The following is a 142,150-nucleotide window of genomic DNA, read 5'->3' on the forward strand; positions in this document are numbered from 1 at the left end:
TAATTAGTTTGAGTTAAAAAAGAAAAAAGAAAAATAGGAAGTAGTACAGATGTGTAGTTAATTTGCTTGGGATTTGTAAGTTCTGATGTTGTTTATTACATCTGCAATTTCTGGAATGAATTAGACCACATGTGGAAATCCAAGCCACCCATTTCTAGTTAAGAAATACTCCTCAGAGAAAGATGATGACATTTCATGGAAAACAATTGCAGTCAACGTGCTCTTATTTTAATAGCTTTCTGTGGCTGATAGTAGTTGGTGTCCAAAATGTATGGGACTTTAATCATCACTGAATATGAACCAACAAAATGGCAATGCATTTGTACAGAGTACAGTATTTATGCTTACACTCATGCACTGGACTGTTTTATGTGGTTGGCCACATACGACGCACTTTGATGTTAAGTGAGCCAGACCTGTGAAACTCCCCCTTCCTGTCACTCTAAAGACAGTTAACTACACATTTACGATCCCTGAGATATTTTTTATATAAGAAACAAAAAGTGCATTTTCAACAGTAAATCTTTTTCTAAATGACTTAAACAGCATGAAGAAATAAATGTGTAAAATTACAGAGAACATATTTATTTTTTCACGCTGCCACCATTTCTTTCATTTACTACAGAATAACAGAAAAGGGCAACATGGTGCTGCAGCACTATGGCCTCACGGCAACAAGGTCCTGTGTTCGACTCCACCATCTGGCTCGATGGCTCTCCACCATGTTTGAGTGGGTAGTCTGGTTTCCTCCGACAGTCCAAAGACATGCAGTTAGTGGGGTTAGGTTAAGTGAATATGATAAAAATTGCCCATAGGAGGGAATGTGAGTGTCTCTGTGTTGATCTGTCCCGGGTGTACTCCACTTCTTGCCCTGTAAAAGTCCTGATAGGCTGCAGCCAACCTGTGACCCTGATAAGGATAAGTGGAACAAAAAAAAAGTTCTGTAAAAGAAAGACAAAACAGAAATTTCTATAGTAAATAAAAAGGTAAAGTAAAGAAATAACAGAAACGTTTCTGTCATTTAATTATTGATTCGTTACTTTATTACTTTAGTGTATTATGATTGTCAGTGGGAGAGATATTTATTAAAAGCTGTCAAACGTATGAAAATACTGACAAAAGTTCAAAACTTAAGCCCATCATTCATTTTTAAAGCCATCCATGGGGCCAAATTGGAGTCCTTGCTGGGCCAATTCTGGCCACCAGGCCTCATATTTGACACCCCCACTATAAACGATTTTTAGTATTAAGTTACTTTAGCAAAAGGTTTACAGTAATATGTGTGGATTATTAAAGACAAAAGGTTTGGAGTACCATGCTCGTAAACATATGTTGCATTTCTTTCATTTAAATATCCATCATCCATCCATCCATTATCAATTAACCTCACATTCATAAAAACAAACGTACAGTGTTTGGGTGGGGCACACTTTAAACGTGTAATTGGCATTTAAATTTTATTTTATTCTTCAAACTGAAAACTTTTCAACAGTGTTATTGGAAGCGGCTATAGGCACAGTTATCCTATTTAACTTTACTGTTTGTTTTTGCGCGCATCGAACGCACATCACTTAATCTAGCAGTTGCCTCAAACGTTTAGATCTTTGTTTGTAACCAAATGTGACTCATATCTAACACAGAAAATTCCGCTGAAGTCTCATCTGTGACACTCTCGTCTCTTTACCCCCTTGTTCAGTTCACTTCCTGACAGACATCACTGACGGCTCACTGACAAATGAGAAAGGGAACGGAAATCCTATCCATCACTTCTGTCAGACTGCTGGATGCTTCAGTATATTAGAGACAACCCACCACTTTGCCCACAACTGTGCGCCACGACCTCTCGGTAACTTCTGGATTACTGGGAAGCAGAGGGGATGAGACTACCAGAGAACATGCCCCTGCTGAGTCATTATCTTTTCTTGCAGTAGGCTGAAGAGGAACTGCGCTTCCAAACCCACAACACACCACAGGTAGCGTCTGTAACTAAGGCTATCTCGTGGATAGAAATGGAAAGCTCAAACTCTACGCACGGACCTTATTCAATAAACGAGACCACGACTCAGAATTCACAAACAGACCGTGTCGAGAAATCAATCAATTTACCGATTTTTATGTTTGCTGGAGGCGCCGTTGGGAATTTAATTGCAATAATCGTTCTTTCGGTATCAAGACAGCAGCGCAAATCTTCAGCTTTCTACACGCTGGTGTGCGGGCTGGCGGTGACGGACCTGCTGGGCACTTGCCTGGCCAGTCCGATAACTATAGCCAACTACCTTAACCCCAATGTGCTGTTGGACCAACATGTCTGCGAGTTTCAGTCCTTTTTGTTGCTGTTTTTCGGTTTGACCGGACTCAGCATCATATGCACCATGGCAGCAGAGCGATACCTGGCCATATGCTGCCCGTACACCTACCAGCGGTGGGGAGTGGACCGACGCTTCGCGCAGAAGCTTCTGCTCTTCATCTACATCAGTCACATCTTCTTTTGCTGCCTCCCAATGATGGGCATGGCGAATAGCACACTGCAGCCGTCCGAAACCTGGTGCTTCATCGACTGGAGGAAACACGACCCCGTGTCCACCACCTACTTCGTCCTGTACAGCGTCGTTAGCCTGCTGCTGATCCTCGGCACCATCCTGCTGAACCTGGCGGTGTGCGGCGCGCTGCTGATGATGCGCCAGAGGGTCGTGCAGCTGCCCGTCACCAGAGGCAGCGTCCGCGAAAGGTGGAGAGCTCTGTCCTCGGCCGCAGAGACTCAAATGATCGCGGTGCTGGTGATGACTTCTGTGGTGGTCCTGGCCTGCTCAGCCCCACTAGTGGTAAGAGAAGTCTTTAATTAACGAGTGGTGCGCAGAGAAACTTTGTTGTAACACTGCCTGGCACTTATAAACACGAGGAATTACCAGTATTGTACTGATTAGTATCGACACAGCAGTGCGAAACATGCATTTTGACGTCGTTAGCTTTAATTAAAACTGGCCAAAAATAATTTTACCCACTTTCCATCTTATTTTTCCTCTAAAGCGATGCACGCAGTTAGCCTGAATTTCACAGGCAACAACTGCCTGTGAAATAACGAGGGACTACTTAAATCTGTAAAAGGACCTAAAAGTGGACGAACGTAGTGCTTGATTTGCTCAGTTTGCTTGATTCCAGCAAATATGTTCAGTACGTTCAGCATCAGATACTCCAGAAGTTCAACCTAATATAATTGGATAAATATATATCCCACACACACACAACAATATGTATCATTAAAATGACTACAACTGAAAACCTCTGGTGACAGTTTAGTAGGGCTACCTTCACATTTTAGGCATTTAACTTGCATGCCAGTTCATTAAATATTCTTGTATATTTGATGAATATAATCTATATTGTTTTCTAAAGTCCAGTCATTACCTGGTCACAGTGGTTAGCACTGTTCCCTCACACCAATAAAGTTTGAGTTTGAAGTTTGAAGCCTTTCTGTGTGGAGTTTGCTTATTTTGCCTGTGTACTGTGGTATTAAGGCTTCCTCTCACAGTCCAAAGACAGGAGGTTAGGTTCATTCTAAACTGCCTATAGGTGTGATTGTGAATGGTTGTCTGCAACAGGCTGGTTACTGGTGCAGGGTGTAATCTGCCTTTAATTGGATAAAATTTGATCATTTCTCTTCACCTCATACAGGGACTTTATATTTTGGCTTTTCAGAAAAGCCATGAAGTGTTTACACTGTGTTAAACAATGTGGATTTTATTGTGTTAGAAAATAAAGTCCCTGTCTCCAGAACAGACTTTATTAGTCATTTTCTGCTCAAAGCTAACGTTTATTTTTTATACTTACAATGTCCAGCTAAACCCAAATAGCAGAAATTAATAATGCAACAGCTTGCAAAATATTTGTAACCAGAGGTGTAGTCTACATGAGGACAGCGCCTTAATGTTGAGTTTGCTCATTCAATCCAGGAATCCAGGAATTTGATTTGATTTGACAAACTTTTCTTTTTTAAGATGACAAAACAGGAAATCTTTCTGCTTATGAGCTGTTAACAGTCTAAAGAAATATATTATAACAGCTCCTTTCTTCTGTTTTAAGGTCCGTGTGTTTGCAAACTGCTTCAGTGATGAAAAAAACTTCAAAGCAGACCTGGCTGCCATCAGGATAGCCTCAGTTAACCCCATCCTTGACCCCTGGATCTACATCCTCCTCAGGAAGTCCCTGTTCCGCCGGTTCCTCGGTTTATCCAGGCGAGGCAGCAGCAGCCGCAGCAGCTCCCCTCCTTTAACGCAAACCACCCTATTTACTACCAGCATTGTGAAGGACAGCAGCGTGTTCACCCAGCTGATGTGCAATGCCAGCATCATCACTCAGCTCCCCGCTACTGTCACATTCACTCCGCGCGACACGGAGAGAGCCTCCAGCAGACTTGACTCTGCTGAGTGAGCACATATTTGACACCGATGAATGTTTGCTGCGTTATGGTGGCATGAAGAGCTTCACACGCGACTCTCTCTCAGAGCCGCTGATGATGAAGATGTGGTGGGCCCACAGCACGGAGGGATCCCCAGAGCACCTGGAGGATTATTTATTGACTGAAAGAGTTGTATGTCACGGGGCTGACAAGAAAAGAGAAACAATGTTTGATTGAGTTGTTGTTACTGAAGTGCAATGATAGATCGAGCCTTTCCATTCTGTCCAACCTCCCCTTGTGGCTTCCGCCTAGCTGAGACACTCTTTCGCTAGATGAATGTCATCTCTCATGGGGCTCACCTCCACCTTTCCCCTTCCACCTTCCTCCAGATGTCTCTGACAGTGCCAAAGAGCCATCAGATGGTTCTTGTGATGGACAGGATCCTCCCTCAGCTCCAACAGTGTTTATGGAAAACTCCCCGATGGTTTGTGTGGGTTTCGTTATTTCTTTTTCATCAAGAGAAACATATGAAATTAATAGAGCACTGACCAAAATATGCTGATGGCTGTTTGTAATAAAGACTCATGTTTGCACTAGAAAATCAGTCAACTGTCTTTGTCCTGGAATGAAATCATGGGCGCAGAAAGAGCCAAGTGAAATAGTGAGAGGTCACATCAACAGGTCACATCAACAAAGAAAAAGTACATAGGATGAAAGAGAAGCAAAAAACCACATCCACTTTATCTCTTTCTTTATGACAAATACATTGAAAACAAAACTAAAAAACCCCACCACGCCAAAAAACAAATGCAGGGAAATCAGGTCATTAGTCATTGTGCGTAGGCAGCTAAGCTCTAAAACACTTTCGCCTTAATGCTAACAGTCTGCACTCCTGTGTAGAGGAACACTAAAGAGCTGTCACTGGTGGCTAACTGAGGCTGCCAGCATCCATCATAACATGGAAAGAGGAGAAAGTGAGCTCCGTGTGCCCAACAAAGACACGCTGCAGATGTGCGTCCTCCTCTGAAAGATCATGTGGAGCCACATAAAAGAAACTTGTGCCTGTTGTTACCATACCGACTTCTTGTAAACACAGTCTGGTGTAAACAAACATGACAGCGTACACTCGGAGCTTCAAGTAAATCATTCAGTTCTACTTAAAAGTGCTGACATTTGTGCTGCATTATTAATTTGTGCCCACTAGGGGGAACTAACTGACATTTTTTTTAAAAATATATCATCAACATGTGGTTTTGCCTTTGGGAAACTGGGAGATAAATAAGGTTTTAGCTCCTAATCAAATACCAAATTGCCATTTTATTCATCACCACTTTGTATATTATCTGCACAACAGTGGCAGAGATACTGGAAAGTTTTTAAGTGAAGAAGCACACATTTGAGGCCAGGAAGAAACATACATGACAGAACAGAGCAACTGAAATGTCATGTTAGATTTATACACGCTCTCCTGAAATTAAGCGCTGCACACACATAATCAAGATACTTGGACCTGATACTTGAAACTGTGCATCAACAGGGAAGAAAGGTGATTTAAGGGACGTTAATCGTGTTTCAGAAACTGCTGATCCGCTGGGATTTTCCTGCACAAAGATTTAAAACATCCAGTCAAGGGAGTTTCTCTGAGTGTAAATGGCTTGTCAAAAACAGAGGTCAAAGGAGAACAGATGTTTTGAGATGACCAAGGTTGTAGAAGAACATGTCTGAATGAAAATTGCTGAACCCTGAGGCAGATTTTATACAGCAGCGGGACAACAGGAGACTGGAAATACATTACCTCAGGGGTGGGCAATTCTAGGCCCAGAGGGCCGGTGTCCCTGCAGGTTTTAGATGTGTCCTTGAACCAACACAGCTGATTTAAATGGCTAAATTAGCTCCTGCAGTTCTCCAGAGGCCTGGTAACGAACTAATCATGTGATTCAGGTGTGTTGACCCAAGGTGAGATCTAAAACCTGCAGGACACCGGCCCTCGGGGCCTGGAATCGCCCACCCCTGCATTACCTGGTCATTACCTGCTGCAGTATTTGGATGGACGGGTCAGATTTAGGCATCAAAAACACAAAAGCATGGAATCATTCCGCTTGTATCAGTGGTTCAGGCTGCTGGTAGTCTAATGATCTCAGTGCACTTTGACCCCAGGAAAACCCACTGAGCATCGCTTAAACGCCACTCCCTATCCAAGTATCGTTGCCGACAGTGTCCATCCCTTCACGAGTACAGTGTACGCTTCAGAGGATAAAAATCTCAAATCGTCTCATACTGGTCTCTTGAACATGACCGCGAGTTCACGGATTCACCAGATCTCAATCCAACAGAGCATCTTTGGGATGCGGTTTCATATCATGAATAATATATTTCCCTATAACACTTTAAGCAATAGATGGTAATCCTTAACTGCAAGACACATTATCAATATTTAAACCTTATTAGAAAGAAACCTTTTTACTGCAGAGGTATTTTAAGAATATTTGGCTGCTAACACTTTTACTATACTGGGATTTTTATTCATACTATTCATTATTCATACTTCTTTTATCAAACATTTATCAGTTAAGAGAACACGCAAACATTTTCAGTCTTCAATTGTGTATTTATTTAAGCAGACAAGACTGTGCACCCCCCTGTACAACATTTCTGTACACAGACACCATAAATAAAAATCTAAAAACATCAGTTAAGTAAAAATTCTTTCTAGAGATCCATTGAAGAGACACAAAAATAATTATACAAGTTTTACAAAGTATTCTCCCCCTTTCTCGTCAACATTTAGATCCCTTTAAAAAGCTTTATGACAGACAGAGAGAGGAAATTTAAAATAATTCGCCTTTCAAACTTTCTCCCACTTTCAGAAACAGAGCCGGCATGAACCGTCCACGTGTCCTACGTGTTATCGTTTAGGAATTTCAGGTCTTGTGGCCGAGCTGACAGAAGGCCTCTCTCTGGTGGCACGTCAGCATCAGAAGGATTACACCCTTTCTTTTGGCAACAGGAAGAAATAAGTGAGGAAGAAAAAAAAAAAAGCACGAAGGAAAGGCGAGATGGTCTAAAACCGTTAGAGCTGCACTCTGCATGTGACTGGAAGCAAAATATTCTTGAGCCGTGACGCGATCGTGTCAATTTCTTTGTAAATCACACTTCTAAAATTTTCTTGGCTCTTCATCTAATACGATACTTCCCATCTGAGATCTGTGAATTACTGCACCAGTCTAGTAAGAAGATGAGTCATTTTCTTAATGGGTGAAGAGTTCCCTCCTGCTGTCTGCAAAAACAATTTACACTTGTATTATTGTAGATTTAAAATCATGCCCGTGCATCTTGCAAGACTGAAACATTTCAGATTTGTCAATGTTCACATTAGCAGTGGCAGAAACTGCAAAGACATTGCAGTGAAATAATAAATAAAACCGCACGTTTCTTTATCTTTAAGCTCCGTTTTGGGCTCCACCAACTCATTAAAACATATCTGGATCTTTATTATAAACAAAAACTCCCCTCCTTAAAAACTGATTTTTATTAAAACTACTTTTTAAACATCTGCAAAACCACTGAGCGCTTCCATAGAGGTAAAGAAATGGGCTCTTTAATTTGCTGCCATCACTCCACTATGAGTGACACAATCACATTTTTCCCATCGGATGCAAAACTGAAACTATGCTGCTCAGTAGATAAAAGCTGAGATGATTAAATCTAACATTTGAAATGGACGCTGAAGTCATAGAAGTTCGAATTCATCACTTTGTTTGTTTTTATTTATGGTTACCATTTGCGGTGGGGAAAATGTCACGAAGGCCAACACAAACAACAGACAGCCTCAAAGTGAACAACAGACAACAACACACAAACTATATTTCAAAACAATGGACAGCGAGTTTGGTTGTATTGCAATGTTTCTGATTAAAATTATTCTTACACTGAGTAGAGGACTTAAATTTCAGTATGTAATCTAATAAAAAATAAAATAACATGGTGGCAGTTAATAGCTAGTTTTCTCCATGAATCTAGAAAGGAGTAAACAGACACGTTCTGGAGACACTAGATGTGGTGGGGAAAAACCCACCAATCACTGAATACTGTGACAGCATTTAATTAATAACCCTCCCCAAAAACCAAAAAAGAAAACAAGCTCACAACCGGCGCTCGATTCGAAAGCAACAGAGTCAAAACAAAGAAAAACTGTCTTCCTGCACTTTACAGTAGTGATGATAGAAAGCCCACCTGAAATTACAGGTGAATCTTTCATTGCACAATCCAAACCTCTGTCCAGTGACTCTATGACGCCAGTGTTGACAAATTAAAAGAAAACGCATCAAGTGGTTTGAAGACGTGCAAACTCGACACGGCGTTCTGTTTTTAAAAACTGAAACATGACAGAGGAGCTTTTGGTTCAGGCTGACAGAGCTTGAACCAAAGCTTGAAGCTTCGCAGACTGATAAATACAAATAAACCAAAAAAAAAAAAAAAAGTCTCCATGACAACAAAAACAACTCCATTATATTTTATGTGGTGGGATACAGAAGAAACAAATACATCCTTCATGTATGAAGCTGCACATCTTTTGTTATGCAAATCTAATTTTAGGCCTTATTCATTCATTCAAAGACATAATCATACAAGCGCTTTTTCTAAGCTAACATCCACGCACACACAAACTGGAGTGTCGGTGTGTTCAGGATACTTTGACGAGCAGCCGGGAATTGAAACACCAACCTGATTAGTAGACGACCCGCTCAACCTCCTGAGCCACATTTATACCAACAAATAATACAGTAAACTATTTTCTGTTTCACCAGGGAGAAGCACAGATCTGTATGAGGTCACTGACCTTTCTAGATAACAGAAATGGTCTCGCTCTTCGTTCAACGATGTGGTTTTCATAAGTGTTTGGCTTTATTAAACATTTATGAACATCAATGGACTCATCCGCTTTTAATTTGGAGCATTTTTCCTAATTGGGCACTTTTATTAGTGGGAGTGTGGATATCGATTGAATGTATACAGTCTGTGGCTACGCTAGAGGCTCTGTGAGGTTTTTAACTATATAGAATATCATTACAACCCATCTTGATTGTTGATATGTTTCAATCTGGACAGAAAGAATGAATGACTAACACTTGGTGTTGAAAACATTGCCAATCACAATATCAGATCAAACCTACAAAACCCACTATATTCCCAAGAACTCCCATCAGCATTAAGGCTATAATTTATTCACTGATGACTAACTCAACAGTTTGTATCTCCCCACATTGTCTCAAGTAAATTTTAAAGAGAGAGAAAAAAAAGACATGAAATGCCAAAACCTAAAAATTTTAAGGATCTTGACTGAACTAAAAGACACGACAGACTCGTAATTCGGTGCACGTCAACATTCACAGTGATGGTTACACATGACGTCCTTTCCTCTCAAAGTAAACAAACTAGAATGTTATGGCTGGTAGTGAAAACAAAAATCAAACATCTGCAAACAGTTGTGTGGAGATCCTTTTCCAGCTACCTTCCTGGCCGATACAAACCGATTCTAACCGTCGCGTTCAGTCAGTACCAAAAAAATAAATAAAGACCTACACCAAAGCTGACTCAAAATGAAGTTTAGACAGGGAGAGAGAAGGGGTGGGAGGTCACATGACTGGCCCGTGATGTCAGACACCTCATTCTTCAACACAAACAGCCCTCAGTCTCCAGGTGATTGAGACCTGCCTCTGAGCCGCCGGGCTACACGCAGTAATGTCTATGACAGCTACCAGAGTGAGGACGAGTCCTCCTTTACACCACATATTGGTGGTTGCTGCTGTAGTTTGTCGTGTAGGTCTGCTGGCTGTACTGGAAGTGGTCAGTCAGGACGTGGTTCCAGCTGTGCTGCTGCTGCTGCTGCTGCTGCTCTGGGCTGTGGGGGAAAGGCACTGACCCGTTGGCCTGGATCTTCTCCAGCGCCGGGTTGTCAAAGGACATCAGGTCCTGTTTGGAGCCCGGCAGCAGCTTCTTCTCCTTGTTAGCGTCATACTTGGCCTGTTGGCAAAGGACAAGAGCAAAAAGATTTGAAATCAACCAGGTTTTAAATGTTGGATCACCTGAACTGATCACGTAGGTCACAATGGTCAAAGAAGATAAATGAGTGCAAAAAAGGAAAGCAGCTCAAGTTGGATTGATGGTAAAACTACTGGAAGAAGTCCTTTAAGGGTGAAAGCAAAGCAGTCTGTGGACTGAAAATAAACAAGGACAGGAGTGTAAGTGGACTTGGGGGCTGGTAGAGAAGCAGATCACTTAGAGACAGTAAGTTCCAGACCCTGAACTCTAAGTGCAACATTTGTATGTTTCTCTTACCCCACGACGTAAGAAAGGTGAAATTATTTATAGCGTGTGTTTTGACAACAATGACATAAAACAGGCTTTGCATCACATCCAATTTAAACAACAGAAGCAAGTGCATGTTGCATCGTGCCTTAATGGATTAAATGCACATCTTTATAATGAACTTTCGCTCGGGCTGACTGACCTTGTTGTAAAGGAAGACTCCGACGATAGCCGTCATCATTCCCAGGACGTTTGTCAAACTGACGGGATTTCGCAGCATTAGCAGCGAGATGCTGATGACCATGATCCTCTTGGTGGCGTTGGCGACGGCGTAGCTGAGCGGGCTGACGATGTTGAGTATACTGAAGGCGATGACGTTCTGAGCAAAATTGCAGAACCCACTGATGAGCAGCAGGATAATGGTACTCATGGACCCCGAAACATCCGTCTGAGACGAAAGGAGTTACGTCAGATAAAGCTCACGGTCACCGAAGCGGCTCTAGTTCACGCCAGACTCTTACTGCTACTCACCAAGTCTCCATTCACCAGAAACACAGAGAGGTCCACCAGAACCCAGGTGGGCAGCATGAAGATCACAGCGTTAAAGCCCAGGATGTTCAGCAGCCTCAGGTGGTGGACCCGCGTGTCACGCAACACCTGTAAAAACACAATAAAACCTTAGGCTGCAACTCTGTTAATGCATCTTTAAACTGATATAAAGAACTCTGTAAGCATTTCAGCACACTTTCAGAAATCTCCATTTCTTTATTATACACTCAAGAGATTTAAAATGCACCACTCTATTTTTTGTCCAATCTGGGAAGACCTTTCATCTGTTAAGAAAACTATAGCTGCCTTTTTGATAACATGTGAGACTTTGTCACACCCGACTGATTATTGTGAGCAATCCTGTGTCGTCACAAAACCTTTATCCGGCTAACGCACCCAAGCCTATTAAAAAAAAAAAAAAAGGCACCACAGGTTTGGAAAAAATGACATGTGAGATTTCCAAGACTGGGGCAACCTGAGTGGGATCGTGCCACTGGGATGCTGGAGGAAAAACCCGTGAAGTTGTTTGAATGCAACAGGACAATCCTCCTCATCAGACTCAGACACTCAAAAAAAAAAAAAAAAGTAATACTGCGTTATTAAATCCCTTGAGTGCATTTTCATTTCCTCTCTGTTAATGTGTCATAAGTAGGAAGGAGAAGGAGATCCTACATTGACTTTTTTCCCCACCCTTTGAGACTCAAAAAGTGGCAGTTAAACTGTGGCTATGATTTGAATGAAAAAAACAGGAAGTCTCTAACAATGTCTGCTGGTTCATTTGGACATTTTTCAGAGAAGAGAAAAAAAACAAAAAAAATCAGCAGATCAGCACACGTGGCACACAGCAACATGAGGGTGGATTACCTTTTTGGAGAAGATGTTCTGCAGTGAGAAGCAGAGCGTGGCAGCCAGAGCGCTGATTAGTCCCGTCATATTAAAGGACAGCTCGGTCACTGTGGCCAGCAGCACCCCACCAATGATGGGAATGAGCGATACGTATACCTAAGACCACACAAAGCACAAACTGTTTCATCACTTACATCTAAAGCAACACATTTAGGAAATCTCATTTCCAGCGCAGGAAATATTTTGCACTCTCTAGCAAAGATGGCAGGTTTATAAAAATAAATTAGCAACCATGTTTGTAATCAATGAACTGCTTTAATTCATTCATAAATATGCATCCAATCAATATAATGGTCTAACAGACAGTAACAGTAACATAGAGAGAGAAGTATTTCCCATGACAAACTGTGCTGATGTACTGCTGGCAGTAACGCCTGTAGCTTATCAGGAACAAACTCAAAGTCTACAGATGACATGTGTTTATAAATATCTGTTTTGGCTGAACAGCTGGTGAAACTTTGTCTTGAAAATAGTAAAATTGACTTTTAACATAAACAAGTAGAGAGTTTCTGTTGTCTCACAACATCCAGATGATTCACTGATTGAGCTATTAGTGAATACATTTTGTAGATCAGCAGTCCCCAACCTTTTTCGCGCCACAGACTGGTTTATGCCCGACAATATTTTCACGGACCGACCTTTAAGGTGTCGCGGATAAATACAACAAAATAAAACTAGTACCGGTACCAAAAAAAAAAAAGATTTATTCATAACACACATGAAAAGACCCAGGAAAACCGAGTTAACGATAAAAACGATAACAAAATAACGCTGAAAACCCATAAAAGCCCTGAAAACCATACATTTCACACCTGAGCTTCAACTCTCGCAGCCCGGTACCAAATGAGTCATGGACCGATACCGGTCCGAGGGTTGAGGACCGCTGTTGTAGATGAACTGAAAAAAGAAAGTAGTAATTGTAGCCAAATGAGTAAGAATGTGAGCAGCTTGGTGCCTCCTAATGATACAGTGATGTGAAAGAAACGTTTCACAGGCCTCTATACTCCATGATTTAATCGCTTATAGAACCACCTTTAATAGCAATAATTAAAAGTAACTGTTTTCTGTATGACTAGGGTTGTTCGATATAACGATATATATCGGATGACGATATAAAAACGTCTATCGTTTCATTTTACGCTATCGTTTGTTTTATGGTGTCGCAAAATAAACTTTACGGCAATATTTTTTTTTCGTTTTGATGATCACTGTAGTGGCTATATTAATTTCTTAAAGTTCTCTCTTTCTCTTATATTTAATATAACCACACTACCGACGGACAAGCGCCTGTTTTTATGGGTTGTCGTTAGCAACAACGACAGTAACAGCATCGCATGTCCGCTTGTTTATTTTCCACATAAACCTTTCACAATAAAGCTCAAGATCCTGAGACTATTCAAAATAAACGGAATCACGTGAAAGAGTATTATTGACGGATGAGAAGCAAAAAAGAAGTTGTCAGGTGCTAAAAAATAAATCTCAAACGTTAGAACAGGCTTTTCCCCGTAGCACGCCATGTAATAAATACTCACAAAGAAAACGGCGGCCGTTACAACTTATATCTAAAAATGTGGAGTTTCATGCATTGGTTAAAACACTCGACTCCAGGTACACGACGCCCAGCTGGAAACGCTTCACCTACCCGAGATTCACAGAATTTACAGAAAATATTACATTTTTTTGATTTATATCGTTATCAGATGATAGATGTTTTATATCGGGATATGAGATTTTGGTCATATCGCACAACCCTATGTATGACTATCATTGTGGATGAATTTCTTCTTCACAACATTGCTTCACTTCATTGAGGTGTGTGTGTTTTTTTTTGTTTATGCACAGCTCTCTTTATGCCCTGCCACAGCACTTCAGTCAGGTTGAGGTCTCGACTTTGACTTGCGTGATGCAATAACTTGATTGTTTTCTTTTTCAGCCATTCTGCCTGTTAACTCAGTTTGGGACTGGCTTTACTGTCAGACAGGTGGCCTTGGTTCATGGTTATTGTTGCCCTCCTGTTGCTGTAAAACAAGCCTAAACCATCACTGCTCCACCACCATGCTTGACAGCAGGTATGAGGTGTTGGTGTGATATGTTGTGTTTGGTTTTCGCCGATTGTGGCGTTGTGCATTATGGCCCAACATCTCCACTCTGGGCTCGTCTTTCCAAAGGACACTGTTCCAGAAGCCTTGCAGTTTTTTTAGATGTAACCTTTTAAGTTGGGCCTTAAATTTCTTTCTCCTGGGAACCCTTCCAAACAAGTCAAAGTTGTTCAGTGTTTTGCTAACATTACTATCATGAACTGGGGTGAATCTGATGGGACTTCTACTCCTGGGAAGCCTTTGCACTGTATTAACAAACACCAGACCAGCAAATTGCCAAAATGACTGCTTTTATAGAGGCGGTCACACTTGCTGAGGATCAGTTATTGAAGGGCATTTGATTAGTAGCTCCTGGCTGCTACTTATCCTCTTAACTCCTATGAAAGCAGTAAGCGTGTAGTGCATGGAGTCGTGTAAAAACTCTTTCATATGACTGGATAAACATTGGTTCGTGTTAATTTGGTCAGCACCTCAGAGAAAATGTGAAGCAACATTTCCGACACTGAATTAATAAAACCCAAACATGACCACATTTTCACCCACTGAAAAATAAAGAGATAACAAGAAGTGGAAAATTTCCAAAAATGGTTGCTGCACAAGAAGACATAATTTCACATTAATGTGTGTTAGTGTATTTCTAATCTTCAGCACAGCGATTAGTCCAGAGTGTGCAGCTGGACCTGGTAACTCTGCTTAGACATACACTTGAGGAGAACAGCTCATCTACAGATTCATTTGCATCCTGAAATATAGCATCCATCACTTGTTATGAAACCCACTTGTGCACCTACACACTCACCCACTCAGCCCCCAACAAACCACTCTGAAACTAAAAAAAAAACAAAAACTAAACACCGAACAGCAAATAAATGCTCTCAAGCTATCAAACCACTCTTCATCTCACATGAGCAAAACGCACAAGACCAATAAGACAGCCTCCAACTGAGCTAAACCCCCCAAAATTTCCATTGGTATCATTGTGACCCAAACTGAACTGCTGCAGCACAACATACTTAAACTAGCTCCATTAATGTGTTGTTTAATAATTAACCAGTCTCTTAACTGGATGCACTACAAGGAAACAGTTCCCAGTAAAAACCTGTTCACACACCCTCATGTTAAAAGTTAACTTCTGATAACACACCAAAAGTGCAGGTGCATCCACAAAAAAAAAAGAAAGAAAAAGATGCAGGTCTACTTACTGGCATCACAAAAATATACAGTGGGGACAACGTTGAACCTTCAGGGAGGAGTTTTCTATTTTGGTAAAGGCCCAGATTTGTGTCCTAATTCAGGTGCTCCAAATTATTTTGGAGATTTAGACTAAAGCTTAAATTACACTCCACAGTGGTGTTGCAGTGGCCTGCATTGCATTGTGCTGACAAGGTGCTCTCCACATAAAACCCATCCAATATCATGTAGTCTACCAATTTTACCTAAATTATAACCATAAGCATAATTAAAGTCCATGTTTTAAACATTACACATTGATAAAGTGTTTTATGAGACGTATTATAATAAGTCTCATACAACTTCAGTTCTCACACGGTCATCAGAGCCATGTTGCCTCCCGTCTCAACACTGAACTGGAAGATAAACATTACGTGCTAATCTCAGACTCTGAAGACTTTCACATGACGCAAACTCTGTGTAAACATTTCATTGCCATGGATCCAGTTAGGTTTTGAACACTGCATCTATGTTTAAGTTTAGACTTAAAACTTCCCTTTTTGATAAAACATATAGTTGGGCCTGAACAAGGTCAACCTGAATCCTGCCATAGGCTCCTGCTGCTGGGAGCTTCTCATGATGCACTTAGTGTGTCTTATTTACTCACTGTGTGTTTACACATCAATTTGCATTTTAATAACTATTAAATAACTGTTTTACTAACTATTAAAATGCAAAGTGATGCATTCTGGCTCTATACCACAGACCCGTCTTCCCCTTCTCCTTTCCATTGTCGCCAAGAGCTTCCTGGTTGTTGGGAGTTTCTATATATTATTGTATGTTCTTGCAGTATAAAGCTCACTGTTGTTGTCATTTGGTGCTATAGAAATAACATTGGATTGAAATGAACTGAAACTAAACTGACAGCTCAGTCTAAAGTCAGTAAATGGATGCTACACTTGAAAGGAATTCTGGGATTTGTGATACTGGGCAATGTAGATCCCACTATCAGTAGTTAGAACCTAACTACTAGAGTTAGGGTTTTTTTTTTAGATGTTATAGGGTAAATATCTGGTACTACAGGGCTAGGAATGTAGACTCTTAGGAGTGTCTGATCTCAGACAGCAGATATGGAAACCAGTAGAAACATGTTTTCCAGGTAGGGGACTGATAGTATATTTATTCTCATATATACAAGGCATAGAACATTCCTTAAAATTATTACAATTAAGCGCCTGGTTTTTATGTTAAAGCCTGAATGTAGAATGAAACACACACACTTTTATATCCAAGTTCAATGTGATATTGAAATTAATATTTTTCAAAAGCCGACTTCTGTTGTTATTACATCCAAAAGTTTCAAGGTATTATCTCTAATGTTCCCAATATGAATTTTTGAAATACTCATATTTATGTACGGCAGGCAGAGCACAAGGTTTTAGTTTGATTTATGCACCTTCACATCCCTGCAGGAAGTTTATCTTTTACCAATAAGAAGACAGGATATGTGCTGGGTGCCATTACAATGTGTATTATAATGGTTTCTACAGACCTTCAAATCTGCTGCCAGAGATAACAGATCCAAATATTCGAAGATTTCAAGCATCCATTATTCTATGTCTGCAAGCTGCACTCCAGAGTGTCCGCAAATCACATTTAAAATACTTGAAGCACGGAGCTCAAGTAGTTTTATTGATAATGGAATTTAAAATAGTCTTAAAGTGGATCAAAGATTTATTTGATGAAGAAATATAAGAAACTTGATCGGTGTTTCACGAAGGGAGTTTTCTCATTTAACTCTAATTTAATACAAGTCTGATCAAAGTCAATGCAGCTTTCTCTTTTTCTAAGGAAATATGAGCTCAGCACTAATATGTTTATATGACACATCAACCAAACAACTAATTACTTAAAAACGTCATGACATTAAGGACTCCAGGATAACTCCCACATTACAATCAACAGTTGGACAGCTTACTGTACTCCTACATTCCCATCATGCTTTGTTTATTATTAAGAGCTGTGTATACTTCGTCATGAGCGAGGGGCGATTCCTGCACCAAACTATTTTAATCATTGCTATGTGTCTGTCAGTGAGACTTTGTGGGAAGGTGGAGCACAAAAACAATGGAAAGTTGTTACAATTTGGAGGGGATTCATCTCCTTTTATTTGGAGGATGCACTCTACATGTGTCCTACTAGTTTGTTCTTTGCCTTCCACAACCAGTGCAAAAGAAGAACCAGGCATTACTTGTGCTCAAACGCTAACCAGTCGATTCTGAATTTATGCTTTGGATTTAAAAAAAGAAAAAAGAAAAATTAAAGCTAAACTAAATGCTGAACAGAAACTGTTTCCAGCATCTTCATTTTGACTCACCACTAGGGCTGGGCCATATCATACCGTTCACGGTAATACCGGTATAATGTTGGGCAATGATAAGAAAATGAAATATCGTGATAGAATATGGGTAAAACGCGCATGCACAGTGCCTTTGTTTTCATACGCACATGGCGGAAAAAGCATGGCGGTGACGGAGAATGAGAAGGGCGAAAGCGGATCGTTGAATGAAACAGATGAACCAGAATTGGTTTGTAAAAATGCTGCAACTTCAGTGGTGTGGAACTGGTTTAGCTTTCGTCCGTCACATACACATCAAAGCACTATTTTTGGTAGACCATGCTAGTCGTTATTACCGTGTTTTTTCGGAAACTACGGCACACTTAAAATCAATCCTTTGATTTTTCTGAAAATCGACGATTTTCTGCGGTACACGTCGCTCGAAAATCTGTCAAATGTTTTAGTACGACGATGCTAAGCTACGAACCCGCACCGCTTGATGGATTGTCGGAGCATTGCGGCTATCGTAGGCAGGAGCCTCGCGGAGTGATACGTACTGCGCTTCAACATAATATTACCATATTGTGTGTGTATAACCTCTTTTTAAGTTTTGTGGATATTATACATGGTTATGCTGAGGATATGTCCGCCAATTTCCACTGTCAGCAAGGAATTTGCATTTGCACTGTTAAATTTTTATATAACTTTACTTGCACATAAAAAAACAGTTGCTTGTTTAAGTGAAAATACATTGATGAGGTTTTTTTGCACTAATAAAGTTGTGGAGTTGTAAAGTATTTTGTCTAGTGTCAGTTATATCGTTATCACAAATTTTCAAATGTATATCGTGATAAATATTTTTGGTCATATCGCCGTGCTCTACTCACCACTACTGTCTCACGTTTCAAAGCGCACTCGATGAATGGCAACAATTACCAATGCAGATCATCTTTAGTTGCAGTGCAGTTCAATCATTTTAATTGTGATATTAAAGTGCGACAATTTGTTGTTGCACAGACTGAGACAAAAAACTAACAAAAAGCCTTAATGCAACCTTGCAGTGAAATGCAATCCAAGATATATTTAATTGATATTAGTTGAACTACCAATTGACGTACTGCTAATGCACAGTGTTGTGGTATGCATGGCCCCAAACACAACTGTCTAAATAACAGAAGAAGTGGGGGGTTAAATGGGAATTTATTAGGCGAGTGTGGTCACCTGGTATAAGAAAAAAAGCCCCTCTTCCTCTCTCACCTCCACCCTCCCTCAGAAGGTTTCATCAACTTTGTGGACAAAAGCCCCTACAGATGGCTGTAATATGAGATCCAGGACAGACACAGCAGCACTGTGCCACATCACCACTGCTGAGTCTCAGACAGAGCAGGCCTTGTCGTTAGCTGTGCTCAACCTACTCACCTTTGTGGTCTGCTTCTCTCTCATGATAATTCTCGACAGCAGCACAACCCATATCGGCATTGTAGCTTTGACTGTAAAAGACATGACAAGGAACGACGTCAGTTTCTTTTTTCTTGAACAAACATGAACTATTAACAGGCAGCAAGTAGGCACGGTACATCAGAGCTAGGCCCACACCTCTGTCAAACATCCAACCTGTCACAAACCTTGGGTTTGCACACCTCCCTCGACTGCACTTGTTTCATTTAAACACAGACTAAAGCGCAACTCAGTTTATCATTATGTTTTTTTTTCTTCTGAAGAACAATGCCAGAGTAGGCGCTCAGTACTGGCGTCACACAAAGTAGATATAATGATCATTGTATAGGTTCACAAGGTTAGAAGCTCATTCCTAAAGTAAAAACACTGATGCAACTGCTGTGGCTCCAAAACTCAGGTCAGAGGCGACAAAGATATTTTACAGTGACATTTTATTTACAGACTTGCTCTAAATCAATTGTTATTAAGTATCTGCTAGACTTAATACAGAAATAAGTAAATAAAATTGAGACTTTTAGAGTTGTTTCAAGTTGCAACGTGTAGCTACATTACAGTGCCGTGGAGTATGAAGGCGCAATTAATGAGAAATTCAACATGTGTTGCTAACTTGCAGAATCTGCAGGTAATAAGAGAGAGAGTGGAGAAATCAGAGCTGATGAAATTCATCTGCCACAAGTCCCAGGAGTCAGTGGAAACTAAATTAATGGAATAATCTTTAAATGACACAATAGATGCAAAAGGTGAAAGTAGTTCAAAAAGGTGCAGTTGATACATACCACGGGAAATATTTGAATTGAACTTGAGGAGGGTTTAATATGTGTATTTCCATCTTTCACAGGATAAGAGGCACATGCTTCCTGCTTTTTTTCTTAAAAATGCAGATCAACTATATAGTTCTTTTGGGGGCTGTAATTTGCGGTCCTATTAAATCAGAATCAGAATCAGAATACTTTATTGATCCCTGGGGGAAATTATTTTTTGTTACAGTGCTCCATTTTAAGCCAACATTAAGACAAGACATACAATACGCTAACTAAGAATAGTACAATATATACATATATATACATACATACATACATACATAAGTCACTTATAAATAAATATTTGGAAAAGAAACATGTGAGAAGGTTCACCTTTTATTTGCAAAAAAAGAAAAAGAAATAGGGTGGGGAAAAAAGACAAAAGTTCCATACAGGGTTTTTAAATTTACAACATTTGTTTGATAGCTGTCTGTAAAGATTAGCCTTGTGATTCAGATTAGTATTAATACTTTAATTTATGCATCTTGCACTATATTTTTCTTACATGTGCGTTTACTTTAGTTTTGCATGTAGAGTATATTGTGGTTTTATACAGTTAGTTGCTGTAAATCCATTGTGCTTGTATAATGTGGTTGTAAAAGTCCAACCAGAAACAAGGTTGAGTTAGCAACAGATAATAACTGTTTTTCATGCTTTGTACTGGAAGTGCCAAATGGCTCTGTCCCTTAAGACAGGGACTAAGAAAACATTCAGATTAGTGACATGATAGTATTATTATGATACATTTTTATAGATTAAGCAGCCTGGTGTACATTTCCTGGGTGCAACATAATCACAGCCGGATCTTAATATTTCCTTTACGTTACCAACAGTATTCCTACACTATTATATAGTGGCTTTCGCTTCTTTCAGCTCAATAACAATGTTTAAAGGACTATGTGTTAGTATTAGCCGGTTTTTTTTTTTTTACATTTATCAGCAGGTAGCCTCACAAAAATGTCACTTCAGCTTGTTAAAGGAGAAAAAATCAGTTGCAGAGGCTCGCATGTTACATGGTGGTTTAACATCTAAGTTAGGGAAGCACGGCGGCTCATTAATGGACCCTCCCCCTTAGCTATGAAGCTAGCAAACAGCAGCTCATTAGTAATTCTTTGGAGAGTCTAAAGCTAATTAGTTTATATTAAGAGGACACGAAGCGAGATTAATTATCCTCATTAAAACAAGACCTACAGTACACAGATTCTACGTGGGGCCCACAGCCTGGTTAAATGCCGTGCCACCCTGCGTTAGCCGCGATGCTAACATCGGCTGACAGGACGGACACATCATCAAGTTACCCCGGCTGACAGGCTCCAGGTGGCGGCGCATTAAAACGAACACAAAGCCGCTGTACTCACCGGTATGCGCGTACGACACGGGCACTTTCCATATGCTGAAGTGAGCCGACACGGAGGCAAAGTATTTTCCGAAAGCTAAAGGCAGGATGTACCACCAGTAGTACCTGCTCGGCAGTTCTGTTTTGGGGACTCCCCAAGCCCGCAACAGCGGGGGGAGGAAGACGACGATAGAGATGATATGAAAGAGAGAGACCGTGACCGGGTACGGGAATCCATTGAGGATGATTTTGTTGACAACATTTCCCCCCGAGCTGACCGTGTACCAGCACACACACAGCGAAACTATCCGGATCCCTTCCCTGACCGGGGTCCGCTGCACCGCAGCCATCTTCCAGCGCGGAGTGACGAGTCACCGGTGGTGTGGATGCACCGGAGAAGCTCATCCGTCACACTCACAGCCGCGAACGCTTCCGGGCGTACCCTTCAAAATAAAAGACAACAGTGTCCGTCGAAAGATGTTCACCGTGGGCGGAAGTGTACAGCTCACATCTGTAAATACGCGTTAAAACCAAGGTTTTTATAGTAAGTTTTATACTATAGTTTTAACTTTAGTATTATTTAAATTAATTTAGTGTTACTTTGGTTTAAAAAATCTTTCTTACTACTTGCTTGATTGATTGTCGTGTTTATTGAGATTCTGGATGAGACTGTGAGTTAAGTGCTTTCAAAAAGTTCAATGTTTTTATTGCAATACCTGGATTGATTTTTTGCCTCTGACATATGGTCTCGATACATAAAAATTAAAAAGACTGAACATTTTCAAACAATAAAAACTAAACTGAAACAAATGTAACTCTGGAAACAAACTGAATTAAAACCAAGAAGTCAAAATGAAATAAAAATAAAAGCTAATTTAAAAAATACAAAACTACGATAACTCTAGTGAAAACTTTAAAACAAACACAGCTCTGTGCCTTTATCAAAAAGTACTGTCATGCTGAGTATAGACATTTTAAACATAACCCATTATTGTACATGTTTATTGTAAAAAGCCAGTATAACTGTCAGTCTCAGCCTTTTCTCTTTTATTGTCACAAAGTTAATGACCATCATTGACACTATCAGTTTGTAAACATATAACATTTATTGTGAGGAGATCTGAGTTCAGGAAAAATTACCGCCCAGCCCTGATGTAGATGTTAAGCCTTGGTAGAAATATGCAGTCTCAGACTGTTTGTGTTTAAAAAGGGAACTGAACATTCAGATTTTAGAAGACTGATACAAAGTCATTGTCAGGCAATCTAACACAATGGTATGGTAATTTCACATGATTTTTAAAGGCTGTATTTAGAGCTGCGACTAAGTACAGTACACGTATATTACTTTAGTGTAGAGCTGGGCGATAGAACGATAACGATATGTATCGCGATATAACTTTTACTCGATAGAGAAATTAAGCTATCGCGATAGACCTCGCCGCTCTTGTCCTCAAAAAAAAAAAAAAAAAAAAAAAAGGTCAGCCAATCCAAATTAAGTAGCGCAGAGCCGAACCAATCACAGCCGCAGCGTCACGTCGCGTGACTTGTTACGTACAGCACAAGTGCCAAGCCGCACGTGTGTTTGTTTGGGAAGCAGCCAGCGGGTAATGGAGCCAGCGCGTAATGGAGGAAATGAGTGTGCCGACTAGAAAAATCAACCGAGCGTGACCGAAGAGAAAACAGATGATGGTTCCAATGCCGGAGAGATTGTCAAACGGAAGAGCCATAGAAGTTCCGTAGTGTGAAGGTATTTCGGCTATTTCAAGTCTGACAAAAAACAGAGTAGCGTGCACTGTAAATTGTGCCGAAAGCAAGTCTGGAAATACAATAAACTGGTGCATGCGTCACACTGTGCGCCACGTTATTGTTTCGGTGAAATGAATTTCTACAATACTGTTACTGTTAATTCTACTCTCTGCAGTGTTTAAATGCTTACATATACACACAGTTACTGTCCCTCCACACATACGACTCGGTTCTGCTTCTATGCCCCAGCTTTGTTTACTTTTTCCCACCGAGGCTTCTAGACTTCTGATTGGCCAACATTTCTGCACAGTTAGGAATCTAGCGCCACCTGCTGCTTTGGCATGTTCATAGCAGCGTTTTCCTTCATTTCTGCCTTTATGTGTGGACGGGATTATTTTTTAAAACGAAAACGGAAAATCTCCGTTTTCAAAAATACCCGTGTACGTGTGGACGTAGCCTCAGTCTCTGACTGGAAGCGCTAATTCGTCATTCGGCTTTTGTCAGACTAAAGTAACTGTTAAAACTGTTTGAAAAGCTCAGCTATACAACAAGGAGAGTGAGAATTTCCTTTTAGTTCTCAGTTTATTTGATATTGACAAAAGTTAGTCAGTTTTGTCTGTTCTTCTGTAACACAAACTAAGATTTATTTTTAGAATTAATATTTTGTTTCTAAGTGGAATTGACAATTTAGTCTGTTTTGTTTGTTCTATTTTGAAACTTAAACGCTTTAGCGGCTGCCTTTTGTGTAGTTTGCAATATTTGCCTTTATTTATCTGAAAAACTCATGTTCCTTAAGTACATCTACCCTGTTGAACTTATGGGAAATAAATATTTAAATAAAAACAAGCTGCTGATTCTTTCACATTTTACTTGTGAGCAACGGCACATTTAAATCTTACAAATATAGTTATTTGGCTTATATCGTGATGGATATCGTTATCGGCTGAAATGAAAAAAACATATCGTGATATGAAAAAATCTCATATCGCCCAGCTCTACTTTAGTGTAAGAAAATGTCTAAAAAAACTGGTGCCAAACTGAAAACGTAGCAAATTCTTGTAACCAAGATTTTTTTGAAATTACATGTAAAAAAAAAAAAAGAGAATTATTCAATCAGTTGCCAGTTTTTTTTTGTTTTTAACTAAATGATGAATCAGATCAGTTCCTTTCCATTTATAGAGGAGAGTATCAGTTAATTTTATTAGGAACTGTCCAGTTATATTATGAAAATATCATGGAAATCGTTTCTCTTAGTGATGAATGGAAATGTACATAAGTGATTTACATGCAGAGACAGTACTGAACTTGTTCTGGATTTAATTGGTCAGGAACATCAGTAACTGCAGAGCCCTTAAAAAAGGGAAAAAAAAGGAGTGAGTGTGGGTGTGAGTGGGGGGGTTAAAGAGATGACATAATAACAATTCCTTCATTTTCTTTTTATTAACACATTACATGTCCATTGAAAAGGACTAGGTAGCAAATATATTGTCTTTTGCATTCAAATGAACACAAAAGGATCATACCTGTACATTCACTAAGGCTCTGTCTTTAGGGAAAACACGGGTTTCCATAAGGCAAATAATATTTAAAGGAATGCTATTAAGTATTATCCAGCATGTCAATTTATTTCTTACTTCTTCCTGACAGTACAAGGATGCAAGCTGGTAGCACAATCTGCTCTGCCGTGCTGATTCATATTTTACAACCTTAATACACAGTAAAGGGAAAAGGCAAGCCCAAAAAATAAAAAGTACACAGTATCAGGATGTGTTATTTGAGTGTGTAAAGTACAGCATGTTGATGAATCAGTAGGTAAAGTCTGGAATGTCAATTAGTGAACTGATTCCTAACCCTATTATGACACTGCAACAGATGAGATGCCAAAGTGTTGTCAAATCACAAACCATCAATGAATCTGGCCCCTCATTTTAATGTCAGCTACACATCTGTAAAATCTTGCACTACTGTGACGTTGCCGCTTTGACAGCATTTGCCTACAGATTGATAAACGCCCGCCAAAACAGCCAAAGCCACATTTGTGTTAGTTCCTGTGACGGTAGGTGTCTTCGAGATCACACAACACCGTAGCAGCCTCACTGTTGTTGCTTGCAAAAAAAAACAAAACAAAACAAAACAAAAAAAAAAACTAACAAGATGATTCAATACAGTTTAAACATGTATGCAAATCTCAATATGTAAATAAATATACATACAGCCAAATTTCTCTATCAGCTTGTATGCAAGCCTTCTCCCCCTCTCACCACAAACAGTGGTCACATCTGGAAGTTTCACATCACATTAAAGAGCAAACAAGAAAAATATTCAAATGTTTTAAAACCGATCCGTCGGTTCAATCTGCTAGAAGTTACAACGAGAGGCAGGCGTGCAGCTGCGGGAAGCAGCAGTTTTAATTTTAAGAGCTCAAACGCTTTGTTCAAAAAGCATGAACAAACGTTCCAATGATGTATCGTGCTACTGCCTGCTGACAAAAGCAGCAACCCTGATTTAGTCGGTTAATGCATAAAAATTACATAATAACAATTAAAAAAAAAAAAAAAACTATGAATGACTGCATGAAATGCAATAAAGTCACATTCTGTGAGGCATGTGGATAGAATAAGATAACTTAAGATGGATAAAATGCATCTGTATATTTAATCTCCTCTCCAGTATATAAACTCGTGGGTATCAGAGCCGCTCGTCTCCCTGCTTTGTAAACTCACTCTGTACACTTGTTAAACATTGACATCTAAACAGTCAAAGATGCATAGCCTTTCCCCTTCACACTGTCCTCACGTTTTGTTCAGACTTTTTCAAAATAAAACACTGATTACACCTCCTGTGCTCCAACAAACACTCGAGCAGGCAGCGTATTTACTCCAACAGCAGCATACACGGTGAAGAAGAGTCTTCACGCATCCCGGCCCGCTCTGCCGCGCAGGGAAGGCAAGGATCGACGTCTCATTTACCGACCTGACTTCAGTTTCAATCCAGGCAGACGTAGGGCAGTATGTTCAGCCTGCTCTCATCTCCGTGCGGGTCCAAGGAGATGCACTCGGTCCAGTCGTACCATTTATCCATTGTGTCATAGCAACCATTTACCCCGGACCAGTGCTGTGTGTGTAACCTGCTCAGGTCTTTGCCATTCACCTCTCTGCTGACTCCAGGGATCTCTCCAGGTGGCGAGTCTGAAACCAGCGTGTGTGTTTTCTTAGCATCTTTGCTCCGGTGCTCCTCCTTCTTCAGGAACTCTGACATGAAAAAGTGTGCACCGGGGGTGTGCGCGCCCGACGACGTCAGCACATTGCTTTGCTGGCTAAGGTACGACTGGATGATTTCGCTCCTCGACAGCTCTTTCCAGTCCGTCTGCTGGAAAGGACTGGGAGGAACTGGCGGATTTTGCTTCGGCTGTTCTGACCAGTTATTCTCAGGTTTGTGATTCGGTCTGTCCTCGCCCTCTGGGAAAGAATCCTTCTGGAAGGAGGTTTTGATCTGCCCCGTTACAGGATCGAACGTCAGCCTCCTGTCTTTTAACCTCACTGGTTTTGTTCTGTCTTCTACAGTCAGCCCTTCTAAATTAACAGAGCAATCCTTAGGTCTGTATTTCTGTCTTTTTCTTTTCCCTGTATTAAAAGAAGGACCCTCATCTTCCAGACTCTCCACGCCACTGCAGGGGGTGACAGTGGAGCCGTGGAGAGACATACTAGGAGGCAGGTGGTGAGAGTCCAAATCAGCAGACCCTGAACCGTCAGTGTGAAAACCCTGAACAGATGCGCTGAAAGGCTGAGGAGACAGTCCGAGCCCAGAGTTATCTACAGTCCCAGGTCTCACGCTGGGGGTAGGAATACTCTGTGCTTGGGGTGCAGTTTGTTTCACAACAGCTTCCTGTTTTAGAGTCTGAGGACTGTGCAAGGAACAGCGTGGGCTTCTGGGTCGACACTTTCCCCCAGAGGCAGCTTGCTCCTGTCTGGCTTGCTGCTGCAGAACTGATGCTTTTAGCAAAGAGGAAGTGCTAGGAGGCTTGCTGCATCCTGGGAAATTTGAGTGAGGTTTTACAGCATGAACAGGGATTTTATTTAGCTTGTCGTTGTCCAAAGCCTCAGGAATGTCCCTGTCCAAAGACTGATGTGCACAAATATCTGCAAAAATTTCTGTGCCGGTACCAATTCCATTGGTTTGCAGCTGCTTTGAGTTTTGGATTTTATCATTAAGAGTTGTTTTAGGTATCTTTGCTGGTAAAATCGGTCCTTCCTTCTGCTCGCCCTTGCGTTTTTTGTTGCTCGGTTTTTCCACTCTCAGGGAGCAGTTGTTGAAATCATTTCTGTTCTTCAACTCTGGGCCCGTTTTACCCGACGGTGGGTTGGTGGCTGGAGCAGAGATGCAAGGATGAGCACCGCCAATGGAAGACCACGACGCACTGGTGCCGCCTTTTGACAACACCTCAACCTTCCCTGGTTCGATTAGCTTCTGCCAGTTCCGCAGAAGCTTCTTGGCTCTCTTTGCGAGGTCCTCGTTTTTGGTTTTCTTCCGGACGTCGTTGATGAGCTTGCCCAGGCGGGTTTCCTTTAAGAGGAGATAAGATTGATGATTGTTTAACAGCGGATGAAACTTGACTGCTAAAAATCTGCATTTGATTGCTTTATTTGCTGATGGCACATGTTGTAACTTACCTCCAGTGCCTCTTTGGTGATAGGATATTTCTCCAAAAAGGAGATCACCTCCACGACGACCACCATGTTGCATATCTGCTGGAAAAGAAAGACCAATTATATACAAAAATACTGAGAGACAGGGGTGGGCGGTAAAAACGGTATATGGTAGAAACGATATAAATTTGGCCAACGGTAGAGATTTTGACTAAACCGCTCTACTGCGACAGCGCATGTTGATGGTGTCATCAAGCTGCGCCTGTTTTGGTCGAAAGCATTGCAACGGCTGCAAACAACATCATCTGCAAATTATGCCGGGCGACAGTAACAGCAAAGAGATGAAACACTTTTGAAACACTGTGCTAATGTTATGCTAATGTGGCTGTTTTGCTAGCGATCACATAGGACATCTTTATATACCAGCTAGTCCGACTTCAGTAACCCTGTAAAAGTCACTGCTGTTTAGTTTTCTGTCTTCATTTATGTTGGAAGTGATAGCAGAGCTGTATTTTTTAATTTTTTCAGAAATCTCTCAGTCAGAACATGCTATATCATGTTTAGGTGGAAGCTAGCGAGCCAACTTCCTGCTCCGTTAAATTTAATAAATTCTGTTTTCATGGATGCCTGGATGGGGTTAGTAAGCACAACCAGAATTCATACATAAGGCACACTGTCGATTTTTGAGATAATTAAAGGATTTTAAGTGTGCCTTACAGTGTGTAAAATACGTTATACAGAAGAAAATAATATATCGTGATATATATCGTTACCGCACATGCTTCAAATTATACCGTGATATGGATTTTAGGCCATATCGCTCAGCCCTACTGAGAAATCACAAAAACAGCATTAAAGGAAGACATGTCTGTATCTAGATGTTGCCACTCCACCAAACACATTCCTCAGAAGGGGAAAAAAAGAACTTATCAAAAGGTCGAGAAATCATTTGAATAAACTTTCAAATGTGCACCTGTACGTTTAGAAAACATTTACTAGTTTCGGGCTCAGTTTGTCAAAACGAGAAAGCATGCAAATGTGCCGTTTTAGTCCACCAAAATAGTAGAAAGCCCACGTATTCAGATGATTGTTGTCTTTAATCTGCAGCCACTTCTGCAATGATCAACAATGTGGTTATTGGTTAACATGTGTTGCAGCGGAGGATTTCCTTTGCAAAGCCAAAGCCCAACTCTAGCTGTAGTGTGCCTGCGATCAAACTTATGACATTAAAAAACCCCTGATCGAAAAACGTTGAGTGAGGAGTCGTTGGCAAAAATGTAACACGTAGATGCTTCTGGAATAAAATGCGTTACATCACTGTGGACCACAAGCCCTGACTTCTGATTGATGCAGTGAATCACGGTCAGGTCTGCTCTTGCGTTTGCATTACGTGTTATTTACCGCGTGGTCGTCTCCCGGTGTTTTATATTTGGTGTCAGCCGATAGAAACTAATTTTCCATCCTAGTGGAAAATTCTCTTTGTTGTGGTCAGTTTTATTTGGTGGCAAGCTTTTCTTTGTACATTCTCTCACATGCATCCAAGCAGTTTCAGCAGTCTGCCAACATTTGTGAATCTTTATACTGAACCTATGATTATTATTCTTCATACTATGGCGACGCATCTGAACAGGCCAATGGCAATAGTTGCGTCAGCCAACGTGTAGTTACATTACTTGCGAAGTGCACATCAGGTTACAGCATTGATATCCTGCTGAAGCATAAATCAGGTGTAAACTGTGTGTGGGATGCTGGGCATTTCAAGGCTTTCTGGCAGGATGTCACAGAGAGCACCCCCAGTGCATGACTGCAGGTAAGCATGTTGAAATAAGAAATTGTAAATAGGGATGTCAAACTTATTTTACATTGTGGGCCACACACAGCCCAGTTTGATCTAAAGCGGGCCAAACCAGTGAAACCTCTCTTTCTGTCAGTGTAAAGAAGTTTAGCTAAACATTTAATCCCATTTAATAAAGAAATGCTGCTGCTGCAGTAAATGAAAGGCACCTATCAGCATGTCTAAAATTACAGAAAAAGATCGTTCACCCTCCACCAGGCAACCACCTTAATTATTTTAGGTGTAGTATGAATGACAACAGGGGAGGTGCTTTATCAGTAGGACAAGCTGTAAAACTCATGAAAACACAGTTAACTCATTCACTGCCAATGGCTGGCAGTGAATGAGTTAAAAGCCCTCCTTCACATTTTCCAAAACCATCCAGTTTGGCCGGATTGGAATCTTTGCTGACCGATTCTGGCCCCTGGGCCTTATTTTGACACCCCAGGCATGTGGATAATCAGGCGTGTGTTGGACACTCAGCAGTAACACACTGGGAGTACTTAAATGACACTGTAAACAACAACAGCTCTGAATCCATTTGTTTGTAATGGTCGCTGGTGCTGGGTAGCTCACTGAGAAGCCATACATGTTTGTAGGTTGCTGACTAACTCGGCTTGGCTGTTTATACTGCTGTAACACACCTAAAGTAATCCCGGGGTCATCTTAGATAAAGGCGTTACAAACCTCGGAGCCCTGCTGGAGGTCTCCTCTCTGCAGAGCCTCTGTGTCTAAAGGGAACTTGCACTACATTCAGCACGTCCCCCTCTCTTGCCCTGATGAACTCTACTGTAAGTGCACACAATTGTCGCTAGCATCAACTTAACCGGGCTCTGGCATGCCTGCTTCATCACTCACTTTCGCTAACTAGACGTTAGCCAGCTAATTAGCAAGCAAATACTAAGTGTCCAGACGCTGAATGCCTCCACTCTGTCAGTTCCCCTATAGCGACTCGAGGCCACCAGCTCGACCACCATTGTCTGCTCTTCTCCACCCAGTTAATTCCGCTTAAAACCAGTGGACATACTCACATTGCTCTGGCCGTCGATGGCCTGTAGCAGCCGGTCTCTCATCACCTGCGGAGTGGCTGTAGCCGCTGTCATCGCCTGACGGTGTCGCGGGTCGGGACGGAGACAGACAGCAGAATCCCCCGAAGAGCCGGCGATGGGAAACCCGCTGACACTCACAACTCCGACGGAAGCTCCCCCGAAGCAGCGGGCATCATGCTTTATGATGCTTCTGTCTTTGTTTCCAATCGCCACCCTCACCTGTTTGGTACCGCTAACTGCAGGAGACAGAACACCCTCTCCGGGAATCGGCTACCCCCTCGGCTGGTAGCCGCCTCCTTCTCGGCCTTCTCACCGAGCTTTTTGTGAGGCAGCAGAGCATTGTGGGAAATCTTTACGTAACCGGCTTCGACCCGCGTCAAATCCACGTGCTCGCAGCAAGCTGTAAATTTAACAAAAAAAAAGAAAGACAATAAAACCGGAAAGGTGGTCCTAAGAAATCGATTAGAGCAGCTGTCGCTAAAACAAGGATATATACATATTCTGGAAATCTATCAAATGAGTGTAAAAGAAAAAACTGTATTATTTATTACAATCATAAGAAACTGAATTCATGTCAATCCAATGAGTTGTTCATCGCCACACGGGGCTTCTCTAGAAGTAAGGAATTATATTAATAAAACATAACATTCAACCATTTTTTCTACGCAGGAATGCAAGTAAATATCTGTATTTTGTATCTTAATGTATCGTAAAACAATAATTATATTTTAGCATTAAATACATTCTGTTAGATTAATCATGACAGAAGCATAACAAATGGAAATGACAAATACTGTTAGAGCATCTGTGTAATAAACCGTACTATACTAGGCGGTGGTCTAATAAATTTAAAGATAGAAAGCGAGACTATGCTGTATATAAAAGGACTCCATAGTTAAAATTTTCTTACACAAAAATAACCTTTAATAATACCAAATTCATATTTTTGTCTCGTCTGAACGTCCTCCACATCTAACTAATAAATCAAGGTGCCTTCCAGTTCACTTGAAACTGAAGCTTGATGTTGGAGCCACCTTTGATGATATCTCTTCTGTCAGGGACGGTCATCAAAATCTCACCATACAAAACAAGTCTTATTCACTAAAAAATGATTATGGAAAATACGTATGGATATTTCAACTGAAAAATACACTAAATTTCAAAAATCTTCTGCATAAACTATTTATAAATGAGAAACAGTGTATGCCACATGATGTTGCCATATAGTTGATAACCAAAAAAAACCTCCTCACCAAATCTCTTCAGTTCTCTGCTAATAGACAGGCCGAGTTTGCAGTTGATTAAATCAGCATTGTTGAGAAAGGCAAAGAACAGAAAGAGTCATGAACACACCCTTAAAAAGATTTCTTAATTTTATAAACACATGATTGCTTCAGTTTTATTCAGATTAAGGTTGATACATGTTTGTTTTGTTAAACTAAATCTTTTCCCCAAAACAGCTTAATCTCTTTAAGCTGGGATAAGCTTTGTTATAGTTATATTTTAGTATTTAAAAATGCACAACTCTCTATGTTTTCCAAAACAGATACAGTCCTATTAAAACTAACTCCACCCTTACTGCTTCCACTGGAATTAAAAAGGCAATTAGCAGCAAACTGCTGATAATCAAACACACTTGATTATCTGATCATCAGCAAATGTGAGCACCTATGTAAAAGCAGACGACTCTGGAGCATTCAGGTGTGTTAACACAATGCCAAGGAGGAATGACATAAAACCCTGATTGTTGCTGGCTGTGTCAAGCCTGCTCAGAGGCGATAACAACCACTTGTCTTCTCACACGTCTGGTAAGTTACTTGTGGATTAGAAGAGAATCTCACCAACTGTTTGAGTCACTAGAAGTACACAGAGACGATGGATTCTTTGGGTAGTAATTTTCTATTTCACCTAAGATGAAGAGCTGCTGCATGAGGAGAGTTTGCTGGTTGTTGGTCACCATAACATCTCCAGAAACTGGATTTCTAGCCTGGATAAATATCTCTTCAGACATGCTGCAGCATGACACTGAGACATGTTATGGTTTAAGATGTTTTGAGTTTTGTGACATGGTTGTTATCCTGCTGGATGGGCACGGTCAGCAACAATACTCAGGTAGGCTGTGGCATTTTAATGATGTTCAGCAGGTACTACGGGGTCCAAAGTGGCAAAAAATGTCCCCCCACACCATCAAACCACATCTAATCTGAACTATTCATACAAGGCAGAATGGGTCTGTGCTTTCATGTTGTTTATGCCAAATTCTGAGCCCACAGCTTGGATGTTGCAGCAGAACTTAAAACTCATCAGACCAGGCAACACTTTTATAATTTTCTATTGTTTAAATTTGATTTGGTGAGCTGCTGTGAACTGTAGCCTCAGTTTCCTATTACTGGCTGACAGGAGTGTGGTCTTGTGTTCCTGTAGCCCATCTGCTTCAAGGTTTGATGTGTGTTCAGGGATGCTCTTCTGTATATCTTGGTTGTAACGACAGATTTTTTGCGCTGCATTGATTGCATTATGTTTCTGCAATGTGACTGGCTGCTTTAACAAGCCTCTTAGTTGTGTCTAATGAAGCTGCCAGTGAATGAATATTATGCTGCTCTGTTTTGTAGCTGAAACCCGGATGCCTGGAAGCATCGAGTCCACAGGCCCACTCCAGATGTCGTGCAGAATCGCACATTAACATGTTAGCAGCAGGTTTCAAGGGGCCTCCATGAGTCTGACTTGTATTTCCCATACCCCTTACAAATGCTCAAACTGAGATATGGGCGGGGTTGAAGGCCAGGACAAGACCTTGAACTCTTTATCTGTGTTAAACTACTCATGAACAAATTCTGCAGTGCGACAGGGCACATGATCCTGCTGAGAGAGGCCGCTGCAATCAGGGAATACTGTTGACTGGATGCAGGTGGTCTGGAACAATGTTTAGGCAGGTGCAGCATGTTAAAGTAACCCACATGTACACCAAGACCCGAGGCTTCCCAGAATATAGCCCAGAAAATCACATTGCCTTTTTTGACTTGCCTTCTTTCAAAAGACAGAACATATTTGATAATAAAACTTTATTTTTTATTAAGAATAAGGTCACATTTACAGTGAATATATATTTAATTACAGCACATGTGCTGCTGAATAAAGAAAATAGCACAATTTCCCCCCCCTAAGAAGTTGAAAACAAACACATAAGTGAGTAAAATAATCCTATTTATAACTCACAAATCAGATTCAGATTTTTCTGTGGAATCTGGATGAACTGAGCCTGTGCAGGAAAAAGGAATAAAATGATGTTTCTGGTGTTTCTTTACCACTAACTACAAAACCACAAGTTTCCAGCAAAGGTGTTACAGTTAAAGAAAGATCAATAAAAATGTAACAAGAGAAGAATAAATACAGCCATTCATAAATTCCTGTACAGCACAAAGGGTTGTAAACCAAAAGGAGTATAATTACTAGTAAAAGGGTCAAAGAAAGAGAAAAAGGACATTAAGGAGAAGCTGACAGCATCCATCTGGAAAGGGAAGCATCTTGGAGGAAGTCCACTGGCCACACACGATCATGATCCAAACAATCTGTGCAGATTGAAGACATTTGGCTAGTTAGAACAGCAGCACACTTCTGCTAATTTCAGGAGAAGCAGCGCACATCTAAAGGGCATAAAAACGTTTGATTTACACACACACACAAAAAAGACAGGACAGCACAATCATCAAGCACTTTATAGGTTTAACCTCAGTAATGCTGAGTTGGGACTTCATTCACTCTCAGATGGACTCATGGATTATACAAGTTGTAACAAAAGGACTCCTGGTCCATGTCTACATGATTGCATCACATATTCTGTGTTGATTTATCAGCTGTGCAATCATGGTGTTATCCTCCTGATTGACCACATCCTAAAGGTGCACCACTGGATTTAGATCTGGGGATTGGGGAACCCATCATCAGGTTTATGAAAGCATTTTGAGGCAATTTGTTTGGTATGTTGGCACATAAGAAAACCGTGGTAATAACAAAGTTAGACGTGGTCATCAGAGATCCCCAGAAACACTGACTGATATAAACAAGTGTCTGAAGTGTTCTCAGATTGGGTCCACGGCTTCATCCTTTAAACGCCAAATTCAAGTTTCTTCACACCAAGCTTTGGTTGTTCAGTGTTTGTCCAGACTGCAGACTCAGACTAATAATGTGAATTGTAAGAAGTTTCTTCTGCTCCCAGTTGTAAAGAATTGGCTTCTGGATTACTTTACCCCCCTTCAAAGCAGTAAGACTTCATTGGCAGCAACAGTCACATTTTTTTCTTGTTATAATGTTTAACTTGAAAAACATGTGAAGGTGCTGACTCATGTCTGCAGCTTACTGCTACCCCACAACCGTATTTTACCTTTAAAAGCAAACATGGCGTAATCCTTAAATATCCTCCCCAAATATAATGCATTTATATGTGTCAGTGAAAACTAATACAGTATCCCAGAAAGTTGAATTTGTTCACATGGACTTGCATTTTCAGAAGGAGAAACGTTCTCAGTAATTCAGGTCACAGTAGTCTTAACTGGTTGAAAAACAAGGCAACCAGACTTTAAGTTTGTGAAGATGTTACACCTCTCATCCAAGAGGGTTCTTCATTTCTAAAAACAAAAGGTTAAGACCTAATTATATAATCTATGCATGGCACACCATAGAAGAGTCAACTCAACAGGACAGGACTCAGCTGTAAATCTATACCGAAAGAACAAAGGTCACTCTATCCTCTGATTGGCATCGAGGATGCCAATGTTCACACTTTGGACAAAGAAGACAACTGGTACACATCCTGGACAGGGAGGAACGTTAGTTTGAGCACATTCCCTATTCACCCATTTACGTGAATAGGGAAAGACCATCTCTGAATTGAGGAGGTGGCCTATCTTTCGCCATCTTACAATGCACACACTGGTGATGGAAAGCTACATTGTAGCCACAGCCACCCTGGGGCGCACTGACAGAGGCGAGGCTGCCGGACACTGGCGCCACCGGGCACTCTGACCACCACCAGTAGTCAACGGGTGAAGTGTCTTGCCCAAGGACACAACGGCAATGCTAACTAATGGCAATGCCAAGGACACAACGACCGAGACTGTCCAAGCTGGGGCTCGAACCAGCAACCTTCTGATTAAAAGGCGAACTCCCAACTCTTGAGCCACGATCGCCCCCACGATCGTGATGAAGAAACAGACCTTCCAGTCCATTGTTCCTTCTGTGGGCTGGCTTCAGTCATTATGCAAATGTACTGTTTATATGATTGGGGAAACCTGCAGTCAGCTGAGAAGTCACTTGGATGAGTAACAAAACGTTTCTCCCACTGAAAACGCTACGTCCAGATGAACAGAAACAACTTTTGGAGAGGCCATGCATGTCCACTGTGAACGACCATCACTTAACAGAGGTGGTGACAATGACAGCAGCTATCAGCCACCTACAATTCAGTTTTGATTATCCTTCCCAGGTGCATCTCCGCCCGTTCACACCTCGTCTCAGTTGACCTCAATAGCTTCCATGGTAGGGCAGGGCAGGGTGTCACAGTGGTTCCACTCAGCCTTTTTTTTCCCCTCAAACCTTGTGATGTGATGACGCACATGATCAATAGTGTCAACGGCCACCTCCTAAGGGACAATCTAGGGGTTTAAATATCTGCGACTCCTCCACCTTTTGTTTTTAGAACTGAAGTGCCCTCTTGACTGAGAGGGGAAAAGTCTTGACGAACTTCAGCTGCCTTCTTTTGTTAAGCTTTTAGGAGTAGCACCATTGCCTAACAATAGCTCACGAGGTCAGTTTCATGATCATTGCATGATCATATGCAAATTGTCATGACCGTTGATTAATGGCCAGAGAGTTGGGAAGTAGCTGCAACACACTATTAGAGCTACAGCACTGGTAAAATGCTGTAGCTGTAACAGTAACAGCTCCAGAGTGGTGAAAGATGTACCCCTGGGCCTCCTCCTGGATTCAGAGATGGTCTCTACCTTTCCATGTAAAGGTTTTTGCTTAGGTAGTGACTGTCCTTCTCCCCTGAATTGCCTGCAGCTATTTTTAGGTGCCTTCCCAGCTTTGACAAATGTCCAGCTGGGACAACCACATTCCCTCAGGGCCATTTTTCATACGATGACCTTCAGCTTCCCAAGCCGGTCTGTGTGGTGATGGTGTTCGCTCTGTGTTGTAGTGTCCTGATGACACCCAGTTTGTGTTTTAACGGAGAACGAGAGTCAAGAATGAAATACTGATCCGTGTGCATTGATTTAAAGTACACGTCGACTTTTAAATGTCCCCAATTACTAATGGCAATTTGACAGTCTAAGAAAGCTAGCCTGCCATTTTTCATTTCCTCCCTGGTGAACTTGATAATGTGAGAAATGCTTTGTGGTACATCGTGAAATTAGATTTTTCACCCACGTATAATCCACATACCTGAACCAATTGCTCAACAGTGTTCCAGGATACAATAACAGAGCCCTTTATTTCTCCACTTTGTTCTTTTGGCTACAAATTAGCCAAAGTCGGTGAAACTGGGGATTTCACTGCAGACCCGTGTTTCTACTTCTATGTGAAATATGTGGAATGAGAACAGAGTTCCAAGAGCAGACACTTTGGCTTGGTGCTTAGAGTTCTTCCTGTTACTGAGAAAATGTACTGTTTACAAAGTTCAGAAAGAGTGAAAAAAATTACTTTGATGAGCAACTAAACTATTTGTCCCACTAAAAAAAAAAAAGCAACGTCCAGATGAACTAAATGAACTTTCTGGGATTTTTTTTTTGATGTGTGAAATGTCAAAAAACCTCAATTAACAAAAAAAAAAAAAAAAAAAAAAAAAAAATCTAATCCCACAAGAAGACCAAACTCAAAACTTCGGACTTTTTTGTCGTGGCAACCATTACTGTCACTGGTCTAGGTTTCTGGCAACAATTGGAATCTGTGTCACAAAGAAAGCTTATGTGGCTCAACATCAGTCTTCAGCACGTTCTCATATTTGGAGCACAACATATGAAACAAATATCTATGCATCTTCCTATGCTTATCCAAGTCGGTGCCCAATTCAGCAGCTGGAGCCTATCCCAGCTGTCATAAGGTTGGCAGGGTACAGGGAAAGGTTGCTAATCTATTGCAAGGCTAACACTGAGAGACAGACATTCACACTGGTGTTCACCTTTTAGGCCGATTTAGAGTCACCAATTCACCAAACCCATGCATGTCTTTGTGCAGCTATGGTCTATCACATGAGTAAGATACTGAATCGCGAGCTGCTAACGATGTGAGAGTGTCAGAATTTTAGAAAGCCTTTAGTCGTAGATAAAAGTATAAGTATAAAAAAGTATAACTGAAGTACACAGTGAGAACCCATGCAAGCATGGAGAGAACGTGCAAACTCTACGTTCTCCACGATTTGAACCATCATGCTCCCTATGAAACAAACACTAGGATAAAAATAGCTAAAGCCCACAGCACAAGTAATTGAGTGCCTCTCAGTAAACTGCATCTGGTCCATCAGCATCGACTGACACAGTCTTACTCACAGGATCATGCAGAACATGATGAAGATGTTCCACAATGCGATGAAGATCCGGAAGTACCGCAGGCTGAGCAGAAACTCTCTGATGTTGTCCCCTGAGAGATAGACTGTGAATGTTTGTGGCAATACTACTCACACTCTCTCTCTCTCTCTCTCTCTCTCTCTCTCTCTCTCTCTCTCTCTCACACTCACACTCACACACACACACACACCTGTTGTTGGTGATCCAGAGTCATCTCCAAATCCCTGCGACTCCTTCCTTTTGCTGAAAAAAAGACACCCACAGTTAACCTTCAACATTCTGCTAACACACAAACCTAAACTAATGACTGAGTACAATACTCACAGCTTGAAGTTCAGCACAGCCCCTGCGTTCACCAGTAAAGTCCTGCAGAGCACAAACACGGAGAGTTTGGTTGCGTATTAGCTGCTGAGCTGGCATTAGCACCAAGCTAGTTAGCTTGTCATTTTACGCCACACACGGCTGACTGACTAACACAAAATTACACAGCGACACATAAAGACACATAGAGAACTTATTATCTCAATACAAGATGTGATTCCGTGTGACATCTGCCACACGACTCGATAAATTACCCGAATATCAACAGATCCCCGATCATCTTGATCAAATCACATCAGAAGCGCCTCACTTCCGCGTTCGGCACGTAATCAGAAATGTGACCAATACAAATCCGGTATCCAGAGAAATACGGAGTGTTGTTATTCCCCGGGTTTAGACTGTAAGGTGCAACCTTACCAAACACTGATCGTCTGCCAAAATTGATTTTCAATGTTTTAGTGTATTTTTATGTGTAATGTCTTATGTGTAAATAGACTTTGGTGAACAGGATTTATAAAGAGGTTATAAAGAGATTTATAAGCACTCAAGCACTTTAAAAACGACCACGCACAGTTAGCCAATTAAAATATGTTTATAGAACTGTTGTTGTATTTGTTGAAAATTTTCTGCTGCCCTCTACCTCAGATCTCTCTTTAAAAAGACATTTTTGACGTAATTGTGACCTTTTATCTGGGCAAGTAAGAGATATATAAAAGCCACTTTGCCAAAAACTGATTGCAGCTTCTATTGTGACAGGTATGTGTGTTATTGTTTTTTCTGTTCCTTCCTAGTGGGATAAATAATTTCTTTGGTAGCTCTCGAACTTCGTAGGTTCTTTTGGGTGTTTTTGTTTTGGTGAAAGGAGCTTTTTTTCGTATGTCTTTGGCTCCCCTTTTTGGAGAGAGTAAGCACTACATCCATTATCGTGTGAATTTAAAGCAAATACAGAGAATAGTAAATTAAAAACCATTAAAAAAAATACATACTTGAAATCTTGATTTACTTATTAGTGTTATTACGTTTACCTCGACATCTCTGCACTCCCGATGAGTGTGAACAATGTTGGGATTAATTAAAGCATCATCTGGCCGTGAGTCAGAACGGCTCCAGGATCAGATCAGGATTGTGGGTGTTTTCATGAACGAGTGAATAAATATTTGTTGATATGAAGCCTTGACGCTTTATTTTTATATATTTATTTTCCCTCCTGCTGTGTCTCGGAGCTGCAGTAAACCCCCAGCAGCGTCTTATGGCTCGGCTGAGCGACGATCTCGATGAAGACAGCAGAGCGAGCCTTTTGTTTTTCAGCTGAAGCGCCTGAAAGGTCGCCTGAAAAAGCGGAGCAGCTGGCACTGAGCGCAGATGATGATGACGATATGCAGAGGCCGTGGAGATGAGTGGTATTAATAGGAGGGCTTGAGTGTCACAGGCTTTCACAGTCGAGACCAGGGGGGCTTTCTGTGGCGGACAGTCGGCGGAGCGGGTTTTGGGGGGTCTTCCAGACTGCGCAGTCGGAATAAAACAGAAACGCAGCTCAGACTGGCAACATGGACGTGCTGGCAGTTCTTAATTTGGGCGATATTGCCCAAGCTTTCTCCAAAATGGGAATGTTTCCTGTGTTTGATCTGGCTTACTACATCGTGTCCATCCTCTACCTCAAATATGAGCCAGGTGAGTGTGCTTGACACTTTTCTGCTTATTATTCATGTCATAAGTATGTTAGAATATAAGTCTGCGTGCTGTTTGTGCAACAGTCCACAGGCTGTTAAGTAAAATATATCCAGAATAGTACGTTTTATACACCTGTGACTGGAATTTAACCAGGAAGTAACGAATGAGGCGAGAAAGTCTATGACTTGCATGATGTGTAATTTCATTGTGAACAGAAGGCTTTATTTGTATTACATTTAGCTCACACTTTGCCTAAATACCCTTACAAGGACTTTCTCTTGCAGTTATCCGTATAGTCCTTATAAAGAATGACCTGTTACATAAACTCCAGCAGCAGCTCTGCAGCTCTGCTTTGCTTTATGTGAGGGAATGTGTGTTGCTGCAGCAGCCTGACCTCCTTTAGGAAATCACTGGAGTAGATTAAACCCCCCAGCTTTGGTTAAAGCCCATTTTTTCCATTAAGATTTAACTACTTTGAGTAACAGAGCCCGAGGAGGATGAAACCTGAGGCCTGTGCATACCAGTGACTTAAGCAATAAATAGAAGGGCCTGAAATAGACGGTCAGTAGGACCTCCAGAGCCAACTCCCCCGCCACCTTTGCTGCACACTTGTCCCTGGGAATGTGTGCGTGTATTCTTTGAAATAACACATTCGCCTCTCCACAGAGTAAAACACGCACTGTGATATTGATATGATGGTTTGGTCTTGTTGGCAGGTTTCATCCTTGATGAAAGGAGCACAAAATGCATCTCACCCTCATAATAAGTTTAAAAAGAAGCCCGCCATGCCCATCGAGCCCATTTAAAACTGTTTGCACAGCATGATCAGAACAAACGCATCATCTCTCACATTTTCCTCAGCTGGAGGAGTCACTCGTCACATAAGCACAGCTGTAGGCCACTTGGAAGCCTGTTTTAGACTAACAACTTGGATAAAGTTAATCGATATAAATGTTTTTATCAAGTTTAGTGAAGTCAGCATGTTGTTAAAAGTCTGTTGTTGGGGGACCAAAGTTTTATATGTATGCTGTATAAGGTAGATCAGGGAATCTCCCAGCTGGCTCAGGGTCAAGATGTACTGGCCAAAAGACTGCAATGTGTGGAGTAAACGAACATACTGCAAAAACGTAAAAGGCAGCCAAAGCAGAGGGACTGCAGTTTGTGTGTATTTTAAAGTTAGAAAGTACCAGCCAGCACGAATCAGGCCGACTTCAACTGTAAAGCTTGCCTTATTTTCATGCATGCAATTTCACAGTCAAATGAGTCCTGCTGTGGCTCCCACAATATCACATTTATCCTGCACACGTCTGTGCCTAAAATTGCACCAGAACTTTGAGCTTTTTTCTTTTTTCTTTTTTCGGTTTATGTGACAGGAGAAAGGAGAGAGAAGTGTAGGGTCAAAGGTCATGAGTGGCCTGTCAAAGTTGCATACAGGAGAGGCCAGTGAGCAGGATGTATTTATAGGGCAGTATTTCTCAGGATCAGGTTGCCTTCAAATTGAGGAACGGTTGAACCGCTACACCCCCACCCACCTGTTGGTGGAGATTTGCACTCTCATCTCGACTTACTGTAACAATGCTGTAACGCCGTCGAGGCTCTGTCCCGCACGAAATGTGCGTACAGTCTCAAAACTGACATGTAACCTTTTGTGTGGTCACACGTTTGCAATTTTTCCACTTTTGTATTTCTTACTTATAGCTGCATCTGTTTTCTTGTTGCACCTCCTGCATGCATGCCATGTCTAACTTCCTTTTCTTCTTTGAAATCATTTGGGCACCTAGTTTTGCTTTTGTCCCGTTGCTTCACCAGCTTCATCAGCTGTAGCACAACATGAAGCAGAAACATTTTTAGCTGCAGCGTCCTGAACACTGGACACTGATTTAGAAAATGTGGAAAACTTATGACGGTGTCAGTTCGCAGAGTTTTAAAGTTTAATTGGCGCCTGCCTTGCTGTTACTCACATGGATACAACATGTGAGTCCACAACATGACTGTTTGTCATGCAGGCTTTCTTTGTAGCATCTTTTAAGATATATGCATCCAGTATATTACAAAGAGCCGCTCTAGTCTGTATCCTTAAGCAAAGCAGCCATATGTCAACTCAAAAGTGACTGTAGTTATCCTGAGTCAACACTGACTGATGATAAAGATGTGTACTATCAGGGCGTGACCTGGAATGATAAACTGGGTGTGCACAAAGATACAGCACACACGGGATCCACTGATATTAGCATTTGCAGGCTGCTGGTAACAGTTAGGTCTGCAGGAGCTGGCAGAAATGATCAAAGATTAATATAGTTAATAAGTTAACATTCTGCCCAAAGTGCTGACTTTAATTAATTTAATTATATGCACATTTTACACAAGGAATCAGGAATCTGCTCACATGACATTTATTTGACTGGTATGCATTCGGTTTATACTAAGCACATTTTCCTCTGTTTGAATAAATAAACCTTTGATTTTATACCTTTCAGTGGTGTTTTACTCAAAGTTATTGTTTCATATTGACTGAGTGTTTTAGAGGAGCAGGGGGTGGTCCAACACAGCCTCCAGGTTTTTCTCACTTGACAATTATAACAAGTATTATTGTCAAGGACTTTTTGCAAAGCATTTAATAGATCAATCAACTGATCAATCAACATCATTTTATTACATTTACAAACAGATAAAAAAGGATAAATAATGACTGTATTTTTTTTTACCACCACCAGGAGTCGCCAAAGTTGAATAATTTTCCTCTTTTTCTAAAGAAAACTATTGACTTCCAATCAAATATATAAACTGTTTGTAGATAAATCACCTGACTGATCCTATAGTTACTTTAGTTGGTGAGTTGCTTAAGTTTGGAGGATTTTGTTAAGTTTTTCTGTTTGTATAATCTTGGAGAAAACAGAAGAATGCGCAGCATCTGACTCTTTAATAAAAGCACAGAACACATCATCATCATCATCATCATCAGCTTCATGCGCACACTGAGAGCACTCATTGACCAGCTGCTGTGATGTTTGGATCTTCACACCCTTCTGACAGCTCGTCCTCTGTGTTGCAGGCTCGGTGGAAGTTTCTCGCAGGAGTCCCGTGGCCTCCTGGCTCTGCGCCATGCTCTACTGCTTTGGTAGTTACATCCTGGCAGACATCATGCTTGGAAGCAGCCCCGTCGACTATTTCCAGCACAACAGCCACATCCTGCTGGCCTCAGCTGTCTGGTGAGAAAACCCCCAGAACCAGTTTGCTCATCACTCGTGTTTTTATTTAACTTTCAAGATGACATTTATGATACAAAGATCTGTCTCTTCCATTAGACATCAAGGATAATGAGTTGCAGCGTGGTCAGGAAACCAAACGCACACAATGGATTTATCCATTTATTTTATTCACAGGGAGGAGATTTATATGTAACAGGAATAAAAAAGTAATGTTTTATGTTTGTTGAGGAATAAACTCACAAAGGTTGTCAATCTCAATTGCAGGTACCTCCTCTTTTACTGCCCGCTGAACCTCTTCTACAAATGTGTGAGTTTCTTGCCCATCAAGCTGGTGTTGGTCGCCCTGAAGGAAGTTGTGCGCACTCGTAAGATCGCCGCAGGGGTTCACCACGCCCACCACGCCTACCACCACGGCTTCTTCATCATGGTGATCGTTGGATATGTCAAAGGTCGGTGTGACTGGGCTTTTGGTGCGTGTATAGTCCCTAAATCACCAATGTTTACATTGTGATGGAAAGGTGATTATGCTTGTGAGGAACAAACTAGTCTGTAAGTGAGTCGTGGCAACTGCCAACTCTTTGGTACTAATTTAGTGACGCATACATAGATACACATACTCGATGCATCTACAGTCTTTGTTACTGTGGCTGTTGGATCATCAGTCGCATGATTTAAACATGCATTAGTTGTACTTGTGCTTGCCTCTGTGGATGGATTACCACCAAGGCAACTGTGCCTTGAAAACTCCAGGCTCAAGTGGTTTTCACTAATGTGATAAATAATTCACTCAGGAGTAAATGTCCAGTGTAACAGGATCATAGCTAGGGTTGTGTTTTGTGGTTAACCATAATGTGGGCCATGCTTTCCGAGCCAACCTTTGGATCCTGTGTGGAAACAGAGATTTATTATGTGTTTAAAAAGGGTCAGGAAACTATTTTAGTAGATAAACTGTGCACAGTCTGAAGAAGAGGTTCCAGCAACTCCTTTTTTTTTTTGTATTTTTTGTAATATCCAATCACAGCTGCCCAACAGCTAGAAAAGCTGCGTATCAAATGTTAGGTGTGGGTTCATTCTGGTCTAACTTCTTTTCCAGACATGAACCTGCCAAAGAAAGAAAGAAGCAAAGCCTGACAGATGCGGTTGTGCAAAATGTTAAACCGCATTTCTACTTTGGCTCTTTATCATGAAAGCCTCCTGTCCCAGTTACAATAAGGAGGCCCTGCAGGTGTCCTTGTTGAAAATGGGCGTAAGAAGCTGAAGTCAGATAAGAGCAGTGACTCACAACATAGACTTTTTTAAAATCCTCCTTTCTATTTTTATCCTCACAGGATCTGGAGTGGCTCTCATGTCCAATTTTGAGCAGCTGCTGCGTGGTGTGTGGAGACCCGAGACCAACGAGATCCTCAACATGTCATTGTAAGTCTGGGGGGGAAATACAATGATCAGTGTCTCCTCAAACACAAAACCTAAAGCTGAACTGCACATAACGCTGAGTTTGCTAAAGTCATTCGTGTGGCGCTCTAAACATGTTCTGACTTCTGGTGCCCTCTGGTGGTGGGACCTAAAAAGGACACTCTAAACACCATGGTTCCATGGTGAGTGGGTAACCTGTTTGCTTTACATGTGAAATACCCCCCACTTTAGACACAAACTGAGACTTAGGAGTCACAAGGTAGTGTAGTCCTAGTGACTTCCCCAAGCCTGAATGAAAATGCAGTCAGGGCGTAAAACCTGTGCCAAATCAAAAATGTGCTCCAATCTGCTGAGGTGACCCCTCGTGAAATAACGTAACAGCAGAAAGCACCCACTTACAGTGTCAAATAAGAGTTGAATTCAAATTAAATAGCAGGCTTTGCGCCAGCCTCCACTCCAGCCCTTTCTGCTCTCTGTTTTTGCTGCCAGCGTTCGTTTTACCACCAGTTTGTGTTTTTTTTTGTTTTTGTTTTTCTCTCTACAGCCCAACCAAAGCCAGCCTCTACGGTGCCATCCTCTTCACCATGCAGGAGGCCCACTGGCTGCCAGTGTCCAAGAGCACCCTTATCCTCATCTTCACCCTCTTCATGGCCACAAGCAAGGTACGATCAGCAATTCAATGACTGAACTCAGAACCATCCACCTCTGTGAACACATCTGCACTGTGTCAAAACATTCTCTTTTGCTTCGTTGGACTGATGAAACATGTTTTGTACTACACAAATCAGGGTTTATGGGAAATACACAACTAACCTGTTGGTTTTAATGTGAAATACATAAGTGTTATTATCACAGGAGATCTTTTACCTGTAACATCAAGTGTATCACATTTGAAACACTTAACCTTTGGCACACTTAATCAGTGTGATAAATTGCGCAATACATTTTTAACCAGCCAAAGTAAAACAAATTAAATGTAAAATTAACATTTTTTCGTATTATGTGGTTAGTTTTTTCCATTGGAACTTTTCACTTAATAATTCTGAAACATAAAACTCTAAGGCTGCTTTATTGCTGAACTTAAAGAAACAAATTAACACCAACTAGGCACAATGAAGGAACACAAAGCAAGAGGGAGAACCCGACAAAGAACAGAAGCAAACTGAGGGTTTAAATAAACAACATAGATTACTGAAGAGCGGAAACACCGGGGGAACACTGAACAGAATTTATCAGACTGTTCTCTCCTCTCAGGTGGTGATGACCGCCCGGCACTCTCACGGCTCCCCCTTTGCTCTCATTGAGTCCTGGATCTGCCACCTGCTGTTCGGCTCTCCTCTGGCTGGTGGTGAGGAGGACCACCATCATCCTCCTCCTGCAGGTGCTCCATCTTCACCTCTCAAGACCAAGGAGGATCTGAGCGAAGGTGCTCGCAAGAGGAAGGTCAAGAAAGCTGAGTAGAGCGCCGTGCTGCACTGCCGAAACGATCGGACTTTCTGCCTTTCTAAGACGAGGGGCAGTTTGATGATGTTTGATGTTTTGCCAAGTGAGAGCCTTTCTATTAGAGCAACATGGTGCTTTCGACATTTGACATCACCCGAGGACTCTGTAAATACCACAGCAAAAGCTTCACACCCAACCTGGACCTTTGAAACCTATTTATTTATGTGTCTGTGAACATCTGCATCCGTGCAACACTGTGTGGCGATCCACGGTCAGGGGCTGCAGCGTGCCCTTAGGACAGCTTTCGTTCCTCATCAGTAGTTGTTACCAGGAGCAAGTGGTTTTTATTTAGTTCACCAATTCTTATTTTCATGAAGGAAACAGCAGAAAATGTTAATTAATTTGACTCTTAATCTGAAATTCTAATGTGAATAAAGCATTATGTGAAAGAACACGGATGATTTTTACACTGAAATGAAAGCAAATTAATATCTTTCAATAAAATCAGGAGAAACATGGTGTCTGTTTCGTGTCTGTGCCATTCGTATCCTCTTAATGCACAAGTGGATCTGCATGTTCTGACTCTAATAATGACCATGAAATCCATCTATCTTATCCAGGTCTGGTGGCAGGTGGAGACACCATCACATCACACACTAAACCATAACTGTAACCCAAACTGTAGCCCAGTAACCCTAACCTTAACCACAATCACAATCTAACCCCAAACCCTAACCAGTCCCTTTTTGTATTTTTTTCCTAAATGGCCATCAGCAGGATTTTTTTTCCAAGTTGTAAAGCTACAACAAAATAACAATGAACTTGGTCAGATGCAATGTTGATCCACAAACAACACAAGGACATCAGCTGTATCATCCTGGGTCTATCACAGGTCCTCCGCTTGGAAGGACACACCCAGATCACCCTGGAGACATCCTAGGTGTTCAGGTGATCCCTCTGAAAAAAAGAAAACCAAAGGACCAGGGTTACTGGGATTGATCCCAGAGCCAGGCCCGTGGAGGGAGCCTGAAGGAGAGTCTCTGGTAGAAGAGGCCTCAGCCCATGTGGCCTGCCCTGGGGGTCTGATCCCTGGCTGTTGAAGCTAGCTTGAGGGACAAAATGTACTTCAGTTTATTTAATGGGACATGAAACTAACGACTGAGCCCATAAAACTGTCCATGAAGTGTTTACTGAGGTCAGACAGCAAGGGTTTTAGATGCAGATATATTTTACTGCCAGCAGGTGAGGCACTTAGACATCGGCTTCACTTTTCTGGAAGCTACATCCATCTTTTTACCCGGTCTTTAGGAGGTAACAAGAAGCATTTTAGGCTTTCGATGTTACATATGTAAGGATGTGACACAGTCAGGCTTCAAGTAAACTGTCCTCAGCATATATTTTGAAATAACACAGTATACAATGAAATGGTCTTTTTACTATGAAAGGGAATTTCCTCTCTGGTGGCAAAGCCCCATAGACAACTGTACAAGTGATCAACTCCCATATCAACTCGAGCTTTAAGACTGCAATTGACTCGACTATAGAAGGTTTCAGAAGCTCTGCCCTAAGCAGGGGCCGGTCCATGTCGAATTTTGGGAATTCTAATTCAGAGGTACACCCTGTTTCTCCATGTGAAGCTTTTTTGTGCTACAGCGTGGTGCAAAAGCCAGTATTCATTACTATTATTCCTTACCTTAGTTCTCATCATTTAAAGACATGTCCAGGGCCAAAATATAATTCTTTTTACATGCAGCATTGGCACTCAGTTGATATTATGTAACCCTGAAGCTGCTGGAAGGTTAAAAAAAGAAACAAACAAACCCAAAAAAACAAGAAAGAGAAAACAGAAAAGGGCAGAGGTGAACCTCCAGTCATGTCTTCAGAAACTGAGAAGCCCCCTGATGTGTTCACAAACTGTTGTAGCATAGGCAGCAAACCATCACTAATGAAGTTTGCAGGAGGTTGTTCCACTCGGCTTTTAACCCTAACATTCCTCACATTCCTAAAGATCAGAGACGTAAAATATCTGCTCGATGCATTTTCTATCTATCTGTCTGATTTCTCACACATACAGACTAGAACAAGCAAGCATTCGTATTGTGCTTTGACTGTATGAATGTAACTTTGACTGCTGTCAGCTTTTAAGTTGATCTGGAGCAAAACATCCAACATCTGCTGATCTCATTACTGACAACTAACCCTACTGCAGGAGTAAAACAACTCTGACAGTCATCAGTGATGATAATACAGTTCCTGTAGACGTAGCTGATGTCATTGCACGTAATTATTAATGATGAAAGTGTTGGTGTTTTATTCTGCACGTGCTTCCATGTATTAGGATTGATTGCTAGCTTTTAATCTCATCTGCAGACCATTAGAGGTGTCTGTGTAAGTGCTACAGATTAAAATGGTACTGTGAGTAAATGTGCTGATATGGTGACAGCCTGGGGTGTTCTGTGGGGAGATTACATGTTTGATCACCGTACTGAAATATGAAAATGGATGGAAATTTTAATTTCCTAATAATTTAACTGATCTTGGTGTTTTCTTCTTTGGAGAGTTTCTTTCATTTTGTTCTAATCACAGTTTAAACAAAGTTTGAAAAAATGTTGACCTTTTTTGTAATGGAGCAATCCACAAAAGTGTTTGGACCAGCTTCAGTACATCTGCTCATTTCTTTTCATTGTACTCATTATGTGGTTAGTTGAACCTTGGATCCTTGGATATTCTAGAAACATTCAGCCATTTAAGGAATAATCAACACAGAAATCCAAAAGCAGCAGCCAAACAACCCTCGAAACACTTTCTTCAGCATCTTTACTTGTGTCGTTTTGGAGTGACGTGACCAAAAAACACAGCAAGTAATGCCGCTGTTACACCGCATTGTGGGGGTGTATTTTGTTGTGTAACCAGACGCCTTCTTCTTCCTTTTTCTTGGAGCTTTAAGGGAAGGGATGGAGATGTAAACCACAGGAGGGGGGGTAGAAGGTGGCGTATAAAACCTAAAGTAGAGAAGAAAATACCCCAGAACCTTTGTTGGGTTAAGGATCGCAGGAGGAACAGAGGGAAGGAAGAGAGTAACCTGCTGTACCTGAACTGGTGCTTTTTGCAGAGGTGAAGACATGCTGTGGTTTCTGGGGCTGACCTGTGTGCTCTGCATAGGAGGGAGCGCTGTTGCAGGACAGAGAGGTGAGAAATACGTTTGATATCGGAAGATTAAAGAGCATTAGCAGTAAATATGAGTAAAGGGTAAAGTTTCAGAGTTTTAATTTGAAAGAAACACAAACAATATATGACGACTGATGTGGAGACGCAGCAGAGAAAGAAGGCATAATTTAAAACATTAGAAAATATAAACTGATTTATCCATCTGGGGAAGATGTTACAGCTTTTGGTAGTTTCTGGCGACAGGTTAGTGTTTTCTTAAGTAATTAATCTGATAAATGAAATGTTATTAATGGAAACTGCTATGCAGAACAAGAGAAAGGGGTGTTACATAAGACAAATGACAAAAAGCTGCAAATGAAATGAATTCAAAGCCAGATTTTATTAATTATTTCAATATGATTTTTTTAATTAATTATTATATTTATTTTTAGGGGAGGTAGAGCTTTTTGTTATGAAAAATTAGAAAAATAGTCGGGCAGGAACACAAATTGACTTAAAGGAGCTCAAAGCTCACGAGGGCTGGAAAGTTCTGCGCACACAACAAGGGAAAACAATCATAGTGAGATTCCTGTCGTCCAGGACTCAGCCTCCTTTCCATTAGCAGAGACAGTGATTTATGTCGAGTATCTCTTCTCTCTGCTGTGGAATTCATTCGGTAAACACAGTTGCCGCTAACGACAAGAACACATTTCCTGCTCTACACGCTCAGGAGATTTCTGCTTTTGGTGCCCGGTACATGCGGCTGAACTGACCTGCAAATGGTATTTTTAAAACAACAATAAACGTATGGATACAGTGTGTCGTCGCCTGCATTATTATTCAGACTTATTATCAGGTCTTTCTGTCTTTTAGCCGCACTTTAATGTTTTGCTTCACTCTCACGGCTCTCATCGTGTTATTTATGGCCCCAGCAGGAGGTTGTTTTGAGAGGAAAGCCTCCAAAAAACACATTATAGAATTTGTTCAAGACAGATGCTGTTAGTAGATGAATGTTGTGAAGAATCTCAAAAGCTGGATATATGAAGAATCAACTGCTGATCAAAGGTTTGAAAGATCAAATTTAACTAAAAGTTATAAACTGAATTGCTTTCACTGAGTGAAAGTATTTGATCCCCAAGCAAGCAGGGTGTCCAACTCCAGGGCTCAAGGGCCGGTGTCCTGCACGTTTTTTGTGTCCTTAATCCAACACAGCTGATTTTAATGGCTAAATTACCTCCTCAACATGTCTTGAAGTTCTCCAGAGACCTGCTAACTAATCATTTGATTCAGGTGTGTTGACCCAGGGTGAGATCTAAAACCTGCAGGACACTGGCCGTTGAGGCCTGGAGTTGGACACCCATGACTTAATACTTAGTGGAGAAACACCTGCTGGTAACCACAGCTTTCAGATGTTTCTTGCAGTTGGTCACCAGGGTTGCAGGAGCGATTGTGGCCCACTCTTCTTTACAAAAACTCTCTAAATCCTTTAGGTTCCTTGACTTTCTGTAGGACTGAGATCTCTAGTCCTTCATGTCCTTAATCTACTTTTTCTTTAGCTCCCCCCTTTGTTGCCTTGGCACTGTGTTTTAGATCACTGGCATGATGGAAGATCCATTCACAAACTCTCTTCAGTGTTCCCAGAAAGTTGATTCTGTTCATGTGGATATATGGTTACCTGGATTACTAAGCATGCATTAAGACATCTTCAGTGAGTTTCTCATCCCGGATTCTATGCTTCATGGCCCCACCCATTGTCCCCTCAATGCGCTGAAGTCATCCTGGACTCCCAGCAGACAAACAGCCTCAAAGCGTAATGTTTCCACCTCCACGCTGGACTGTGGGAATGCTGTTCTTTCTCCAAATACAGCGGGTCAAGTTGAGCACAGCACTTTCTCCCAAGCCTCCTCTGAATCGTTTAGATGTTCACTGATGTAGATGTTAAGACAGGCCTGTACATGTGTCTTTCTGAGCTGGGGGAACATGGAGGCTTTGCAAGTTTCAGCCGATCATGGTGTGGTGTATCATCAATGATGTTCGTAGTGTCTGTGGTCCAAGCTTCTCTTGTGTAGTTTTGAGCTGATATGACACCTTTATCATGATCACTGTCAGTCCATGAGGTAGAATCATGCATGGATGCATTAAGGGCAAGTAATAGCCATTTTATATTTCTTCCATTTCCAAATGATCCCACCAACAGTTAGCGCCTTCTCAACAAGCTTCCTGCTGATGGAGTTGTAGCTCCTTCCAGCCTTGTGCAGATCTACAATCTTGTCCCTGATATTCCGTCTTTCTCCAATAAATGAAAAATTATAGACTGTTTTTTTGTGAGGGAGTAAATTTACAAATTCAGCTGAGGATTAGATAATTATTTCCCCCACTGTGAAATTTTGTTAACTAGGCTTTGTGAAAAAGTGAGATCAAGTCACTATATGTATCCTCTAAGAGACTATCAATATTATCAATACTGCTTTGGCTTCATCTTATTGCCTCTGAATGAATCAGATTACAGGTTCTTAATTAGGTTCTTAATTAGAGAACAGAAGTTCAATATAAGTATAATAAATATTATATATATATACACATACATATATATACCACTGAGTTTCAGTTTGATAGACATATTAGACTTTAATATAACTATTCCACAAACATAAAAGTAATTCAGAAACCTATAACTTCTTATTCCTGCAGTTAAAGTCCTGTGATTATATCTATAAATTAAGCTTCCCACTCGATAGTTGATTTGTAGTTAAATGAAGGCAATTTGCACCAAAACTACAGATCATACTGAAACCAAGCATCCCAGGATACCCATAAGCTTAATTCCAGAAAGCATGTGAGCAGGAAAAATGTCCCATATCTTCCGGATAATCTTGTGTCATTCTATTTCTCGGAATATTTTTTTTTTTTTGACTTCTGACTCCAGTTAATGTGTGGGCTGTGGATTCGAATGAGTCCTGTGGTGGTGGAGGAATGCCAGGCATTAGACTTTGGCATTAAACACGCAGTGGATCATGTTGTACAGGACCCTCCACACACATATCAAAACACTGCTCCCTAGCTAGCTGCCAGTTCATCCAACAAAACAATTCCACAGAAAAAGTGAAGCAGTGCAGCAAGAAACCAAACCTGCTCCGTGTAGTTATAACTTGAGTTCTTGTTTTTACTGCAAAGTTCTTATTAACTGTTTCTTCGAATTTGTTCTGTATATAAAATTACATTGTCTAAACTTTTATGTTTTCATTATTTTTAAAGGTTTTCTGCTTGTATTTGTTCGTGATTATTTATTCTTATTTTTTCCTTTTGTTTTTAGTTTCAGAGAATCAGGTTGTACATTTAAGGTCACACTTTTTTTTCCTAGATCATGCTCCGAATGATCAAAAATCAAATTTTTATTTAAATACAATACTTCAGTAGGTAAATTTTAACACTAGTTATTTCTAGCTAACTGATCTGACTAAAGGTTAGACGAGAGAAAAATGGGTAATTGAAAACAAATTATTCCTGTGAATAGGTAAAACAGGAGAAACTTTGAAGCACTGTAGACAATGTTGGGCAAGTTACTTTGAAAAAGTAATTAGTTATAGTTACTAGTTACTTCCTCAAATTACTAGGAAAAGTAACTATCTAAAATAAGACAAAAACATAAAATCTGAGTAGAAAAGTTATATTTTTTACTGTAACAACCACAAACATGTTTAATGAATTATTTTCATAACTTCAAATGCAAATATAAATTATAAATTTTAAAAACCTTGCATGGGGAATATAAAAGATTTCCTTTACTAATTGGTTTGTTCTCTCTTCAAACCCAGATGGAGAAATTATCAGTCAGATTAAAATGACTAATCTCGTCTTGGGTGAGATTAAAGAGCTTTTGAAGCAGCAGGTAATGCTCTGTCATAAAAATATATTTAACTACCTTTACTTGCATTTGATAACAGTTTGACTCAGGGTGCTGAGGAAATGCAAAAAGGTATTTAATCTGTTGGTTGTACTTTCCAGATTAAGGAGATTGTATTCTTAAAGAACACAGTGATGGAGTGTGAAGCCTGTGGTGAGTTCACAAGCTCGCTTATCAATGATGGAATTATGTTTATGTCTGAGAATACACACATTATTACATCATTATTGAAATTTAATTATCTTTATCGAAATTGAGCCATTATCCATAATTTTCCACAACTATGAATATTATGATTATGTAGTCCATTAGAAGAAATGGGAGAGAGATTTGAAGACAAAAGGAAACAACTAATAATTTGCTTTGATGTAATCTTTTCTCAGCAATGGGGGGTATGCAACCTCAACCCACCTGTGTGCCCAACTCCTGCCACCCTGGGGTGAGCTTTGTGGAAACACCAGAGGGTGTAAAATGTGGACCCTGTCCTCACGGCATGGAAGGAAACGGTACCCACTGCACTGACGTGGATGAGGTACGAGCAGAGATTTGATAAACTGTTGCTGACAGTACAGTGTTACAGGTATAACCATTGTAAGGTCAGAAAACTCTCTGCCTGACTTCGTCAACTAGAAGGAGACGAAATGGCTAAAATTTAGACTTTACTAGAAACCCAGTAAAGGGCTCATCTAAATGAATGCAGGTCCTCATCCTAAAAACATCCTGACGTGTGTGTGTCTCCTTATTACGAACAGTGCACTGTGAAACCGTGCCACATGGGTGTTCGCTGCATCAACACATCCCCAGGTTTCCGCTGCGGCTCCTGCCCCGCTGGATACACTGGCCCGCAGGTCCAGGGCGTCGGTCTTGCCTACGCCACTGCCAACAAACAGGTCGGCACCATGCAGCAGTTTATGGTTCCATTCAACATGAGATCAATTTGGACTTTACGTGGCCGCCCAAAACAAACTTCCTTCTCTCTCCGACTTATTTTTCTTTTTGCCTCCTTTTTCAGTCTTAATGGTAAAGACCATTCAAGTGACTTTGCATTTGTCTTTAAATCTCTGTCCTTTTTAAGGTATGCAGAGATATTAATGAGTGTGATGGTCCCAACAATGGAGGCTGCGTGGCGAACTCCGTGTGTCTGAACACCCCCGTAAGTATGAACAAAGTGAATTTCCATGAAATTGCTGATTAGATCTAAGCCTCAGTTAGAGTCATTCTTTGTGTTGGCTGAATATTTTATTTATTTTCATCCTTAATCACTTTTGGCCGTAGTAGCAGCAGTCCTACCTTACAGCTGATACAGTATTGGAAACACAATCCTCTGGGTTAACTGCATGTAACTGTGTCCAAGACGAATTGCAACAGAATGTTTTTGAGCAGTCTCTTAATGGTTTAAACTTTATTCCTAAAATGGTAATTTAAATAGAAACAATTTCCATCCATCTATTTTCTTAACTGCCTACTCAGTTCACGGTTGCAGGGGTGCTGGAGCCTAGAAACAGGGTACAGCTTTGGCAGGTCACCAGGACTAATTTGTGGTTGTGCATGTGCTTCAGCTTGAACGGAGAGCGGAGAGGGGTTTTTACTCACTGCAAACATCCTTCTAAAATTCCCAATGCACATCGCAGGATAGTGATAGCTGATAATTGGTCCCATGGAGAAGGTGTACACTCCACATAGAAAGGCCCTAACCTGTCATTAGTGGATATGCATCAAACTCCAGTCTAGGGTTATCAGTTAGGGTTAAAGATTGCATAGTGAAGCCCACGGTGAACTCAGTGTTTTGTATAAATGCAGTATATCCCATGCCAAATGTATGTGTAATCTTAGGACCAATATTTCTCCTTCGTTTGCTGTCTGAAGCACTGTGTTTTAAGTTCCATGTTAACACTACCAATGTGGGCACCTGTGACTTGGTGGGATGGTTCTATCAGGGCTCTTTCAGATGTGGTCCCTGTAAGACAGGCTACACTGGGGATCAGCAACAAGGCTGTAAGCCTGAGAGAGCCTGTGGCAATGGCCAACCCAACCCCTGCCACGCCAGCGCAGAGTGCATCGTCCATCGAGAGGGGACCATCGAGTGCCAGGTGAGCAAATAAAACTTTTATGTTTTAGCTCCTTGGATTTAGCTTTGATGGGTTATCAAAGCTATTACAACATTCCTTCCTCATCATGTTATAACAATAATAGCAGCTATTGGGAAATAGCTGTTTGAGCACTTATGCTCATGTTGTGCAGACCACAAAACAGAGCCAATAAAAGCATTATGTACAGCTTCTAAAACATTTTCCATCCTTATAGTGTGGAGTCGGATGGGCTGGCAATGGCTATGTGTGTGGTCCTGACACCGACATCGATGGTTTCCCAGATGAAAAACTGGACTGTCCTGATAGTAACTGCAACAAGGTAAATCTCCTTCATATCTAAGAGAACTCTTTGAAAGTTACCCATATTAAAACAGTTTATTTAGCTGTGAAGAAGATCAAAGATCTTATAAAAATGTGACATAAAAGAAGATGTTGTCATACTTTAAATTCAAACCTCAATCCCAGATCAAAGAAGGTCTTTATCACTTTATACAAAACAAAAGTATTAATTAAAACTTACCCATCTGCTTATGTTTCTTCCAGGATAACTGTCTCACTGTTCCAAACTCTGGTCAAGAAGATGCTGACAGTGATGGAATTGGAGATGCCTGCGATGAAGACGCAGATGGGGATGGGATCTTAAATACACAGGTTCATACACAAAGGATACTGAGGTTGAAAGAAAATATAGTAAAATCATGTAACTTTGCTCTCAGGGACTAAAACATCTTTTTCCCAGGATAACTGTGTGTTGGTGCCCAATGTGGACCAGAGGAACATCGATGAGGATGACTTTGGCGATGCCTGCGACAACTGTCCTGCCGTCAAAAACAATGACCAGAAAGACACAGACGTGGACAAATATGGAGATGAATGCGATGAAGATATCGATGGCGATGGTAAAGACTTTGTGCAAATAGATTTTAAATCTATATTAATTACAAGACCTATTTACTCTGGCTGTTAATTAGAAACACTGACATGTATTGATATGCCTTTAATTTGAGATGTGATTTGAATGTGAATTTGATACATGAGATTTTTACAACCTATCAACTGGAATCATTTTCATGTTATGACTATGAGTGTGTGAGTGTGTGTGTGTGTGTGTGTGTGTGTATGCACATGCACTTGTTTAACCATCTTAGTGAGAACTATTTTGAACTTTAGACAGTTAGATTGGTGACATTTTGGAAAATAAGGACCTGTGGGCCACACACACTCCTGTAAAGGCCTGGTTGAGATTTGCTTTAGGTTTAAAATTAGAATGAGGTTTTAATTTATGGTTATGCACGTAGATGGGATGGTTAAGATTACGATAATGGGTCAGACAAAGATTTTGTATTTATTTATTTATTGGGTCTGTCATAGTCAAATGTGTGGAAATGTCTTCGTGTTGGTAGGTGGATTTGGTTTCCTTTAAACATACTTTATCAGCATGGTGGTGCTACAGGTGTGTAGTTGAGAATGAGTATGGTCTGACCAACCAGACTGAGTAATCGTGAGCATTAGAGATGCCAGCAGGGTCAACGAATTAATCCACAAGGCTGGAACCATCACTGGCCAGAATCTGGAGACATCTGAGTCAATGGTGGACAAGAGGACAGTGAACAAACTGCTGTCCATCACTGACAACACATTAAAGCTATGTGCCTGTCTTCGGGTTACTATAATATTTTCTAACATTCCCAATGTTAACCCCAGGAATTCCCAATCACCTTGACAACTGCAAAAGGGTCCCAAATGCTGACCAGAAAGATCGAGACGGTGACAAAGTGGGAGATGCCTGCGACAGTTGTCCCTATGATCCCAACCCTGACCAGGTGAGAAATGTCTTCACACGTTACATCAATATCTTGCAAAAAGGCACGAGAAGTTAAGCAGTTAATCTTAAGTAGAAAATCTTTCTTTTAATGGCCTCTAGTGGTTTAACTTTTTAGTCTGCAACAGTAATTTGGTATAGCGTGTACTCCAGGATGTAGCATCACACTCATGGTGCATTATTCAGTCCACATTGTCTTTCCTAGCTGGGATTATCATTGCCATTGTCTGCTTGTTATTCTTTGGAAAATTTCATATCTGAAATTCGACTCAACTTATGTTTCTCAGATGGATGCGGACAATGATTTGATTGGCGACCCCTGTGACACTAACAAGGACAGGTATTGTGTGAGCTCATCAGTCAAGTCACTTGTATTTATCTGGATCTGTTTTCATTCTCCAAGTCAAATTTGCACCTGCTATAACATCTGTCTCTTGTCCAGTGATGGCGATGGTCACCAAGACTCTCGGGACAACTGCCCAGCTGTCATCAACAGCTCTCAGTTGGATACTGACAAAGATGGAAAGGGAGACGAGTGTGATGATGACGATGACAACGATGGGATCCCAGACCTGCTGCCACCTGGTCCTGATAACTGCCGTCTGATCCCCAACCCTCTACAGGAGGACTCTGACGGTGTGGGACACTGTTGACATATTAAAATAAAAGTTTGTGCTTTACTTACGCCTAATATCTACCTATCCTCCCAGGTGACGGCGTGGGTAATGTATGTGAGAAGGATTTCGACAACGACACCATAATTGACCCAATAGACGTCTGTCCAGAAAACGCAGAGGTCACCCTCACTGACTTCAGGGAGTACCAGACAGTCGTTTTAGATCCAGAAGGAGACGCACAAATCGATCCTAACTGGGTGGTGCTGAACCAGGTCAAGCGATTATGGCTTCTTTGATTTTTGCTGTTCTATTTTTTTGCCAGAATAACATGTCATGAAATAACATTTCTCTACAATCCACTGTTCTGTTTGTACAGGGAAGAGAGATCGTCCAGACTATGAACAGCGATCCTGGATTGGCTGTTGGTAAAAAACTGTTTGACATTTCAAGAAAATATAAAATATAAATATTAAACTGCCATCTGAAATGACCGAAAATGGCATGGATTTGTTTAAAGGAAACCAAATTCACCTACTAATAGGCCCCTGGCTGTTGCTTTAATTTACTGCACATAGAGCTATACGTCTATGCTACATTTTAAAAACAAAATCTGATGTGAAATAATTTGTCCTGCAGGTTACACAGCCTTCAGCGGAGTAGATTTTGAAGGAACATTTCATGTTAATACGGTAACGGACGACGACTATGCAGGTTTTATATTTGCGTACCAGGACAGCTCCAGCTTCTACGTGGTGATGTGGAAGCAGGTGGAGCAGATCTACTGGCAGGCAAACCCATTCAGAGCCGTGGCAGAACCAGGAATCCAACTGAAGGTATGTCACTGCCGTACTGTTTGCAAGAAATTCCAGCTCCACTTCAGGATAACGGATTAGTCGTAAAGAGACTTTGAGCTGTAACTAGTAGTTGTATTAATATTTAATCTATGGTTTAAATGCTTTATAGGGTCAAGGTTTTGCAGCACAGTCCATTTGAAGAAGTGTCCATAATGAAATAATGAGCTAAAAGACGATTATTTTCACTGCCTTGTGGCTTACAACCAACCAGTTAAACCTTAAAAACAATTTTAGTTGCCATGGTCAGAAAATGGTAGTAAATTTGTTGATAATCTGTAGATTTAGTAGAGGCATACAAACAGCCTCTTCTTTGGCTCTCGGAGGAGCCGGACACACTTTTTCTCCTCTCCCTTATCTTCCCTGCTTATGTCCTTGTCTAGTCTCGTTTTTTTTTTTTTGTATTTTTGTATTTTCCCTGGAACATTCTCTCACAGTCTGTTCTCTAAAACCTAAAAGAGGAATTATGGATTGGATCAACTGGTCCCTAAATGCAATTGACACCCCTTTCTCAACGAGAAGTTTGGGCTTGGGTGAGCCTGAGTGCTGAAGATATCGACCTATTCGGAACCATGGTAACAGGGTTCTGGCTGATCAGAGCTGGCTTGGCCCTGACTTATCGAAGAATTAAGGAAGCGGAACCGGCTGTTCAAACCCCCACAAGGCTGCCCGCTGGGATTGGAACGATGGGAGAGGCGTGAGTTTCTCAAAATGGGCTCATTGAGTCAGCACGGATAAGATCTTGGAGAGGCTACGGGTGCTGTGAATACTCAGAATAAGATCTCTGACTGCAGACTGGATACATCTCGGAAGGGCTAACCCGGAATAACATCTCTGGGCGCAAAATTGGATGACATCTCGGGGAGACACACTGCCGTGAGTTCTCAGAAATCGGCTCCTTGAGCACAAGAAATGACAACACAGAACGGAAGTATGGCGAAGCTCGCGGCTCTCCAACGGGAGATTGAGAGACCAGTGTTGGACTGTAGAACTGCTTTGAAATTCATATGAGCTGTTCGCACTAAAGTAAAAAATACCATCACTTATGCGGATACCCTCTTGGCGCCAGCTGCAAGGCCGGAGCTGAACAAAACACCCTGATAACGACTGTGTTTAGTCTGTTTCTTCCCATTCCATGCAAGGCCACCAGGGTTGGCTGGAAGACTGTTTACTTAGCCTAGCAGGGCGAAGGACACTGTCTCAGCTGAACTATGGACACGCACACACATACATATACTGATAAGCACTCACCGACGCATCACCCTCCCTACCCCGGATCCAACGCCACCTCCAACGCTTACCTCCCCTCTGATGTGGACATCGGGTCAGTTGGAGGCGCAGTCGAAAGATTGCAGCGGTCCCAGATCAGATGTACACACTGGAACTCTTTCCCATGTTGCTTGTCTGTGTTTATTGTGCTATGGTGTGTTGATTGATATCTGTGCATCTTTTTGTGTTACACATTTCGATGTTTTTTCCTCGCTACCTAGCCTGACCTGTCTCCCCAATGTGATGTTTGTGTATTGTATGTACGGTCGGCAAGGTCTGTCATCTCGGTTGTGGGCAAAAGACCTGCAACTGACAAATAAAGGCTATCTCTCTCTCTCTCTCTCTCATATGAGTTGTGAAATAATCTATAATAAAAAAACAAAACCAAAACGTGATCGCAAACACGTTATCCCTTTTTTTAACTCTTCTTAAGGCAGTGAAATCAAACACAGGTCCAGGTGAAAACTTGCGGAACGCTTTGTGGCACACGGGCGACACCACCGATCAGGTGAAGCTCCTGTGGAAAGACGCTCGCAATGTTGGCTGGAAAGATAAGACCTCGTACCGCTGGTTCCTCCAGCACCGGCCTGCTGACGGCTACATCAGGTACCGTGACACACAATTAACGCTGATGTTTTGTAGGAGCCACAGGCTGGAAAATAACATTCATCTTATGATAGAGAGTGTGTGTGTATATTTGTTTAATCATCTTAGTGAGGACCAGTTCGAGCATTGGACCATTAGATTGGGGACATTTTGAAAAACTGAGGACCTTGAGATTTTCTTTAGGTTTAACATTAGAATAAGGTTTTAATTTATGGTTATGCATATAGATGGGATGGTTAAGAGTACGATAAGGGGCTAGACAAAGGTTTTGTATTTATTTATCTATTGGGTGCGTCATAGTCAAATATGTGGAAATGTCTCTGTGCCTGTGAAAATACTTTCTCAGCATGAAAGTGTCACAGGTGTGCGTGTGTGTGAACTGGGTGAGGTCTGATCAACAAAACTGAGTAATCATGAGTATCAGTGCCAGGGATGCCAGCAGGATCAACAAATTAATCCCTAATGCTGGAACCATCACTGGCCAGAACCTGGAGACATCTGAGCCAATGAGGGACAAGAGGTCACTGAACAAACAGCTGTCTTGCCCAAGGATACAACGACCGAGACTGTCCGAGCCGGGGCTTGGACCGTCAACCTTCCGGTTACAAGACAAACTGCCAACTCTTTGAGCCACGATCGCCCGGCTTATGTAGCTGGGATGGTTACGGTTATTATAAGGGGCTTTCCAAAGATATCCATGCAAACTCGTGTGTATTTATGTACGTGTGTCATAGTCAAATGTGTGGAAACATCTGTGTGTCTGTGGAAACATTTTCTCAACATGATAGTGCCAGAGGCATGTAGTCGAGAATAGATGAACATGTACAGTGAATACATGCAACCGTTTTATAAATATTTCAATAAAAGTAAAAATTTGATTACATTGGTGGTGCTAGAGAAAAAGAATCAGCCATAAAATGTAATTCTGCAAGTGTTATTAACACTTTGTTAATGCAATGTTGGTTGCTGCGCTTTGTTGGTTTGCAGAGTTCGTTTCTACGAGGGCACTCAAATGGTAGCGGACACGGGCGTCATCATAGACGCGACCATGAGAGGAGGCCGACTGGGAGTCTTCTGCTTCTCCCAGGAGAACATTATCTGGGCCAACCTGCGTTATCGCTGCAACGGTGAGTGAAACATTCAGAAGAGTTGAAAGGCTGGACTGCAGCCACAAAGCGTTTTTCATTTATTCAACAATGTTCCTCTGCCAAGGAAAGAACTAGTGCCATTTGTTTCTTTGTCAGCAGGAAATACCGAGCCAAATTTCACAAAGCAATCAAACATAAGCCATTTCAGTTTTAGTGGCTATATTTAGAACACTTTCTTAAATATGAAAAATATTGCTTTTACCTTGCAGAGGATTCGCTCTCCAAGTGCCCTGCTAGCTTTTGAAGCCAGTCATGTCTGATGTTGGATAACTTGGTTATTTGGTGTGTTTTTGTTAACCAGTTATGCACTGACTGGAAGTATGCTATTATTAGCAGAGCCATGAATGCTGCCACAAAATGTGTGATTTTTCAAACTGAATTGTGAACTGGCTTTCCACTGTGTTTCTTCAGACACTCTTCCAGAGGATTTTGATGCCTACAGAGCCCAGCAGGTCCAGCTGGTAGCCTGATGACAACAAACAGGCCCAAAGAGAACGCTTTCCAATGCACAGCTGGATCTCAGAAAGAAGATCATCACGGCGATAAGTTTAATTAAAAATCCAGCAGAAGTGTTGGAAATGTCTCCAGTGAAAATTGATCGATTGTGGTGCAGAGCAACGGTAATATGTGTTCAAAGGGAAGTGGTATAATGTTAGATTAAAAATTATATAACATTTTCCACTTCAGAAAAACCACTTGAAAAGATTGGACTGTCACTAATGAATAAATGTTGTTGTTGTGTGGGAATCTGATGTCTGTGCATACTGAAACCATGGATATCAATGCATCTAATATCCCTGTTTAGATGCATCCACTTGGGGATTATAGCGCTTACCATCTTGTTTTTTTGTTTTTTGTTTTAAACTAGATGTCGTTAAGACACTGGACATTCACCATAAGGGATCTGTATATGACAATGTAGTCACTCCCCAAAGCAGGCTATGCTTTTCTCTCAATTTTACTCTAAATGGGTAAATAATTTACAAAATAAAAATTAAATTGTATTAAAGAGAACCTGAAGCTAGCAGCTGAAACAATACATTTATGAGTAAACTGTTTACTGTGGGCATAAATCGAGTGAGCAGTAAGGTCATGTTTCTTATAGACTTCTATACAAATTGGCTAGAAATAATGCAAGTTTAAAGCACTTAAGAATCAGCTCGACTTCTCAGACCGAGAAGTTTTATAGCACAGTCTATAACAGAGAAAGGTAAATTACATTTACTTTAGTAAAATTACGTTGATGATCATTCAATTTAAAATTGGCTTTATAGGTATTATATGTTATTAAACAGGAACAAGCCGAACGTGATTTTAAGTAACAGACTTGACTGTTTGTTTTCAAACTCAACAGCTTTTAGTGGAAATTAACATTCTGAACAAGTCACAAGCATGCACATATCCAAAATAATCTTTTAAATTTGCATTTGGAAATACAGATTACAAAATAGAAACAATAGCAAAGACAATATACAACAGGGTTGAAACATCATGCATGTCCACAGCAACACGCTGTGATGCGACACTGGACAGTTTCTTTTTAATCGGCATATTCTGCAAATCAAGACTATGTGCAGAGAAAAATCTGTCTTCCACATTCAATTTAATTTGACTTTTTTTTTTCTTATAAACAAATGGTCACGTAAAGAGAATCACATGGCAACAAATAAATAACTACAGTTCTGTTACTACGACTTACAGGACAACAGTGATATAATGCTATTCTCACTAGAAGCTTTAAGTGGAACTTAAACTCTGTTTTATTTATTTTTGTTTACACATTTTAATTAACTGTAGAGTCATTTATAAAACCCCATATTATTAAAGGGACATTTGAGTCAAACCTAAAGTCTCTGGGAACAAGCAGCAACTCTTTCCTTGTATTCTGGGACTGAGGGCACACCTTTAATCGCACGCTCCTGTTTGAGCATCACTCATCAAACTTTTTTCAGTTTGTGACAAAAATGCAGTTTGTGCCTTTTTATGGCAAAAAAAGGGAACGGGCTGTGCCGAGAAGTACCTCAAGTAAGTGACGTCTCAGACTAAAATAAGCAAAAGTCTCAAAACTAAACAGTGTATCAGACATAAAAAGACATTTTCAGATGACCTGTGCATCTTATATTTGAAATAAATGGACCCCCAGCTCTCTGCATTTCACCATGTCGTCTCAGGATCGGCCTATTTTGTGAAATTACTTCAAATCTGATCAACAAACCTGACATTTTTAGTCTCTCTTACTAATTTTAAACTAAAGTGTTAGCTGCCTTGCATGAAGTCAAGTCTATTACCAGAGTTCTAATTACTTTTAGATAAAACCACAAAGAAGGCGTTAACACACCTCATCAGCAGTTTCTAAGTAGTGTGAGTTCAGCACGAGCTCCTCTCTAGTACATGTTCTTGTTTTAACTGTTAGGCTTGTGGGTGGATATTTTAGACAGGAAAAAATATGACAAACCAGTAGTTTCGAGTTTTAGCTACTAGAGTAAAGTCAGACTGTGTTGCAGAACTGTTACTGGCAGCATATGTATTTAATGGCTCAGTCACAGTAGAGTAAAAACAGGATGGAACCTCCTTGCGCCTAGAAAAGGAAAATTGGTGGTTGCCCCATGAATGCATTGACTTATTTATTTTCTGTCGGAGACCAACCATAATTAGTTGCACCCGAGGCTGACCGCGCACCACCTCTGCACAGATCGCCTTGTGGGGGGCAATTGGTCTCTAATTTTCAAATGCAGCCAAAACTGCCACCACGGTGCAATCAATCTTAGTCGGTCTGCGGCGATGAGCACAACTCATCTGTGAGTTGCCACAGTGGGCTCGACTCAGCTGGTTGCAAACTGTTTGTATTCTGTTCATATCGCTGAGGTTCTCACTGGACTCTAAATGCCCAATGTGAAGTTTTATATGTAGCCAAGTCTCATTATCACCAACAGACTGCATGTAATAGTCCCTTTGACCCTATTCAATCGCAAAGTCATACCAGCCTGAAGCCATCTTAACAGCAGTAAGTTCCTGTGAAGATGGCAACGCACTCTGAGTGCTTGCATACCACTTTCAAACCACTGTTTACTCTAGTGTGACTGTGACATATGTAGCTAATTAGTGTTTGAATCAGTGTGTGTGTGTGTGTGTGTGTGTGTGTGGTGTGACCAACAAAGAAACACATTCGGAATGCCTATCCTTTCCAACACAAGCACATAAGCTGCACTGGAGTAAGCCCTTTCTAGTTTTGCATCCCCTAAGATCTTCACAGATTAAAAAACAAGACAAGCCAAAATATAGTTTACAAAGGAAAATAGAGAATTCATCTTTTCTTTGACATGAAAATATTTCCGGAGTATACATCTGGTGTGAAACAGTCAGCATTCACGTCAGGCAGAACAGTCTCTGCTCAAAAGCCAGGAAATCACAAATAAAGTGCGAAGCAACCAGTGGACTAAACGTTGCACACACATACACAAAAAAACAAAACGAAGAAAGAAACCAAGAAAATAAAAATAAAAACCCAACACACACAGTTGCTTTTTACCCAGTCCAGAACGTGACATGATAGGCAACAACAACAAAAACTATCATATCCGGTGTCTTGAAAAGCACTCCACTTCAGCATAGCGAGATCAAAGTCCTGCACATAACATGTTATAATAATCTGCTCGACGTGTCTATCATGTCATGCGGCTGACTGCGTAACACAGAAGCGTCAGAAGAGTCAAGTTCACATATGCAAACGATCAGCGCACGTGCCAATCTGCAACTTCCACGGGACGGATCCCGCATCAACAAAGCCAAGGAGAGGGCCGGAACGACCGCAAGGTCTTTCTATACAAGAAGGGACCGCTTTACACTCGTACGCAGAGAGATGCTACAGTAGTAGGAGAAAGCGTGGAACAAGCAACAGTCTGATTCCTTAAAAGGAGAAAAGGGGCAAATGAAAGAGTGCAGAGAGAAATGGAAGCCTGGTCGCCTTCTCTGACAGACCAAACGCACCAAACATCGTCGGGTTCATTTGGCAAAGGGTTAAAACTAGGACACTGCCACTTAAAATACATTCTTTTATCATTCATCAAGTAGCATTGTACAGAGATGGAGGTAACAGAGTCACTGAACAGGAGAAACCCTTACATGCATCCCTTTAGACTTTGTGGTAGTGTTACGTTACACAAATCAAACCTGCAGAGCTATAGAAGGCCTTCATTTAGAGGTTTTGACTGTCAGGTAAGTCATGCATTTTGTTTCAGCTATAGCATATGTACAAGGTCAGTGAATCAATGACTTCAGCAGGACGAAGGAGATGGCAGGAAAGCTCAAATCACTGGCGTTATTGGCAGCACGACAGTGCACGTGACGCTTAATATCTTTTAGGTACACAAACCTTTGGAAATGTAATCCGTAGAGTGTGTTTTCTACATGTTTGTTTCGGAGGCTTGAAGGAAAAATCCAACGTTAGCTGCTTTACACGAAGCAGAATTAGTGTGTGTCGCATTTTTCTTCGTGTGACATGGGTTCATTTAGGGTCAGGGGCAAAGGGTGTCTTTCTAGAGCAGCAATGTTGCACCATGTTCAACAGTCGCACAGGACGAAGAGGGAGATTCAGGTAATTAAATAAATCACAATTTACAGTTTTTGAGGCCAAAACTTCAAAAGTAAGCTGGATTTATGCTTCTCTGGTATCGAAATGAATTTGCATTCCACTTGTTGATTGTCATTAGCACCACCATGACACACTACAACATCCTACACGCGCACACTCCCAATAGTGTCAGTTTTCTAGCGTAGAGCCACGATGTTTAGTCTTTAAAAGAGATGCCGCCCAATTCCAGTTTTTAAGTGAGGTGATTTTTAATTCTGTCATAAACTACAAAGCCCTTAAAGTCTTAAAATATTATACGGCCTGCACGACATTTACCATGTTTGACATTTTAGGTTCCATTTTAATCTGCAATAATGTTTCTCTTTAAAATAAAATTGACATCTCCAAAGTCTACCATCTGTAATACAAGAGTCACACTGCTTGCTCGCCTGCAAAAAGAATAAATCCAGCTTAACGTGCAAACTCTGTTAGCTAATAAAACACCAGAGGTGGATTTTTTCCTTCAAGCATCTTATTTGTCTCATTTTGCATAGGAATCACAGGCCCGTTGAAGGCAAACAAAAACCGTTGATGGAGGTTTACAGCAGACAAGAAAACACTTCAACTGAGACGAACCGTCCAGCTGTAGAGGTAAACCAAACGTGATTCCTTTTTCTCTTTTTTCAGCAAGGGGGATTTGGGAACTCTTCCCATCAGCGCTGTGAGTAAAAATATTAGCACATCTGTACACAAACGTTACAATATAACAAACATGATCCCACAGACTGCACGTGACTCTCAGGGAAACTCTGACAAAAGATTTAGGCGGGCTGACTGACCCCTTAAAGTCTGTCTGCGTATTCAAACGATGGGACTCTGCTACACCGCCGATTTGTGTAGTGTTCAGATTGCACACAATACTTAGCATATAAATAGATTTATATAGCCATATTCTACTTTGTCTACTTTATCCCATCCTCTCATAAACTAGAAGCGTGGAGCTTATGAAAACCAAGTAGTTCAGTAAGAAATACCCACGCGTCGAGTCAGCTGCGTTTTTGTTAGAGCTTCCCTGTAAAGGAGCAAAAAGCCTCCCCACAATTGCGCTCCATCTCGAACACTTCAAACACGCCTTTGACTTTTTTTTTTCTCGTTTTTGCCCCGCTTTAGAAAACATCCAACAATTTGGCTATAAAGTGTACCGCTACAAAATACAGTACATTGATTTGTCAAACCTTACACAACATAACCACAAACATCACTGACCAAAAGTTTCTCTCAAATACGAGAAAACGTTACAGTAAGTTACGAAAATACGCTGTCACGTTAGACACTTAAGTAGAACAGTAGAATACTCCCGTAAGGCAAAATCAGGTGATTTCACAGTGACGACTTTAAAAGATTTCAGTGATCTCTGGTTTAAAAACAGACACCTTCCTTCACTGAGAAGAGGGTCGGCCTGAACGTGTATATATGTATGTATTCTGGCTTTTCATCAGGAGAAAATAAATTTAGATGCTTCTGTTTTTCTTCCTGATGATTTTTCTCAGTTAAAGATCACGTGTGTGGCTTTAAGCCAACGCATTTCCGGAGCACGCAGCATTTTTTGGAGCGGTGCTAAAAAAAACTGTCGTATCTGGATTGGACTGTTGGGCTGCAGCATGGTTAACGGTCGCCACATCTTACATCAGAAAATGGCACACTGAACACCGAAGGGCAACTATGGGGAGGTTTTGCACTCCTCGATAAACCAAAAATAGCTTAATAAACACATTTATAAATATGTTAGTAATCAATAAATAGACACAAATTACATCAGTGCAATATTACACGATGCCTACAGAAAACATTTTGGCATCAAATTGAAATTATGAAATGGAATATAAAATCTTTAACCAAATAAATAAATAGAACATATAAATAGATGAAGCATAAAAACACACAAGTACACAATGAAAATAACATTTGGTTGTCAAAAATAAAGCTTTGAGTGTGAAATAGAAAGCCGTTATAGCATGATGGGAAAACCGTTCTATTTCATTGCACGGTATTAGCAAAGCGACCATGTTTTTTTCGGTTTCTTTTTTTTCGCTCTCTTTTTTCTTAAAAACACGGCCGCTTATATCGGGTGCAGTTTCGCCCAATGTCCTAGCAGCTTCCTGCTACAAGCAAATATCAACAAAATAAATAATAAAGTGGATATGAAAAGAAAACCGCCAAATGTGCGTTTTTGGAATATATGTGGCATGTAATGGTACACTGTAAACACAGTAGGCTAGCAAAAGCACTGAGCGACCAATCTCATTCAAAACGACAGCGAGGCATTCCCCCCGGCGAGCCGCTGGATGTCTTTTTTCCCCCCTGTTGTCTTTTGGTGCCGCATTGTTTCAAAGGGCAAAGTCGGACAGCTGGACGGCCATGCAACGAGGAAGAGGGATCATCCTGCCCTTTGGTTCTCTCCATTAACGAGTTTTCTTTTTCTTCACGTCACAGCCTGTCCATTCTAAACGTGTCCTCGGTGGCGGGGTCGGCAAGCACCATGTCGGGGTCGTTGAGCATGTGCAGTCCGTCCAGGGTGAGCGGGTCGATCTTCAGCTCGTCCAGAGGGAATTGAGAATCTGCGTCGAAGCTGACGTCGCCAACTCCCGCAAGAGAGTTGGTCAGCTCTTTGGACAGGCTTGGCGGAGACTCACCTGTGACTGAGAAATACAAGTGCTGAGAACAACGTGCACGCCTGGCAAGAATCGGGTTAGAGTTTTTACTGATTCAAGCGAAATTGGGACAAGTATTTCTACATGTTTCCCTACCACAGAGATCCTATTTTAGAACTACTGCACAAGTGGATTGCAAAGTACCTTTAAAACCCAAAGACAAACGTTCAAGTCACTGGAAGGTTTACTTTGATGATAGTACACCAACTCTGCACAGACGTACGGTTTATTCTGCTATCGACTCTTATTTGGTGTTGTTTATTAGACTGGATGATAGAAGTGTATAAAACAAGAAACCTTGGCAATTTAGTAAAATGTGGAAGTGTCTAAAAGAAGTTGTTCCCTCGTATGGTCTCTGGAGAATTCTGCTGTTAGTTTCGGCTCAGTTGCCTTTAGACTTCTTTACCTTAGCCCAGATAGAGCGTATATTGACTGAAATCTCAGTCATGTGCAACACACCAGCACAGGGGGGCCTCGTTTCTTGCTCATCACCGATGTTTTGACGGATGCTTGGCATTTATGCAAAGAACCTTTAATGTATCAAAGGGCAAACACACACAGATGCTGTGGCTACCTGTTAGGATGATGTTGGGGATGTTGCCGTGGCTGCTGTAGCCGAGCTGCTGAGAGTCGGGTAGGCTGCTCCCAGTGAGCCCCATCATGGCTGCCTGCGTGTAGTTGAGGGTGGAGCACTGGTTGTAAAGGCTGGTGGAGCTGATGGGGTTTTCGATCATGTTGAACTGCTCGAGCTAAAAAGCACAATTGTACGCGTTACACACATTGAAGTCAGAGAGAATCTAAAGAAAACCTTTTACTTAACGTTACGTGTCACCTGATGAGAGAGAGCGTTGGTCTGCCTCGATGCCAGCTGTTGATCATAAAAGGAGTCGCCGAATATGCTGCCCACCACGGGGATGTGCTGGAGGAACACAAACAACCCCCAAAAATATATATGAGAAATACACCATTGCAGTGGCTACAATAATAACACAAATCTTTACAGAGAGAGAAAATATCTGAGTTCACAAGCAGACACTTTCAGCGATGGAGTAACAAAAAACACAAGCAGCACACAAAGTCACAGCTGTCAGAGTGAGCAGCGAGCAAAGCAAATGGACCTCATGACCACGATTGTCATGGTTAAACACAAAAAGAGGAGGCTAACAGAAGATGCAATAGCGCCACTCTTTAATGATTAGTTTATTATTAAAATTGAAAGCACACTTTACAGTTTTATTATAAATGACAAACAACCAGGGTGCTTCAGTTTGTCCCATCCTCGTAGATAGGACCACGACAGCCCAGATCAAGACAAAAACTAATTCAGATGGGTTGTTGTCATCATACTACCGTGGCAACACTCAACTCACCTCCACTGTAGGGACTCCAGTGCAAAAAAGGTAAAGTTATTTATTTTTTTAAATAATATTTATTATATTCTGGTATATTTGGAAAGTTGTCTGGGCTCATTGAATATACACACCTACCTAGGATTTACCTTACAGCAGAAAGTGCCTTGAGGCGTTCGTTGGTGTAATTTGGCACTATATAAATAAAGCCGAACTGAACACATATGTAGTTAGCAGGGGTAGTGAATAAAATGCTACTGATACTACAAGTGGCATCCATGAATTACTGTCTCCACATAGTAAGTGAGCTGTTGAGAATATGCTGAACTGTTAGTAGCAATGCCGTTTTTGCCTCATTTAGCTACTGTTAGCCTCTGTTACCTGATGTTAGCCTCTGTTAGCCCCTGTGAGCTTTACATCTAGTCTTTGTCTTTATATAAAGTCCAAAACAGAGGCAAACAACATAAGATCCCCTTCCACGGTTTCAAATAATAAGAAAAAACAATAGAGATGAAACAAGGATGCATGTTCTGGAAACTAACTGTAATTAAACTGCCTTTTAAAAAAAACTACATTTACACTGTGTTACAGTGTAAATGTCCAAATCACTGGGATGGAACGGCTAGGCCAGGGGTAGGCAACTCCAGGCCTCGAGTGCCGGTGTCCTGCAGGTTTTAGATCTCACCCTGGGTCAGCACACCTGAATCAAATGATTAGTTCATTACCAGGCCTCTGGAGAACTTCAAGACATGTTGAGGAGGTCATTTAGCAATTTGGATCAGCTGTGTTGGATCAAGGATACATCTAAAACCGGCACTCGAGGCCTGGAGTTGCCTACCCCTAGGCTAGGCCAATAAGGTTATCTCCCTAGCATAAAGTTTGCATGATGATGACCTGACTATGTGACAACAAAGCAGATATTTTTTCCTGCACGTACGTATCTTGCCACCTACATGCTCCAGCCTGGCATGTCCCCCACCCATGAAAAAACAAACAAACCAAGACTTTCCTCAGAATATATCTGACACAGAGAATATAGTTTGGGTGAATTACATGTGAGAAACTGTAATGGTTGAGGATACAAGATGAATATTTTAAGGCTACAAAGTGTCAGAGCCTCCATCAATAGGCTATCAATATGTTGCCATGCACGCTGTGAACGATGGCAGTGCTGATGAAGAAATGAGCTATGCAGCTGTTGACGGCATGAGTGATTAAGTGTGGACACAGTGAATGAAAAGCAGCCTAACTCTCTACAATTAGCTTTCCCCCAGGAGCAAAGCCCTTCCCCAAACAGCAGGTAGCTCGGTGGGTGGGCCCTTACTTGAGGTGAGCCTCCAGGGGAGAAGCCTTGATTGGAGACTGGGGAGGTTGGAGACTGAGTGGCTGGTGAGCCAGTCTGATTGCGGTACTGTTGGAGGGAAGAGGGTTAGCTAGCACTAAGCTTCATGCCTGTCATACACAAGTCTAAAAACGATGACATGTGAGAAGGCATCAACTTAGGGTCTGCTCAAAACATATGAGGTAGGACTAAAAAGCTCAGGAAGCTAGTCCATGGAAATCAAAGACCTTAGCTGATTAAACTTTGATCTATTAAGAATTTAAAATCATATCTGAGTGCATCTCTGGATCACTTTCAGCAATGCTGCAATTTTTACATCGGTCTCTGGAAATGTTGTTCTGACCTTTTCATCAACTTCTATTTCAAGCTCAAATGTGTGGATGTTTTGTTTGTGGATGATTATCGGTGTTGAAGAGAACTAGGTACTAGGTAGGTTTCCACAAAATACATGTTTTCAGCTGTTTACACCTAAAGCCACATTTTCCAAGGAAAAATTCAAAAGTCGCCACTGTGGAATATGTGTGGGAGCCTGCATGGAAATGTACATTTGCATGTGCAAATGTGGTATAAGCTAGAATAGACTATAGTGAAGTCCGGGATGTTTGGGATCACTTCCTCCTGTTAAATTTGACTCCTTAAAAAACCAAGTTAAAGAAACACAAGTTTGATGCACTGTTCAGGCACAAAGCTCAAAGTCTGTGCTTTGAGCACTCAACAGTGAAAAACAAAACACCTAGTCTAGTGCAGTCCATCTAGTCCAACCATTTACAAATGAAAGGGAGGCGGAAAAAGAGTTCCAGGTAAACCAACTAAATAAAATACCAGCTGGGCTTAAAGTGATCCAGGATGTTCTTGAAGAGACTGGGTAATGTTCAGTTAGGGTAAAGCCTAAACATTCTGATTATACCTCAAACACTTGTGTTTTAAAGAACGGCCAAATGCATATTTCTTTTTTCATAAACCATCATTTACAAAGATGTTAACATCAAACAACTTTACAGTGACATCGTGTAGCAAAGAGTAATATGTGTTTATGCTTCTTAGCTAAGTTAATCTATATAATTAGAAATAAATTAGCATAGAAAGGATGTGCAGATATTTACTGCGATGTATTTAGGGTAGCATCATTAAAGTGGTAAAATTAACAGCAGCTTAAAAATAAGCAAAATTATCTCAATCATGTCATCAGATTTTGATCTATGCTTCCACGTTCTTGTTAAACTGCATCTTACCGAGCTGATGCTCATGCTGCCAGTGGTCTGGCTGTCTGGTGAGGGACTGCTGGCAGTGGCAGACGCTGTACCAGCGGAGGCCAGAGTTGGCAAGGTGATGAGCTGGATGCCTTGTGGCAGGGCCTGCTGCTTCTGGAGGTCACTGATCAGCTGAGCCTGAGCCTGAGCTGTCAGCTGGTTGAACAGAGGGTACTGAGAAAGCTGCTGTTCCAGGGTCAATGACTCTGTTGGCATGACCTGCAGAACGATGGGGATAAATTAGTCCAAGTAGCAGTGATTTCTGCTGCATGAACTGGAGGGTAGGGGTGTGGTGTTTAAATGTTTTATCTTATCTTTAACCACCTAGTATGTGTTGAATACTCATTAGTATACAGCTTGACGTTTCAAAAGCACTACAATTTATGGATCTGTACTAAAAGCATAAGGACAAAGACACAGATATCATTAAGAGCCTGTTCTCAGCATCCAACAGCGCTATTTACACATAGGAACACATTACTGCAGATGATTTCAGTCACTTAGGGCCTAGCGACCCCCCTGGCAACCTCTAGCTGATAAGGAAACGTATGTATTCTCGAACCAGTTGAAAGTACCAGGTGAAATTATCTGCAAAGATAATTTGCAAAGATAATTTGTTGTTGGTGCAGTGCTGCACCAACAACCTCCTTGCGATTGCTTTGGTCTTCGGCACATGCCTGCAATTTGCCGACTTGACTGCAAAGACTCAACTGGAACTGTGAAAAGTCTCCTTCAAAGTAAAAGTTTGCTAAAATCAACATAGCCATGTAGTGTTTCTTTAACTTAACCAGACTGCAAATGAATACTGGAAAAAAAAGAAAGATCAACTAAGCTGATAAATATGTAAATGTGTCACGCTCATCCACCACGGCCTCCCTACAATACCGACTCTGTTGCTCTCTCATGCCTGACTTTGTAAAGGCAAGGCAAGGCAAGGCAAGTTTATTTGTATAGCACAATTCAACAACAAGGTGATTCAAAGTGCTTTACAGAGACATTAGAAACAAGAACAAATAAAAAGCATGATTTAAGATTGAATAAAACAAGCAAATAAACTAACTAACTAATTAACAAACAAACAAACAACAGTATATAAAATCAAAACAGATAAAATCAGAACAGTAGATAAAATCAGTAGTTAAATGTAAGTTTTGAAATTTAAGCTTAAAGTGTGGATTTGGTGCTTTATTCAAATGCAGCTGAGAACAGGTGAGTCTTCAACCTGGATTTAAATAAACTGAGTGTTTCAGCTGATCTGAGGCTTTCTGGGAGTTTGTTCCAGATATAAGGAGCATAAAAGCTGAATGCAGCTTCTCCGTGTCTGGTTCTGACTCTGGGAACTGATAAAAGACCGGATCCAGATGACCTGAGGGATCTGGATGGTTCATACTGGGTCAGGAGGTCATTGATGTATTTTGGTCCTAAACCATTCAGAGCTTTATAGGCCAGCATCAGAACTTTAAAGTCTATCCTCTGACGGACAGGCAGCCAGTGTAAGGACCTCAGAGCTGGACTGATGTGGTCCACTTTTTTGGTCTTAGTGAGGACTCGAGCAGCAGAGTTCTGAATGAGCTGTAGTTGTCTGACTGATTTTTTAGGTAGACCTGTAAAGATGCTGTTACAGTAATCAAGCCTACTAAAGATGAATGCATGGACTAGTTTTTCCAGGTCCTGTTGAGACATCAGATCTTTTATCCTTGATATATTCTTGAGGTGATAGTAAGCTGATTTTGTTATTGTCTTAATGTGTTTTTCTAAGTTTAGGTCTGCATCCATCACTACACCCAAATTTCTCGCCTGGTTTGTGGTTTTTAGGTGTATAGATTGAAGTTCTCTGGTGACCTGTAATCGTTTTTCTTTGGCGCCAAAGACTATTACCTCAGTTTTGTTTTTGTTTAGCTGGAGAAAATTGTGGCACAACCAGTCATTGATTTCTACTGATGACTATCTGGACATAAACAAATACTGAACCAATGAGAGTTTGACCATAATGTAGCATATCCTAAAATGCAGTATTTTATTCTGTAATTTATTCTGTGCACAAAACCTACAAAATATAATTAATCATTAATGGAAAAAGACTTGAAACGGCACCATAGACTAATGTGAAAAATCCTTAAGGGTTAATATAATGTGACCTCTTTTTGCAGTAAGTGATGACACTTATTTGTTTCAAATTCAATACATCGGGATGCAAGTGCAATAACTATTTTTTAATTTCTGACTTCATCCATTTTTGGTCCAAATACCTTTGGATATACAAATACATTGTTCCTGAAAGAGAATGAAACTAATTTTAATTAATCCTTACCTGTGTAATGCTAACTGGTGAGGAAAGGGTGGGTGAGAGCTGCTGAGGAGATTGTTGGAGATGGAGGTCAGAGGTTAGGGTGAGCGGCACCACCGGTGGCTGCCGGCGCTGTGCAGTCACCGTCATGGTGGGCTGAGAGGAAGTGGGGATCCCTGGGAAGTCAAAAAAAAAAGAAAAAAGAAACTATGGATGTACATGTGCCTGTTTTTTTTTGTCTCCAACTTAGCTTTAATGCACCAACTGGTGTAAATAAGAAACATCAGAAAAAGTAAAACAGCAAAAACCACCAACTTTAAATGCCTGCACGGTAGGGACTGATACTGAGTGCAGAAGAGTGAGTCTAAGTCAAAGTAAAAGTCTGTAAAAGTGCAGAAATGTGATAAAGCACAAGCCCCTACATTTGGTATTTTACACATTAGGTGTTACAACATAAGAGACTGTTACAAACTGATGCTGAACCAGATCCTGTTGGCCACACTGCGTGCTGCCTGCAGAGCTAGACTCAACACTTGTGGAGCATCAAATTAAATCCTGCTGTTTTGTTGTCATTTGTATGAAAACTACCGGCATGTTTTTATGTTTTCTTTCAGCTGCATAAGTGTTTAGTGGTTCTCCTTTGTAAACAAACACATTCCACTTAAAGCTAAATTTCTGTGCTACAACACTGGTCGGTACAATACCGACGCTTTGTTACATTTACCCGTTTTACCCCTTTTATGAACACAAAATGTTGATTATTACCGTGGCTGGCGGCGCTTATACCCAGGTGGGTGAGGTTGGTGGTGAGGCTGCCCGTGCTGTTGGCTGTGCTGAGGGAGGGGAAGGCCACGGTGTCCTCGGGGTCCAGCGGGGTAGAAAGCGGTGGGGGGAACTGAATGTTAGTCAGATCGGGCAGCGAACCGCCGGTGTTATGTGCGGCTGGGAGCACGGATGGGTTCAACTCCTGGTCTGGCGAGGGGAATATGCTGAAAAGAGCACATTTTCTATCAGACATAAGAACAGCTTGTGCGAAACAAGACTGTGACCAAGCATATGAGCATTTTTAATAAAAGGCAACAACAGCTAGGTGACAGTGGGTAGCATGTTTGCTTTAAATGCTATTTTAAATACTTCTTATAACCCACCTACAGTGGGTGGGTGCCACAGTATGACAGTCGATTTTCATTTTTCTGTATAATTTGAATTATAATACTCAGATTGTGCTTCTTATGCAATTTTTCTGTTTTTAAATATATATTTTTATGTATTGTTCTTGTTAATATTATTATTATTTTTTCTTTTTGTATTTTTAGTTGTCCTTAGCATAAAGCGCTCTACCAACAAGCTCGGCTAAACTGAAGCCTGTTGTGCTTTCACTCAGTGATGCCCACAGATAAATAATTCCCAGCCGTGCTAGAATTTTCCATCAGCTGACAATCCTTTCTCAGTGTGTATTCTGTGTCTCGTAAGTTCACTTTCTTGAAAATGTTTTCAGTTTCTAGCAAGGAGAAATCATTGCAAGACCTGTTTCATGCTTTGCTTTGGTCAGTTTGAACCAAATACAGCAAACACAAGCAGACTTCATTTAGAGAGAAGCAGGAACGATAATCTATTACTAATAATAGGAAATCTAAAAAAGGCTCTTTTGGCTGATTCTTTGGTCACAAAGGAAGCTCATCTGGCAGATTTTGATGCCAGATATTGTTTCTGGTGCAACCACCAAGGGATTTGTGTCTCCTGGGAACGAGTATGTGTAAGCCACTCCTGTTACAGCACAACATAATGATCTTGTAATAACGTTTCTTCTAGATTAATTACCTAATGGGTATTGTGTCCCACCGAAAAGTTGCTTTTAGCAATTTTTCCAGTTTTTTTCCAGCACATAATTGTAAACTTGTAATATGGAGGCTTAACACGAGTTACACAGAAGTGCACAGCAGGAGTGACAGGGTTTCATAATAGTTTGCTTCATTTTTGACTAACCAAATGAGCGTGCATTTAGTTTTTTTGTTTATTTTCTTGTATAACCTTTAAACGTGGATATTATTTGAATTTAGAAGCAAAAAAGATGCAAATTCTTTCGTGACGTCTCTGAGAACTGACAGCACATTTCGTGTTTCTTTTTATGTACAGCTGTCAAAACATAATTTGTGATTTGTGAGCCTATAACAGAAAATATTACAATACTGTGCAAAGTCTTAAATTTGTTCTACTTTGCTTCCAAGGAGCCAGATTTTCTTTGAATTTGTTGAAAGTGTTCTTGAGCAATAGTTCTGCAAAGTTCTTATTTGGACATTTGCTGCTTTTTCACTCATTTTCAGTCCAGTCCTTGAACCTGACCATCTTCAGACAATGACCTTTGAATCATTCAAATAAAAAAGGGCACCCCAGTCAAGGTTTTTTAGCAAAGAAGCAGTTTTAAAATATCTTGATGCATGCTCAATCATCCAGGTAAGTAAATCCCAAGAAATTTCAGAAGATTCTGTTCATCTGGACGTAGCGTTTTCAGTGGGAGAAACATTTTAATGACCGTGAAACTGACATCACAGCTGCAGTGGGCTAGTTTCAGTCATTGTGCAAAGGTAATGTTTATAAGGTTGGGGAAACCTGCAGGTAGCGGAGACTGAAGAAGTTACTTGGATGACTGACGGAATCTTTCTTCCACTGAGAACACTACGTCCAGATGAACAGAATCAACTTTCTGGGAACCAGTTTTAAACTTTATCTCTTTAGGTGCTTTGTTAACTAGCAGCCTGTCACGAAAACAAAAGGCGGCAAACACTCAAAGAAGAGCTTCTTAGAAAGTCCTTGAAGAAGCTTCAAGGACTATTCCTGAAGACCACTTAAAGAAATGATAAGAAAGCTTCCGTATTAGAGCTCGGGCTGTGTTTAAGAATAAACGTGTTCATACAAAAAACTGAATGTTGACTGTTTTTGCTCTACCTAATCACACGAGCCAAGGTGTGAAAACGGGTGTAGGTCACTATCAGCCAAGGTTTCGGGTGAACTCATTGTGAAACTCCCCCCTATCATGTGATTTCCGGAGGTCAGAAGGCCCAGGATGTGAGTGGGCATTAAGGCATCTGGGAAGGATCTCAAAACTGGTTTATAGATGGCAGATAGTTGGTGTCGTAAGCCACTACCTCTATTCAAAGATGGTCATTCACAGTGGACATAGATGGCTTCTTTTACTCGTCTTTCAAACCATGTGAACAATGTGAACATTGGCATCCTCAAAGGAGTGACCTTTGTCCTTTAGATGCAGACGGACCGCCAGTTGGCTCTTCTATTTTATGCCATATGTTATATTATGCTATTTTTTCATTCCTGTCTCTTATGTATACATTTGCATATCTAAAGATACATCAACATATGCCTGCAACCCCCCAAAAAGAAACAAAAAACAAAAACACATCCAAGCTTCACCAGTACGTTTAATCACATAAAACCCCCCAGTAGCTTAAATAAACCATCCACGTATTAACTGTTTACTTAAATGCCGTGCTGAAAAACAAACAAAAAGATAGATATAGATTGGTAGCTACCTATATATATCTATATAAATATAGATATCTATAGACATAGATATAGATATATAGTTATATAGATAGATATAAAAATCACATATACATCACATCATGTTTTTGATACTGGCAAGAAAAGATGGTCAACCAGTTTTACAAGTTGTGTCTCTGTTCAGCACCTGATGTCATCGTATCGACATTGTGCAAGTATAAAAGCTGCAGACCGTCAGAGATTAAACAACAAACAGCTGGAGTTGGTGAGCATCGGCACGACTGAAGACAACTCAGAACGATTAAACTGTAAGTTTTCAAATCTAGAATATCTGACTAAACTTTAGAGTCAGGGAAAGATTTACTGAAGACTTTACTTTGTTACAATATGGAAAATAAAATATGACAAATTAGTTCATGACCATCTTTTCTGTCAAGCCAATGTGGTTTTTCCTGAAAAAAGAAAAAAAATTGTGTTTTGCTTTAACCCTTTAAGACCTACCATAGAACCAAGTCCGCCAGAGCTTATAATATTTTTTTTACATGCTGTAGTGCCATTTTTGGGAGCATTTCAAGTTGCTATACATCAATACAACTGTTATAGCCCATATTTTAATAATATGTATGCATTAAGTCCATAGTAACTACATTAATTGCAAAAAAGTGCAATAAACTACAAAAAAATTGTTTTTTACATATATTTCTACTTGGAGAAATTTAAGAGGCTTATCCCTTAAAACTTTAAATACAAAAAAGTTGCAAAAAATAGTTTACAACAACAGGAAATTTATTTTGAGTGTCTTCATAGTTTTATTTTTAAGATAGACCATTTTTTATATACTGCAGGAAAAATGAAAAACAATCCTATGATGCAAATTTGCAAAGAAAACAGCAGGTGCATCAAAATAGACTATTTCCAGCAGTGCAATTTGAGTTCTAAGCATCCCAGCAACTATTCAGAAAAGCATAAAGTCAAACATGACCAGTATAGGCTCTTAAGGCCTACAAGTAAAAAACTACATTTTCCGCAAAAATAATGTCACTTCCGGTTTCGGGCAGGAAATGGTGGACATGCGATCGTTCGCGCTGACGTCTGTTTCAATGTGGGAAGTGTTACGAACAGCTGATCAGATCGGCAAAGCTGTTTCTGGAATATTATGTTTTTGTTCCTGCAAGCGCTTTTTACGCAATTTTTGCAAAGCTTTATGTGGAAGGAAACTGTGACTTAGGACAAGCTGATGGCATAAGATGTAAGTACAACTCCTCCGGTTTCATATGCAAAAAAAAAATCATTGCGCTAGCTTATGCGGTTGCAGAGCTACCAGGATTTAAAAATAGTTAAGCAAAAAAGAGCGTGCCCGCTCCGACCGGCTTCAAAGGGTTAAAGCAAAAGTATGGAAGTGATTTTTTTTTATTTAAAAGTTACATTATTATCAGGGGTGGGTTTTTATAATCGATTCATCGATTAAAATCGATTCTGGCTTGGATAACGTAAAATCGATTCATTAAAATCCTGAATCGATTTTTTAAATATAAATTTATTTTGCCCGAAATGCCAGAATCTCTGGTGACATCTCACAAAATTTCAAGAACCACCAAACAGTTAAGACAGTAAATGAGAGCAGGTACACGGATTCTGCACAAAGACGTAAACACACAGCGCGACCCGCGGACCAGAATCAGTTAGATGTCACCTTTCTCACGGTTGGGGCTGAAAGCCGACAGCTCGCTGATTCTGATCTGTCGGCGGGTCCGCGCTTTGTGTTCACGCCCTTTATGAGCCGATTCTAAAGCTGTTAGTTTGATCTCTCTCCAAACAATATTGACCGAACCAGCAGCAAAAGAAGATCCAAACGCTTCACATAAACATCGTCATGAATTCACTCTGACTTTTACTGTTTTGCTTCCACCGCGATGCACAGCTCTCTCTCTCTCTCTCTCCATCCCTCCCTCTCTCTCTCTCTCTCTCTCCCTCTCTCTCTCTCCCTCTCTCTGCCTCTCTCTGTACTTCAAGAACAGTTTCCCTTTCTTCATTATTCGCTTGCTTGTTACGCACCAGTCTACTGTTGTTTACAGCGCTGTCAGCCGCTGTTTTTTTCCCCCTTTTACATTCTTCCGAAAAGAAAACCTCATTTCTGCTGTTCAATACTGAACAAATTTAAACTTTTTAAAATTATTCAAAATGCAAAACGCTTAGCCATGTCTCTAATAAAACCGCTGTAACTTCAGAGGTAATGTTCATATGTTGATTAATGGTTTTCTTTCGTTTTTGATCTACTGCAGAATATTTTTATAAAATCCCAGGCCAGGAAAATCACCTTCATGTTTTTCTGTGTTTTATCCTCAGCTACTTTGACACAAAGGCATCTGTTGTGATGCGCACACCTTTGATAAAGTCTTGCGTGTGTCAGCTTCCTTTTTATTGATACAAAAATATGTAAATGTACTGATCTGAATTATAATATTTCTGACTGTCAAAATTTCCCAGATTTAAATCGAATCGAATTAAATCGAATCGTGGATCGAATCGATTCGGGACCTTGTGAATCGGGATTGAATCGATTCTAGAAATCAGTGACGATACCCAGCCCTAATTATTATAGAAAGAGCTGTATAATGATTACAGTAATTAAAAAAAACAAACGTTTATGCTGTTCTAAATTAAAGATGATGTTATTGCATTATGAATTAGAAACATAGAAAAAAAGACACTTCTGTCATTTAGAAAATTACACTAATAAGACAATAACTGAATGTATTTGGTTTAGATTTTTATCAAGTGAGTTTTTATTGTATTTATTTCACTTTTCATACTTGATTTACTTTATTGAGCTATTGTTATATTATACTTTATTTATTTAAACTATGTCATTATAGATTATATTTAATGCTATTTCCAAATTTTTGGGAAACACAAATGTGAATTTAACATTAAACAATAATCAATCATTTTATTTTTGAAGGTTCAAGGACTTTTCCACAATGATTCTCAAGATCTGTTTCATTCTGCTTCTGCTTGTCAGTAAGTGTTAGCAAATAACAGCAAATTATATTATAAGCAGTCGAAGAATTTGTAGCAATGAGTCTGAAGTTAATCCATCAATTTCAATGTCAGCCATTTCACAGATACCAGAAGTGAATGCACAAAATGCAACCACCCCAACCCAAGCTTCAACTACCACAATGCAAAGTGCAGCCACCCCAACCCAAGCTTCAACTACCACAATGCAAAGTGCAACCACCCCAACCCAAAATGCAACCACCAGAGCAAACAGCACCGCAGTCATTAACAAAATCAGCCTGACTTCTGTCACAATGGCCGTCGTAGCTGCTGTGCTTCCATAACATAGTTACAGTTGTAACTATGTTGTTACAACTAGCTTTTTTAACCATGCATTTGTCTGTGTATTTTTCATATCCTATCAAAGTGGGGAAGTTTCAATAAGGGGAGGGATGATAAATAAAAGGGGATCTAAACTGTCTTTTGAACACATGCAAATGATCCATTTTACTCTATGCTTTCACAAGATTGTGACTTTCTTTGTGGAAAAGGTCAACAAATAAAATGTTTACTGATCAGAGGAAATTGATTCAATCACACATATTAAGATTTATTGTGATGGCCATCTATTGTGAAAATAACTGTACCTAACCTGATTTATGGGAGAATATGTTAACTTCCTAACCAATAAATGACAATAATCACTTAAGTTTTGCTCTATTTTGTGTAATTCTGTCTGTTAACCAGCCTTTTTATTTATTCAGCATCTTTGCACTCCGACCTGCTTTTGCTGTTATTTTGACAGATCATCTAAATGAACTTTAAATTGGGACATGGGAAAGTACATGGGCTTTCTCACCAGAGAAATCAGATAATAAAATGGTTAGAAATTGCTGACTTTGCCCCCATTTTTTTTTTGTGGTCCATCCATATTTGGTCTTGCAAAATTCTCCCATTTATTTCCAATTCTTTCAGTGCCATTTTTCTAATATCCAACGTTAACACGAAAAAGGAGTTTTGCTTTAAATGTCATTATGAAGCATTTTATGTTTGTACTTTACAGTGCTCGTAGAAAAAGTAGCACCTGATTGCCTATCACTACAGGACTTTCCCCCAGGCGATACTAGCAACATCTGGAGGATTTCCTCAGTTACCTGACACATGGGGAATGCACAAAAAACTTCAGTCAACCATCCAAATGAAAAAGAAAAAAGCAGTTATAGAAAAAAAAGAGTACCGGTAGCAGATTAATACTGAGCTGTTGTTTACTTAGTCCAGAGCGCTACAAAACACACCAGTAATAAAACCTGGCTACTTATTAAGATTGAGATTTAAAGGATTATATCTGGTTGATGGTTATTCTTCCAACTAAAGGAAAAAAACATGTGCCAAAATTTTCTTGTCAATTCTTAGGTCACAGAAATTCAAACTCCAAAGAAATCACTAGGAGCACAAATCATTTGCAACTCTTTCACCCAGTGAGAGCCAACAACTTCCAGGAATGACCGCCAACCAATTGGGGAACGCACATTTCTCCCTAGCAACCTAGCTGTATCACGTCCAATATGGCAGACAACTAATGTCCACATATTGCTTCATGCACAATACTTGAGTGGCATTGCTCTTTGAAGAATAATAAAACAAACAACATAAACCACTCACTTGATTCCTGGGACATCACACGTGTTGGGCTTTGATGAATCATCCTGAGAAGAAAATGCAATCATGAGACACAAGTCTTGCGTCACTGGTGTACACTCTGCAGCCCTTCCCTGTCCCATTGGTACCTTCTCGTCATCCCACAACTGTTTCTGCACATCGTTGTCTGCACTTGTCTCCGAGTTCTCCGTTCCAGGCACTGTTAGCAGCAGTACTAATTAGTGAAACAGCAAGACACAGTTGCTTGCCATGACAAAAATACATAACAAACCAAAAAAAATGAGTCATCAATATCGGAGCCAGTCATGCAGAATTTAGTGCTGTGCACCAGATTCTAGAGTGCAAAAATAGAAGGTGACCATCAGACAGACTGAAAGGATGCCAGCTAATCTTGGCTTCGCTTTATCAGAGCTTCACACATAAAAAGACATAATCAATGCATAATCAGTTAATTATTGATTTTCCTCTCTAGATCCTCCTGAATCAACCTCATTCAGAGATGCTACTCCTCCACATCCAGCCGAGGGCTGAACCAGAATGCAGAAACTTTGCTAGAGATCCATTTACTTTATAAATATTTCACCAAGAACTACTGCTGTGTGACACCAGCCCCTTTATGTCTTTTGAGGTTTCCTGTCTGCATTAGTACATTCTACATTAATAAATAAAAGCAGCTCTGTGTCTTTGTAACGGGATCTTCCTCTACCTCGTTTAGGCTGCAGCTCCTGTGATCCCCCGGAAAAGACCTCCTGGGGCTTTGGATTCATGGCGCTCTGGTGTAAGGCAGAGTCTGAATTTGTCCTGTACGTGAGAGACAGATGAAATTCAAGCAAAACCAATGCCAGCTCATGAATACTGGCAGAATTCAAGCTCTGCAGCATCAAATCTATCAGAAATCTGTTCTAGACCTTCTGGTTTACTTTAGAAGTTGTGCATCAACTAGGCTGCACAGAGTCATGTCATTTAATCTTTGGAAGAGCGCTGTATCTGGCTGTGTGTCCTAGTTCTTATTTTGGCAAATGGACAAAAGGAGGTGCCTTACCTTCTCCAGCTAGTGTCTGGCGGTGGGGAGAGGTAAACTGAGCTGTAAGGACAGCTGTCTATGTGAATTTAGTCAAGGGAAATAAATTTGTTTTCTTACCCTAATCAGCCCAAAAGACCTGCTAAATAATAAATAACCACACACAAGCTTTACTTTGATACATTTACTTTGATATCTTGTTATCTAATAGACGAATATATTGATGGTCTTGTCAACTGTCTACAACGCATCGTGTTACATAGTTCAATATCAGGCTGTCAGTACATGCAGCATAACAAACACTCACTCTCTTAAAATCCACTCAGCACCATTACTGACAGATGATATCTTAACACATCTCATATGATGAATAGTAATTGCGTTTCCTTAAACAGCAATCATTGTTAACCAGTCTGGTAGCAATCTCTGGTCCATATGACAATATAAAAACACGGATGACCAAATAACCTTAACCCCTACTTAACCACTTTCCAGGCAAACTACAGGCAACCACTGCTCCTGGAGCTTTCTGGTGTGGGGCCCTCTTTCCCATCCATTTTATCTGGTCATTGCAACCTCCAGGAACCAACGCCCAACTAGTTGGGAAATACACATCTTTCCCTAGCAACAAAGAAGTTGCTAGGGGATCTCAAAACAGTCTCTAGGCCTGTGCAACTGAGGCCTTACTTACATTCAAAACTATTCATCCCACAAAGTTTAGCCCCTATCTCAAGGCTGCATATTGGCATTTTAAGAGGACATTTCCCAACATCAGTGGCTGATGTCTATCTGTTTTGTTTCTGTTTATCATCAATGGCACTGGCTAAATGTTTAGGAATAACATGACGACAAGCTAAAAGACTTTAAAATAGTCCTGATAGTGTCAGCAATGAAAACTGTCATTAGAACAAAAGGCTATTGTTTCAGAATTTCAGTCATTCATTATTCTAACTATATATATATATATATATATATATATATATATATATATATATATATAAAACGTATCACACAAATACATGAAAACTAATGAAAGCTGATCAATTAAACAGCCAAAAGCTTAAATTTAAAGCAGTCTGCTACGCTGAAGTAGCTTGTCTCCAGACACAAATCAGAATTTTGACTTAAAAATCAGACCAAAACAATAACACATTCCTCATCACAGTGCGTTTGAAACGAAAGGATATCTGGCGTCCATGTTTGTCGACTGTTAGCGGCCGGCGGTGAGGCGAAGTGATGCGGTTCCGGTCACGGTAAACACGGTCCACCAGCCCGTGGTGCCTGGTTGTCCGACTGGTATCCAGCACTGAGTTCTGGAGGTGGACACATCAGGTGAATGAGGCCCCGCCCACAAAGAAAACAAAAACAAAAATTGCTTACACTATAAAACTGTGTCTTAGGATAATGTCTGAGGATAAATGGTGCACATGTGTTTGTTTCAAAATGAGTCAAGCCATGGGCCCCCCATACTGATGCTTGAGTTGGCAAATGTATTAAAAATGGAAAGCCATGACAAGCAATGGTCTATTTAAAATTTAGGAACCAAATTACGCATCAGGGTGAAAAAACCCCAAACAAAACAAAAAAAAAACAAAAAAAAACAGCTGTAGTGCACGTCTTCTCCTTCACTCTTGGACCCTGATAAAACCTGATGCTTTATGCAGCTTTGACGATGAGGTAATGTCTAAACACTTTACTGTCAGCACAGCCATAAATAAGCCTGCAGACTTTCTTTAATGGCTTTAGAGGAATTTTCTGGGTTCTTTCACCAACACCACAGACACCTGCAACCTTTGTATGTCCAATAGTATCACCAACAGCTGAGAAGGGCACACTGGTCTACAACAAACCATTGATTTACCAGCCGAGAGAGGCCAGGGGCTCACCTGAAAAGGCAGGTCAATGTTGCCATTTCCAATCTGATTGACATTGGGCAGTGAGCCTCCATAGTACTGTCCACGATTCTGCCCTAGTTGCAAATACTGGGTCTTCTGTAACTGCAACTGTGCAAAGTAAAATTGCATGAAAGCATGAGTGAATGACTGATCCAATACACAAAAAAAGAGATGCTAAAAACAAATGGTGCATGCCAGACCACAGTGTGGGATATGAAAGACTGATGAATTCATTAACTGACAGATGAAACGTGATGAGCCAGGCAGATGTGGCGGTACCACGAATAATCAGGAGGCAGAGAACACATTTTAATAGCAAATAAAAAGAAAAGAAAAATCACATCAGCTGATGTGAATGACACCTGACTGACAGCTGGTGTAATTACAGTCACACTTTCCATGTAACACACCTGGCTACTACATTAACCACACAACAGTAGTCAAAACAAAACCCATATATGTTATTAAAAAACAAAAACAACACTGTGATGGAAGGCCTCGAATATGAAATGAAATGCGTGAGGATAAATGATCAGAACGGATGCCATGGATGGATGTTTGGATGGCAACACAAAGAAATCAGGCAGAGACCATAAAACTGAGTAGTAAATTCAATTCCCCCCACCCCTCCCCCTTTGCAGTAAATAACAGTACAGCTCAGGTTTACACTGACGCAGCGTGGTAAGTGGGCATCATTTCCAGCAACTAGACCAACAATTAGCCCCAACGTTTCCTGGCAACAATATGGTTTATATGTTTTGAGACGAACAGCCCTGAAACAATTAGTTCATCATCAAAAATTGCGAGAAATCGCCAACAATGATGACAAGTCATTCTGGAAGTTATTTTAAAACTTTAAAAAAAAAAAATCCCATTTCAGCTCCATTTTACTGTTTTTTTTTTTACATGATTATCATCTGCTATATCTAAACCAGAGCTTTTCATCCACAGTTATATTCACTTCTGTAAAATGACAACAACAACAAAAAAAGACAGACAGTAAAACGAACATCATGTCTCAGCGTTAGAAAAACCCCCACATTTTATTCATCAGCAGTGGACTTGCAGCTTCAGTTAGAGCCAATTGAATTGGCATAATAAACAGCAGCCTAATGAAAACATCTGCTCCACTTGTAGTGGTTGAGGCAACCAGTGCTTTCATTGTAGTGAGAAAGCTGCCATTCACACTTTGCTAAAGATAGAGCGAGTAAAACGAGACATGTGGATCATTTAGTCAGAGCTGACTTTGCTCTCCGTAAGTGTATGCTATGAAAATAATGTTACGGGTAATGTGGGGGTTACCCTCTTTCCCCTTAATAAATAAGAAACACACACACACACAGCTGGTTAACATCTGTTTGGCTAATCTCTCTGTCAACCAACATTGCTTCCCATTCCGTTTCTAAATCGCAGCTAACTTTTCCTAACGTGCTCTAATGCGGTCACTACCATGCCAGACGATTTGTCTATTAGCTAACGAAATGTCAGCAGCCACAGGCAGGGGAGAACAGGTGCACATTATCCACAGCTCCAGCAGGCGAGGCTAAGCTGGTTAGTGCTGCTGGAAGTCAAATAATGCTGGCTTGTTTTAACAGGCGCGGGGGAAACGTCGCTCCGCAGCATTGCACTGATGCAGCAAAGGACGCTAATATGAACTTTAGCTTACATAGCATCCCAACCTTTCCGATACATCTCCGCAGTGTTCGTTAGCTGCCAAACAGCGATGCAACGAGAGGTAAACAGCCCCTCTGTGGGGGTCTTACCCGCGCAGCTCTGGTGATGTTCAGGTCTTTCATCACTTCTTCAAACGCGGCGGTCTCTTCCGCCTGCTTCTGATTATGCAAAGCGATTTTTTCGCTAAATTTGCGAGGATTGTTAGAGGACGCCATCTTTCCCCTCTTCTTCTCAATGGAATGTTACGCTGCGCACCACTCCGGGCTCTCCCGGTCGTCATCACGCACAGTCAACGTGTCTGTTGATGTTTTTCTTTTTTGCTTCAGTTATTGCCAGAGTTTGCGGCAGGGTGAGTTGCAGATAAAATACACACTGCCACAAGGGAAATCGTGTGCCCCAGATGCATGCTATAAATAGTTAAGTAAATAAATAAGTTCACATAAAAGAGAACAGAATTTTCAAACAGAATAAAAACAGCATGGAATGAAGCAGTAATGAATGCAATGGATACAACAGAAAAAAACTGCTCATGAACTATCCAGAATGGAAGGAAAGTCTACATATATCGCATGAAGCTCTAGTTTATGACGAGAAAGTTGGATCATATTGAATTAAACTAGAAGATATGCAATGGAAGTCTGAATATACTGACTAAAACTTGCATATATCCAATGAAAGTCTGAATGTATTGAATTAAACTTCACTATGTGAGATTGTGAGCTGTTGTGGTATATTTTCATTGGTTTTTGTAGATTTTCTGGCCATCGTTTTATTGGATCAAGGACAATGGTCTAATTGTTTGAAACTTTTGGTATGACCCTGTCTGGAATGCAACCCTGATACTGGATATTGGACTAAAAGAGTTGAAGAGGTAATTGCAGGCTAGCCAACGAGCTATTAGGCTAACACTGAAGGGTACCACGGGGCCAAGTGGACTCTGACAGCTGTCGAGGACATTAAAAAGTCTCTTGATTTCCTAATGGAGGGAATGTCTACTATCAGGTTGCAGTAGAACAGCATCCTTAACATTGTGGAGGTGGTAAAGCTCCTCTGCATCTAAAACATAGAGTAAGAGAAAAGGATTGCAGACCTGCAACGGTATTCCAGGATAAATGACTGCTTCATATTAAACCCCGCTCATACGCTCAGGCAGGGACTGTCAATAGCAGTGAGGAACCAGGGGAGCTGGACGTTAGCTCCATGGTACAACAGGTTGCTGCTTTCCTGCAGTCCAAAGGGATTGATCTGGACTGTGACAACATCGACGCATGCCACCCTGTGCCCAGAATAAACACCAGCAACAAACCAGCTATTATCTTAAGTGTAAATAAGAAGCACGAGAATGCACTGCTGGGACAAGGGAGAAAATTAAAAGCATATAAAGTATTTATCAATGAACATCTAACCAAAGAGCCAAGCAAGCATTGTACCTTAAGAAACTGGGAAAAATTCAAAGTACTTGGATGACAAACTGTAAAATCAAACTAAAAGGATCACTGGAGGAAGCTAAACTGCTGGTCATCAAAAATATGGTAGATCTCAAAAAATATACAAAACTAAACAAGGTAACAACTATACACTCACTTATCACACACTGAAGGGAAAGGAAAAGCTATTTTATATTAATATGTGGAATGAAACCTGAATATATGAATCAATGAGTGATCCACCTGCTCCCCATCTTTGTTTGCTGATTAGGTGCTTTACCAGCCCGAGGATCTGCCTGCACAGAATCTTAGCTTGTCCTAGGCCTGTGCCTCTGGACAGACACTGGAGAGGCATATATAATGCATGAGTGTGTGTGTGTTTTCAGGTTGTACTGCAACAGTAGCTTTTTTGGTAAAATTAGTGTAAAAACAAAAAACATTGCACACCCTTGAATATTTAATTATCCTTTCTGGAAAAATGGATCAAATTATTCAATGGAGAGCCTGGAACATTACTGTAGGCCAGTATGAAGGAAGCTAACAGCTAACCAACACATTAATTAAAGTCAGAAAACTATTTGCTGTTATGGAACCTTAAATATTAATTTTAAATAATTTAATCAGCCTGGCTGATTATTTGGAAAGCTGCCAATCTTGTTGGCAATAGCACTTCTCAGAAGATCCCTGGGTTTGCAACACCACTAGCATGAGAAATAAAGAAATAGTGGACTAGTTGGGGGGGAAAAAAACAAAACAAACAAACTGACTTTTCTTTATGAATTCATTAATACTTTGCACACCCACAACAGAAAAAACTGAAGTATATTGGCTGAAACATTAATGTTCCTGTATGTGGGAGTGTACAAAATAATAATAAACAAACAAAAAAACAACAATAGTTCCTTTTTTAAAGCATGATTCACCTTTAATAAAGAATGCACATAAAGCTACACATGTGTACATTCCCCTTTGACTACAGCAATTTCCTGTATATTGCACTTTAATGATGTAATGTGCTGTTACTGGTACAGGTAAGAACAAGACAAAGACACACTAAGGCAGACAGTTGATAGTTTAAAAAATAATAATAAAAATTTAAAAAGAAAAGAAAAAAAATGAGGAGGCTTCTCACCATCACACGGCCAGTTCCTGGAAAAAACAAAACAAAACAAAAACAGGAAGTTTGTCTCTTTGCACACACACACAAAAAAACCTGGTATAATCTGAGATTATACACTCACACATTTGCTGAGAAATCTTAGAAAGACTGAGGAATTTACTGAGGTTAAACTTGGATATATACAAGCAAGAAAACCCTCAGGAAAAAGGGGTAAGGAACCATAACACTTCACTTTGCATGGCTCGATGAACCTTGGACCATCTGCCTGCAGCATAAGTCTCAATTAAATAATAACCTTAATACTTGATACATGATTTTAGCCTACAGTGACAATGACATCTAGCCATGGTTATTTAGAAGAACACGTGTGCGAATGAGGTGATAACTGGATCGGGAACAGACTGACAGATGCTCGTTCACCCTGCTACAAATGCAAAGTGAAGTAGTTCCTTGACAAATAAGATTTTTTTAGAGTTGATTCTTGTGCATTTCTGACTTTAACACTAAAAATAATCCTCATTCACCAATTCAACATCCATTTTTTAAACCTACAACAGCCTTCATAATATGCATTTGTAGATATAAAGTGCAAAACTAGTAAGAATAGGACGTGAATAACATGAGCATGTTTTCTGTATAAATTGTACTTTGAGGATTTGTGCAAAAATGTTGCTTGTCACATTTTAACAGACAATTACAGTCAGAAAATTTAAATGTCACTGTTGTTTAAGGACAAACCTTTTATGGTAAGCAAGCTGCTTTACATAAAGAGAGCAGCAACAGTGTCAACAGACACACATGCACACACATTAAGTATTGATGTAGCTGCCATAAGAGGTCCATACTGGTTTGTTATGTTGTCTGAGTCATTAGCAAGAACTGAAACAAATGAGGGCAGTAGTAGTTTGAAAAGGAGGGAAAAAAAGACTAACGTGGAATAACTAATAAAAATTCACAGTTTAAACACATACAATACTCGTTTGTGTGCCATCATTGATACGAGGTTTGCTGATTAGTAAATAGACTTTAAAACACTAACGGTTGTTAAATAATTACAACATAGCACAAAAAAATAAATTAAATAAAAAACCAATGTACAATCAAGCTATCCAACATTATAAAGGTTGAGTTTAAATGTTGTCACTGGAAAAATTGTAGCATACTCTAAATGATAATTATGTCTAGAGACATTTGTGCTGTGTGTAACTGAAGCCCTTGATCAATAAAACTTGGGGTAGTTAGTGCTACTATTACCGTTTACGCTTCGTTAAAGTATCCGCTCTTCTATTTTCCAAATGGTACAAATGTTTGAAAAAAAAATCCTTTTCAGTTTATGTATTAAACACATCTCAGACAACTACAAGTGTAATTTATAACTTTAGTTCATAAATTCAGAATAACTCAAAATAAAGACCCTTCATGTGGAATAAATATGAACGAACCCTCTGAAGCTACAGAGTAATACCCAAATAACAGTACTGTGGCTTTTTAGGTCAATTTCTTCATATGAACATATAAACACGCACACACACTCACGCACACAAAACGATCACACCTTGTGTTGACTCAACAGTCGGCAGAAAGAGCACATGGAATAAATCTTCACAGTCGTAGGTCTTCTGCTTAGCGCTGTGTGATATTTTGTGGAAGTATAATTGGTGTGCAAGCAATCCCAGCAAAGGATTCTGGAAAATGCAAATCCCTCTCCCACTCATCTGTCTCTGTGTTGTACACCTGAACGATACTTGTGACATTGTTCAGGTGCCAGTTGTAACCTCCGACGATGTAAATCTTCCCGTCTAGAAGGCAGCAGCCCGCTTCAGACTGGCCGGCCCTCATAGGACTGGCTGTGGTCCACTGGTCGTTCTCTGGGATGTAATACTCGACTGCTAGCACATCAAAACAACGGTCAACATGGTCCATGCGGCCGCCCAGGGCGTATACCCGATCCCTGGTGCTGATCATGGTGTGCAGCACTCTGGGTTCATTCATGGGAGCTCTGAAGTCCCATTGGTCTGTCGCCGGATCGTAGCAGTGAAGAGTTTTCTTGTCATCCAATGAGACGCCGTATCCTCCTGAGATATACAGCTTCTCTTGACAGGAAGTCCCCGCATGACCCCAAATCCGGCGTTTTAATGGTTCCACATATGACCACTCATTCTTCTTTGGGCAGTAACACTCTACAGATGACAGGCTGCCAGATCGATTGCGCCCTCCAGTGGCGTACAGCAGTCCATTCAGCACATTTAGCTGAAACTGGATACGAGCCTCCTGCATGAGTGGAATGCGCAGCCATTGGTTCAGATGTGGATCGTAGCGGAAACAGCTGTCCACCGCCCCCTCGCCACTACGATACTGTAAGTGCTGTCCGCCGACGACGTAGACAAAGTTGTCTAGTACGGCAACACAAGCATGGCTGCACCCCGTCTCCATCTCCGTAAGCTCTTTGAACTGACGGGATGCGACATCTGGAAGATAGTACACCTTTGTGGTGACTGTGCGATCGTTGTCGGTGTAGGGCGTCCCACCAAAGGTGATGAGTGACATGACGTCAGAGCGAATGAGTGTCCGTGAGGACTGCATTTCATGCTGTCGGAAGGGAAGGATCTGGTAATTGAAGGCCTCGAGGAGATACTGGCGACACTGAACATCCTCCACCATGATGTCCACTCTCTGAATGCTGTCCACCAACTCTGAAGAGCGCATGAGGGGGAACCGCACGTGGCAGAGGACGCTGCTGGCTTGAGCCCGGCGAGACTCGTCGTACTGGAGCCACCTGATGGCGGCGTGGAAGAGGTCGATCTCACTGCAGTTCTTCAGTTTGTTGCTTTGAAGGAAGAAGGTGAGGCGCTCCATGGGAATGTGCAGGAAATCATCCTCCTCTGCAATCTGGAGGAAGTGGCAAAAGGTGAAGGCATCCACCGACTCCTTCAAGGAGGACAAGCTGAACGTGGTGGCCATCTGGCCGATGTGCAGGCAGGTCTCAACGCTCATCGCTGACTTGAGGAACTCCTCGCAGAGCTCCACGACAGGAACCATTTGGAGGAAGACAGCAGCTCCGAGGACATCCTGAATGCAGTCCAAGTCTAAAGTGACTTCTGCACTGTAGGCAAAGTCGATGATGTGTTTCAGCCCACGGGCAGACAAACCCTTCAGCTCAATGGTATCTTGGTTCGACTCCCTCATGCCTCCCGTGAACATAGCTCTGAAACACAAGGACGTGTAAGTAAACTACGTGATATTTTACGGTCCCTTGGAATTCAAAACTGCATACATTTACTTTACTGTTGAATGGCAATGGAGTCAGAGTCATTGCTCTACGTAAAATAAAATGAATAAATAAATTAAAAAAGGCCCTTTTTTTCTTGAGTTGTTCATTGTTTCAGGTCTGGTGCAGATGAACCAAAAACTAGTGTGCAAAGCAGTAAGCTTACCTTTTCCTGCATTTTTATGTTATTGTACAATTATCTAAATATTAAAATGTTTTAATATGTTTTAAAACTTTCTCAATTTCTGCTTCTCTAATATACGATATCGTTATATCATTTGGCAAATATGAATTCACTGACATACAGGAGACTGAGAATGTATTTTTACATTACCGAGATGTGTATTTAACTTTAAATGGATGTAACTGTTTTTTTTCCCTCCATTCCAGCTAAAAGCTTCCAGTTATGAATGCAAATTAGGCAGTGTGAAGTCTCATGCCTTAGACTAACCTGAAGTAATCACTACAGGCGGCCAGCACTGCTTTATGGACCTGGAAGCGCTCCTCGTTGATGGCCAGCACGACGTCAAGTAGCTGGCCCTGAGCCCGTAACACAGACAAGCCCTGAAGGAGGGTGGAACTGTGGCTCGGGGCTGAGAAAGTACAGCGAAGGGTGCTATTCTTGTTTGCCATACTGTAAAGAGAAAAAGGCCTCAAGTCACTCAAGTGATTGTTCCTTTTTTCACATCTCCCCTGATCTTAGTTTCTGTACTCAGCTTAATTTTTCAGTTACTAAAAGCTATTACCGCCTTTTCAAACATGCTGCATAGTCCAAGAGATCAATAAGTTGCGTCTGGTGAAAGCATTGCTGTGATGAAAATTTAATCTAATCTGCTAGAGTCGGCCAGGGAGAAATGCATTCTGTTCGGTGTCTTTGCATTAGCGAGAATGTGTCTGTACACTGGAGTCATGGTGAGGGGAAGAGATAGTGCTGTGCACTTTACTGCTAGACATAAAAAACTGAAATCTATCTGCCACAATTACAGTGGCTTACTGAGAGCAAGTAAGTATATCTGGTGGACACACCATCATAGGTACATGAAAAAGCATCACTTTGTCAGCACTCAAGGAAAAGGAAGTTCTCCCTGACATCACTGCAAACACATTTATTCAAAGTACATATATAACCTCAGACGAGCGACAAGCTTACATACGTTTTTGCTTGCACTTTTCCCCCCTGATATGCTTCATTTAACAAGATTCAAAAATGGCATCCAAGCACAGCAAGAAGGTTAAAAATGACCAAATGGGGCTAAATGGGAACGATAGGAGTTTTTCAAATCCAACAATTATCCTATATTAAGTCAAAAAATTAAAATTGAGTCAAAGACAAGTGATGAGGTTCAACCTGACAACCAGCTCAACAACCCCACCCCTCCATTAGAGTGGACACAATGATCCAGGCCTTCTCTTCCAACATCAGTGTTTTGTTCAGAAATCAGTTTTCTTGCCCTAATAGGAGAAATTATAATCACCCTGGTGTAAATAAAATCTGTTCAATCCTAAAAAAGTAATTGAGAACTGAGAACTGTGTGTATAAAAATAACCAGTCTTGCAATTTTCATACCCCAGTATTGATCTCGAATATCAAGTGATGCTGATACGATCAAAAAGATTCGTTCCTCTGACTCTCACCTTTATTTTGTCAAAAGCTAACAAATACAATGTAGCCCAAATAGACATTTTCTTGCTTTGGAGGTTGTATTAGCTCATCTCACAAGAGCCAACAAAATAATTTAGAGAATGCAAACGCTGCTGGTTGGTACTGGTAAAAAAATAAAACGGCAAAAAAGTGCAGGTCTGGAATAAACAGCTTAAAACAGTGCGAGGATCCCTGCAGTAGTTGTATGACTGATCCTGTGTATGTGCATGGGAAAATTAATTCCTGACAAATTTCCTATTTGTTTGTAGAAAAGCTCGAGTACCTGGGTATCTGCTGAGCAAATAATATTCATCTCTGTCTGTGCATGTCAAAATAAAAGGAAAACAAAGTGGAAACTGCGCACATGCGCGCACACAAAACAGGTGAAGGGAAGAAAACGGAGAGTCTTCTTTTATATATCTGGACTAACGTGGTTGTTTGCCCGCGTAAAATAATAAAAAATGCAAACGTGTTCCATTTAGCTTTGGCAGTGTTACTCTTAATACTTAATGATGGCGTGTCCTACGGTTATCACGTTGACGTAATTAAGTGCACCTGCATGTCTCCAGTGGGGAAACCTCCTCATTAAAATAAACGAAATGCTTACGGTCTGCATTATGTTTTTGTTTTGTTTTTTTAAATATCAGAATTTTTAAAAACATGCCTAATCTGATTTTGAAGAAGATATTTGAGCCATAACAAAACAGAAACAGACTTTCCGCGGATGTGCTCGCAGTTTTGTGGTGACATTTAAAGCAAACTAGCATCGCTTCAAAGTTGTGACCTATTTATTAGTCTATCATAAAAATTATTAATAAAACTGTTAAAATATAGCAGGTTGTGTTACGGTTGTCTAGCCTCCATTCTGAACTTCTTTTTTCTTTGCTGTATCGATAAAAAGGAGCAGGTAGTCTTGGTGCCTGGAGGCCCGGACACCGCCTCGGTGTTTCCTTGATTTACGCCGCGGCGCTTCGAACCGTTCTGACGGACTCGGATCGAGCTCGAGTCCCGGAGCCGTGGGAACTCCCATCAGGGAAACACCGGACACCCAAGACAACACCGTGGACTCCCCACGCCCTCACCCACCTGTTCTGCGTATCTTTTGGAGCAAATTCCCCACCATCTGACTCCGCCATCTTCTAGCACATAGCAACACGCATAGGGCATTTTCAGCAGAGTTAACAGGATGCCAATGGCACGACTGGCCCGGTCATGGCTTCACAAGTCTGAATAAAGTCGATTGTTCCAGGATGGATGGTAAACAGCTGCCTGTCTGTAGTCCTGTGCCGAACACGGTGGTGACCTCACCTACCGGCTGCTTGCTGTACCTCCTTCCTTTGTGCCGACCACTAGAGGGCGCCACAGTCACGTGCACAGGTGTTTCAGTTGAGATGTCCCGTGTGAAGCATTGATCCTATAGGAGACAAAACTAGATTGTAACAGTAAATATCCATAAAATGTGTCTGTCATTCTATTCATACGGTAGGCCTGTATTAAAGTAGCACTTCTTGGTTGCCAGTTAAGTCTATATGTGTAAAATGTTGCGAATATTAAAAAAAAGTATCAATTGCAAAGCCTGTATGTAAACAATACAATAGTATATGAGCTGGGGCCTCCTTTATCAGATTTTTCTGTGCAGTAAATGTGATAGGACTGGAATGCAGAGAGACCAGTTCTGCACACAGACTGTGCTAATATGCAGAGAATGTGGTTTGACATTGTTGAGTTGAAATGAATGAGGCTTTCCAGTGAAAAAGTCTAGCTCATTAAAATGATGTCAAAGCAAAAGACTGTAACTTGTCTAAGACCATATGAAACTAATTCAAGTCATTTTTATTTATATAGCGCCAAATCACACCACAAGGCACTTTATATGATAAGGTAAAGACCCTACAATAATACAGAGAAAACCTGAACTTTCAGAAAGCAAGGCAGCAGTGGGAAAGAAAAACTCCCTTTCAACAGGAAGAAACATCCAGCGTAACCAGGCTCAGAACATCTTTGCTCATGCAGTCATCAGAGTTTGAGTCTGTGTGTGTGTGAATGTTAGACAAGGTGCTTAAACACTTTTTTCTATCTAAAATTCAAATGTGTTCTCTGGAGTGACGAATCACAATTCACCATCTGACAATCCGATGGATGAGTCTGGGTTTGGCAAGGAGAACTGTACCAAGTGTAAAGTTTGGTGGAGGGGGGGATTATGGTGTACAGTTGTCTTTCACGAGGTGGGCTCAGCTCCTTAGTTCCAGTGAGAAGAACTCTTAATACTTCAGCATACCAAGACATTTTTACACCAAGCTTGTGGGAACAGTTTGGGCATGGCCCCTTCTGGATTAGAACATGACTGTGCACGAGCGCACAAAGCAAGGTCCATAAAGATGTAGAAGAACTCAATTGGCCTGCACAGAGTCCTGACCTCAACCTGAGAGAACGCAGCCTGGTCATCCAGCATCAGTCTGACCTCACAAATGTGTTTCTGGAAGAATGGTCCAAAAATTCCCATAAATACTCCTAAACCTTGTGGAAAACCTTCCCAGAAGAGCTGAAGATGTTATATCTGCAAAGGTTGGGCTAACATCATATTAAACCCTATAGACTAACAATGGCATGTCACTCAAGTCCATATGTGTGTGAAAGCAGAGGAGTGAATGCTTGTGTGCACAAGAACAAGTGCAGAGGTATTGGATGCCTGACGTCACCAAAGCAAAAACTGACTGAACCTGCAACATCAAATGTAAGAATAGTTGTGTTGATAAAAACTGAAACTTCAGTTAAACTATGAGCATGACTGTACTTTATTTATACATACACTATGGTATCCTGTGATAGTATTTTAACCACAGGCATTGCTTATCAGATGGCTTTTTTTCTTACCACAGAGATTAAAATCTTCTGCTCTGACCAGACGATTTTAATCTCTGTGGTAAGAAATGAACACACAACAGAACAGAGTGATCATCTTGCTTCTTTTATTCTTAAAATCTGAAGTAGGAAAATCCTTTCTTCTTCCAGTTCTGGGAATGCAAATTGCAGCAGGGTGGGAAACGCAAGTAGGTTGTCATCACTTTTTGAGAATTAAACAGGACACGCTCTACTCTGAACAATGTAACTTTCGATCTGAATGCCACAGAAGTCTCTTTAGTAATGAGTAATGTGGTTTTTGATGAGCTGCCTTTTTTAAGGTCACTGGGTTTTCTTTTTTGCGACCACTTCCTATCATACCATTACCTCTCAACAGGCTCACATTTGTACTGCTCAGCGATCATAAACACAGCTTCTCTGTCTTTCCTGTTACATTACACTGGCCAACATGAGTTGTTTTTGTTTTATTTTCTTGTCATTGCAAAAACATACTGCAAAAAGTGAATTAACTTTTGCTTTGAATAATAATAATACAAATCTGCTTTCTTTCACAGCAAGTGTATGATGGATAATTAAAGTCAGCACTTAAAGCAAATTGCAACTGACTGAATTATCCTTTGGTAGCTTGTGTCTGACAGTTTCACGTTGTTGCCTCAAGATAACGGCAATGAACTAAAACCACTGAGGCAAATTTGCTTTTTAGAAAGTTTGAAAAAGTCAAACAAGTATTAACAAAGATTTCTTTATTCCACAAATAAAAACAAACAAACATTTATTGACACTGTAAAGTGATAAAGTATGAGAATGTTTAACCCTCCTTCTTTCATGTACTGGCCTCCTTACAGTGGGGGGCACTAATTATTTGATCCCTTGCTGAATTTGCACATGTCGTCCCTTACAAAGAAAATAATTAAAGTCTCTCATTTCTATGGAAGTTTCATTTTAGTGTAGAAAGGTGAAAAAAAAACACATTACATGAACGTTATAAATTCATTTGTACGTCATTGAGTGAAGTAAGTATTTGATACTGTGACGGAGGTGTGGTCCCTGGCTTAGCTGCAGGGGAGGAGTGGTGCAGTGAGCTCAACGGGGCGGTGCTGGGGAGGCAGGTGAGAGCACAGCTGGTGGCTTTTGGACTGATGACAGTCTTTTTCCCTTTTTAGTGAGGTGGAAGACCAGAGAGGAGGGTTGGAAAAGCTGAGACCAGTGCTGACCAGACTGTGGGTTGTTGCATAAAACCCTAAATAAACTTGTGAGCATAACCAGTGTGTGTGGAGTGCATTCTACAGATACCCTATAACCTAGCCGGAATTCTGACTCCCATGGATTGATTAATTGATTAAATGACAGTAAATCAATCAAGTACAGATACTCCTGATCTCAACTCACTATGTGTATAAACCACACCCAAAGAGCCTTCAGAGGACGTCAGAGACAAGTGTGGGAAATCGAGGAAATAAAATATAAAATGACCATCAATCACCCTTGATCTGGATCCGTGGGGTGAGGATGATCAGGAGAAAGGTGACGAATTGGCCCAAAACTACACAGGAAGAGCTTATTAACCATCAATGCACTACACCACAATGGATTGAAATCTTACAATGCCTGCAAGTTCCCCCTTCTTAAGAAGGCACATGTACATGCCTGTTTTAAAGTTAATATCTGTGAACATCTAAATGATTCAGAGGAGGCCTGGCAGAAAGTGCAGTGCTCACATGAAACTAAAGAGAAATGCTGAGTATGACTCAAATATCACCATCCCGACAGTGAAGCACGGAGGCTGAAACATTATGCTTTGGTGCTGTTTTTCTGCTAAGGGTGCAGGACGGCTTCAGGTCATTAAGGGACCAATGGGCAGGGCCATATACCATAAAATCTTGGATGAGGACCTCCTTCCCTCTGACAAAACACTGAAGATTGGTCATGGATGGGTCTTCCAGCATGGCACCGACCCAAAACATACTGCCAGAGAAGTGGCTAAAGAAGGAGCATATTAAGGTCAGGAAGTGTCCTAGCCGGTCTCCAGACCTGAGTGGAAGGAGCTGAGGCGTCTGTGCCAAGAGGCAGCAAAAAGACCTAAAGCATTTAGAGAGTGTCCATAAAGAGGAGTGGGCCAAAACCTTTCCTGGGATGTGTCTAAACCTAAGAAAAGTTTTAGCGCTGTGCTTCCCAACAAGGGTTTCTTCACTAAGTACTAAGTTATGATTAAATACCTATTTCACTCAGTTGCATACAAAATGAAAGTACCATAAAAATGTCTTTGCAAAGTAAGCAAACTTAAACATTCACAGTGGATCAAATAATCATTTCCCCTACTGTATGTCAATGAACAAACAAGATAGTCTGTTAATGTCAAATTAAAAAAAACAGCAAAATACTTTTGCTGATTAATATATTATTGCTAAGATCCTTCATTCGGTCAGCAAGTGCTTAGGTTCTTTTGTGCTGTGATGCTGAAAAGTCTTTAGTTAAATCCATTTAAGGTAATTCTGTCTTCATGTCAAACACCAAGCCGTTCTTGTATATCAGCATGGCAAGCTCATTGTCCACTTGCTCAAGGTCCGTAATTTCCCCTTTGGAATTCCTCTGCTCCTCATCTGTAGAGCCGGGGCTCGAACAGTCGTCGCTGCATTCTTCCAAGGTACTCCTGTCGTGGTCTACGTCCTCATCAGTCCCATCGTCCCACTCGTCCCTGAGAACGCGGACATCTTCTGCTTCCTCTGAGACAGACTTTCCCTCTGGATAAAGTTTGAGCAGCGTCAGCTCATCGTGCACCTCCTCTTTCTTCTCTAGGATTTCCTGTTTTATCACATTATCAGAGAACAGATTTAGTAAGTATTTGTAATTACATGGGATAAAAGGTTTTATCAGTTGTAGATATGAAAATGTGGGTTAAAGCTCATTGAAAATATTCTGTGGTCAGACAAATTAAAATTTGAAACTCTTTTTGGAAAACATCGAAGCGGTGTCCTAAAAAAGGAGGGGGACCAGTGTGCACATCTGATAAAAGGACCATCAGTGTTGAAAGGTACGTACAGGTTTTATACATACACACCCTTTGTGTACTGTTTTCACTGACGCAATGAGTTGAGCTCATTTTTGTCTCAGTTGCTTATGTTTTGTCTTTTTCAATAGGGCACATGTCACATTCGGCAAAAAAAAATTGACAATGGTCAAAACAGTGGTCCACCCATCACTGGTCATGGTACTGTGGCTGCATACTTCTCTTGCACGCAGTCGACAGTTCTGCTTTTTGGTCAAATGAAAAGTCTGTGGTTCTGCCACATTGGCTTTCAATAGATCGGTCAGAGTATTTGCTGGAAAAATATTTGGCCAAAGCATCCAGTCATTTCAGCAATGCCCACTTAGCAACCACAGACATTCAACTTTCCATCATTTGCAGTTTTACTTCTTGTTACTGTTTCCCAGACATAGTGCTTTGAGTTCTGCCCTCATAGTTATGTTTTTGACCTAGATGATCTTTTTTCTCATGCGTTTTGAGAACTTTACATGCAGTTTACCAAACTCCACATGGATTGTCTCATGCCTTTTATTCAAGAATGGCCTCCGTCCCTATGATTTCAAACTTATTCCATTTAGCAGTTACAAAGGTCAGTGGGGAATCGATTTTATAGTCTAGATCTTGAGAGCATAATATCTCATCACAGTCAGGTCTGCAGTTTCCTGGACCTCTTTGCTTGTTCTTTGTTTAAACTTCAGTAAATTATATATACAGGTGCTTGCCTTTCCAATGTATGTGCAATGATTTTCTTGGCCTGAGAACACTGTGATCAATATTAACCTCCTAAGACCCAGACTCTTCCACGGCATGCATTTTTAATTTCTCTTTGATATTTGGGGTGATTGGGACCTGATGAATGTAAAAACAAAGAATTACCAGATTTATTTATTTTTTACCTATTTTTTGTTTCTAAGAAAAATGAGAGCCACATATGAGGATATTCGTTTAAAATTTCAATAGAACAGTAGCAGTATGATGTCCTCATAAGCGGATATCAGGCCCTTGAGACTTTTGGTCTAAATAACCCAAAATGTGATGTCCACATATGTGGATGCCGGGTCCTAGGAGGTTAAAGGCTAATTAAAGCAAACTGGATGCATCGAGCAACAATTTGGAGCAGACTTCAGAAACATGAAAAGTTCAGCCCGGCCTCACAAGAGAAAACAACAATAGCTTTTTAAGCAGGTCAAAACCTGCTGTGGTCATGTAAATGAGAACAGCTGCCTTCACAGTACCTGGGGTGGTTTGGACTAGTCATGCTGGTAACTGAGAAAACAGAAGAGGAACTTGTTGCACTTGAGAGAAATCTGCCTCAGGGCTTTCTGACAGAAAGTCCAACCAAACAGTAAAGAAAAAAGAAAACAATAAAAAATAGAAGTCAGTGAATGATGGTCCCATGGAGTGAAAGCCCCCAGACTAACAGACAGTCTATGCTAACTGGTAACACCAGTTACCAGTCTATGCTAACTGGTAACACCGTTGTTAATGGAAGCACGTGGGAAAAAATTAAACTCCAAATGCTACACTGTGTGCTTTGGTGTCATTTTGGTTTTTATCATGCATAAATTTGAGAATCTGAGAAGGAAAAGAGTTGAAACTGCAGTAAAAACTAAAAATAATGACACGTTCTGCAGAAAAACTTGGAAAGTTGCATCCTGTTTTCACTTCTTCTGTTTCTATTACAAAACTGAAGCGGGAACCATCGTTTTGGAGACTACAGCATGCAAAGCGTCCCATAAACGTGAGTATAAAATGGACCAACACATCAACCATAATGCATGGAACATTTTCGTGCATTGGTGTTGCACAGAGCTTTACAGACACCCATCTACATGTGCTGTGCAGTGGGGGGTAAGTGTGCTTGTCTTTGTGCTTTTGCTGTTACATTTGCTTCGCCTCTCCCATGAAGAGCACAGAAGTATTAACTGATATATTTCTTTGCCGAGTACTGAAAACAATGAAAGCTCTCCAGTGCTTCGAGTGCTGCGGGAGAGTAGAAAAGCACTATATAAAAATCAGTCCATATCCTTCTTCTCATCTTCTTCTTATCTTTTTAAATTTCTAATTTTTTTCCATGCTTGTTGTGAAATCAAAATTTCTTTCCTGTTCAAGCCCAGCTTTAAGCTAGTTTGCATTGCACCTACATGTAGTTGGGCTACACGCTTTTGGCTTTTGAGGGTTGCATGCAAGCATGCCTGCTTTGGTTACTTTGGTCTTTCACTGTGTAGCCAAAGTCCTGTGCATGATGGACACACTGTAGGACTGTAAGTCCTGCACAAGGCTCACCATGAGTTCAGTACTATTATACTTTTACAACTCCACTTGACCGAAGGGCCCCTGCACTGTATTTTAATGTCTACATGGACAGAGTCTCATGCTCACCATCTGATGATGATACCTGCATCAAGTGGACCTTCACAAGTGTGTAAATTTGGAAACCATTCATCCATTTTCTTCACTGCAGCAGACTGTCACAGCATTCAGTTCACTGCAGACGCTGCAGAAATCTATCTACCAGTGTCCCCTCTCCCCTCATGAACAATACCACAAGATACTTAAATTTCTCCCCTTGTGGCAGAAACTCATTCCTAACCCAGAGTGGACCCTTTTCCAGCTGCAGCGGCTTAGCCAAGGAGTGTCACTGTGAATTCTCATCCCAGTTGCTTCACACTCAGCCTCAAACAATCCCAGTGTGAGTGAGAGGACATACCTGATTAAACCATAACAAACCACATCATCTGCAAAGAGCAGAGAAGATATCCCGAGACCACCAAAACAAACACCCTTAACCTCCCCATAAACAGAATCAGTGACATCTGGAGATGCAGACCGACCTCTCACAGTGATTATACAGGGACTGATACCCCATACTCCGACGGACCTCAAAGTGCGCAGTTGAATGCCTTCTCATTAAGATTGCAGGACAAACTCTCACACACACTCAAATATCCCTGAGAGGATGATATTTCAGTAATCAGGGATCAAAAAAGCCAAGCTCTCCACCTCCAATCCACAGAACCACCAAAACACCAACCAATTAGCAAAACTGTTTAAACCCCCAAATTTCTTTGACTATAACTACCTAAATAACCACACTGGGAACGAACATCAAATCCTTAACAGCTGCAAATCCAAGCAATGGCCTTTTACCTGAGTCTTTGATTGATGGGGGATGAAATCTGTAATAACAGGCTTTGGCACAGGAGGAAAAATCTTGACTTTGATCCTAAAGATGAAAAAAAACAGATAAACAAGAACTTCATGAGAAACTTTTACTTTCTTAGACAATTAAGAGACACGTCTGATGATCAGAAGTTACATTGACAGTGGCTGCTGACCATGTTTCACTTGTCTTTCACAAGTACTAAACAAACATACTGTATGCATATTGTAGTCTGCAGGTTTGTTTTTAAAATGGGAAAAAAAGTTTACTTACTTCTTCAAGACAACGGTGCACGTTGTTGAGAATAAAAAGAAGACAAACAGCAAGCCGAAACTCAACCACACTAATACGGGGAGGAGAGGAGAAAATTAGTAATTCTGCTAGACCATATCTGAGTTTTACAAAAAAATTAGCTCCAAGGTTTGAACTAATATAATGAGTTCATTCTTTGAAATATAAAGTTTGAACTCAACTTTATACCACAGCTCTGTGAAAAACTGTTTCACTTTATTACTTCTTGAGATATTCATGTTCAAGCGTGGAGCGTGAATATCTTGAAGGTAGCAATGACAATTTTTCAAAAACTATATATTGAAACGTATTTGATAAATGAAGCTAAAATCTCACAGCAATCATTACATATGGTAAGTTTGTACCATAAAATATTTATGCAAATCAAAGCTGGTTAGAGTTCCTAAGGAAAAAACCTTGCTAACATATATTAGCTTTACTAAAAACAAATTATTTTAACGTGAGAGTTCGCTCTGATACCATTCATTGGTTTTCCTGGCTTGGTGTTGATGATTGCTGTGGCTTCAGGCCCTTCTCCCACTTGTGTCACCCCAGCTAGGGTGATGTTATATTTGCTTCCAGCTTTCAAGTTTTCCAGGTGGTATCTAGTCTCTGAAGCTGGTATGTTGTCGCACGCTAACAGCCCCCCCCCCAAAAAAAAAGCAGGGAAAAAAAAGACAAACAATTTCGTTATTACAGTTTGGAAATTTATGTTTCTCAATGTCAGTTAGTGTTTCCTTTTGCAGAACTTAGAAGCAGTTAGAGTTCAAAGAAGTGATTTTCACACCTTCGGGCTCATCCTGTGAACTGATTTTTACCCAGCACAGGCGGTAATGTGTCAGGAAGCCTTGCTGGTACGCAAGAGGAATCGCTTTCCAGGACAGGTCAGCAGAAATGTCTGTTTCGTCAAATGTGGCGACCTCCTGAGGTTCCTTCAGTGGTACTAAAATTTAAAAAAAGAATTAAAATAATAATCCTTTTGCAGAAGGAAACAAAATGTATTGTGCTCAGTGATTTTGATTTGCACTCGATGAGTGTGTGGTGCACGTCGTTTTTTTTGTTCAGCTTAATGTTAACTGCCTAGAGAACTGGTCTAAACTTGGATTCAGTAATATATCGTAATTAGCATGTTAGCTTCTCACTTTAGCAAATCTTGGGAACTAAATTTTACGCATGCTAACTGGCCCACAACTCACAATTAATATGTACTTGAGCAGGTAAAGGGCACTACGGTACTTAAAGTAGCAGAACCTAGTCCAGACCAACTGAAACACCCACAGATCACAACACTGGCCCCACAGGTTGGTGCATCATTACATTTTATTACCTAATCGCCCATCAGACCACATGACCTTTACTTCAATCTTTCTGCTGCAAACTAAAGCACTGTCTCACTAATAAGTGGTTTTCTTAAGATTGCACAGCTGTTTAGTACACCTCCCTTTACCCCATTTACACTGTGTGTTAATGTTCTTACTTTCACTGCTAATCTTAGCCTTGTGTTCTACTGTTGATTGTTTATGATTTAAAGTGATATCTGATCACAGTCATCACGATAGTTTACCTTTGCTAGCTAAAACATATTAATCATTGCAGTAATTATTCTACTGAAAGGCTTTTACCTATTTGCTTAATTAAATCAGTCAATTCAATACTTAAGTGATGCTGTTGTTCAAACTGACCAAGGTCTGTATCTGCTGCCGTAATTATGATGGCTAGGAGCTGAGAGCTTGCTGAAGGTTGCAAAATTTGAGAAGAGTCCAACTTTTCAATTTTGCAATGTGAACACAAAACAATCAAAAGCCCCCTCCCTCTAAATACCTTTTCTACCCACAGCGATATAGAAAATGTATTATTATTAGTGATAATTCCTGGCGATGATGGGTGATTCCCTTTGCTTTTGAACTACGTGTCTCTGTTCTTCTTTAATCCCTAGTGTGAATAAAAATGTATCTTCCCCTCTGTTTTTGAGTACTGCACCTTGAAAGAGTTTACAGCCCAAACAACACCTGAATTCTCTACAAACGTGAGATCTTAGAAAGCCTCACTATCTGGGGCATCTCTGACGAAATGCTATATGCATGGTTTGTTGGCATTGCAGCTGAAGGTGCAGCTGCCTTGACAGGCTGATAGAGAAGAGCAGCCATTGAGTCTTTCACTGCATCAACCAGAATAATTAAAAACATTCATGTCACTGTCAAACACATTACGGAGTTGAGATATTTTTACATAGTCATTGACTCTCAGTCTCCAAAAGTTTGCAGATTATCTCAGTAAAGTGAGCGGGGTCATCTCCCTGCCTATCCTGAGGTTTGTGGGTAATCTTTTAGTTTGCAGTCTGTCTTCAAAGAAGACTGAATCTACTGCAGCACAATATTTATTCATGCTTTTATGCTGAGAGCTTTTTGTGCTGTTGCATTTGATGCATGACTTCATTATTTCATATTAAATACTGAGATTAAATAGCAAATAGCGTTAAGATTGAAAAAAAAAAAGGATTTAATTGTGGTATTAATGTTGTGTTTGAATAAATCACCGACGCCTGAAGAGGTCATTTTGAGCTGGAGAATGACGGGCGTATTCATTTAATGAAAACGTTTTATCATTCTTACAAGTCGTGCCCATCTAACGGCCACCTGGGGGCTTTCTGTGTGCCGTTTGCATGCTCACACTGTGTGGGTACTTAGGCGTGCGTTAGGTTAACGAGTGTGTAATCGGTGCAAACTGATTGTCTGTTTCTTGGTCCAGCGATATACTGGCGACCTGAGTAGGGTGTACCCTGCGCCCAGCCCTAACAACCCTCAACTGGCTAAGAAAATAAACTGATGGATGAATGAATGGAAAAATATTGCAATATTTTTGCTGTTCACTGATGTTTAAGGTCGGACATGTGTAGCTGAAAACAAGCTGTGTTTTTCACAAATCCTGCCGTGACTGAGTAATTTTATTCATGAATCCCCCTTTCAGCAGTCATCTTTGAATATTTTTTTCTTTCTGAGATGTTTATCTTTTTGTCAGTATTGGTTTGACCATTTTATCTCACCACATGACAGAGAAATATCACACAGTAAAAAATGTGCCAGCCGGCCTCGCTCTCCCCTTTAGTTAATCTATACGTGCATGCATGTGCTCTTTAATGTGGTTGACTTGTTGCAGTCCTCCTAGCTGGTAGGGAAAGTCTGTAGAAACCTTGCACATGTATGCTTTCATGAAAGCACTTACCACCTTCTTTTTGATAAAAGAAGCACATTTTAACTGTCTGTGGTCTCCCATGTTGACATCTGTGTTCAAAGTAGAGGTAACGGATGTAGTCCTTCAGGTCTGTAACAGAAACACAAAGGCTGCTTTGGTCTACGGTGTTTTTAATGCCATCATTTTGAAAACAAGGTGGCATAAACATAAGATGAATGAGAGTAAAATCTTAATCGTTTCATGAACAAAGGGAACAAACTTAAACATACTTAATAGACAACTTACTCTTTCTTACTTCTTTTTTCTTCTTTTTACCCATCTTTCCTGTTAAGGTTATCACATTTTTTGGCACTGGACTTGCATCTTGAAGCTCGTACCACTCAAGACAAGTTCTCCTGTTTATTTCTTTATCTGCCAAAGTTTTGTTGCAAGCTGCCAGAGAGAAATTCAGCTTTGTGGTCTACTTGAACATAAATATACACAATATTGATATCTATGCATTTTACACGCCTACCTTCTAAATCTGATGCAGGTTCAGCTGGTACTTGCAGGATTGCCGGAGGAGACACGCTCACATCATTTTTGGCAATAACAGAGATGTTGGCAGCCGAGTACGACACAAATGTGTAAATAGTATGGTCGTTGTGATATACGGTCTTGGTGCAAATACACTGCGAAGAATTCGATGTCACATTTCTCACTGCTGCTCCTACTGGCATTGGCTGAAGAACAAGATGGCGCTTTGTTGAGACAAATGCAGCTTGACCGACTAGACAAGAAAATACTGTATTCAACTGTTTCAACACTGTCCAGGGAGTAGTGGATGAAAATGAAAATGTAAAAAAAAAAGTGGTAGAAACTGATGGATGAAGTGCCGTTTACAGCCAAGTATTTTCACAAATTCAGTTCCATCCACCGCTCCTGCTCTTTTTGGGGCGATCGTGGCTCAAGAGTTGGGAGTTCGCCTTGTAATCGGAAGGTTGCCGGTTCGAGCCCCGGCTTGGACAGCTTTGGTCATTGTGTCCTTAGGCGAGACACTTCACCCGTTGCCTACTGGTGGTGCCAGTGTCCGGCAGCCTCGCCTCTGTCAGTGCACCCCAGGGTGGTTACAATGTAGCTTGCCATCACATGTGTGTGAATGGGTGAATGACTGGGCGTGTAAAGCGCTTTGGGGTCCATAGGGACTAGTAAAGCGTTATATAAATACAGACCATTTATCGTGAGTTGACTTACCATCCACGTTAGTGTCACCTTTCGAGTGCCATTGAAATGTGTTATTGTCATGGTAACATTAGGCTCATGTACAAGTTCTGTAATGAAAACAAAAAAGACTTTTTTGAGATGCATGAATTTACCATCCTATAAGAAGAATGCTAGAGTGGACTGAACAGGGCAGAAGTTACTTGGCATCATTGCTCTGTTTTATGACACAATTTTAAAAAAGAAAGCTATGAGACAGATGGCCTCACATTCCTGACTACAGTACGTTGGTATACACGGAAGTTTATGGTTGACTCAATGAGTGCAAGACGGCAAGGCCCTGTGGTTTCTGAACAAGCCCAAATCATCGCCCTCCCACCGCCGTGCTCGACAGTTGATGTGTTGTTTTTGGTTTTCACCATATGTGTTGCTGTGCATTAGAGGCAAACATCTGTGCCATGCTGTCTGTACTTCTGGTACTCCAGAAGTCTTGTGGTTTGTGATGCAACTTTCAAAACCCAAGTTGTGCTGCCCTGTTTTTTTTGAACCTGTAGAAGATGCTTACTGTAGCTGCCTCCACCAGTGTATGAATGCGAGAGTGAATGAATAGTGGCATTGTAAAGCGCTTTGGGTGCCTTGAAAAGCGCTATATAAATCCAATCTATTATTATTATTATTATTATTATTATTATTATTACTCCTGGTAGCACTTCAAAACAAGCCATACTTGTCTAGTCTTTTTCTACTTGTACTGTCATGGACTTTAACATTTAATATGCTGACTGAGGGCTATGTTTTTTGACGATTTCTGGGACGTTCACTGGGAAGACTGTGGCAAACACTGGCTGTTGATCTGAGATTACATTTACCAACTTTTGTTTTTTTAGACCTGTTAAGGTCAGAATGATTATTTTTATATCCTGAAACCATCAATTTGAAAGAGGATGTAGTTTTTTTTTCTCCATGCGATAAAAGGCAAACATTTCAATTGCATCCTGTGCAGCATCATTAAATTGTAGTGTAAATATGCATTTCATTCACATTGAGATTCACATTTTCTTTTAAAATCATCACTTCGGTTGTGTATATAACACTAGCTCACCTGCAGGAACCACAACCTGAGACCAGGCACTCCACAGTGGTTTCTTGACCATAGTGGATCGGTGTCTGATCTGAACCTGGTACGCTGAACTCTTCCGAAGGTTTACAACAAAGACCTGGTCTGTTCAGATTGAAGAAAAAGAGAGTTTAGCTCATTCAACTAAGTTTCACTTGGCTAAATGTTGTCCAGAAATACTTGTCGCTGTGCTCATAAATGCATTACTTTGTCCTTAAACAGATGACTGTCTCTGTGGGGGATTTTTAGGGTCTAGGAGGGCTTCACACACACACTAACAGGTGTTACAAAGGTAAACAAATGCCTCACTTGCAATCTTCAGACATTTTAACTCCTATAAGACATATTTGTACTCACGCTGATCTTTATTGTTGTTAATGGTGGTACTTATTATTCTCTGTAACAGCAAATGAAATTAGGTTAAATAATGATTTGTTTAAAAAAGGCCAAAAATTTACATCTGGTGACAAAACACTGACTCACTTTTCCCCACGGTTCTGTGGGGTGCTCGTCTCGTCTGAACCAAACTTCTGCTACAGCTGGATACTTCTCTGTAGCTATCCAGCTCAAGCTGAGGTTGTTTTTCAACCAGGATGCTGAAATATTTTGTGGTGCTTCATATTTTACTGTTGAATGAAAGCGAAACTTTGCTTAATACACATTTCAACTGCAAAGCAAGATTAAAATGTGGGCTGTGTCAGTTTGGTGAATCAAAATGGATAATCGTGTAATTAAAAAAAGGGTGTCCATTACCTATGTCCTGGAGTATGACAGACGTCTTTGGTGATTTGCATGTGGAGTTTCCTATGTGAGCTTCCACCCAAATCATAACGCTGCGCGACTGAATGAGTTGTTCCTCAACAACATTATGGAAAGTTTCCTTAATGTTCCCAAATTTTGTCTCACTACATAGAAAAACATAAAAGCATTACTGCCCCGGGAGCAGCGGAGAAAGAAACACTTAAACTCAGCATTAAACTCGTGAGTACATTAACCCTTTCTCGTCCAGTTTCACTCGTTTGTTTTCCATTGTCTGTTTTCATAGCTTCTTATTTTAGAAAGTACACCTCTTTACATTCTTGCTTGAACTTAAATGATATGATTGACACCTGTATCACCTGTATCTCTCAGGTAAATATGACTTTAATAGTCAGTTCATTGAGGTTTGCAGGCATGTTTATGCGCAGCTCTCTTAAGGTCCCTGAGGTTAGGTCATTGACTGGGTCATTGAAAACCCTTAACTCCCTTCAGTCATTCTGTTGGAGATCTGCTGCTGTGCTTGAGATCATTGTCCTGTCGCATGACACAGTTCAGCCAGGCTTTAGCTGTCAGACAGATGGCCTCACATTTGACCAGAGATGGGCAGTTACAAGTAATGCGTTACTGTAATCTGATTACTTTTTTCAAGAAACAAGTAAGTAAGGGATTACTATTGCAAAAAATTAATTCGATTACTGTTACTTTCCTGTAAGCACACTGCATTACTAAAATGTGATTTTGTTTGTGAGAGTGTCTCATGACACTGACGTACGAGTGTGCGACATCTGTGGTAGATTAACAATGGATAATATGGAGTGCGCGAGAGAGAACGACCATGCGCCGTTTAAAACTTGGAAGTATGACGTGACTTTGAGTTTGATTCTGTAAAAAGTGACAAAAACATTAGCGTCTGCTGTACACTCTGCATGGGAAGAAAACTCCTTCCCATGCAGCATAAAAACCCTAACTTCAAATCTGAACAAGCACCTAGCACGCTGTCATTGGAATGTGAAATTCCCAGAGAAACCCCCGGTATTCTGGGAATCCATCCTACCTCAAAAACCATCCTACTGGTTGTTTCTGTGCGTGTGCTGCGCATGCGCACAATACAAAATTAAGTGGCAAGCCGTCTTATCTTTGTGAGTATGAGCTACAAGTATACTTGGAGGGGTGAAATTAAGTGCCAAACCGTCTCGCCTTTATGAATATGAGCTAGAAGCATACTCTGATTGGTAGTTAATTTATGTGGCAAACCGTCCTACATACTTAAATTTTTGCTGGAATTATTGTGTGACAGCAGAAATGTGCATATACTATGTACGGTAGGACGGTTTGCCAAAGTAAGATGTTTTGTCAGAAAACCGGATCCCTCCACTGACACGACTGCTGCAGCACCAAATGTCCACCGGCCCCACTCCTGCTAAAACAGGTGAAAATAGATTTAGGAGTGACATGACTCAGTGCCCATGACTTTTTGATTTTATTTAATTTTTGCTGTGTTTTACTTGCATCTTTACTTGTAAACACAAAAAATGATTTTATTTTATATGATGGAATATGCAGAAAATAGGTTTAAATGTTAAAGAATTTATTCAAGTCAAAGACTGTTGCATATCATTTAATTTTTGCTTGATTCAATGTGCATAAAGTTAAAAGATTAAAACTAATAAAACGAGTTCTAAAAAGAGACTTTTTCATTTGATTCAATTTTATATGATGGATTATGCAGAAAAAATAGAATTGGGCTTAAGTGTCTATTGCTTTATTGTGTATTCAGGTTGTGTATCATGTTGTTTAAAAGTAATTAAGTAATAAAGTAACTAATTACTTTTAAAAATAAGTAATCAGTGAAGTAATAGGATTACTTTCTTGGAGAAGTAATCAGTAATTGGTAACTAATTACTATTTTCACATAACTTGACCAACACTGCACTTGACTCTAGGATACTTTGGTAAACCGAGGAGTTTGTGGTCAATTGCCAGGTGTCCAGGCCCTATGGCTGCAAAACAAGTGCAAGTCATCATCAGTCCTGCACTGGGCTCTACAGCTCGTTTAGTTTTCAGGTGGCACATTATGACCAAACAACTCTACTTTGGTGTGGTCTGTCCAAAGAACATGGTCACAGAAGTCTTGTGGTTTGTTGCAGCTTTGAAAGCCTAAGCTTTGCTGAACCTGGTACGCTAAACCCTTCCGAAGAGCCACAACAATGACCTGGTCTGTTCAAAATGAAAGAGTGTTTAGTACGTGGCTAAATATTGTGTGTTCATTACTGTGTAAAGTATCTCTGATCATCAGACATTTTTTGTTGCTGTGCTCATTAATGCGTTATTTTGTTCTTAAACAGTTGACTAGGTCTCGACAGTCTCTGTGGGGGATTTTTAGGGTCATGGACAGCTTTAAACAGGTGGTACACATAAGTTATAAGCTTCCATAAGTAAATGCCTCACTTGCAATCATCTTCACACATTTTAACTTCTAGTTTCAGAACAAATGATAATTTAGCTCACCTGGTGACCTGGTCACCCTGGTGACCCTTCCAAACAAGCGACACCTGCATACATTTCTAACGCGGGACAACTTGTGTGCAGTTTCTCAAAGCATTGCATGGACTGACCTTGGAGGGAATTTGTTGGGACGTTCACGCCTAAAAGACTAGTGTGTATCAATACCACTAGATCACCAAAATGCTGAAATGTTGGATTTTGCAGAGGTGCTCGCACATGCTAATGATCAGTTAATCGAGGGCATTTATTATAGGGTACTAGCTACCCTCTTATTTCCAATGGAAGCAGAAAGTATTTGGTATTTAACAGGACTGTGAAAAACCTTCTCTTTCACATGACAGTATCCCCTCTCTATGCTAATCCTGAAATCTGGTATTCTTCCAGTTTCAAAGCCATTCATCAGGTTTTTCTCTTTTTCATAACTCTGATCATGAAAAGACTTAATCGGTCATGTAGGCTCTCCTTCCATTTTAGTAGAAGTAACTGTTCTTGAAGATCTATCAATATGTAGTTTGGCAGTGCAGTTTCACTCATGATGACAGAACAATGCAGACACACAAAATTTCCTATGTTGCAAAAGTGCTTTTGTGCATTTTTTTTCTAATCTGAGGCGTAAAATAAAAGTTGCATAATACTTCTATTCCTCTCACATCCGCACACTTGCTTGTTCTGAGGTGAATGCAAATGGGAGCGCAAACTGTGCTACTAACGTTAAACGTCTCAGCTGCCAGCAGTGCACACCTCTTTGTTTTTTTGGTTGCAAGAGTGAAGGCATGAGTCTCCCAGGGTAACTGTTTTTCATTGTTGCTGTTGCAGTTTGCGCATGATGCACAGAAGCCAAGCAATGCACTGCAAGTATTTAAGTCACTAATAAAGTGTCAATGGAAAATTGTACTTAAGTAGTCAGTATAAGCTTTTAATGATATAAGTTTACATGTGATAGAATACTGCATGATGACCTTTTTATGACTTAGACTGTTGTCGACTACAAGACTTGTTTTGCTTTATAAATTCTTTCCCACAGCGATAATAGCTGAACAAGCAATTTCACTGGAGAGCTGGACACTTTTATCTGCGCTCCCTAACAAGAAGAGGGGCCGCGTCCTTCAGAATCACACACACATACACTTGCATACGCACATACTTTCCTCTGTCTATGAGCAGACGTATTCACTGTTGTATTATTTTTGTATATAAATAAAGACAAGTGCAAGAACAGAGCGCACATCACAGGGCCCCCACTCTGGTGTGAGCACTCTGTGACCACCCTTGCAAGTAAAAACTGCAGCGTGTGTCTTTCTACTCTCTGACTCTCAGCTGAAGACGTGTCTTTTAGAATAAATCTCTTGACATAAAGTAAAATGTAAAAACTGAATACAGGTGTTTCTAATGTTTGCATTCATGAAAACACCAGCTAACAGTGTGTAAACACAGGCTGTCAGACTTAAAATGACAGAATAAGTTTACTATATTTAAAATGCGCTCATCATAAAATAGAAGCTGAATCTGTGACCTTAAATTGTTTTCTCTGGGCTTCGCTGTTGTGGAAATAAAAAATGAAAAACAAAGAGGACATAGCACTGACATGACCTCATTTGCTTTATTTTGATTACATGTTATGAAAGCTGCCCTACATAGCTGACCTAAACTGTTTGAAGGAGTACAGCCTCTCAGATCATAAATTCATTTTGTTCCAGTGTCATGTGAAAATCTCACGATTTCTGGGCTGGCTGAAACCCTCACGGTTTCTCACATTCTAACATAACACCTCTGGCTTGCAGCACAGTCGCAGGTGTTGCAGAGTGGTATCAAGATCCCACCTATCCCCTGGCTTTCACTATGAAACATCAAACGACCCAACCAGTTGTTCACTGTAAGAAGCTGGATGTCCAGAAAGCAAATGTCAGAAATATACAAGATTGTGGCAACTGGGCTTCATGGGCCCATTTTTAAAAGAATGTCACACAAAGGTTTACAGTTTATGTGTAGAATCAAGTATTTTTCACAGACTGAACATCTTTATGGACACATCAGTAACAAAGAGCTGAAACTGAGCAATACTCACTTAAAGTAAAGCTCAAACGTCATGTCGCTTTGAGTCGTGTTCATGCTCCACTCGCACGTGTAAACAGTAGCTTCAGCTTTTCGTCTGAAGCACTGAGGACTCGAGGGAGCCTCGCATGCAAAACCTAAGAAGAAACATATTTGAAAATGATGTAAACTGATGTCATCGGGTGGACCTTTGATTTGTCTGGGTTATCTTTGCCACGTTACCCCAGAAACCACACATCACTTTAGAGAAAACAGCTTCAAATGTCCCATTTCAAGCTGGAATTTTCTTGTACTATTTACATTTTTTTTGAAATACACCTGTAAGTGAACACTTTCTTTCACTCTTCTCACTGTTTTGTTGTCCTACATCTAACGTCTAAATCATTATTTGTCACTTTACCTCACCTTTACAAGTGCAAAATTCACACTTATATTCTATTTGAATGAGTTAATTGGTCAAATACATTTTAAACCTAAAAGCCAACACTTCAGAAACGCTGCACACTGCGGATGTGAACTGCAAAGTGTGGAAACCACACACTGCTGATAAGATAACCAAAATTTTGTGGCTGATGTTTTTACTAAATTGTGCTATCACTTTCATGCATGTAATTAGCATTCTTGAAGGTGATTTGATATAATCAGAATGAAGTTAATCTCAAATCCAAAGCACAAAGCCACTTAAATGAAGGTAAACTTTTTAAGGTCATCAAAGAAGAAAGGTTTTCATAGTTGTATCTACCTTTGCTGAGAGTCGTGAGGAACATAAACATAACGTATCCATGTAGTGAGCTCCTGTTCTTAAAAAGTTCCATGAGGTATCGTGGAAAGTCTAGAAAGGTGATCGTTCTACAGTTTGCGAGAGTCCATGTAGATAACCTGCCTTCACTTGTATTTCTCCGAAATGTCACAGAATGTCTCGGCTTGTTTCACTTCATATGAAGAGCAACAAAACCACAAGCGTCAGGGGTGGGGGAAGGTTGTGCTCGTCACAATGGCAGTCATACACAAAATACTGTATACTGTATGACTCACTGAAATCATTTGTTGATTTTTACATTTTTTATTTTCCTGCCACCGTTTTCTGCTGTCTCCAGACTGCACATCAAAGAAAAACTAGTGGAAAGTCTAGAAACTAGAGCAACTGATTCACCACACCTACATTCAGTGTCTTGAATCAGGTGAGAGGGAACCTTTCTGAATTTTACGTGTGAGGTCTAAACCCACGTCGACGTGTAGAAGTGTGCAGTCATTAAAACCTCCTTATATCTAACGCTATCTAACCTCCCTGCTGTGTGTCTGTGTTTGTGTGTGTGTGAGACTTTTGAATCTTTAAAAACAAGCTCCAGACAAACAACTTCCTGTCTGTTTCCTAAAAATAGTGCAGGCTTTTGCACAGGTGTAAACGGTGCATCTATTTTATTTGAAAAAGCAAAATAAATTTGATAAAGACTGAAAGATTTCCTTTGAAAGGAGCGTGTGACACCGTCACCTTAACTGCACATGTATGTGCGTTAATAATAAAATTAAAATGTAAAGTTTCACTTTGTGAATCGTGTAGTTGCACCTATACTGTAACAGTATAAGAAGCTGAATCGTTTCATTTACAGTCAGCAAAGCAACAGATTTCCACTCAAATTAAAAATATCATACGGTAAAGTCCAAGGATTAGAAATATGTCTATAAATAAAGATTTAATAATAATATTAAAGATTGGTGAAGACGATGACATACTGAGTGATTTAAAGAGAAGCTCTGTGGGTTGCAGGGTCCTGCATTTTTTCCTGTGAGAAATAATCTGGAAATTCCAGATTATATGATTCCAATCTGGACAAATTTTAACCATTTCAGCAGTAAGACTCTATAGTAATACACTCTCTCATATGTATGGTATATAATAACGTACATTAAGCTTGTGTTGTCCTGCATAATTGTTTTATTTTCACACAACTCCTCCCCATCTTATATCCTCATTACTTTAACTGTTTCCCATTTATCCAGTTTCATAACGAGTTCACTTTCATTTTAAAATGGTGATTCACGGTCACACGTACAGCACCGTGGAAATAATTTGCCCCCTTCTTGTCACGCTTCCATGTTTCAGATCATCAAAGAAATGTTAATATTAGACAAAGATAATCTGACAATCTGATAATCTTACTTATAGAAACATTGTGCTCAGCTTTGAGAGACAAACACAACCTGACGCAATATGCCTTTCACAGATACCTACAGCTGAGATCATATATTGATCGTGAGTGCAAATTGTCCGACTTTACAGATGCTGAGTCGCATTTTTCCCCCCATCCTGAAGAATGCTACAACCATGACCCCTACTAAATCTATTTCCGACCTATACAAAGCTCTCTCTAGTGCCAGCGAGGATAACACTTTATACATTAAAGATAAATGGGAAAGGGAATCAGGGCTTGATATTTCTGTGGGGGAGTGGAAAAATATTTGGTCCTGCCAGTGATCCACATCCAGTTCCATTAGCTGGAGGGAACATGGCTGGAAGAACATTATTAGACACTTCAAGACACCAAATCAGGAGAGATATAAAAGTGCTCATATGCATTCTGGAGACAATGTGGCTCGACTGTTGCTAATCATTTTCGTGTCTTTTGGGACTGTCCCAGGTTAAAAAATTTCTGGATGGGTGTCCGGGCCTCCTTAAGCACAGTCTTTAACGCTCAAATACCTCTAGATTTTGAGGTTCTATATGTGGGTCTGGTCCCTTTTCTGGAATGTAGGAGTGAGATTAAGCTGGTGCAATTATTCTTGGTGGCAAGTAAGAAAACAATTACAAGAAGATGGTTAAGCCCAGTCCAGCCTACCCTGGATGATTGGTTTGGGATCATTTTAGAGATATTTAGGATAGAAAAACTGACATATCTATTAAGAAATCAAAAGGTAAATTCTACCAAATTTGGAACAATTGGATAATATTAATGACCCCGACAAGAGCTAACTTTATTTGATCTCACTGTTACTTGTACTTTTGTAACCTACTTATCTAATTTCTGACCATTGTTAATCTGGACGATCAGCGGAGACAGATGAGGCTTGAGACTCCAGTTCCAGCTTACGCAGCCTCACTGCTTTATCTGCCTCTATCTCCAACCTTCTGATCTCGAGCTCTAATTAAGCTCGCCTGACCCGAGCCTTCTCCTCGGGCTCCAAATGGACGAGCCCCCCCTCTGCTAGGCGACAAGAGGGGAGTAACATACACAAGCCCCCACACGAAACTTGAGTAAAATAAAGGGTTTTTTGCCTTACCTTCTCTGACTGATTTATGGTATAGGAGGACACCTGCTCTGTATCTGTTTTAGTATAAGAGACCTTTGTTTAGGCGGACCGCTGGGCTCCTAGCACCAGCTTTGGGGAGTCGTTCACAGGGTCACATCTTGACCACACACACACACCTGCGCACACATACAGTGGGGCAAAAAAGTATTTAGTCAGCCACCGATTGTGCAAGTTCCCCCACTTAAAATGATGACAGAAGTCAGTAATTTGCACCAGAGGTACACTTCAACTGTGAGAGACAGAATGTGAAAAAAAAATCCATGAATTCACATGGTAGGATTTGTAAAGAATTTATTCGTAAATTAGGGTGGAAAATAAGTATTTGGTCACCTCAAACATGGAAAATCTCTGGCTCTCACAGACCTGTAACGTCTTCTGTAAGACGCTTTTCTGTCCCCCACTCGTTACCTGTATGAATGGCACCTGTTTGAACTCATCATCTGTATAAAAGACACCTGTCCACAGCCTCAAACAGTCAGACTCCAAACTCCGCCATGGCCAAGACCAAAGAGCTCTCGAAGGACACCAGGAAAAGTATTGCAGACCTGCACCAGACTGGGAAGTGTGAATCTACAATAGGCAAGCAGCTTGGTGTGAAAAAATCAACTGTGGGAGCAATCATCAGAAAATGGAAGACATACAAGACCACTGATAATCTCCCACGATCTGGGGCTCCACGCAAGATCTCATCCCGTGGGGTCAAAATGATCATGAGAACGGTGAGCAAAGATCCCAGAACCACACGGGGGGACCTGGTGAATGACCTGCAGAGAGCTGGGACCAAAGTAACAAAGGTCACCATCAGTAACACACTACAACGGCAGGGAATCAAATCCCGCAGTGCCAGACGTGTTCCGCTGCTGAAGCCAGTGCATGTCCAGGCCCGTCTGAAGTTTGCCAGAGAGCACATGGATGATACAGCAGAGGATTGGGAGAATGTCATGTGGTCAGATGAAACCAAAGTAGAACTTTTTGGTATAAACTCAACTCGTCGTGTTTGGAGGACGAAGAATACCGAGTTGCATCCCAAGAACACCATACCTACTGTGAAGCATGGGGATGGAAACATCATGCTATGGGCCTGTTTTTCTGCCAAGGGGACAGGACGACTGATCCGTGTTAAGGACAGAATGAATGGGGCCATGTATCGTGAGATTTTGAGCCAAAACCTCCTTCCATCAGTGAGAACTTTGAAGATGAAACGAGGCTGGGTCTTCCAACATGACAATGATCCAAAACACACCGCCCGGGCAACAAAGGAGTGGCTCCGTAAGAAGCATTTGAAAGTCCTGGAGTGGCCTAGCCAGTCTCCAGACCTCAACCCCATAGAAAATCTGTGGCAGGAGTTGAAAGTCCGTGTTGCTCAGCGACAGCCCCAAAACATCACTGCTCTCGAGAAGATCTGCATGGAGGAATGGGCCAAAATACCAGCTACTGTGTGTGCAAACCTGGTAAAGACCTATAGTAAACGTTTGACCTCTGTTATTGCCAACAAAGGTTATGTTACAAAGTATTGAGTTGTATTTTTGTTATTGACCACATACTTATTTGCCACCCTGATTTACGAATAAATTCTTTACAAATCCTACCATGTGGATTCATGGATTTTTTTTTCACATTCTGTCTCTCACAGTTGAAGTGTACCTCTGGTGCAAATTACTGACCTCTGTCATCATTTTAAGTGGGGGAACTTGCGCAATCGGTGGCTGACTAAATACTTTTTTGCCCCACTGTACATACACACACACGCACACCTACACGTATACACAGACTGGTATTCTTTGTTCATATGTATGCCTGTGTAAGACGTCATATGTTAATGAACCTATACATATTCATTTAAACACAATAAAGAGCAGTGCTACGGGGGAGCTAACTGAGAGCGACTGGGGTTTGAGCGGAAGGAGCGGCGCAGGCACAGGTCTCCAAGTAACCAACCATCCACGAGTCCCAGCACACTTGGATTTGCATGAACAAAAAAGGCAGTCTCACTTCCTCCAAGGCTCAAGGCCGTAACAATGTATTTTATTTACTTTTTTTCCTACTTTTTTCCCTCCATGACAGCAGCATGGGCAACCCCCCAGTTCATGTTTATAGCTCCATATAATGTGTCCTACCTTTATGTAATATGAGTCCCCTTCTGGAGAACATATGAACCTCGTAGAACTTTGTTATCAGGCAACTCTCCTAGTAATATCCATCAGAGGATAACATGCACTTGCCGATCACTGTGTTTATCATTTGCTCTCCTGGACTTAACTCTAAAAACCTGGAAGAAGGACTCTGTTTTCATCTTATTCATATACAGGGAGTGCAGAATTATTAGGCAAGTTGTATTTTTGAGGAATAATTTTATTATTGAACAACAACCATGTTCTCAATGAACCCAAAAAACTCATTAATATCAAAGCTGAATGTTTGTGGAAGTAGTTTTTAGTTTGTTTTTAGTTTTAGCTATTTTAGGGGGATATCTGTGTGTGCAGGTGACTATTACTGTGCATAATTATTAGGCAACTTAACAAAAAACAAATATATACCCATTTCAATCATTTATTTTTACCAGTGAAACCAATATAACATCTCCACATTCACAAATATACATTTCTGACATTCAAAAACAAAACAAAAACAAAAACAAATCAGTGACCAATATAGCCACCTTTCTTTGCAAGGACACTCAAACGCCTGCCATCCATGGATTCTGTCAGTGTTTTGATCTGTTCACCATCAACATTGCGTGCAGCAGCAACCACAGCCTCCCAGACACTGTTCAGAGAGGTGTACTGTTTTCCCTCCTTGTAAATCTCACATTTGATGATGGACCACAGGTTCTCAATGGGGTTCAGATCAGGTGAACAAGGTGGCCATGTCATTAGTTTTTCTTCTTTTATACCCTTTCTTGCCAGCCACGCTGTGGAGTACTTGGACGCGTGTGATGGAGCATTGTCCTGCATGAAAATCATGTTTTTCTTGAAGGATGCAGACTTCTTCCTGTACCACTGCTTGAAGAAGGTGTCTTCCAGAAACTGGCAGTAGGACTGGGAGTTGAGCTTGACTCCATCCTCAACCCGAAAAGGCCCCACAAGCTCATCTTTGATGATACCAGCCCAAACCAGTACTCCACCTCCACCTTGCTGGCGTCTGAGTCGGACTGGAGCTCTCTGCCCTTTACCAATCCAGCCACGGGCCCATCCATCTGGCCCATCTAGACTCACTCTCATTTCATCAGTCCTTAAAACCTTAGAAAAATCAGTCTTGAGATATTTCTTGGCCCAGTCTTGACGTTTCAGCTTGTGTGTCTTGTTCAGTGGTGGTCGTCTTTCAGCCTTTCTTACCTTGGCCATGTCTCTGAGTATTGCACACCTTGTGCTTTTGGGCACTCCAGTGATGTTGCAGCTCTGAAATATGGCCAAACTGGTGGCAAGTGGCATCTTGGCAGCTGCACGCTTGACTTTTCTCAGTTCATGGGCAGTTATTTTGCGCCTTGGTTTTTCCACACGCTTCTTGCGACCCTGTTGACTATTTTGAATGAAACGCTTGATTGTTCGATGATCACGCTTCAGAAGCTTTGCAATTTTGAGACTGCTGCATCCCTCTGCAAGATATCTCACTATTTTTGACTTTTCTGAGCCCGTCAAGTCCTTCTTTTGACCCATTTTGCCAAAGGAAAGGATGTTGCCTAATAATTATGCACACCTGATATAGGGTGTTGATGTCATTAGACCACACCCCTTCTCATTACAGAGATGCACATCACCTAATATGCTTAATTGGTAGTAGGCTTTCGAGTCTATACAGCTTGGAGTAGGACAACATGCATGAAGAGGATGATGTGGACAAAATACTCATTTGCCTAATAATTCTGCACTCCCTGTATTGCTATGTTGATGGATTTTTCCTGTCCATTCCAAATAAAGATTTTTTTTTAAAGATAATCTGAGTAAATAGAAAATGCAGTTTTTAAATGATAATTTCATTTATTAAGTGAAAAAGGAGCAAAACGCTATTGTCCCTTAAACCTACTACCTGGTTGTGCCACCACTGGCAGCACAAACTGCAATCAAGTGTTTGCAGTATATGGCAATGAGTGTTTCAGCCCTTGTCCCCACTGTCATTACTGTGGAGGAATTCTGCATGCGCTTATCTGTAGAATTGTTTTCATTCAGTCATACTGGAGTGTTTTCGAGCATGGACAGGCTGTTAAATTTTGGAGTCACTAGCCCACTCTAAAAAATTTTAAGGCATTCAGAGGTGGACTTGCTGGTGGTGTTTCTGATCATTGTCCAGCTCCCCTGCACTCTTGAGTTTCAGGGCATGAACAGAACAGACAGCAGAATTCACGGTTCCATCAATTATGGTGAGACTTTCAGGTCCATCATGCTACCACCACCATGTTTGGCTGTTGGTCTGATACTCTTTAAATGAAACGCAGGGTTGGTTGCAGACACGGCGGAACTCGAACCTTCCAAAGAGTTCAGCTTTTGTCTCGTCATATCCACAGAACATTTCCCCAAAAGTCTAAAGGTCAAGGTGTTTTTTGACATGTCTCGGTATTAAGGAGCCTTGTGTCTTTCTTATTGTTGAATCATGAAGTCTGACCTTAACTGAGGCACGTGAAGCCTGCAGTTGTGGTAGACAGGTCACTCCTGTGAAGCTTTACCACTCAGCCCCCTGTGGCTTCTGCTCCGTGGCTGCTGAGTGACCCCTCGTCTGGGGTTCTCCTCAGCTCTTCCCAGGAGGATGGCATGGTTCCCCCTCTGATGGTCCCCCTCATTATGAAAGCACGGTACAGCCTCGGTGTAATGTCAGCAGTTTTTGGAGAAGTAAATATGAGAATATAAGAAATATATGACTAAAAGAGACAAATATATGCAGTGGATTTCAAAGGTTTTGTCACTCTTCCCATAAAAGCAAAAAAAAGTTTAATTAGCTGTCATTTGAAGTTGGTATCCTCGTCCCTGGTTTTTAGTTCCTGTCCTGAGTTCTTGTAATCATGGTTTGTATTTGGTTTCACAGTTGATCCTGTGCTCTTGTTTCCTGTTTGGAATTTCTCTGTTATTTCAGTATTTTATTAGTTTTACTTCTCGTAACATTTCAAATCTTTGGTTTCTATTTTATGAATATTCTTGTGCTTAGTTTCAGTTTTGCAATCATGTCTTGTTACTCATCCACTGTGCTTAGATCCAGTGTGGACCTTACCTTAGTGTACACTGTTTTGCCTTTGGACTTCCTGTTTTACTTTGAAGGACAGTTTTCTTTAATGCCCTGCATTAATGTTACTTTGTGCCTCAGGGAATCGGTAAAAGCAGAGGCACAAAGTAACATTAATGCAGGGCATTAAAGAAAACTGTCCTTGAGTGAGGATAGCTCTCACTCTGGATAACAACTCAGTTAGGAATCCAAATTTTTTTAAGGTCCAGTGAGCGATGAGTGAGGCCGGGAGGGCGACGTCTCTATCTGTAGTGTCTCTGATCCCACTGTGAGAGTGTGCTCTTGGGGCAGCCAAGCCTTGTCAGCCCCTCCCTCAGTCCCCCTGCCTGCCACTACACTTCAATCACTCACACAACACACACACACACAACCTTCAGAGTCAACACCCCTTTCCCCTGACACCAAGCCCGTACACCTTATCTCCTTCCTAACCCCTTTTCCTTAAAATTGATGATGTTTTAATGAAGGTTACCTTTCGTTTCCATAAGCCTGGCTTTGGTCCTCTCCATATCCACACTGTAACAGATCTGCTCTCAGCACTCCTGCTATTTTTGGAAGACTCCCTGATGGACCTACCAGTGGGTGAAAACTAGAAACTGTGGCCCGTCATTCACAGGCAGCAGGGAGACTTGCAAAGGCTGCTAAAATGAGACACCAGGATAACAGGTATATGGATTCTGCTGAAGCCCAGAAGAAGCTCAGGAACTTTGTACCCAGATTGTTCTGAAGATGTTAAATGAATCGATGATTGAGGGAGCACCCACTTCCTCTACACTGTTTCCATTAAACTGATGGATGCTTGCTCTTGTTAAAGGAGGTTGAAGTGCTTCTCTGTGACCCATCAGTTTGTTGCACCTCACAGCTTCATTCAGCATCTTTCTCTCACACTCTTTTTTATTACATGTTGTAACACAACTTGACCAGCAGATGGCAGGTTAGAGGCAGTTTCTGATGTGCTTCAATTGTGGGCATGGTTATATTTTGGAACAATCAGAGTTATATTGTTGTAGTTTGTAAATGATAAGTTTAGAACACTATGTGATTTTAATTGGTCACTGCACTTGAAAACATGCTTCTCAATCATTATATTTAAAAATCATGAAAACAGTGCTAGCCTTTTCCTTTTTTCTTTTTTTAAAGGAAGCTGATTGTTAGATTAATTTAGTCAGTTCCTTTTGTGTTCTCAGTCTGATCCTCTGGTCTTGTCTTTGTATTTTTGTCTTTCATGCTCCCTGGTTTTGTTATGCCAAGTTAATCTTGTCTTGCAGTCAGTCATGTCTCTCTTCCTGTTTTATTTTGGTGATTCTTTGTCTCCGTGTCTTGTGTGTAGTTTAACTTCCTCCACAGTCATAGTGTGTTTTATCCTAAACTGAGTTCCCACCTATTATTATCCTGTGTGTGTGTGTGTGTGTATACTGTGCGAGGCTTTCCCTGTTCTTTTTTTTGGTCTTGTCCAGGTCCCTGTGTTTTCCTAAAAATTCCTTCTTCTTAGATTTGCTGCTCTAAAATGCTATTCTTATGAGTTGATAGCATTAAAACTGTTAGCCTAGCCTTGTCCTTCATTTGGGTCCTATATCTGCTCGCCAGCACAGTCGCGTTAGGCATGTAAATGTAGATTCAACTATGTTCAAAGTGAGAATCAGAATGGGGAAGTGTGAGGGGCTGGGTCTGTGTGTCACGGCCTGGGGGGTCAGCGGGACGCTGATCAGCCTTTTCTACAATTTCTTGTCTCTCGTTCTCTCTTTCCACCTTTCTGTCACCGGGGCGGAACTCATTGTGGGTTCACGCCCTCGGCCCACGCCCACGGAGGAGGAACACACCTGATGCCCATTAAGGCGATCTGCATTTAAGCCAGGAGGAGACTGCTGGTCTTTGCTGGATCGTTGTCTGCCATGAGTCAGTGAGAGTCAAAGCTACAGCACAGCACAGCACAGCACAGCACAGCACAGCACAGCACAGCACAGCACAGCACAGCACAGCACAGCACAGCACAGCACAGTTGAGAATCTATTGAGAATTTTGTAATTAAGCCCTGTTTCCTGTCTACAGACCTCCTGGATACCTCCCCTGTGTGAATCTTTGTGTCGAGTGTGAAGAGTGGACCCACGGTCGTGTGCGGAGAATCGGAGAGCGAGTGATCACCCCTTGGATTTCCCTGGAGCCCCGTCCCCCACTTTGTTGTATATAGCACTGCCCTGCACTACCTGTATATACACCCGGTGACTTCTGTAAATAAATTCTTGTGTGCAGTCAATCCTGGAGTCCTGCGCTTGAGTCCCCCACGTTGCACCATAACACTCTGACCCAGCATTTTGTATTATTTTTTTATTGTTTTCTTATTTTTACATTGTGTTCTATCCATGTGCTATTCTTAAGTTAAGGGTTAATGAGTTATTTTATATTATTGGGCTATTTATGAAATTATGTTAAGTCTTAGTATTATGTCTGTGAAGGTTCTCAGTCATCCAGGTCATCGTAGTCAAAGGAGCTTGCAAAGAAAAGCGTCTGGACTTCTTTAAGTTGCTTGAAGACGTTTCACCTCTCATCCGAGAAGCTTCTTCAGTTCTAAGGTCAAATGGTGGAGAGTCCCAGATATAAACCTAGTGGGAGTGACCCCCCACAGAGGGACAAAAGGACCCCCTGATGATCCTCTAATCGCCTGAGCCAAGGTGGGAAACTGGGCGTGGGTCCCAATCAGCCAGAGTTTCGGGTGTGTTCATTGTGAAACCTGGCCCCACCTTACGACACCAACTCTCTGCCATCTATAATCCAGTTTTGAGATCCCTTCCGAGACGCCTTAACGCCCACTCACATCCTGGGCCATCTGACCTCAGGAATTCGCATGATAAGGTGGGGCCAGGTTTCACAATGAACACACCCGAAACTCTGGCTGATTGGGACCCACGCCCAGTTTCCCACCTTGGCTCAGGCGATTAGAGGATCATCAGGGGGTCCTTTTGTCCCTCTGTGGGGGGTCACTCCCACTAGGTTTATATCTGGGACTCTCCACCATTTGACCTTAGAACTGAAGAAGCTTCTCGGATGAGAGGTGAAACGTCTTCAAGCAACTTAAAGAAGTCCAGACGCTTTTCTTTGCAAGCTCCTTTGACCAAGTCTTAGTATTATTATTGTTACCTTGAGTTGCAGTATAGTTTAGGTTCTTTCATGTCTCTATAGTTACGAGTCTCTTCATGTCCCCTGGTGTAAGTCTGTCCCAGTCTTCTGCGTCATGTATTTTCTGTCTGTGTGTTTTCATGTTGCTCATGTCATGTCCACGTTTCCTGCTTTATTTTTCTTGGTTCCTTAGTTTTAGTTTTTGTTATTGTGTCTCAGCTGTGTCCTCCTGTGTCTCCACTTCCCCTGATCACCTCATGTGTGTATTTAAGTCCTCTGTCTAGTAGTCCGTGTTACCTTCCCCGTGTCCAGTCGTAGATGTCATTGTGTTCTTAGTACTCACAGTTTTCATAGCATTCATTGTCGTCATAATCTAGTCACAGTGTCACAGTTTATTCATAGATTCCTTAGTTTTGTCATTGCCTTCAGTTTAGTTGCTTGCTCAAGTTTGTTTCGTGCTTTGTTTTATGTTTCACGTCACATCAGCCCTAATGAAAACTTGCTTTTTGTTTAAAGTTAATTCTGCCTCCTCTCCTGTGTCTGTGCCTGACCAACCACCTGTAAGATGTGCAGAGCATGGTCTAAAAAACATAAAATATCCATGAGTGGCTGTTTTTTGGTAGAAATCCTTTGCTGGAGATCAGAGGAGGATTTCTAGACTGCTTTGAGCTGATAGGAAAGCAACACTAACTCAAACTACACTCGTTACATCCAAAGCCTGCAGAAGAGCATCTCTGAATGCACAATGGAAGCTTGAAGCAGAAGACCCACAGCATCAAGCACCCAGTCAGCAGAAATCTTCCTGTTCTTAGCTGAGCACTCCTGTCCTCTATGGACGGGAAACTGAGGCTAACACAGGCTCATCAAAACTGGGCAACGGATGATTGGAAAAATATTTTCTGATCCAATGAGTGTTAATTTCTGCTGTGACATTCAGACAGTGGGATCAGAATAACATGAAGGCATGGATCCACCAATGGTTCTGGTGGTGGTGTAATTGTGTGGGGTATTTTCTTGGTTGGCGACTGTGTGATGCTGTCATGCCAATGTGGACCAAAAGCTCTGAGAAACATTTCTAGCACTTTGTTAAATCTACGCCATGAAGAATTAAAGCAGGTCTGAAGGCAAAAGTTGGTCCATAGCATTAGGAAGGTGCAACTAATAAAGTGTCCAGTAAGAGAACGATGCAACACTTTGATAACATATTCATAATACTAATCTGTTACCAGGTTTTCTACATAGTTTCATCTGTTTTGCTTACGACTGCTTGTATTTCATGATCTGCAGCTGCTATTATTCCTCTGCAACAACCTAGTTTCCTCGCCTAGGTCCTGTTTTTTTCTCTGCATATTAGCACATATTAGCATACTGGCTTGTTTCTCGAGAGCGCAGACTCACAAAATAATTGAAACGAGGTTGAAGGGTAGATAAAAAGCTGTGTTGTTGTCACTCACAGCCACAGGAGGGCAGTGCCTTCTTAAAGTTTGGACAAAAGAGTGAAACCTCTTAGTCTCTTTTTGCTTCTGCAGTGAAGATTTACTGCTCGCTGGAAAATGTTTAGAGTTTAGAGTTAGAGTTGTTTACTTAAACTGACATGGTTGCTCTGAGATGTCAAAGACTTTTTTGCTTCCCATTAGAGCGCGAGAGGAACAAAAGCTGCAGTCGTGATATGGAAACTGACAAGTAGACCAATATTGACAGGTTTGTGGAAAGGGTGATGGAAATAAACTAAAATAGTTCACCTTTTTTCTGAGGTGAGTATTTCAGGAAAAAAATAAAACAGTGTTAGAGGCTATGCCAACAAGAAGGTAAATCTCAAGTGAACAAAACAAAAAACAAACAGAAGCTCGGTCAGGAACAAGAAGGCTAAGGAGCAGCAGGTACAGGAAAGGGGGGTGGCAGCATCCGAAGCAACTGACAGAAAACTCAGTGGTTGTGGCAAAAACAGGCAGGAAAGACATGAAGAGAAATGTATTTTTTTAACTTTCATTTTAGAATAGAATAGAATAGAATTCAACTTTATTGTCATTGCACATGCACAGGTACAGGGCAACGAAATGCAGTTTGCATCCATCCAGAAGTGCTTTAGTGATATAGATATATTACAATATATATTAGCAATAATATAGATATGTGAGTATATTACAGAAATGGGTCTATTATGGTATGTTATAATGTACACGGTATGAAGTATGTTGTGAATATTCTATAACTATAAGTATGTACAGGCTGTAGTGAGTACAAGCTATGTACAGGATATGAACAGGATATAAATATGAAAAACTATACAGAATATGAAATAAATAACTTTACAGAATCTGAGATATACAGCTATACAGAAATGGGAACTATGCAAGTTGTAAACAGTTGTAGGATTAAAGATTATCGAATGTACAGAATGATTATTTACACAGAGCTATACAGTAGTGCAGTTAAGATAAGTGAGGGTGTAGATAGTTTCTACAGAGGCTATATAAAGTGCTAGTGGTTGTGAGTGGTGGTTCAGTCCATGTTATTATTGTGTGTTTGAGGGTACAGTTGTCCATTGTGGGTGTGTGTATGTTCAGTCCATGAGTTTAACGTGGGTCAGATGTCAGGAGGCAGAGTTCAGGAGTCTGACAGCTGTGGGGAAGAAGCTGTTCCGGTACCTGGTGGTCTTAGTCCGGAGGCTCCTGTGGCGCCTCCCAGAGGGCAGGAGGGTGAAGAGTCCATGTGATGGGTGACTGGGGTCTTTGATGATTTTCCCAGCCCTTTTCAGACACCGCTTCCTGTAGATGTCTTTTATGGCAGGAAGTGGTGCTCCGGCGATGCGCTGGGCAATTTTCACGACCCTCTGCAACGCCTTCCGGTCCGAGGCAGAGCAGTTCCCGTACCAGACTGTTATACAGTTGGTCAGGATGCTCTCGATGGTGCAGCGATAGAAGTTCACCAGGGTGTCTGAGGACAGGTGGTTCTTCCTCAGAGTCCTCAAGAAGAAGAGGCGCTGGTGAGCCTTCTTGACCAGCTTGGAGCAGTTGGTCGTCCAGGTGAGATCCTCGGAGATGTGGACTCCCAGGAACTTGAAGCTGCTCACACGCTCCACAGCCGTCCCCTTAATGTGGATGGGTGGATGTGGGTCAGCATTCCTCCTGTAGTCCACGATGAGCTCCTTGGTCTTCTCGGTGTTAAGCAGCAGGTTGTTTCTGTCGCACCACTCAGCCAGACGATCCACCTCCTCCCTGTAGGCGGCCTCATCGTTGTCACTGATGAGGCCAATCACCGTGGTGTCATCTGCAAACTTAATGATGGTGTTGGAACCATCAGCAGGTCTGCAGTCGTGGGTGAAGAGGGAGTAGAGGAAAAGGCTCATCACACAGCCTTGTGGTACACCGGTGTTCTCCCGTTTTATCAGATTTAAGGCATATCTTGTAAAGCTGTCATCATAAATCTGGAGATTTGCATGTTGGCTTGCATTCAAAACCACCAATATTAGTAGATAAACTCATTTAATTCAAGAACACAGCTAAGAGAAACTTGCAGTAAGCTTTCTCTGGCAGTATAATCCAGCAGCAGAAAATAATCTGAAATCTGGCTTTCAGTATGAATTCTACCGGCAATGATTTATAGGTAGAAAAAGGTTATCTTGAGGCCGTAAATGAAATGAATTTCCCCTTTTTTGTGTGAGATTCACTTTTCTGTTTGACTTACTGGGGGAAAAAAAAAATCGAAGGTGTAGGCAGTATTTCAGAGGTGTGAAAACCAAACCTAATACTGGATGAAGGAAAATGTTTTTATGAAAAGGAAAGTTACGCCTTATCAACAAAATAAGATTTGATTAGAGATAAAAGAATCAGTTTCTCAGGAAAGCAAAACACTTGATCAGCTGTTGCCCTTTGTTTGAATGGTAAACACTGAGTTTTTCCGTAATTGTTCAAGCAAATGCTTGGTTTTTTAAAACCAGGCCAGGCGCATGTAACAACTATGCACAACGATCGCACAGTCAATCCATCCACTCCATCCATTTTCTTAATTGCTTATACGGTTCAGGGTCACAGACAGGCTGGAGCATAATCTCAGCTGTCATTGGCTGAAAAACAGGGCAGGATACACCATGGACAGATCCAGAGCCAGTCCATCACAGCACCAACTGCACACTCTCTAACTCACATCCATGGCATCAATTTCAGCCGACAGTGGAAAAACATGCAGAATCCATGTAAAAGGGCACCATCCAGCTGAGAGTTGAACTCTGAGCCTATTTGTTGTGAGGCATCAGCATAAACCACCCAAATACAACTGCACTTGCATATCCATAAACTTAGAAGTAAGAGTTTCCACTTTAGCACAAAGCAATTAGCTAGAGCTAGAGCTAAAAAAAATTACGTCCTACTCTAACGGCCACAAGAGTCAGTCCCAATGTACCCCAGTTTATCAGGTAAACCTTTCTAGTACTTAGTTGGACAGCATTTGCCTTCATAACTGCCTTAACTCTTCATGGCACAGATTCAACAGGATGTTTGGTCCATATAGAGACGATATCATCTTGTTCTTCCGTTCCACTGCATCTCTGTGGAGGCCATGTGAGTACAAAGAAATCACTGTGATGTTCAGCAGTTGATTTTTACTTAATGACATGGCACATTATCCTACTGGAAGTAGCCATCAAATGTTTGGTACAATGTTGAAAAAGGTATGGGCAAAATTAGTAACAAGCTGGTTTGTGCTGAGAAAATATCCCCACCCCACTGCACCACCACCACTAGTCTGAACCAGCAGGGATGCAGCCACGTTTCATGCTGTTTAACCCCAAATTCTGACCCTGCTGTCTTTGGCAGGAGAAACTAAGGCTACGTTCACACTGCAGGCGAAAGCGCATCAAATCCGATTTTTTTGACCCTATGTGCGATTATGGTGCGACAGTGTGAACGGCACAAATCCGATATTTTCAAATCCGATCTGGGTCACTTTCGTATGTGGTACTGAATCCGATACATATCCGATGTCTCAGAAAGCGACTGCTGTGTGAACGGTCAAGTCGCATGAAGTCCGAAGTCTTTATATTAAGGCCATCAGTCAAACAATATAGTTTGTTCTGGGTCTAAACAGAGCGCGTTGTGTATGACGTCTTCTTTTGCGCATGCGGGCCGCTTTGAGCGTTCACACTAGAGCGCGTTTGCTGTCACACTTTATTTGTAGTGTGAACGAGCAGACAAAAAAAACGGATTTGATCAAAAAAATCGGAATTGAGCATTAAGACCTGCAGTGTGAACGTAGCCTAAGATTCAGATGAGTCTCAGTGTCAAATGAGTAACTGAGACAAGAACACTTCAGGAAATCATTCCTACTGTCCTCTCTAAAACTGAAAAATGACTCTTCATTCAGTGTCAGGCACACAAAAGACCCTTATTTTTGTATTATACCATCATGCAGTTGTTTTTCTTACATTTATAGTGTACATATTTTTTGTAATGCACTTTCTATCTATCTATCTATCTATCTATCTATCTATCTATCTATCTATCTATCTATCTATCTATCTATCTATCTATCTATCTATCTATCTATCTATCTATCTATCTATCTATCTGTCAGTTATATCAAAATGATGACACACAAGTTTAAATCAAAGGTTGCACTTTCTGCATTCTTGATGCACTGGGTTAGAAAATGCAATGTCTCACTTGTGAAAATGCAATGTAGGGTTGTTGTTTTTTTTATGAGAAACCTCGATACAGTAGAGGTGGGTGTTAAGAAGTGCAAAGTGCAGACACATTATTTGCTCAGGCCACTGCTTGAGTGCAGCAGCAAACATGCACACAAACAGAAAACAATGAAGCCTTTACCTCAAGCACGTGGGAGGCAGAAACTCACTCACCGAATGATCAGCTTAAGTGTTTACTCCAAACACACTGAGCTCAGTTATTGTGGCTGTACCACCGGATAGACCAAGTGTTCTCCTTTTGATCAAACTTTAGATGTGCTTGTTACTTCATCTGGATTTTAGATTGACAGTGTGCAAAATATTTTTGTTGTAGAGTTAACTTTAACTGATGCACTTTTGCAAAATGTATTATAACCAAAACCTGAAATTTATCATTTGAAACTGCATGTTTACAGTTAGGTCCACAAGGATCTGGACAATAAGACAACTTTTCTTTTATATACAGCACACCGACTTCAGAGACTCACTACCACAGACTGACAGTTATTCCACATCTGCAGTGGAACTTGTATTTGGTAGCTGTTTGCTTGAACTCTCATTATTCTGAGGTCAAAAGAGATGCTGATGCAGGTGAAGGAGTACTCAATGCTCACATTCACAAATGCCGCAAACAGTGCAGATGGATAAAGACCCAAAGCACTGCAAACTGCAAAAGCAACCCAAAGGTTTCTCAAGGCGATGAAAAAGTCAAATCAACCACCTAACCGGAACCCAAGAGAGCTGCTTATCAGTTAATAAATACACAAATAAGCACTAAGTGAAGGCGGCTGCAGGAAAGACCTGCCAGAGCATCAAAGAGGAGGAAACAAAGCAACTGGTGATATCCATGGGCTCCAGACTTCAGGCGATCATTGAGGGTGGGGGGCGTGATGCTTAATATCTCAAATAAAAGATAAAGTCTGCAGTTCAGTCACATACTGATGGTTGATGGTCACATACTGGTTTCAGCAGATGCCATCACATCACCTCTATTGACTGCGCTTCGCTCATCTTTTAGAATTTATTTTAAGATCTTCTTATGATTGATTTGTATGATTTCATTATACTTGTTCATATGAGACTGCACTGTGCTGCGTTATCAGAAATGCAGACTCCCATATGTCACTTCAAAGCCTTAGATTTTCAGCTGGGGCCCTTCTGGGTTTCCAAAGAATGAGGCTTAAATTCAAATATGTCTGTGGATTTGCCATCAGGGTCCCTTGGCTTCGGAACAATCTGTATGAGTCGAATATGCAACCTAAGACACGCTGCTCCAGACCTGCGCGTCGCTCTGCTTTTCTTCAAACACCTCTCTGTATTTTGCTGCTTTCATTTCCTTGTGTGCTCTAACCAGTCTCACTGTCCCTGCTGATGAGAAGTGTGAACAGCGTGATGCTGTCAAGATAATATTTCATCTCAGTCATCTCGGGGTTAAGCAGAAGGGTGTTTACCAGACGCAGCGCTTCAGGTTCTACCAAAAGAATTTATTTTTGTCTCATCAGTCATTTGAGTGGTTTCCATTCAGCCTCCTACTCCAATCAGCCAATACAAGTAGCAAAAGCCTTGCAGGGCTGATGCCGTACGCCTGTTTGGGGCATCACTAAAAACGAAAGTCTTTTAGCACACTAAAAGACACTTTGCAATGTTTCGGTGTAGGTTTCAGTTTATTCTAAGGTGAAAAAGCATCCACGTCTGTGTATAACCTAAGATCACGCTTTATTACGTGGTCTTGACAGAAAAATAAAGTTGGCGTTATAGGTGATTTACTTGGGTAAGTCCCTGCAACGTGCTAAAATACTGCTTATTTTTACATGCCAAAGACTCCACGACCTACTGTAACACAGACTAGAAGATAAAACAGTGCATTCTTTGAATACACAACTGTGTGTGGTGAGCGTCAACTTTAGTTACTAAAACCATAAAGAAAACCAGAATCTCAGGTAAACTTTTTATTTTATTTTAGAGGTGTTTTTACAGGATAAGAATTCAGAAATATTAGATTTTTTAAAAACAAAACAACACTCTGAAGACTTATTTTACACATCTCCCAGCATGCACCGCTGCCATCAAAATAAAGAGCAGTTTCTGTTCCTTCTGTGACACAGATCCAGTACAGTACATTCAGGAACTGAAGACAGTATTTACACACACATACACACACACAATAAAGTTGATAATTTTACATCCATTTACATCTTAAAAACTGCGTATTTCAATTAGAAACAGTTCAGCAGTATGTAATAAAGTAGCACGTGACAGGACGGTACATTTTGAAAGCTTGCTGGGTTTCAAAATGAACTTGCTCTTTCTCTGAGTAGCTGGTGAACAATAAACCAGAGAATACATTTTAACATATGATAAAGATGTATGAGAACTGAGTAAATCAAAGACATCAATAAGCTTTCAAAAAGAGAACTTCAGAGGCCATGCATGCAGTTATTGCACATAGTGTCAGATTGTTGTTGTCAGATTTGCATGATAGTGGCGAGCTGATGCAGCAGCTCATGGAAAAATCACCAGTGACCTTTGAATATACAGTACTGATAAGCTGAAAGGTCTATAACTGATCTATAAGCATGTATGGACGGTGTCCCTGAAACTTTTTCCTCCGTGTTGTGATAAATACCCCGATGCAAAAGAAGTCACTAAACCTGAAAGTCAAAAGTGAGCTTGTTAAGCTCTCACGCGATTATCAGCATGGGAGTGAAGATGAATTCTGGAGATGAGGTGAAGCGGAAAATGAAAGGTTTTCATGTTGGAAATGTCATCAAAGTGTAAAACCTTTCAGCCTGGGATTGCATGATGATGCATTCTCAGTCAAAACTTTCCACTCAAACAAAATAAAAGCCCCTAGTTTCTGTGTGCAGCCACTTATTGGGACCCATTTTAAAACTGACCTCTAGCAGCTGTTTGATTGTGCAAATTGCATCTGAAATTATCAACTTGGTAATTTAGAAATTTGAGCTTACTGGCATGTGTCACACTCTTCATCACACTAACCAAGTGGTTTTGGTTCTTAAATTATAGAAACAGCGAGTGAAAGTTTTGCATTATTTTCTTGCTGCATAACACCTTTATTATATGTTCTGCATCTACAAGAGTGTGCAAGTAAGTGCTGGGATTCTCATGAGCCACTACAATACAGTGACACCAACGGCACGTGCCAGCACGCGCTTCCTTCAACCAGACTCCAAGTGAACTCGGAGGTGTAATCACAGCCACATGTGGATTTAGGCATTTGTTTAAAGTGGAAACACTCCTATTTTTCCACTTACAAGGTCATTTATGGTTCTATAGCAGGGGCATCAAATATAAGGTCTGGGGTCCAGATTTGGCCTAGGAAAGACTCCAATATGGCCCACAGGACAGCTTTGGAAGATTTTGTAGTTTTAACTGAAAAGCTACAAAACTACAAAGTGTGAGTTTTGTAGCTTTTCCAACTGATAAATAGGAACTGACATTCATACCACACCAGAGTGATTAAGTGTAGATATTAGTAATTGATTCTAGTCTACATATTTATCATGTAGTTTCACTGGTGGGCTGTCTGTGGCCCATGATGTAAAATTAATTTGGCATCCCTGTTTTACAGGAACTAACAAAGGATACCGTGCTTTAGTTATTTCTGTCATTTGGGATACTTTTATAACTTAAGACAGTGTCAGCTGCAGAGTTTTGGTAACATATCCCGTTCAAACAGGTTTGGATATCCACATTTCCAAAGCTGTCTCTAAATTCATGTGCTTAGTTGGCAGGTTTTTAAAGATTTTTAAATATTAAAAGCATCAGAATTGTTCAGTGTAGTTTTTAGTCAACAGAAGTGAGGCTATTTCAGTGGTAGAACAACCTAAATTTGGTGCTCTACAGAGGGAGCAAAGTTTGTAGGGGTCACTACATCTCCTGTGTTATCACCTAGTGCATCAGTGTGGTTCACTGAAGCTATTAAACACAGTGAGACCCAGAGCAGTGATGTACAGTAGACTCTGGGTACACAGGAAGTGCTTGCTTTGTGTTTCTGGTCTGAAGAAAATCTAAAATCTAATTTATCGCCTGTTAAGTATTCCTTAGCGGCCGGATACCCCCGACACAAATTAACAGCAAAGAAAAATTGAAAGCTAACTGCGAGGCTGGGTTGTCACTGTAACTGTATTATGTTCTGGCTTGAGGTTTGCCGCAGCAGCATGCATCTCAATTTCGAGACCACCAAACACAAAGTGACACCTACATACACACTACCCATGCAGACTCTTCCTCTCCCAACTCTTTTGTTTGAGATATAGTGCAATAAGACATCCCTGTATAACAAAAGCAGGATTTTTAACACTTGCAAGAAATTTATATTTATATATATTTAGATTTATGTTATGTACACTAGTCGAACAGTGAGCTGTGCATCACATGTGTCTCTTTTCTGTGAGATAGCTGACGGCAGCATACTCTGTATCTCTTGGGTTGATCTCAACAATTGTCGGAGGTCTTTTGGGGAAGTCCAAGACGCTGTAGATCACCGAGGGTGCAGACACGCTGCTCAACGACGCCACTGATTCCTGCGAAGGCAACTCGAGTCAGGCTGAAGAATTTCCAGGCTTATTTTTTTCTCTAACAGCAGATCAAAATCTTTCTTACCTGCACTGTGGGAGTGGAGCTTTGCGGCCTTTCTTGTTGTTGCTGTTGTTTGTCTGCATGAGAAGAAAAGCAGGTGAAATGTTACAAAATAGGTGAAATCGGTCATGTATACTATATTTTGAGTTTTGCAGAAGAAGCATTCGTGGGACGTTCGAATAAAAAATTTCTTATCAAATTTATTGTTACAGCCCATCAACCACGTCAGTTTATCCCCGATTTACATATTTTCCATTGTCATACTTTTAAAAAAGTGTGAAAATAGTCAAATCTCAATATTAAAGACATAAATGTCGCATGTTTTGGAATTTTTTAGCTCATAGGAAGTAGGGAGTAGGAGTATGCCACAGCACCCAGGAGTATAAAGGAAATAACATCCAAGATAAGTTTCTGATTCATCAGATAAGGAAAAAAAACGTTAGACGTTCATAAAAATAAAGCAATTAACCGTCAAATACATCAAAAGCACGAATCCACGTCAAATACGTCGTAACCACATAGAGTGTTTGTGCTGTTGCGCAGGAGACCGGGTTTCGCTTTGCCGGTTTAGACTAAACACAAACTAAACATTATCATTGCAATGATAATGTTAATGTTCAGTTACTGAGCTCAATGATGAGATTGCATGTTTATTCCTGAGCTTTTTTCACGCTAATATCAGCATTTTGTTACCTTTACACAGAGTTACGATTGCTTTTTACTTACTTAATGCTAAGCTAGGCTTAGCATCACCTCCTGATCCCGCCTCTGGAAAAAGATATAAAAAAAGCTATCGATATTCTTACATAAATACCATTAATTAAACAAATTAGCGTTCAGATTAAGTGATAGCAAGCCAAAATTATGGACGACGAAAAATTTAATGCTTAACAATATTTTTTCAACGAATAATGATTATAATAAGCTGTGCTAAAGTAAAATGTTTTAATTTTGTTTTAGTTTAACTAAAGTTTGTGACTAAATGTTTTAGTCAAGCCTGACTTTTATAATATAGTTTTAGGTCTAAGCTTTTTGTAAGTTTATGCCGAACAAGTCACGTTGTCTTTATCCTCTAGCGGTGCAAATGCACCAGGACAAGTTGCCAAAGACAGAGAGCAGTTTCTCTTCAGCATCTGTCGGTTTTGTGCAAAACCTCTACTCGTGGACAGCGGCCGGGCCCAATTAGCACGGCACGATGCAGGAGTGCGCAGTCAGCAATTGCTTGCATTTGTATACATGTACGGGAACTCTTCTAGTGCGGTTTCTGAGGTCACGGGGGCTGTCAGATTATTTCAGCGTGGCAGCGTTCCTACTCAAAGTAGGCCAGAGGGGTTTGTCTTTGAAGTGAAAGCGCACTCGTATTAGTGAACAAATAATGCAAGCTCTTTCTTTCCACCCATCTCTCAGTGATAGTAGGCACAATTAGATTTACATGCACTGAAGGAGGACTTATTTTCAAAAGAGATGAATCATCGCATCTATCAGAAGGATGTGAAACTGCAATCTGGTTTGCATTTTTGAGCATCTAACCACACAACTGCAAATTTTTTCCACAGAATAACAAGTGTTTCCTTACCATTACTTTGTTTGCTTGAAAAACTAGAAAATACTACTGACTGTAGCCCCGCACACGCAATTTGGCTTCATACCCCTTTACTATTTATATGTGGAGAATATTGAATTAAAGGTTCCTGATGTGTTTTATTCCAACTCAGCTGACACTACGTTCAGACTACAGCATGGAAATGAAATAAAATCCTACGTCACCAAAAAATAATAAAAGTTTTGGCCACACTCTGATAACAGACACAACACAACATATCAGTGAAAAGTGAAGGTAAAGATTGTTTTTGGACTGTATATTTGCTTACCTTTGGGTCTCACGAGACTACAGATCAACCATGGGAGTACTGTTGCTAACAGGACCACAGGTAAAACCGCGAAGATGATGATGATCTTATTGATGGAAAGGGAATTGGAACTTTCATTGAAAACTGTGGGTTTAGTCGACGGCGGTGGAGCTGTAGGAGTTAAAAGAAAGTCATGAAAATATGTGAGCTTCACTCATATTTTCGCACCACGTTTATGAAAAGAAATGAAACAAAAAATAAAAATGATTAAAGATACTGAATAAGTTTAGATCCCAATGGATCTATGCATATTTCCCCAGTACATATAGACTAATGCAGTATAATACATATTTATAACATACATCAGCAACAGAAATAAAGCATGGTAGGCAGTAAAATTACACACTTCGACTCTTTCTTATGGGCTGTAAGCTGACACTGTAAACCAATGAGAATGTGAAACAGTGATCAGTATTCAGTTTTTCTGTAATCAATAACAAATAACATACTGAATATGTGAATAGTAACCAAGCGGTTACAAAAGGCTCATTATTTTATCTATAATGGGACTGTACATCAGTCAATCTCATATCAGCTGCTTTACGCTCAAACATCTCAGCAGCTCCACGAATGACGCAAATTGCGATTCTGTGAGGATAAATGTAACTGACACTGCTGTTTGTGTCCCCCGTGAATGCACTGCAAACCCTTTGATGTGCCTGATTTTCAAGCTGGCTTCCTTGTCAGGTAGAGAGGTAAATTTGCTCAGTAGCCCAGTTCTGACCAAATATTTGCAAACATAATTTATATTTAACGCTAGAACATGTTGACACGCTAGATAGCTTTGATTGCCTAGATTGTAAAGCTGGTTAATGTACGCCTGCTGGATAGCAAGATGCTAGCATGGTGACATCAGTATTTAGCATTTAGGTCAAAGCAACAGAGTGCTTTTTATTCAAACAGGCTAGGAAAGGAAGGCAGTATTATTGCCCTACTGCTCTGGTAAGTATCTACAGCAGATGGGACTGACTGAATGTCAGCTATCCTTTAAATGCCCAGCAATATGATCTGAGAACGAGGAGCTATTTTTGTTTGTTTATTTAAATATTTCTGTTCTAACTGAGCCTTTATCAACAATGTGGCAAAAACATAACCTGCAGGACTCTGTGACAATCATATTTAATTTGTTCTACTGTTTTAATAGTGTGTTAGTGACTTATTTTCATATGGGCTTTAAACTTTTCACTAACTGGTTAAGAACAACCTTGGATCCATGACACTTATACACACTATATGGTTTTTATATTTAATGCAGTCAATACTAGCAGACACAATTAATTAAAGTGATCATTTTAATTTGGAATAGTATTTTAAAAGATATTAGGAATGATGATGTCATTTATTACAGGATCTATAATAAAGAGGCAAACATTGAGGAAGTAAAGGTGGTGAGGAATTAGTGTATACTATATATGGCTGCTCTGTTTGTATGAATATAATGGAAACATACTTCACTTTAGTCTGCTCTTGATATTGCTCTACTGTGTGTTAAAGTCGTTTTCATTATGTGCAGCTTATAATCATAACAAATGTCCTTACCTGTACAGCTTATGTTCCTTTCTTCAACAGTCAGCTTCACTTCATTACTTTTTCTTAGGTTGCCCCCAAATAAACTGGCCCAGTAGGTGTTAGTGTGGTTTAGAGTGAGATTTATGATGTGGTAAAAGACAGAATTGTTTTGGGGGCAAATAACAAAGGAACCTTTCCCACTTTTAAAATCGTCAATCTTTTTCTCGCCTGTTATATAAATTCCAATTTGACTGTTTTCATTAATGCTAACATTAAATGTAAATTGAAGGGTGATGTTGCTGCCAAAGATCCCGATGACTTGTGCATGGCTGGGGTCTGTATGGAGACAGAAGAGCAGATTTGCATTATAAACACTGAGCTGTAGTGCTTCTTCACCTCACTGTGCAATACCTTTGTGCAATACTTTTGTAAATTGTCAATGGTGCAATAGACCTCAATACTTGAAATGTGCAATTCACTTGTATTTTTATTTTTATTCCTATCTATTCTATTTATCCCCTTCGTATAATTTACTTATATTCGTCTCTGTATTTATATGTGTGTGTGTGTATATATATATATATATATATATATATATATATATATATAAAACATTCTGTAACTGTAACTTCTGTCGGTGCTGTGCTTTCGGAAACCGAATGTTATATATATATATATATATATATATATATATATATATACATATAACATTCTGCAACTGTAACTTCTGTCGGTGCTGTGCTTTTGGAAACCGAATGTTATATATATATATATATATATAAATATAAATATAAATATATATATATAAAACATTCTGTAACTGTAACTTCTGTCGGTGCTGTGCTTTTGGAAACCGAATTTCCCAGAGGAACCCACCCGAGGGATTAATAAAGTTCTATCTTATCTTATCTTATGATTAGTGGAGAAATTAGTTTGATGTTTTTAATGCTTTTACTGTTATTCAATTTAAATTTAATAAATCCATAATGATGCATCAGTCTCCACTCATCAACACATGATCATACCCCGCTTTGTGATCCTATAGTATTTTAAACTGATGCTCTTCAGTATACAGTGTAAGCTGTGGGTAGCTGGAAGAAAGCAGTAGTGAAAACAGAATAGTCCATGTGACATATTCTGTGTTAGAGACATCAGTTGGTTTAATCCTCAAAAACCTAAAAGCCACAGAAGCAGCACAGGACGACT

At 40.7% G+C, this 142,150-nt stretch overlaps 10 protein-coding genes across 11 annotated transcripts in view; 3 read left to right on the top strand and 7 right to left on the bottom strand.

Moving 5' to 3' along the window:
* The first annotated feature begins 1,754 nt into the window (after window positions 1-1,754).
* LOC146692871 (prostaglandin E2 receptor EP4 subtype-like) lies at window positions 1,755-4,991 on the top strand. The gene is made up of 2 exons (XM_085433114.1): window positions 1,755-2,822; window positions 4,081-4,991. The coding sequence occupies exons 1-2, from the start codon at window positions 2,010-2,012 to the stop codon at window positions 4,426-4,428; spliced, it is 1,161 nt and encodes a 386-aa protein (XP_085289240.1). The 5' UTR covers window positions 1,755-2,009; the 3' UTR covers window positions 4,429-4,991.
* A 3,144-nt stretch (window positions 4,992-8,135) lies between these two features.
* Window positions 8,136-21,772, bottom strand: slc35e1 (solute carrier family 35 member E1). Its single transcript, XM_085433115.1, has 6 exons — window positions 21,384-21,772; window positions 19,187-19,257; window positions 12,119-12,256; window positions 11,237-11,362; window positions 10,908-11,153; window positions 8,136-10,420 (listed from the first exon to the last, which is right to left on the bottom strand). The coding sequence occupies exons 1-6, from the start codon at window positions 21,709-21,711 to the stop codon at window positions 10,178-10,180; spliced, it is 1,152 nt and encodes a 383-aa protein (XP_085289241.1). The 5' UTR covers window positions 21,712-21,772; the 3' UTR covers window positions 8,136-10,177.
* Window positions 21,773-24,484: 2,712 nt separating this feature from the next.
* On the bottom strand, window positions 24,485-31,006 carry LOC146692873 (mediator of RNA polymerase II transcription subunit 26). The gene is made up of 3 exons (XM_085433116.1): window positions 30,619-31,006; window positions 27,778-27,852; window positions 24,485-27,670 (listed from the first exon to the last, which is right to left on the bottom strand). The coding sequence occupies exons 1-3, from the start codon at window positions 30,688-30,690 to the stop codon at window positions 26,093-26,095; spliced, it is 1,725 nt and encodes a 574-aa protein (XP_085289242.1). The 5' UTR covers window positions 30,691-31,006; the 3' UTR covers window positions 24,485-26,092.
* Window positions 31,007-33,683: 2,677 nt separating this feature from the next.
* On the bottom strand, window positions 33,684-38,849 carry smim7 (small integral membrane protein 7). The gene is made up of 5 exons (XM_085433117.1): window positions 38,774-38,849; window positions 38,523-38,564; window positions 38,389-38,441; window positions 38,181-38,271; window positions 33,684-34,205 (listed from the first exon to the last, which is right to left on the bottom strand). Exons 1-5 carry the CDS (start codon window positions 38,797-38,799, stop codon window positions 34,190-34,192), a joined length of 228 nt encoding a protein of 75 aa, XP_085289243.1. The 5' UTR covers window positions 38,800-38,849; the 3' UTR covers window positions 33,684-34,189.
* A 1,039-nt stretch (window positions 38,850-39,888) lies between these two features.
* On the top strand, window positions 39,889-46,774 carry tmem38a (transmembrane protein 38A). The gene is made up of 6 exons (XM_085433118.1): window positions 39,889-40,190; window positions 43,243-43,399; window positions 43,664-43,848; window positions 44,728-44,815; window positions 45,357-45,474; window positions 46,067-46,774. Exons 1-6 carry the CDS (start codon window positions 40,067-40,069, stop codon window positions 46,271-46,273), a joined length of 879 nt encoding a protein of 292 aa, XP_085289244.1. The 5' UTR covers window positions 39,889-40,066; the 3' UTR covers window positions 46,274-46,774.
* Window positions 46,775-49,201: 2,427 nt separating this feature from the next.
* comp (cartilage oligomeric matrix protein) lies at window positions 49,202-66,130 on the top strand. Its single transcript, XM_085433119.1, has 19 exons — window positions 49,202-49,444; window positions 53,218-53,291; window positions 53,408-53,459; window positions 53,690-53,838; window positions 54,059-54,196; window positions 54,382-54,459; window positions 55,244-55,396; window positions 55,611-55,715; window positions 55,940-56,047; window positions 56,136-56,295; window positions 57,101-57,219; window positions 57,506-57,558; window positions 57,661-57,854; window positions 57,929-58,107; window positions 58,212-58,260; window positions 58,472-58,668; window positions 60,389-60,561; window positions 61,549-61,688; window positions 62,121-66,130. Exons 1-19 carry the CDS (start codon window positions 49,378-49,380, stop codon window positions 62,177-62,179), a joined length of 2,247 nt encoding a protein of 748 aa, XP_085289245.1. The 5' UTR covers window positions 49,202-49,377; the 3' UTR covers window positions 62,180-66,130.
* Window positions 63,284-88,250, bottom strand: crtc1b (CREB regulated transcription coactivator 1b). The gene is made up of 14 exons (XM_085433120.1): window positions 88,076-88,250; window positions 86,304-86,420; window positions 85,605-85,730; window positions 84,439-84,500; window positions 84,103-84,197; window positions 83,525-83,610; window positions 83,400-83,443; window positions 75,984-76,207; window positions 75,243-75,394; window positions 72,914-73,150; window positions 71,664-71,750; window positions 69,823-69,909; window positions 69,565-69,739; window positions 63,284-68,978 (listed from the first exon to the last, which is right to left on the bottom strand). Exons 1-14 carry the CDS (start codon window positions 88,199-88,201, stop codon window positions 68,767-68,769), a joined length of 1,830 nt encoding a protein of 609 aa, XP_085289246.1. The 5' UTR covers window positions 88,202-88,250; the 3' UTR covers window positions 63,284-68,766.
* A 2,224-nt stretch (window positions 88,251-90,474) lies between these two features.
* On the bottom strand, window positions 90,475-96,845 carry klhl26 (kelch-like family member 26). 2 transcript variants are annotated; one of them, XM_085433121.1, is made up of 3 exons: window positions 96,530-96,845; window positions 94,253-94,435; window positions 90,475-93,738 (listed from the first exon to the last, which is right to left on the bottom strand). In XM_085433121.1, exons 1-3 carry the CDS (start codon window positions 96,577-96,579, stop codon window positions 92,157-92,159), a joined length of 1,815 nt encoding a protein of 604 aa, XP_085289247.1. In that variant the 5' UTR covers window positions 96,580-96,845; the 3' UTR covers window positions 90,475-92,156. The 2 variants fall into 2 exon arrangements, with proteins under 2 accessions (XP_085289247.1, XP_085289248.1); XM_085433122.1 differs by lacking the exon at window positions 94,253-94,435.
* Window positions 96,846-99,031: 2,186 nt separating this feature from the next.
* il12rb1 (interleukin 12 receptor subunit beta 1) lies at window positions 99,032-116,487 on the bottom strand. Its single transcript, XM_085433123.1, has 15 exons — window positions 116,352-116,487; window positions 115,623-115,746; window positions 111,047-111,198; window positions 110,777-110,919; window positions 110,651-110,690; window positions 110,279-110,398; window positions 109,210-109,286; window positions 108,491-108,698; window positions 108,262-108,408; window positions 108,007-108,105; window positions 105,572-105,727; window positions 105,265-105,420; window positions 104,767-104,836; window positions 104,481-104,556; window positions 99,032-101,107 (listed from the first exon to the last, which is right to left on the bottom strand). The coding sequence occupies exons 1-15, from the start codon at window positions 116,422-116,424 to the stop codon at window positions 100,787-100,789; spliced, it is 1,962 nt and encodes a 653-aa protein (XP_085289249.1). The 5' UTR covers window positions 116,425-116,487; the 3' UTR covers window positions 99,032-100,786.
* Window positions 116,488-134,869: 18,382 nt separating this feature from the next.
* LOC146692880 (uncharacterized) overlaps window positions 134,870-142,150 on the bottom strand; it is an 8,712-nt gene continuing 1,431 nt past the window's right edge. Inside the window, exons 2-5 of the mRNA XM_085431161.1 lie at window positions 140,975-141,280; window positions 139,397-139,546; window positions 137,550-137,602; window positions 134,870-137,470 (exon numbers count right to left, since the gene is read on the bottom strand). Of these exons, the coding sequence (XP_085287287.1) occupies window positions 137,318-137,470; window positions 137,550-137,602; window positions 139,397-139,546; window positions 140,975-141,280 (662 nt within the window). The 3' untranslated portion in view covers window positions 134,870-137,317. The remainder of the gene's footprint in view (window positions 137,471-137,549; window positions 137,603-139,396; window positions 139,547-140,974; window positions 141,281-142,150) is intronic.

The sequence above is a fragment of the Copadichromis virginalis genome, linkage group LG15 (genome assembly GCF_057382275.1).
Source record: "Copadichromis virginalis isolate Kocher_CV1m ecotype Utaka linkage group LG15, C_Virginalis_male_GT1.1, whole genome shotgun sequence".
NCBI classification, from domain to species: Eukaryota; Metazoa; Chordata; class Actinopteri; order Cichliformes; family Cichlidae; genus Copadichromis; species Copadichromis virginalis.

What these genes read in the sequence shown, in the direction of transcription:
- LOC146692873 (XM_085433116.1), bottom strand. Translation starts at nt 30,690, where the DNA reads ATGACAGCGGCTACAGCCACTCCGCAGGTGATGAGAGACCGGCTGCTA. An exon ending in CCATCGACGGCCAGAGCAAT is followed by an intron (nt 27,853 to 30,618) that starts GTGAGTATGTCC and finishes CTTTTCCAGCAG; the next exon opens with ATATGCAACATGGTGGTCGT. An exon ending in TCACCAAAGAGGCACTGGAG is followed by an intron (nt 27,671 to 27,777) that starts GTAAGTTACAAC and finishes CTCCTCTTAAAG; the next exon opens with GAAACCCGCCTGGGCAAGCT.
- smim7 (XM_085433117.1), bottom strand. Translation starts at nt 38,799, where the DNA reads ATGATCGGGGATCTGTTGATATTCGG. An exon ending in GGGGATCTGTTGATATTCGG is followed by an intron (nt 38,565 to 38,773) that starts GTAATTTATCGA and finishes TGTGCTCTGCAG; the next exon opens with GACTTTACTGGTGAACGCAG. An exon ending in GCTGTGCTGAACTTCAAGCT is followed by an intron (nt 38,442 to 38,522) that starts GTGAGTATTGTA and finishes TCTTTTTTTCAG; the next exon opens with CAAAAGGAAGGAGTCGCAGG.
- tmem38a (XM_085433118.1), top strand. Translation starts at nt 40,067, where the DNA reads ATGGACGTGCTGGCAGTTCTTAATTTGGGCGATATTGCCCAAGCTTTC. An exon ending in CTGCTGGCCTCAGCTGTCTG is followed by an intron (nt 43,400 to 43,663) that starts GTGAGAAAACCC and finishes TCTCAATTGCAG; the next exon opens with GTACCTCCTCTTTTACTGCC. An exon ending in GAGATCCTCAACATGTCATT is followed by an intron (nt 44,816 to 45,356) that starts GTAAGTCTGGGG and finishes TTCTCTCTACAG; the next exon opens with CCCAACCAAAGCCAGCCTCT.
- klhl26 (XM_085433121.1), bottom strand. Translation starts at nt 96,579, where the DNA reads ATGGCGGAGTCAGATGGTGGGGAATTTGCTCCAAAAGATACGCAGAAC. An exon ending in CCAAAAGATACGCAGAACAG is followed by an intron (nt 94,436 to 96,529) that starts GTGGGTGAGGGC and finishes TTCTCTTTACAG; the next exon opens with TATGGCAAACAAGAATAGCA. An exon ending in GCCTGTAGTGATTACTTCAG is followed by an intron (nt 93,739 to 94,252) that starts GTTAGTCTAAGG and finishes CTTGTGTTTCAG; the next exon opens with AGCTATGTTCACGGGAGGCA.
- crtc1b (XM_085433120.1), bottom strand. Translation starts at nt 88,201, where the DNA reads ATGGCGTCCTCTAACAATCCTCGCAAATTTAGCGAAAAAATCGCTTTG. An exon ending in ACATTGACCTGCCTTTTCAG is followed by an intron (nt 85,731 to 86,303) that starts GTGAGCCCCTGG and finishes GTCCACCTCCAG; the next exon opens with AACTCAGTGCTGGATACCAG. An exon ending in TATAAGCGCCGCCAGCCACG is followed by an intron (nt 75,395 to 75,983) that starts GTAATAATCAAC and finishes TTGACTTCCCAG; the next exon opens with GGATCCCCACTTCCTCTCAG.
- il12rb1 (XM_085433123.1), bottom strand. Translation starts at nt 116,424, where the DNA reads ATGGAACTTTTTAAGAACAGGAGCTCACTACATGGATACGTTATGTTT. An exon ending in GAAAAAAGAAGTAAGAAAGA is followed by an intron (nt 108,106 to 108,261) that starts GTAAGTTGTCTA and finishes TTTCTGTTACAG; the next exon opens with ACCTGAAGGACTACATCCGT. An exon ending in GCCAGGAAAACCAATGAATG is followed by an intron (nt 104,837 to 105,264) that starts GTATCAGAGCGA and finishes TCCCCGTATTAG; the next exon opens with TGTGGTTGAGTTTCGGCTTG.
- LOC146692871 (XM_085433114.1), top strand. Translation starts at nt 2,010, where the DNA reads ATGGAAAGCTCAAACTCTACGCACGGACCTTATTCAATAAACGAGACC. An exon ending in CCTGCTCAGCCCCACTAGTG is followed by an intron (nt 2,823 to 4,080) that starts GTAAGAGAAGTC and finishes TTCTGTTTTAAG; the next exon opens with GTCCGTGTGTTTGCAAACTG.
- slc35e1 (XM_085433115.1), bottom strand. Translation starts at nt 21,711, where the DNA reads ATGGCTGCGGTGCAGCGGACCCCGGTCAGGGAAGGGATCCGGATAGTT. An exon ending in CGTGTCGTACGCGCATACCG is followed by an intron (nt 19,258 to 21,383) that starts GTGAGTACAGCG and finishes TGTCTTTTACAG; the next exon opens with TCAAAGCTACAATGCCGATA. An exon ending in GAGAGAAGCAGACCACAAAG is followed by an intron (nt 12,257 to 19,186) that starts GTGAGTAGGTTG and finishes GTGTGGTCTTAG; the next exon opens with GTATACGTATCGCTCATTCC.
- comp (XM_085433119.1), top strand. Translation starts at nt 49,378, where the DNA reads ATGCTGTGGTTTCTGGGGCTGACCTGTGTGCTCTGCATAGGAGGGAGC. An exon ending in ACTGGGTGGTGCTGAACCAG is followed by an intron (nt 58,108 to 58,211) that starts GTCAAGCGATTA and finishes CTGTTTGTACAG; the next exon opens with GGAAGAGAGATCGTCCAGAC. An exon ending in CCTGCTGACGGCTACATCAG is followed by an intron (nt 60,562 to 61,548) that starts GTACCGTGACAC and finishes GTTGGTTTGCAG; the next exon opens with AGTTCGTTTCTACGAGGGCA.